The following is a 107,830-nucleotide window of genomic DNA, read 5'->3' as shown; positions in this document are numbered from 1 at the left end:
GTTCGTAAACTGAGGTACCACTGTATATACAATTATGCACGGTGTACAGAAAACAGACAAATGACTTTTTCTTCCTCTCTCATAACACTGGGACCCAATGTAGTTAGTTGAAGGTTGGAAAACACAGGACGGGGAGAGGAAATCCAGGTGGCCTATCGTTAAACGATGGAACTAGGAGCAGGTTGTAGCCATGGCCACTAGCTTTAAAAATCCACGGAGGAGGAGAAGGGCTACTAGCCAGTGGCTACTGGCCGGGGGGGTTATATTTTGCCTCCGGCGTACCTGGGGAGCTCAGGGGTTGCTGTCGCGCTCCGGTCCAGCTTCCCCGGGGCACCTGGCTGGCCCCTCTGGGCGGCGGGGCGAGGGAGGCGTCGGGGGGGCTCCCGTCTTCTCCTCGCCCCGCGGCTTGGGCCGGGCCGGGCCCCCCGGGCAGTGACCTTGGGCTGCTCCCTCGCCTCCCTCCAAGGACTCAGGGGACGCCCACGAAGGGGCCGGCCCGGCCCGGCGCGGCACTGGCTGGGGCTGCGAAGCGGCGCCCCTCCGGGGGTCGTTTTCCCCGCGTCCCTGCGCCGCTCTCCGGCCAAGGAAAGCGAAAGCGGCGCGCGGAGTAAGCGAGCCCCTTCCAGGTGCCGCGACCCGAAGCGCCGCCCCGTCGCCGGCCGAGGGGGCAGGAAGGCGGCGCGGCCGGCCGCCAGTCCGAGGAGAAGCGAGCGCAACTCAGCCGAGTTCTCCGACGCGCAGGGCCAGCCATGGTAGGAACCGAGGGGGCGGGCGGCACAGCCGTCGGGTCAGTCTCGGCGGCGGCGGCGCCGAGGGGGAAACCCGGCGGAGGGCAAGGCGGCGCAGCTCCGCGGCGGCGAGCCCTCCCTCCCGGCTTCGGGGCAGCCCACGCCGGGGGCACCGAGGGAGCGGCGCTGCGGGCTGGGTCCGCGCCCGCGACGGCTGCCGTGGGGCGCTTGGGTGCGGAGGCTGCTTGCCTCGGAAGAGACCCCGGGGAAGCGGCCGGGCAGCGTCTCTTTCGGGAGCTCCTTTCGTAATCGGGGCGCAGCCGGGAGTTTGCGCGGCTCTCCGCGGCCCCAGAATGGGGCTTCGCCCGACCCAGGACCGCCTGTTGCTGCCTCCAGAAGAATCTGTTTGGAGGTACAGTGGTACCTCGGCTTACAGACGCTTCAGGTTACAGACTCCGCTAACTCAGAAATAGTACCTCGGGTTAAGAACTTTGCTTCAGGATGAGAACAGAAATCGTGCTCCGGCGGCGCGGCAGCAGCAAGAGGCACCATTAGCTGAAGTGGTGCTTCAGGTTAAGAACAGTTTCAGGTTAAGTACGGACCTCCGGAACGAATTAAGTTCTTAACCCGAGGTACCTCTGTAGTTGCGCCCTGGCGCCAGTAGGGGGCGGAGGCGGCGGGTTGGACTTCGGCCTTACAGCGCAATTCTAACCATCTCTACTCAGAAGGAAGCCCTGTTGAATCCAATGGGGCTTACTCCGAAGTAAGGGCTGGGTTAAGATTGCGGCTCGGTTGCCTCACCTCAGAAAGGATATTTCAAGGTTGGAAAAGGCTCAGAAAAGGACAGCCGAAGTTATGGGGTGTGGAGCGACACCCCTGTGAGAAAAGGTTGCCGCGTTTGAGGCTTTTTAGTCTGGAGGGAAGGCGAGTAAGAGGCGACGTGATAGAAGTTTGTAAAATTCTGCAGGATGTGGAAAAAGTGGGAAAAGAAAGGTGTTTTTTTCTTCCTCTATACCAGAACTCGTAAACATCCAACGAAGCAAAATGTTGGAAGATTCAGGACAGATAGAAGGAGGCGGTGGGGCCACCAGACGAGATGGCTTCAAAATTAGACAAATTCATGGAGAAGAAGGTGATGGCTGCTGGCCAGAGTTGGAGGCAGCCGTGCTTCTGAATCCCAGTTGCTGGAAACCACAGGAAGGGAGAACTGCTCTTGGGCTCAAATCCTCTTGTGGGTTTCCCATGGGGGTCATTCCATATCAAGTGATCCAACTTTTTTACCTCATGTCATCCAATTTTCTTAATATTCTGTACACTTGTTGAATGATTAAAACTAATTTTAAATCTAAAATTTTAATTTTTTTATCTCATCCCATTTTTGAGCTATAAGGGTTTGAGATTTTTTAAAAATGACAATTTGGCCTCGCCAAAACCTAAAAAACCCTTAAATGCTCAGCCCAGAATGTCAAAACTAAAAACACCAATCTATTCAAAACTTCATGGGCTTTAATATGATATGTCACATGATGGCCTTACTTTAAATTTTAAAATTCAGTTACAAGATTTAAAATTAAAAAAATTAATATGATTTATAATTTCCAAAAAATATTGATTATTTAATATTTCCAAGAGCTACCTGCAGAATTTCATCATGGGATCACATTTTAAAAATATTTTGTGCATTATTGGGTTCTATTTAGGATAAATTGGTCTTCTTGGAGTAAAATATAACAATAAACGAGACTTCACACTATAATATCAGTTACTTCAGGCATTCCTTTAGAAAGTTATTCAGTTAAAAGGTATCTGAACAGCTAGGGTTTTCTTTTTAAAATGTCTTCCAAATCTGAATGATAGCTTGCTATTGCATTATAGAATTAACACTTTGACAGAATTCTTCTTAGTAATTCACTTCATGAACATTGCAACAAAATGCATATCAAACAAAATTATCAAAAAAGCCTTACACATGAGAAATGGGTCTGAAAACATTGATCCTTCCATTATTTATACTTTACACCAAACACTTTTTTGTTGCATATGTTTCATTTTTTGTCAAAGTGTGCTCATTAAGTACTACCTTAAGTACATGGGAAAGTAGATGGGAAAGCAAATGATGATACTGAGCCTGGCAAGTGTAAGAAGGTCGCGGTTGCTTCTTCACTTTCATAGTCCACCAACAGCACATAGGTCAACCACAATGCTTTAATATATTCACAGGTCATATAGCCAGTTATCTCAGCCATATTCAGAGATTTTGTACCTCCTTCAGTGTCGAAATTCTCTTTCATTGCTAAAGCAGTACACCTTAGTCACAATTTCTGTTGGACTGGGTGTAGATGGAACAAAGCAATGAAATCCTTGTGTTCCCTTCATCACTTTCACTCTTTCAAAGGGTCGTTTTAGGAATATTCTTCTTTTTTGTACTCCTCATTTGTTAGCCATACGCCCAGAATTTCCCAGACATACCCATAATACTGCAGTTGGAAGCAGTGTAGTAAAAAATGTCCAGGCATATGGCAATCCATGTCAGCAGTGTCGTTTTCCTTAAAAATAGTTCCAAAATGTGGGGTGGGGCATTTTTTGGTATGGGCTCAACAGCTTTCTGAGCTGGATTTTTATTCTTGAAATATGGCAGCCCTTCATTTGTTGAAAGTAAGAACAGGATAGAACACTGGCGGAGGAAAGGGGGGGAGGAGCAGCCCACCCCAGGTGCCCGGGGGCTGCACAGTGAGAGGGGCGCAACCGTGCCACACTGCTCTTCCTTCCCCCCCCTCGCCTTCCCACTCCCTCATGCCTTTGCCCGCCCCCTGAACCCACTCAGGCTCAGGCCCTTACAGTCACACTGGAGGCAGCAGGCCAAATTAAGACTTCAGGACAGACAGAGTGATGTATATACCGTAGCTGCGCCTGCTCCCCCACCCCCAGGCACCTGCCACCTGGCAGTTGTCTCCCTCTGCCTCTCCCTCTGCGCCAGGAGGGCCTGCTGCACAACAGACTGTTCTGCATACTTCAGAGGACAGGCAGCTGATGTTATTTTCCCAGGGTGGCCAGTGAGCCACATCCTTATCTTCTCTACCCCTCACAGGCCACATTTGAAAGGCGAGTGGAACTGCCCACCCGCCAGTCTCCTGACATCAGGTGATGGAGCACTTTGAAGTCCTGCTGATTATTGGGACTTTACAGCACCAAGCTGGGGTTGCAGAGAGCCCCGCACTTTGAAGCACCACAGATCAGCTGGGCAGGGCTTTTTGCAAAGGGCTCTTTGCCAGTCTCTTCAAGAACTACCTGGTTTGAAGTGAGTGCCTGTCGGCTGGTGGGCACTGACTTTGCCTGCTTCAGGTGGCCTTACTGGGCAGGAAACATTAAATCACTTTGAGAGCCTCACTGAGTGGATATTGAAAACATGCTGCAGATGTTTCCCTTCCTCTAATGCTTCATGAAGGTTTTCAGTTTTCAGATGCAAGATTTACCCACTTGACAGGAAGGATGTGGGTTTTAGTTCCTTCTTCTACCGAGAGGAGCAAACGTAGTATTTTTCTGTCTAAAGTTGACTCCACCTGTCTAAAGTTGAAGGGTTAGACTTCCCCCAGCTAAGTGCCATCCAGTTGTTTTGGACCACAGATCTGATCAGTCTCAGCTGATGGGAGCATGGCCATAGGGTGCTATGGTTAACAGGAAAGATAGTCTAGCACATCTGGAGGGCACCAGCCTTGAGTTGTTGCTATTTCTGTTCAGACAGGGAGATGAGAGAGAGGGGCTTCTCCAAAGCTGCCAGGGCTGTGGGCTCACATGACTGACTTGGCCTGCTTTTCCTCTGTTGACTTCAAGAGATCAGAACTTTTTTCAGCTGCCTTCCTCCCCAGGAAAGACAACAGGCTGCTTGAGTATTCTCAGTCTTGGTCTGCTGTGACTCTGCTGTTAGAGATGAGATATGTGCTCTGTCAACTGGTCATTCCTTCACAGAGTTCTGACACTGTGGCCTTCCTCAATCAATTAGTCTCACAGTAAACAATAGGAGCTTGGCAGGAGGGAATAAACATCCCCGGCTGCAGACTAGTCCCTGCTGCGCACAGGAAGCCCAACACTTGGAAGGAGGAGGTACCTTCCTTTCCCAGCATGTAGGGTGGCTCTTCTTGATGGCTTTCCTCTCCTGCTAGCAAAGTGCCTGGTTTGTTGCATCACAATGGGAGAGCCACCTTCAGAACAAGGGCCCTGGTGCCTTTTTTGCCGGCAACAGAAAGAAAGATTCCTGCAGCAATTATTGTGCATATGTGTGTGCTTATTTCTAAGTATGAGATGCACGCCTAAGAATCTGTAGCATTAAACAAAAGAAACCAGATGAGGCCTAAAACCACTGGTTTGCAGCATTGATAAGGCCACCCCAAAACATGATGAGCAGAAGAGCTGCTGCAAGTCAGTGTTGGTATAATGCAGTTGGTATAATGCAGCGCCATGTGTTCCCCAACCTTGTGCCCTCCAGATGTTTTGGAGTACAACTGTCATCGGGCCCAACGCGTGGCTGGAGGGCACTAGGCCTGGAGGATGCTGCTGCTAGATTTCTCTCCTCATTAGGTCTGGGCTTAGAAGTGCCTGCTGTGAGAGGAGAGGCAACAGTGAGGAAGGGGAGCAGCTGGCAGCCAGTCTGAAAGAATAATGCACAGATGCTCAGATGGAGGAGTGTGTGCATGTGTGCATGCCGGTGCATCGGTGTATTTCCACACAGCCTCTCAGCAGATGGTCCCAGTAAGCAAAGTGTGGGGCGGAGCTGTGGGGAGGCAAGGTTCAATAACTTTTTGGAACACGTTCCTAGTAAGAGAGCCAGCAAACCTCTCCTTCCGTGAGATGGTGGAGCTCCTCAGGGTTTGCTCCAGTTTGCTCTCATGCGTGTACAGTGGTGCCTTGCAAGACGAAATTAATTCGTTCTGCGAGTTTTTTCGTCTTGCGAATTTTTCGTCTTGCGAAGCACGGTTTCCCAAAGTCTTCAAAATCACCAAAGTCTTCAAAAACCTCAAAAAAGGCTACCACACCGCGTGCTATGAGTTGCTCCTTGAAGTCACCCTGGGTATTAACGGTTTTAAGAAAAAGGAAACAAACTTGCAAGACATTTTCGTTTTTCGTCTTGCGAAGCAAGCCCATAGGGAAATTCGTCTTGCAAAGCAACTCAAAAAACGAAAAACTCTTTCGTCTTGCGAGTTTTTCGTCTTGCGAGGCATTCGTCTTGCGAGGTACCACTGTAGTGGAACAGCTAATCCTGCCCTTCTGCTTTGGGATCTCATCTGTCAAAAGGCCACAACCTTCTGTGATGAAGGCACAGGAGGCACTTGATAGTGGGCCAAGCCTCTGAGAAAGCATGTGGAGTGCTGTGTGAGGTCCCAACGAGGGTTTCTGTGTTTGCTTTCGCTTTCATCTTCTGAAATGTCTATGGGGTGAAGAACACCACAGGAGCTCCTGCAGGTGGATCAGGCCAAAGACCACCATGTCCAGCATCTTGTGACCTACAGAGGCCAACTACGTGACACTGGGAAGGTTAATTTAATGGACACTATGAAGGTGTTGGCAAGTCTCAGAGAGGGAAAGGCAGCTGTGCGACTATTACTCACGTATTCAGGACACCCTCAGATTTACCACACATAGTGCCTCATATTTTTGTATAAGACAGCTTTACTTGAAGTATGACTGGGTCAAGGTGTGGAACATGTGTTTTACAATTGTACAAATAGTTTTACAGTGGTACCTGGGGTTAAGTACTTAATTCGTTCCGGAGGTCCGTTCTTAACCTGAAACTGTTCTTAACCTGAAGCACCACTTTAGCTAATGGTGCCTCCTGCTGCTGCTGCACCGCCGCTGCACAATTTCTGTTCTCATCCTGAAGCAAAGTTCTTAACCCGAGGTACTATTTCTGGGTTAGCGGAGTCTGTAACCTGAAGCGTATGTAACCTGAAGCGTATGTAACCTGAGGTACCACTGTATTCCTCTTAGTTTACTGAGTCTATAGTGATTGGTATTTTATCATATTTTTATCTTATTGTACACCGCTTTGGTATGGTATGCAAAAATATGCACAGAGAGAATCAAATAGAGACTGCAGAATGGAACTCTCTAAGCATTTTGAAAAATGACCTTCAAGAGATTATCTAGATCAGGTATCCTCAACCTCTTCAGACTCAAGACCCACTTTTAACCCAAACATGCATTTGGGGGGACCCATTTCTTAATCTTTTAACATGTATTTACAAGGTAGTAGTGCCGTTACAACCCACCACAGATCAGGCCCACCAGCTGAAGACCAGTGATTCTAGATCTTGGGAGATCAGTATGACTTTCAAATGCTGTACAATCACATTTTACACGGGAGTTTGGTTCCAAGGGTTCCATGTATATGCAAAAATGCACATACTCTTTGTACCAGCTCTGGAGGCCCCAGTTTGCTCTCTCAAGATCTGGTGGGGCCATCATTATCTCAGGGGAGCATCCCAGACTCAGCCCACAGAGAGGGCTTGGATGATGGACTCATCAACGACTTGGATGATGGACTCAAGGGCATCCTGATCAAATTTGCAGATGACACCAAACTGGGAGGGGTGGCTAACACCCCAGAGGACAGGATCACACTTCAAAACGACCTTGACAGATTAGAGAACTGGGCCAAAACAAACAAGATGAATTTTAACAGTGAGAAATGTAAAGTATTGCACTTGGGCAAAAAAAATGAGAGGCACAAATACAAGATGGGTGACACCTGGCTTGAGAGCAGTACATGTGAAAAGGATCTAGTGTAGCCTTATGAGGCTTTGCCCTCGGGTGGGAAAAATATTGCGCCCGGGAAAGGGAAAATGGGAGTCAACAGACACTCAAGGAATAGTTTCGGAGAAAAGGCTTTTATTTCTACCATCCATGAACTGGTAGAAGGAGCAAGTGTGATAAGTCACAAAAAGCATGCACGAGTTCACAATCATGTGCACAAGCATATATACCCATTCCAGATCCGTCCCCCTTTCTCCTCCTTCCAGAGTCCTGCCCCATGAGTCCCTCTGAGCATGAACAGAAAGCTGTCTTGGGACTATTGGGCTCTTGGCGCCCTTCCCAGGAAAAGGGGAATGAAAGTGGTTCAGCATGTCCAGAGATGTTGCAACTAGAATGAGATAAGATTCAGTTTCTCAGGCCTGCTATGAACAGAGCCTATTCATTAGCCTTTAAAAGTAACATTTTGCCTATGCACAGCATCTTGTGATAGAGCAGAGGAGAGCAGAGAAAAGCTGTTTTGGATTTTTAGAAGACAAAAGGAGTTTTGGACAGTTTTGAGGCCTGGTGTGATTATTGAAGCCTAGGGTGATTTCACAGACAGGATATCCTGTCCCTTCACTAGAAGTCTTGGTTTACCACAAACTTGACATGAGCCAACAGTGTGACGCGGCAGCTAAAAAAGCCAATGCAATTCTGGGCCTCATCAATAGGAGTATAGCATCTAGATCAAGGGAAGTAATAATGCCACTGTATTCTGCTCTGGTCAGACCTCACCTGGAGTACTGTGTCCAGTTCTGGGCACCACAGTTCAAGAAGGACACTGACAAACTGGAACGTGTCCAGAGGAGGGCAACCAAAATGGTCAAAGGCCTGGAAACGATGCCTTATGAGGAACGGCTAAGGGAGCTGGGCATGTTTAGCCTGGAGAAGAGGAGGTTAAGGGGTGATATGATAGCCATGTTGAAATATATAAAAGGATGTCACATAGAGGAGGGGGAAAGGTTGTTTTCTGCTGCTCCAGAGAAGCGGACACAGAGCAATGGATCCAAACTACAAGAAAGACGATTCCACCTAAACATTAGGAAGAACTTCCTGACAGTAAGAGCTGTTTGACAGTGGAATTTGCTGCCAAGGAGTGTGGTGGAGTCTCCTTCTTTGGAGGTCTTTAAGCAGAGGCTTGACAACCATATGTCAGGAGTGCTCTGATGGTGTTTCCTGCTTGGCAGGGGGTTGGACTCGATGGCCCTTGTGGTCTCTTCCAACTCTATGATTCTATGAGTGCCTTGGATCCCAAGCAAGGCTCTTTTTCCACTGGGAAGACCCAGCACAAAAGAGCTTTTGAGCTCTCGGCCTTTCTTGCATTTAACTTGCGGGATTTCAACCAGCGGCCTTCAGCTGCTTATGGTTGAATTAGATGAGTATAAGATGCAATTGTACTGTACGTGTCATGGTGTACTTCAAAGCCATGAGACCAGGTGAGTCTTTCTTAGCCACTATCCTTGCACTTTTCTCTTCCTCCCCTCCTCAGATGCAAAGGATCTTGGGGAAAAGGCTCTCTTTCCTGAGCTCTCCTCCCAGTGACCTTCACCTTCCTTGGGAGTTCTCCCCAGCGTGACACAAGTCTGGTGTAGCAGAGGCTGGTTTGGGCCAGGATCATTGCCTCAGGCTCCTTTTCTGCCAGCCCTGGCTTTCCAAAGGAAACAGCATTTGAAAAAGACCTTTATGTTTCCTGTGGCTTTTGGCTTGGTTCCCTGAGTGGGTTCAGCCTTCCTCCACCCATTGCAGCAGCAGGAAACAAGCTATTTCAGGCAATGAGTTGGTGTTTGCTTCTCATTTCCTGTGGGGAATTCTAATTCCAACAGGAGATGGGGAGACACACTCCAGGAATGACCAAGGCCAGGTCAACTGCCAATTCTTCTGAACCTTTATACTTTTGTATTGCTGTCTTCAGCTTCCAGCCGTAGTTTGTGGGCCCAAGAGACTTCAGAATGTATTGCCTTCAGGGTGAACTCAGTTGCCAGGGAGCTCCAGTGCTGGCCAAAGGACTGCGGCCATTTTTAGAGCACCCCACTTGGTTTATATGGAGCCCTTGTGAGCCTGAGAATCTTGTTGGCGCAGCTCTCACGCAGACCCTTATCTGACCTAGTTCAGCTGCACACGCATTTCAACTGGTATCTGTGAATACAAGATTGGCTGTATTATCCAAAAGTGAAAGGCAGATCTGAGTGCAAAGACACCCCCAGAGGTTTATTCCCAGTCTGCCTTTTTCTGCCTGAACATAGAATTCAACACCTGAGGCCCTTTTCTGAGACCCACATGGCTACTCAGGTGAGTTGGGTGGTGAGGACCAGGGTGGGGAGCAGGCAGAGAGGCCCCTCGCTGTTGTGGTCCCTGCAGGCAGACTGGTTTTTCCAAGGAGGCTCATCTGCTACTAAATCTGATGGCCTTATGCCACCGGGCAGAGCAGACTTTCCGGCTCATCAACCAGCTGGTTATAAGATGCTGTTTTCACTTTGTGATTTTTTAAATATTTGCTTTTCATGTGTTTGTACAGCTCTGCTGCAATTATTTACCATAATTGCATTTTTTATGCTTATTTTGTTTTATAATTTGGTCAGGTGTTGAAGAGCACATACATTTCAAAATAAACAAAGCAAAAATATGCACTAATGGGTTTATTTCACTGGGTTTTGACCTCACAGGGGAGACAAGTCAGGGATGCCATTTATTAGCACATTTGTTTGTTCCTTTGTAAAAGGGGGGGGGCAAAAAGGTAAAAGAGGTGAAACTGAAGGAAAGGGAGGGGAAATAAAATAATGTGTGGGTGATGTAGCTCTTTTGCTAACAAAATCCAGTGGAATCTGTAGCTGAAGTAGAATTGTTAATAAAGAAATGGGGCTTACTCACTGGTTAGAAAGTTAATGGGTGATAACCAGAGTTAGTCATACTCAGAACACACTGAAATTAATGGGCTTAAATTGACTCATTAATTTATATGGGTTTACTGTGAGTAAGACTTTGTAGGATATCACCCAGTAATATTGGACTAGATGATCCATTGGGTCCCTTCCAGCTCTACATTTCTATGATTCTTGGGGGAAGTCAGAAATTTTAGGAATTAATAGGACAACAACAACAATTTTTTATTTATGCCCCAGCCATTCTGGGTGGCTTCCAACACATATAAAAACAGAATAAAACATCAAACATTACCGTAATAGTAACAATCTGATCCATTATAAAAAGTCACAATAACTTTAAAATAAACAACTTATATCAAATAAAGCAATATTCAATAATCCATTAGAATTTAATAGTAAACAGTAAAATTAAACATCAGCAAATAATAATTAAACAGTTTACACTTAACATTTACAATAAAGCACTGCTAATCTATAATCACTAAAAATAAGTGCAAATCACAGTGCATAAAATACCACAAAACCTACAGAACCATATAAAAGGGTTAAACTGAGAGACAAGGACACACAACTTACAAAATTATTTCTAGGAAATGCTCCCAGGGCTGGAAGGTGAGGGGAGGCAGGTGGAAAAGGCATTGCATAATGACCAGCAGAAAGTCTCTCTCCCCTCACAGTTCTGGGCTGGTTGGCAGCATTTGCACTGCCAATCATTCTCAATGGCCCAGTATTCCGCTCTCTTTGTTCCTTGCTAATAATGACCAATCTTCTCCTGAGCATGGGAAACTGGCCGGCCTGCCTGCTGCTGCTGCTGGATTCAGCGTCTGGTAGCTTCCATTAATACGCCAAGCATTCATTTTCCCCTAACATTTACTAAATCTAAGAATTTAGGGGGATCTGGCCCCCCACAAACTCATGACACATTTATGGGGGATCTAGCCGCCCCCGCTCCGCAAACTCATAGCATCATATAACAAAGAGAGCACAGAAATTTCCAGCTCCTGGCAGACAGTCTCACACACCTGAGCTGGGCTGCTTAAATAGGGTTGCCATATTTTAAGAGGAAGAATCCAGACACAAAAGGTTGTTGAGGTTTTTTAGGGCAGTCGTCTGATTGAGCCCAAGCAGCCCCTGCCAGAGGACAGCAGAACCTCTACCAAAAAAAAATAAAATAAAATAAAAATAATTGAAGTACAATTGTACATTTCATCATAAATGCAAACATAAATGCAAACAAAAACAACCATCACATTGCCTTCTCTCACTCCAAGAGGAGCCCATCTTCCTCCTGGCTTTGAAATGCAATTACCGTATTTTTCGCTCCATAGCACGCACCCGACCATAACACGCACATAGTTTTTAGAGGAGGAAAACAAGAGAAAAAAATATTCTAAACGAAACAGTGGATGTATGATTTTTGTGGTTCATGCTGTGGCCACAGACATGTGATCTGACGGTGAGTTTGGGGTAGCCCAATGCAAAAATCCTGAGGATCCATGTGGATCCATGCTTTGTAACCATGTTTTTGCACCACTGCGGCCCCAGGCAACAGTGGGTGCGTGATTTTTTTGGTGCAAGCTGTAGCCATGGACATGCTATGTGATCTGATGGTGAATTTGGGGTGACCCAGTGCAAAAATCCTGAGGATCCATGTGGATCCGTGCTTTGTAACCATGTTTTAAGTGGGGAGGGAAGGAAAAGCACTCAAGGGACAAGGAACATGCATGGGGTGGGTGGAGAAGGATGCTGTTAATAATGCAGAAGAGGGGTATAAGAGGAGAAGGCTCCTCTCCTCTCCCGCTTTGCTCCTTTAAAGCAAGCAGGCTCTCTGTCCCTCTCTCCTCCCCACTCAGCGGGTCTTCTCCCGCTTTGCTATTTCAAAGCAAGCCACGGAGGAGGGAAGGAAGGGGAACCATGGATCCTCTGCTCACGACTGCAGCAGATCCCCCCGCCATCTGTAGGCATTCGCTCCATAACACGCACAGACATTTCCCCTTACTTTCTAGGAGGAAAAAAGTGAGTGTTATGGTGCAAAAAATACGGTAATCTGCCAGCATTTAGGAGGCTGAATCCATTGTCCATCTTACCATTCCTTTATGTTGATGAAAGCAAGTCTTTTGAAAAAGTGGGAAAACAGGTTTGGGGATGGCTCTGGCTGTAGGCATCCAAGTTTACAAATATGTGGAACTAGAGTTCGATCTTGGACAGAAGATGGTATTGTATCCCAGAACAACCCCCTCCCACCCATCTCCATGACTTAAAACAGCCTCTGCCAACCTGGTGCCCTCCAGATGCTGTTGGACTACGTCTCTCATCCGTCCCAGCCAGCATGTTGTTGTTGTTGTTTAGTCGTGTCCGACTCTTCATGACCCCATGGACCAGAGCACGCCAGGCACTCCTGTCTTCCACTCCCTCCCGCAGTTGGGTCAAACTCATGTTGGTAGCCTCAAGAACACTGTCCAGCCATCTCGTCCTCTGTCGTCCCCTTCTCCTTGTGCCCTCCATCTTTCCCAACATCAGGGTCTTTTCCAGGGAGTCTTCTCTTCTCATGAGGTGGCCAAAGTCTTGGAGCCTCAGCTTCAGGATCTGTCCTTCCAGTGAGCACTCAGGGCTGATTTCCTTCAGAATGGATACGTTTGATCTTCTTGCAGTCCATGGGACTCTTAAGAGTCTCCTCCAGCACCGAATTCAAAAGCATCAATTCTTCTGCGATCAGCCTTCTTTATGGTCCAGCTCTCATTTCCATACATCACTACTGGGAAAACCATAGCTTGAACTATACGGACCTTTGTTGGCAAGGTGACACCTCCAGAGGCCTTTGTCTGCCCCTGGAGCCTCCCTGGCAAGTTTCATGGGAGCAAAAGGTCCCCGACTTCCCTGTGACCTGAAAGGGCAACCAGGTGTTCTGACCCAGTCCTCTCCTCCTGCCCTGGTTTCTCCAAAACCTTGTTATCTCTGTACGCACGTACACTCCTCTCACTCAGCTGCTGTGTTTCAGCCTCAAACAGCGTGAGGGACCAGAGTTCCTTCTGCTATGATCATCCTTTCTCTTTCTGCAGGGGGAAAACAATTTGAAGCGATGTCAGGGGGAGGCTGAGCAGGTGACAGAGATCATGCTGGAGAACTACACCAAAGTGCTGGAGCGTGAGGGCAAGCTCACCGAGCTGGATAAAAGGGCAGATGAACTTCGCAACCAGGTACAGCAAGGGGGCGGGCGGGAGGGAGGGAGCAGCTCCTTTGCACAAGGCACTTCTGGGGGTGGTAGGCTTTTGCACACCCCACAAGTGATGGGTGGACCCTTGTTTGCAGTAGATTGTCGTCAGCATTTCATCCAGAGTCCTTGAGACAGCAGGAGAATCATGTGGTCTTCCCCTCCAAAATGGTTCCCTTCTTCCAGTTTTCTTTTTTTTTAAATATCCCAGCCTAACCCAGAAGCTGGTGTTGAGGTAATACATGCAAAATATCAGCCAAATAAGCTAATGAGTTCTAATCCCAGACTACTACTTGTAAAGAAGGTGATAAACAAGTCATGTTAACAAAAAGGTTTTACACTGTGAGGGGAGTCCTCTGTTTTTGTTTTTAGCCGTGTACGTAATAAAAATGTGTCTTTCAATTACAAAGGAGTCTTTGTGCGTCAGGCTTTGTGCCAATTTTCTTTTATTATTTACTTATCTGCAAGAGCTATTTGCCATACTTTGTTGTACCAACTTGCCAGAGACTCACCCTCAAAATCCTTCCAGGATCTTGTTACTATGAGTTTTGCTGCTAGTGGAAGAGCACCTATTAAACTAAGTTCAAGCTGTAAGTTAATATTATCTCCCATGAAAAGGAGGAGCGCCACCTCCAGCAATTACAGACATTTTGTCTAGTAATTGCTGTTATTAGGACAAAATAGTTCATTTCTACTGCCCCTCGCAGTCACAGTCCAAGAGGCCCAAGTTGATTTGGGCTTCCCCCTCCCTGGCAGAGCTTAAAGCAGGGGTCAGCAAACTTTTTCAGCAGGGGGCCGGTCCACCGTCCCTCAGACCTTGTGGGGGGGCCAGACTATATTTTTTGGGGGAGGGGGAATGAATGAATTCCTATGCCCCACAAATAACCCAGAGGTGCATTTTAAATAAAAGGGCACATTCTACTCATGTAAAAACATGCTGATTCCTGGACCGTCCGTGGGCTGGATTTAGAAGGCGATTGGGCTGGATCCAGCCCCCGGGTCTTAGTTTGCCTACCAATGGCTTAAAGTAAGATGTGGGGAGATAGCAGGATCCTGTGGATTGCTGTGATGGCCTGGGGCTGTTTTCTTAAAGTAAAGAATGGGAAAGGAATGATGGGACAGCAGTACTGGCCAGGACTGGTAGGAGTTGTAATCCAAAACACTGTCGGGTACCTGGTTCGCGAAGGCTAGGAACATAAGAAGAACAGGCTGGACTGGTCCAGATGCCTATCCAGTCTAGCATCCTGTTCTCGTAGTGGCCAAACAGACACCTCTTCTGGGAAACGAGCAAACAGGACCTGCGCACAAGAGCACTTTCCCCTCCTGCTGTTTCCAGCAGTTGGGATTCAGAAGCATCTTGTCCAGGTATTCGCCTTCTCCTCCAATAATTTTTCTAATCCTCTTTTAAAGTCAGTCAAGTTGGTGACCATCAGTTCAGTGGTTTACCTGTGCACTGCAGGAAGAAGTGCTTTATTTTATCTGTCCTGAATCTCCCAACCTTCGGCTTCATAGGATGTCTGTGAGTTCTAACATTATGAAAGAGGAAGCAAAACTTTTCTCTGCTCACTTTCTCCAGGCTCTGCATCATTTTATACGCTTCTATCATGTCACCTCTTCCACACCTTGTCTCTAAACCAGGGGTTGTCAACCTGGTCCATACCGCCCCCTAGTGGGCATTTCAGGATTCTAGGTGGGCAGTAGGGGGTTCTATTGCTCCTTCCATTGGGCACTGGTGGGTGGTAAGGAAATTTTACAGTCAAGAAAGATGCATTAGTGGGTGGCAGGTATAAAAAGGTTGACTACTCCTGCTGTAAACTATAAAGTCCCTAATGTTGCAACGTTTCCTCAGGAACGTAGAGAACATGGACATTCTGCCCACTGAGGACTCTCCTGTGTGAGTGTCTGAGGGCCCTGCTCCTTCCTGCCACTCACCATCTGGCCTGGGGCGGGGCCTGAGGCCTCACAAGGACTGCTGCGCTCTGCTGCCCGGGAGGACTCTCCTGTGTGGGTGTCTGAGGGCCCTGCTCCTTCCTGCCACTCACCACCTGGCCCAGGGCGGGGCCTGACAGGCCTCACAGGGACGGTTGTTGTCACTGCTGCTGCGACCCAGGGGGATCCGGAGGGGCGCAGAGTTTGTTTTAAAATGTTCCTTTTCCTTTCATTTTTTTGTATATGCGGGGACGGGGATGGGGGTGGGATGGATGTTTAGTTGGGAATTTGTTTGATTTTAATGGATTTGTAATTTTTATAGTTTTTCATTTGTATTGTTTTTTGTTTTCTGGGGTTTTTTATTGTTTTAAGGTCTTATTTTGTTCTTAAGGGGAAGGGTCAGGGCTGCCGGGGAGTGGGTCCCAGCCAACAAAATGGCTGGGGTATGTTCCACGGAGGGGGATGCGCTGGGACAACCGATCTCAGTGATCACGGGTAGGAGGAGGAGTTACGCTAAGACCAGACCATGTCATTACAGAGGAGGCAGGTTTAGTCGTTGTCTGAGGACTATCCATGCCTCCGGGTCTGGTCCTGTCCGGACGGATACTAGAATCAGCAAGGGATACCCACATAGCCTGAAGGTGCTGCTGTGCAATGCCAGGTCAATGATTCATAAGACCACTGCCATCCATGACGTGATCATGGATGGAGGATTTGACCTGGCTTGTGTAACAGAGACTTGGTTGGATGAAGCAGGTGGGCCTGTTCTTGCCGCTGCTTGTCCACCAGGTTTCTCTTACACACAGCAACCCAGGCCCTGTGGGCGGGGAGGGGGGGTTGCAGTGATTTTTAGGAAGTCATTAGTTTGCACCAGGCATCCTATTGGGAAGACCCAGTTCTCTGAGTGCATGTTCTGGAAGTTGGGCAATAGGGGCAGTACAGGATTCCTTTTGGTGTACCGACCTCCCCGCTGCACCAAGGATTCCCTGCCCGAGCTGCTTCAGGTCGTGGCGGATGTTCTCCTGGAGACACCTAGTTTGGTTGTCCTAGGGGATTTTAACATCCATGCCGACACGACCTTACAAGGGGCCGCTCGGGACTTCGTGGAAAGCATGGCCTCCATGGGGCTGTCCCTGAATAAGTTTGGCCCAACCCATAGCCACGGACATGCCTTGGACCTGGTGTTTACCTCCATGGATGTTGGTGTTCTGACACTAAGTAAAAGCGAAACAAAAGAAGTGCCATGGTCAGACCACTTCCTGGTGCAACTTGACTTCTCCGCGACCCTTCCCCTCTGCAGGGAGGTGGGACCGATTCGGATGGTCCGCCCCCGCCACTTAATGGATCCAAATGGTTTCCAGAGAGCGGTAGGGGATGCTTTATCCCATGTTGATGGCCTTTCAGCTGATTCCCTGGTGGCCCGCTGGAATGTGGAGTTAACCAGGGCTATTGACTGTTTGGCTCCGAAGCGCCCTCTCCGATTGCATGGAGCCCGGATGGCCCCGTGGTTTTCCACGAATCTGAGGGCAATGAAACAATCGTTGAGACGGCTAGAGCGCCGGTGGCGGATGACCCATTCTGAAGCTGACCGGACACAGGTTAGAGCTCAGTGTCGAGCCTACCAAGTGGCGGTAGCGACGGCGAAGAAGGCTTTCTTCGCCGCCTCTATTGCATCTGCAGAAAACAGCAGCAGGAGACTTTTTCAGGTGGTCCGCAATTTAGCGGAACCACCTGCTACATCGGGGCCCAATACGGGCCACATGATCTCCTGCAATGATTTTGCAAAGTTTTTTGCAGATAAAGTCGCTCAGATTCGGGAAGAGGTAGACGCCACCGTGGGAGCAGGGCCGGGGCGGGGGAGTGCTAGAGTCCTGTCTAGTCAAATTGTGTGGGATCAATTCCAATCTGTTACCTCCGAGGATGTGGACAGGCTGCTTGGACGAGTGAAACCAACCACCTGTCTCCTTGATCCTTGCCCATCCTGGCTTATAAAAGCTAGCCGGGAAGGGCTGGGCGATGGGCTTCGTGGGGTGGTGAATGCTTCCCTCCGTGAGGGAGCCTTCCCAGACCCGCTGAAAGAGGCGGTTATTAAACCGCTTCTTAAAAAACCATCTTTAGATGCGGCCACGATGGCCAACTATCGCCCAGTCTCAAATCTTCCATTCTTGGGCAAGGTGATTGAGCGAGTGGTTGCTGAACAACTCCAGGCACGCCTGGAAGAAGCGGACCATTTGGATCCCTTCCAATCGGGATTCAGGCCTCATCACGGGACTGAAACTGCCTTGGTCGCACTGGTTGATGATCTCCGGCGGGCTAGGGACAAAGGTGAGAGCTGTTTCCTAGTTCTGCTGGATCTCTCAGCGGCGTTTGATACCATCGACCATAACATCCTTCTGGACCGTCTTGAGGGGCTGGGAGCTGGGGGCACTGTCATACAGTGGTTCCGCTCCTTCCTCCTGGGCCGTGTTCAGAAAGTGGTGGTGGGGGATGAGTGTTCAGACCCTTGGGCTCTCACTTGTGGGGTGCCTCAGGGTTCTGTCCTCTCCCCCATGCTTTTTAATATCTATATGAAGCCGCTGGGAGAGATCATCAGGGGGTTTGGACTGGGTGTTCATCAGTATGCAGATGACACCCAGCTCTACCTCTCCTTTAAATCAGAACCAGTGAAGGCGGTGAAGGTCCTGTGTGAGTGTCTGGAGGCGGTTGGAGGATGGATGGCGGCAAACAGATTGAGGTTGAATCCTGACAAGACAGAAGTACTGTTTCTGGGGGACAGGAGGCCGGCAGGTGTGGGGGATTCCCTGGTCCTGAATGGGGTAACCGTGCCCCTGAAGGACCAGGTGCGCAGCCTGGGAGTCATTTTGGACTCACAGCTGTCCATGGAGGCACAGGTTAAATCCGTGTCCAGGGCAGCTGTGTACCAGCTCCATCTGGTACGTAGGTTGAGACCCTATCTGCCCGCGGACTGCCTCGCCAGAGTGGTGCATGCTCTGGTTATCTCCCGCTTGGACTACTGCAATGCGCTCTACGTGGGGCTACCTTTGAAGGTGACCCGGAAACTACAACTAATCCAGAATGCAGCAGCCAGACTGGTGACTGGGAACAGCCGCCGAGACCATATAACACCGGTCTTGAAAGACCTACATTGGCTCCCAGTACGTTTCCGAGCACAATTCAAAGTGTTGGTGCTGACCTTTAAAGCCCTAAACGGCCTCGGTCCAGTATACCTGAAGGAGCGTCTCCACCTCCATCGTTCTACCCGGACACTGAGGTCCAGCACCGAGGGCCTTCTGGCGGTTCCCTCACTGCGAGAAGCCAAGTTACAGGGAACCAGGCAGAGGGCCTTCTCGGTAGTGGCGCCCTCCCTGTGGAACGCCCTCCCACCAGATGTCAAAGAGAACAACAACTACCAGACTTTTAGAAGACATCTGAAGGCAGCCCTGTTTAGGGAAGCTTTTAATGTTTGATGTATCATAGTATTTTAATATTCTTTTGGAAGCCGCCCAGAGTGGCTGGGGAAACCCAGCCAGATGGGCGGGGTATAAATAATAAATTATTATTATTATTATTATTATGAGCTGCTGATAAATCCAGATCAATCTTTTCTTCTGGTTTATGACATTTCAACAGAAACAGCAGGGAGCATGTGGATTCCATGCTTTAAAAAAATAACATATTGTACCAGGCAATCTAAACCCTGCCCAGTAATTGCACATTGTGTAAATTTAGTCTATTTCCATCTTATTGCCTTCCTTCCTTCCTACCTACCTACCTACCTACCTACCTACCTACCTACCTACTTAACACTTGCATCCTGCTTCTCCAAATCTCAAGGCATCTTCCCCCAAAATTACTTATAAAATACAATTTAATAAGACAGTGTCAATAAGGCAGTATAATCAGAGCACTGGGCTTTTGTACGATGAAGGTTTTGCATCCTTTTAAAAAAGCTGTTCCAAGAGATGAGCTCTGAAATTAAATAGTTTTCCCACCCCCTCTTTTAAACTACTTCTCATGACTTATTCCGCACGCACACCCCATATTCACACATAATACTAAAGGTGGGCTTGTGGGACATTGGTGGAGACTTTAATTCTTCCTTGTGGCAAATGTCTCTTGTCTCTTACAAATGCCTCATTTTATATTTTCCCAGCCAGGCTTTGCAAATGAAAGTGATTCCAGGAGGAGTTGGGTGGTGGGAGAAAGCATTTACAGGGGAAAGGTGGGGGGGGGGTGCTTCTCCCAAAACTGCGTCCTGCCCTTCCTGTGACCTCAACAAGTGTGAAGGCAGGGCCATTTGTTTGCTGAGATGACATCTTGTTACGCCCTCTAGAAGCTAAACTCTATGCCCTATCCCTCTCTGTCCTGCACCTTCTGAAGCCCGCCTTTACTGTCTTCAGTTCCTTTAGTTCCTTTCAACCAAAGCTGAAGTGCTCCAAGCCCTGCACCCCTCGCCCAGTGCCAGATCCAAATCCCGTGTCTGCAGCAGTTTCAGAACTGCATAACCTTTCCTTGGCCTCAGCTTTCCCTGGACAGTGTCACTCCCTACAGTGGGAACCATCTGTGAGCACCAGATACTGCAGCATGGCTAAGCCTAAACTGATTGTGGGGTGTGGGGCTCTAATTAATAGGTTGGGTTGGAGAGCCTCCAAAAAGGGTGGGATATTAACAATCCTGTATGCCTATGAATAAGAGAGGCTGCATCCCTTCTCTGTTTCCTCCTAGAGTGTTGCCTTCTCCAAGACAACAGGCACAGTGGCTCGGCAGATGCGTTGGAAGAACATGAAATGGAAGGTCATCCTTGTGGGCGTGGTCGCAGGAGTCCTCATCCTCATCCTGGCTATAGTTCTTTACTTCACCCTCCCCAGTTCTGAAAACAAAGGGTGATGGTGGACCCTGAGTGGCTTAGTGGGACAACTCCCAGATCATCTGCAGCAGGCCAGGTTGTCTCTTCCTGCCCCTTGCATTGGTGTGTTCTGGATGGACTTGAGCAGGACTTGGTCACAGATTTGTTGCAGCAGAAACAGTGTGCAAGAGAAAAATCTGCTGCCACCATTCTCTAGCGCCCAGCAACAGTGCTCAGATAATATTTGTGCTCGTTCCTAAATGGCAAAGCATTGTATGTTTGCAACCCCATTCATCTGTGAGCTGTGCCACATGCTATTCAGAGCTTCTTTGCATATTGCATATCTAGAAGAGAATCTATGAGAAGTTAAATGATGTGGTCCTATGCTGCTACTGTGCCTATACCCAGGCAAATCTGGAGGTGTGTCTCTGTGTTGGCAGACCAGGTCCTGTCATTTTCTGCATCCTGCAAATTCCACTCCTGAAATTAGCCATAGTATACAGAATCTAGGTTTTGTGTTTTTATCATGGTGCAAACAAAGGCAGTTGCCCCAGGCAGCTAAGTTTGGATGCCCTGAAATGTGACAGAGAAGGGGATGAGATGATTTTGAGACCTGGGGCAGGTCCTGTGCCCTGTTCATTTAAGAGCATAAGACGAGCCTGCTGGATCAGGCCAATGGCCACCTGGTCCAGCATCCTGATCTTGCAGTGGCCAACCAGATACTTGTGGGAAATCCACATGAAGCACCTGAGCACAACAGCCCACCCCCCTCCTGTTTTTGGAGGCCTGGGGATATTTTAAATGTGGGTGTGGCAGGACACTGGAAGGTTCGCAGCAAGAGCGAGGTCTGCAAAGGCCAAATTCATGCAGGTTATCTTCTCCCAGGTGCCACAAGCCTTTGCACGCTTCTCATATTGAATACATGCTCTGTTGCAATTTGTGCCTTACTTCAGGATCTTTTTACTGTGAAATCTGGTACAGAGGTACCAGCTTTACTGCTATGCCCATAGAACGCTAGCCCTTCTTTGCTAGCTGTTTCCCTCTCTGAAATGAGCATGGCCTGATGTTTGTCCATTTTCGCTAATACATTATTGCTTTGCATTATTTTATTTTATTTTTGCACATGGCTGCTTGTTTAGTGATCTAGTTAGCCCCACCTTTCCTCCTTGTTTTGATCTTGTGTTTAGCAGCATATGAAGGGGGTCTCTATATATGCCTTTGTACAAACCAATTCAAGAACTGCCCCATATTATGAGATGGCCCAAAGTGAAGAGGGGGCAGCCTGGATAACATGTGCTGCCCTGGATAATAAGGAAGATAATTTTAAGGATTACTGGCATGGAAGCAGCCAAAACCACTCCTAGCCTCCACCTAGCACTGTGCTCCTCCAATTTCAGCTTAGCAAGTGACTAGAATATAGGTTAATTTCTTTAATGCTAACTTGTAAAAACATGCCTCCTATTTTAAACAGTGATGTGGGGGGGGGGGGAGAGACTCTTGTTTCTGCTGTGTTCTGTGGCAAGAACAGTAAAAGGTGGGTTGTTTTATAATAATGAGTTGTTGTGCTTGAATTGCTACATCTGCTGACAATGCAATAGAGGAAGGGCAAGGAAAATAAGAAGATAGGGTTGTGATGATGACCTAGAGATGGTTCTCGGCAAATGAAGGGGTCTGGTCCCAAGGCTGAAGACGAGCGAGAAGCCTGTCTCTGAATTCAGGATTGTGATTTCCCAAAGGGTGTGGGGGCAATGCCTGCCAGTAGGCCACAGATGCCATGCAGGTGGCTCTTCACACTGCCAGCTGGCTGGCTAACTTGGCTCGTTTAGATATTAATAGGCTGCAATTCACAGATTAATGGGCATGCCAGCTTGTAGGCTTTGCAAGCATTGGGTTTCCCATTTGTTGTGATGGATATGCTGCTCTCACAAAACTAGAGGACTGGCAAATCTTCAAAACTGGGATCCGGGACAAAAGCAAAGCAATAATGGAGCGATTGTCTTCTCCCTCACTTCGTGTGGAGGACAGTGTCCTGGGACAGACTTCACCAGCCAGCTGCCTCCCAGAGGTTTTGGGCTACAGCCTGATGATGATGGGAGTTGTTGTCCAAAACCCCCTGGAAGAGAGCTGGCTGGTGAAGGCTCTCCTACAAAGTGGTGGCAGGCATCCTAGGACAGTTTCTGAGGGAAACCAAAAGACTTATTCTGAGTTTTCTTTTTTCTTTTAAAAAATGTGTCCCTAATTTTGGAGCAGCCTGGGGTAAATGTTAGGGGAACAGGATTCAGAGTCAGCAGGTACCTAGGTGGTGCATGCCTGACAAAACAAACACCTGTGACTGCTCACCTGAAATACACCTGCAGTGTTTCAGGTGAGGATGGATTTGGGGATCAAGAGCAGGGGTTTCTGGGAGTTTAGCAAAGTGGTTTCTGGTCATGTCCTGCAGGGCAGTGCCTCTCAGGCTATCTGATGTAGTGGACCAGCATTCTGTTTTCCTCGGTGTGCCAGGAACCAGAACCATATTTGGTTCCTGAAGCATTCACACCTTGGGTTTGGAGCCTCTGGGTCAGAGAATTGCAGAGTTGGGAGAATTGCAGAGATGACCCAAGGGCCATCCAGCCCAGCCCCTTGCAATGCAGGAACCAGTTAGAGAATCCCTGACACATGGCCAGCCAACGTGTTTAAAAATCTCCAGTGAAGGAGAGTCCACCATCTGCCGAGGGAGTCCATTCCACTGTCAAAGAGCTCTTACCATCAGAAAGTTCTTTCTCATGTTTGACTGGAATCTCCTTTCTTGAGATTTGAATCCATTGGTTCTGGCCTCACCCTCTCAAACAGCAGGAAACAACCTTGCTTGTTCCATGAGGATGGAAGCTCTTCAGATATTTCAAGGTGGCTTTCATGTTTCCTCTCAAAGTCTTCTCTTCCCCAGGTTAAACATACCCAGTTCCTTCAACCTTTCATCCAGCTGATTCAGCAGTTGATCAGATCAGATCAGAGCCAGGCCAGCCACCAGGCCCAGGGAAGTAGCCAAGTGACAACGCTTTGAGAAGCACCCTGATTCTCACTGAGTTTGGTGAGAGCTGGGGTGCAGTGGTAGTGGAAGTGGTGATGGGACACAGCAGGGGGTGGGGGTGGGGAGGCGGCAATTCCTATTTCGCCTCAGGTGGTGAAACAGAATGGGTCACCCCTGAATCAGATGCAGCTTCTGCTGACGTGTCGAAGCCTTTCCCTCTCTTTGTCAGCTGTCCAGGGACCTCCTGCCCAGAGCCAGAGTCTCAGGAGCATTCAGGTATCAGTTGTGCAACTTAAGGTTTCTGGAGTCATAGAAGGCTCCACAGACAAGATAGCAGCTCTGGGTGGGGGGGGGGTGGAGACACCTGGAATGGACAGCCTTTAGCAACTTTAGAGATGGGTTAACCATCCTGTTGATAGTGGTGCAGCAAGGATGGCACCTCAGAACTGAATATCAAGTCCCTGCCACCTGGTGGACCATCCGGAGAAGAGCAGATGATGGCAAACAAGTCTGACATCCGTACCTGAACCCACCAGGGCTTTGTATTTATTTCTTTTTTTAAAAGCTTTTCATAGATGGGAGGTGGGTGATCTGCACACGTTTACAGATGTTCATTTTCAGCTTTTTACTTCAAAGGTGTGTTAACCTGCAAAGTGGTAGTACAGTGGTGCCCCGCAAGACGAATGCCTCGCAAGACGGAAAACCCGCTAGACGAAAGGGTTTTCCGTTTTTCGATGCGCTTCGCAGGACGAATTTCCCTATGGGCTTGCTTCGCAAGACGAAAATGTCTTGCGAGTCTTGAGATTTTTTTCCGCTTTCCCCCCTCCTTTTTCTAAGCCGTTAAGCCTTTAATAGCCTTTTAGCAGCTAAGCCGCTAAGCCGCTAAGCCTTTAATAGCCGCTAAACCGCTAACAGCGCTAATCCGCTAAGCCGCTAATAGGGTTGCTTCGCAAGACGAAAAAACCGCTAGACGAAGATACTCGCGGAACGGATTAATTTCGTCTTGCGAGACACCACTGTATCAGACTACCCATTTTTTTCCTGTAGTCGTAATGGTGCTGTGGTTTTTTGTTTTTTTAAAAAAAAAATGTATCATATTGGTTTTTATAATATCATAAACACAACTGAGAAAGCAAAACTTGGAATACTATACAGATTATTGGATTGTCAAGTACATAGGGTGAAATTAAGATACACATATATTATAAATTCACTAAGTAAAGGTAAAGGGACCCCTGGCCGTTAGGTCCAGTCGCGGATGACTCTGAGGTTGTGTGCTCATCTCGCTCTATAGGCCGAGGGAGCCGGCGTTTGTCCGCAGACAGCTTCCGTGTCATGTGGCCAGCATGACTAAGCCGCTTCTGGCGAAACCAGAGCAGCGCACGGAAGTGCCGTTTACCTTCCCGCTGGAGTGGTACCTATTTATCTACTTGCACAAAAAAATCACTAAGTAGACCTTTGTATAAAGATATATGTGACACAATAAATGAAGACCATACACCGAGAAGTTTATTCCTCTTGGACGGTCTGTCAATCACTCAGCTGTGCTGGGTCAAGCATTCAGAAAGAGCTATTTCCCACACATGAGCATATGTGAGTCCTTTCTGTTTTCCACCTCACAGCTGTCTCCATCCTGGTAGCTGCTAGCAGAGAGAAGACCAGAGTTTGATGAGGAAACTCTAGAAGCACCAGCAATGGGTATGACACCAAATCATGATTAATTATTACAGAGATTTCCAACAAAACATTTTGCCAGAATAAGTCCTACCACATGCTGCCGACCTGTCAGTGGCCAAGGCTGCTATAATTTTTTCAACATATGCATCAGAGTCTATTGCTTCCCCTACAAGGTTTGTGGCCTTCACTCCTTCTGCTGCCTCCCCCACACAAAGGACTACCTCCAGATTCCTCATCAGCACAAAGCCTGGGAACTTTAGCACAGCTCCAGAAGTGTGCCTGCTACATTACCTTAGCAATTGCTGGGGTGGAAGAGGATCTTGTGATTCACTCAGTTAATCCTCCTATGAGTGGCAGAGCTTCAGCCCTAGGCCACCATTATGCTATCAGACAAGCCGCAATGTCCCTGATGGTGCTGTGATTTAAGAAAATATGAAGAGCCTGGCTGGGCCAGCGTCCCATTCTCAAGGTGGCCAGCCAGATGCTTCTCTGGATGGCACTGAGTTTTATTATTTTAGTGACATTAACATGCCCACGTTCAGTGTTTGTGTGCGTATTCCTCCTTTCAAAGTAGGGTTGGCAAACTATACTTTTGCTCTAAGATGTCAGGAATGCAGAAGCAGTTATAAAGCACAGAATGGTGGACAGAGAAATGTTAATTGTCTGCCTCACAACTGGCTAATGCCTCCCACTTCCCCAAGCCAATGACGTCCAGTGTTTGAAAGAGCCTTTGCCTACCAGACATGGGCGTAGCTGCAGGGGGGCAACTGCCCCCCATCAAGTAAATCTATGAAAATACTTAACTAACTGAGGTTCTGCCCGCCCCCCATCATAAATCCTGTCCACGCCCATGTTACCAGGTGCTTTCCATACGTTTTGGACTTTAATAGGCCCCAGCTTGCACAGCTGTATGGGAGTTGTAGTCCAAATCATCTACAGCAGCCTTTCTCAACCTGTGGGTCCCCAGATGTTGTTGAACTACAACTCCCATCACCCCTAGCTAGCAAGGCCAGAGCTCAGGGATGATGGGAGTTGTAGTCCAACAACAACCGGGGAACCACAGGTTGAGAACCAACGAGGAAAGCTGACCACTCGCTTTCTGAACCGAAACGGATCTTTAAGCTGCCCGGAGCTTCGGAGGGGATTCACCTTTTAAAAACCAGCCTGTCCCTCCCCGGAGCAAAAACCTTCAGCTTTGCTTGAGAGAAAGGGATGCAACAACTCAGAGCCGCGGCTCCGCACGTGCCTGGCCCGCATGAGCAAAGCAAAGCTGGGAAATGCCCCGGCCGCCCGCTTCCTTCTTCCTCCGCCTCCCTTCGGCATCACCCCGCGCCGCCTGCTGCCAAGTCCCGCCGGGCGACTTCCGAGGCCCCTTCCCACGACCCGAATCCCCGCGTCTCGGCGCCCGCCCTGATTGGCCGCTGCCCGCGGGCTCGGGCCAATGAGCGCGGGCGGGCGGGCGGTGGTTGGCCTCGGAAGGAGCCGAGTCACGGGCGGAGGCGGAGCGGGAGGCGCGGAAGCGACTGGCTCCGGCGCTGCCGCCATGGCTTCCTACTTCGAGGAGCACGACTGCGAGCCGGGCGCCAGGCCCCGCCAGGAGGAGCCGCATCGCCAGGCGCTGCTGGAGCTGGCCAGGTGGGCGTCCGGGGAGCCGAGCGGGGCAGAGGGGGACTCCCTCCGGGGCAGAGCCCAAAGGCAGCCTCGGGACACAGAGCTGTCCAAAGAAGGGAGCAGCAGCCTCACCTGGCCCGGGGCAGTCTAGGCATAGCTAACAATCTGGGAGAGCAGCAGGAAACGGTGCTGGAATAAGGGTCAAGGGACCCCTGACCATTAGGTCCAGTTGTGGCCGACTCTGGGGTTGCGGCGCTCATCTCGCTTTATTGGCCGAGGGAGCCGGCGTACAGCTTCTGGGTCATGTGGCCAGCAGGACTAAGCCGCTTCTGGCGAACCAGAGCAGCGCATGGAAACACCGTTTACCTTCCCGCCGGAGCGGTACCTATTTATCTACTTGCACTTTGACATGCTTTCGAACTGCTAGGTTGGCAGGAGCAGGGACCGAGCAATGGGAGCTCACCCCGTCGTGGGGATTTGAACCGCCGACCTTCTGATCAGCAAGCCCAGAGGCTTTGTGGTTTAACCCACAGTGTTACCCACGTCCCTCACTTGCAGGTAGACTGCCCCTTAACCTGAGGCTCCCTCTCACCATCACGACTAGTAGACCTGCTCTCCCATCTTCCCTGCAGTTCTGCTTCTTGCCCGGGCAAGGTTTCCAGAATCTGTTGCGTTGTTGTTGCTATATTACAGTGGTACCTTGGGTTACATACGCTTCAGGTTACATATGCTTCAGGTTACAGACTCCACTAACCCAGAAATAGTACCTCGGGTTAAGAACTTTGCTTCAGGATGAGAACAGAAATCGTACTCCGGCGACGCAGCGGCAGCAGGAGGCCCCATTAGCTAAAGTGGTGCTTCAGGTTAAGAACTGTTTCAGGTTAAGTACAGACCTCCGTAACAAATTAAGTTCTTAACCCGAGGTACCGCTGTACATTGTGTGGTTAGTGTTCAGGGTCCTCGCCCCCAAGGAACCTACAGTCTAAAACTCCACACAGGAGAAACGGGACGGGAGGGGCCTGAGCCGGGCGGTGGAGCATCTTCTTTTCATGCTCAGGGCCTCCCGCTTCCTCCCCAGCATCTCCAGGTGGGCTGGGGAGGGACCACTGTCTGGAGTCTTGGGAAGCTACTGCCAGCCAGTGAAGGCAGCAATGAAATAGCTGGGCCAATGATCTGGCCTGGAATAAGGCAGCTTCCTGTGTCGAAAACATGTTAAACATGGAAACAATAAGGTCTTGTTTCAGTTTCATGTGCTTAGGCTTAGTTCACAGGGCAACTAAGGAGCCACAGCAAAGGCATCTCACAAAAAGGGGGATTGGAAGGAGGAACGAGCAGGATAAAAATCACACTGTATTTTCTTACCTCCCAGGATCTTTTTGGCCAATGCAACACCAATTAAAAAGTGATCCCAGGGAGGATCCAGGAAATTATAGGCTGGTTAGCTTAATGCAGTGGTTCTCAAAGGGTGTGGGAGGAGAGGATGGCAAGCGTGTCAGGAAGTGTGTCTAGGGCAATCAAAGAAGCATTTAAACATTTTGTTATAGTACAGTATTATATGGTATAGCATATATAATTTTTTTAGCAGAATATTGAAAGATATATTTTCAAACTGAGAGCAAGAGCATCAAGTGATTCTGTGGACAATCCTAGTTGTGTTTTCCAATGTATTTTATCATTTTTAAAACATGGTGTGGTGCAAGCACATTTTTATTCTGAAAATGTGGCCCCGAGAAAAAAGTTTTGAGAACCACTGGCTTACTGTCTCTTCTAGGAAAACTGGTGGGGAGCATTGCTAAAGCGAGTTCACAGGCATGTAGAAGTACCAGTTTTGCTGAAGTAGAACTAGGATGACTTGTGCAAGGGTAAATCCTGCCTCACGATTCGGCGGTGTACGCACACCTGCTTACTCTGCATCCATTGTGCACCCATTGCTGGTTTGGGAAGCAAAGTACAATGTGTGCTTAGATTTCTAAATGCTGCTGACAACCCTTGAGTAAGCTTAACGGCCATTGAACAAGGGGAGAATTGTGAAGAGTTCTAAAAGGATTTCTCCAAACTGAATGAATGGGCAGCAAAATGGCAAATGCAATTTAGTGTAAGCAAGTGTAAAGGGATGCACACACAAAAATCTTAAAATGTTACATATTTCTTCATGGGCTGTGAACTTTTGTAAAAAAATGTTTTATTTAGAATTTTGAAGCAGACATTACATTTTTAATTTCCACTGTTTTTTCTAATAAATGTGAACTTCCCCTCCATAGTTTCCTTATTTTCCCTTAGTTTGCTGCATATTGTAACTAGCCTCCTTCCTCATTATCTAAACTACTTTTCACGGCTGTTTACAATTCATATCCTACTTGCATATTAATATGGTTATTATAGTTCTTCAGATATTCTATGAAAGGCTTCCATTCTTCCCTAAACACTGACTCCTCCTGGTCTTTGATTTTCATTGTTAAACTTTTTAACTCCGCATACTTGTGAATTTATTCTACCAGTCTACTTCGGTTGGTATCTCATCATCCTTCAACTTTTGCACATATATTATTCTTGCTGCCATTGTTGGGTATAAAAATAAGCTGACCAACTTTTTGAGGACCTCCAATTCCCTTATTCCAAGGGTTTTTTTGTGGGGTTTTTAAGCGTCAACTTGAATATCTTATTCAAAATCCTTTAGCCTTTTTGCATGTTTGCCAAATGTAGAAGACTGTACCTTCCATCTCTTGGCGCTTCCAGTGTATATTAGAACCTTTTTTTACACATCTTAGCAAGTTTACTTGGGATCAAGTACCATCTATAGATGATCTTTAGATAGTTCTCCCTCAGGGTGTAACAGGCTGCAAATTTCATATTAATCACCCATTGTTTTTCCCTTGATGCCATCTTGATGTTGTGTCCTACATCCCTTGCCCAGTGTATCATGGCAGCTTTGAGCAGTTCATCTTTTGTTTCTTATTCCAGCAGGATTTTGTACATTTTTAAAATTAGTTTTTCATTATTCTCCATTAAACCCCTTTCAAAGTCAGAACTTTCTTCAGCAGATCCCTCCAGTTTATCTTTTTTGTACATCTCAGATTGGAACCACTCTGTTATCCATTCCTTAATGTCCTCTCTTTTTCTGAGCATTACTCCTGCTTCACCGATCTCTAATATGTCTCTGTAGGTGCCCCATTTCTTTTTCATATTGATTTTCTTCATAGAACTTGCTTCAGTGGGCTAGAGCAGGGGTCACCAACCTAAGGCCCATGGGCCGGAAGTGGCCTGCAGAGTTTGTTTGAGGTTGTTTGACTGGCCCATGAGCCGCCCCGAACTGAGCTGCCCGCTCGCGTGCTGCACTAAACCAGTGCAGCACGGCACAGGGACTTGCTTCCGCAGCGCCGAAAATCATGTCTGCACAGACCCCGAAAATCGCAGGGGCACACGCTCACACGCACGTGTGATCCTGCCCACGGAGGGATCTCTGCGGGACCGATCCAGCCCAGGGAAGATAAATCTTGCCGACCCCTGAGCCATAGTGGGGTATTCCTTTCAAACAGGTTTTTATACCTCATCCATACTATACAGAGGCTTCTTATAATGTGGTTTTAAGAATCCTTTACGTACTCTTACTTTATCATTCCATAGGTATGCATGCCAACCATATTGTCTGTCAAATCCTTCTAAATCCAATAATCCAAAATCTTCCAGAGCTATCCATTCTGTTAACCAGCATAGACATGCTACTTCATAATACAATCCAAGATCTGATAGTAAGAATCCGCCTCTGTCTTTTATATCTGTTAAAATTTTGTACTTAACTCTTGGCTTCTTCCCCTGCCAAATGAATCTTGATATGTCTCTCTGCCACTGTTTAAAACAACTTAAAATGCTTATTACTGGTATTGTTTTGAAAAGAAATAGCATATTAGGCAGGACTTGTTGACCTTTTTTTAGGGGGAGAACCCAAAGTTGTTGAAGGGAGGGGGACTTTCTTCTTTGCCCACTCACCCCACCACTGGGGCCAAAAATTATAAACTGCCACCAGGGAATGGCACCGCAACAGTGCAGAGGAGCTGAAACACACTAAAGAGGTGAGTTCCTGCTGGAAAAAAGCCCTGGTCTTAGGTAATATTTTCATTTTGATGCTGATATTCTTCCTGATAAGGAAAGTTGCATCTTCCTCCACTTTTCCAAGTCTTTTTACTTCTTTCCACACTCTCATACAATTACCCATGCAGCTCTCAACCACTTCTGGAATGGACTCCCTTTTTGTATTCCAGAAATTCAGGTCGTAAACTCAGTCCAATTAAAGTCCATCCAAAACACACTGTTTATGATCCTCACTTGGTTTTTTGGGAAGCTGCTGCTACTGGATCAGCTTACGAGGCTTCCTTCTGTGAGGAAAGCATGGCTTCCTGTGCTCAATGTCTACCCAGGTTGACCTCAAACAGTGCTCTCCAGCTCTGCAAAGGTTGGGGGGAGCCGTAATTCATGCCGTGGGGGTGCAAGACAATCCAGAGCTTTATTGGGAGCTGCAGTGCTTTCCTCCATATGCTCCGTGACACCCCAGTCTCACTCGCAGCAAGCACAACAAGCAGCCAAGGTCCTTCATGGCAACTCAGAAGTCTGAGGAAAACATTTCCCCCCTTCCAGAGTAAAATAACAATCCCACCTCTTCTTTCTCTGCTGCTCCCAGTGAGTGAAGCAGAGAAGATCCCCCAGGGTTGAGCACCTTATTTTGGAAATTGGGTCACAATTGGAATTTGAAAGAACGTATGCAAAGGTTAATATCAAATATAAAATATTTTTTTATCAAAAATTTTTTTATCAAACCAATCTAAATAAAAGCACAAACCAAAAGGGAAAAAAGGAAAACTTCCATTCCCCCCCCCTCAGCTGTATATAGAAAATTATTCAAAACATCCATTCCAAAATAGCACCCAACAATTCTGCTTTCTATAAACCAATGTTTTCTCCAGTCCTCAAACCCAGATATTATGAGTTCATTTTATTTTTTCACTCAGAAAGTATGTAAGGAGTTTCCATTCTTTAGGAATTTGGATCATGAGCTCTCTGGTGGCTCAGAGCTCTCTGACAAGGAAGCCCAGTGGTGGCTGCTCACACTCTTTTTCTCCTACATATGCAGGTCTCTCTTCAATGGCCTGGAGATTGATGTGGGCTTCTTGGAGAGTGAAGACTGGGACCACCGGCTCCCCCCGCCAGCTGCCAAGCAAGCTGTAGAGAGCCTTCCTTCAGTGCCTGTTACCCCGCAGCAAGCAGGTAATAGTTTTGATTTCAATCTGGGCCTTGTATTTCTCAGCACTTCAAGAGCTGTGGTTAGAAGACAGTCTATGTCAGCCTTCTCTAGGTGTTTTGGACTACAACTCCCATCAGCCCCAGCCGGCACAGTCATTTAAGAAAGTAACAAGAATTTGAGTGTCTGTGTCTCCAAGACCTCTCAGTCTTTGAAAGTGTCCAAGCCAATTTCTGTGGAAGAGATGGTCCAGATGAGTCACAAAAGCTGCCTGGGGAACTGGGGGAAAGTTGCAAGACGTAGGTTGATCTCCACCTGCAATGGCAGCAGCTGTGCCCCCATTTTCAAGCTCAGCAGCAATAAGGTGCATCTCTCACCTTCCCTGCCTGCTGGTTTTCCTGCCTCTGCTGAGCACCTACTGCTCTTCCTTGCTTGCCTTCCTGTCTGTATACTCAAGGTTTGCCTTTTGGTCATGACGAAGTTCAAAAGGTCACCTTTAAAAAGTTTTATTTATTGCATCTACAGTCATACCTCAGGTGGAATGTGCTTCAGGTTGAGCGCTTTCGGGTTGCACTCTGCGGCAACCCGGAAGTAACGGAGCGCGTTACTTCTGGGTTTCGCCGCTCGCGCATGCGCACTCAAAATGACGTCATGCGCGGAAGCGGCAAAACGCGACCTGCGCACGCGCAGACGTGCCGTCACGTCTTACGTTCTGTTCAGGATGCGAGCGGGGCTCCGGAACGGATCCCGTTCGCATCCCGAGGTACCACTGTATTCTGTATCCCACCTTTCCTCTAAGGAGCTGAAGGTGAGGTATACTCTTCCCCTCCCCATATTATCTTAACAACCCTGTGAGGTACATTGGGTGAGTGGCAATTTGAACCCTGGTCTCCCTGGTCCTAGTCTAGCACTCTAACCGCTACGTCACAAGGGCTCTCTGCAGTGTTTCCCACCAGCTCTGGTGCACGATTATTATTATTATTAGCAGGGTCTTTTCTGATTGGATATACTTCCAGGAAGAATCTGGCACAAAATGTCACGACTCCCAGGTGTGAGGATTAAACTTTTGATGTTCTGGCAGCATCTGTTCAAAGGCTTTGGCATCCAGAGGATGGAGTATTTGTGCTTGGCTTACCCAGCTTTTCCATCATGTATGCTTGCTCTTGTAGTAGCAATAATCCACTAGTAATCTTATAGCAGAAAAATCCAATTAGAATAAAATGCTTGTAAATATGGGATTGGCAGGATTTCTGAGCTTTGCAAAGGTGTAGCCGTGCTGTGTTTTGGTAGAGTGGAGCCAACTTGATGGAACTGTTTTCTGCCTTTTCCTTTCTCCAACCACTTGTGGGGGTTAGACAAAGGGCTGAAGTGTCCGGTGTGCCTCCTGGAGTTTGAGGAGGAAGAGGTGGTCAGGAAGATGCCCTGCGAGCACATCTTCCACAAAGGCTGTATTCTTCCCTGGCTTGGAAAGGTGAAGTATTGGAACAGGGACATTCCCCCTCTGGTACCTGGGATGGCTCCCTCCACCCTTTCCCTTTTCTCAAGAGGCTGCTGCTGCTAACTCCTTTCTCCTTGCCCAGACCAACTCCTGCCCTCTCTGCCGTCATGAGCTGCCCACTGACGACGAACAGTATGAAGAGTACAAGAAGGACAAGGTGAGTGCCGATTCCTGTGGGCAGGTGCAGGGGTTAGATGTACGCCTTTTGGCCTGAGGTGCCGCATTATCTTGTGGAGAACCACCTGGGGGCCGCATGTCAGTCGTGAATAGAGCCGGAGGCATTCATATTTACCTTTATTTTCCAAGGTGCGGCGGCAACAGCAGGCGCATCGGCTGGAGTATCTGCATGGTGCCATGTACACGTGAGGAAGGCATGCCCTCTGCCTCTCCTTCCAGCTCAAGGCTGACAACCACAATCTCTTCCACATTGCCAGGAAGCAGGGCGCCCCCAGGGCCAAGAAAGGCAGCAGCCCTCCTTCCTTCCCCACTTCCAAAAGTTTGTTGCACATCCATAATAAATGTCGGGCTTCATTAAGTAACTTCTTTTGCTTAGTTTCCCTCACCGCACAAGTATGTAATCATGTGGAGGGCAGAGTAGGCAGAGGGTGTGTTCTCTCTGGGGGAAAGCATTGTGGCCCCAGAACCTGCAGCATTTGTGGGGAGGTGGCCAGGAGCTGAAGGCAGAACAGCTCAAAACGCAAGGCAGCCAGTAAATCAAGAAAATTCTCCTTACCCGTTTTCATCTGCCCCCCCCCCCTTCCAGTTTTATTTACTTGCCTCTTCTCCTGATTTGGTTCTTGCCATTTCCTCTGGCAAGATTTGGGCCGACTCTTACAATACCTGGGAAGAGACATGCCTTCACCTTATGGGCCAATTTTTGCCTGCCAGGTTGTTTTGCGGGTATTTGCAGGCAACTCAAGTTCTTTCAAAGTGTGAAACAGTATATAGATATGTGATCTAGTTGACACTGTGTACTTTGATTTTCAGAAAGCTTTCAACAAGGTACCTCATCAAAGATGTCTGTGTTAAGCTTTGCAGTAATGGAATAAGAGGTTCTCTTGTACATCAGGATTTGGTTAAGTTGCGGGAAGTAGAGAGTAGGAATAAATGGGCAGTTCTTTGAATGGAGGGATGTAGAAAGTGGAGTGCCTCCCCCAACAATGATTGGTATTTGACCTTGCACTTTTTAACTTGTTCATGAAAGATGTAGAGTTAGGGGTGAGCCGTTGAGCAGCGAGGTGGCCAAGTTTGCTAGCAATACAAAATTGTTCAGTGTGGTGTTTGTATTTAAGTGTGAAAAACTCCAAAAGGACCTCTCCCCATTGAGCAAATGGCCCCCCCAAATAGCAAACGCAGTTCAATCTAAACAAGTGCAGAAGCGATGCATGTCAAGAAGAAAAATCTCAATTTCATATGTATACACTCATGGGGTCTGAACTTGCGGTGACTGGCCATGAATGAGACCTTGGCATAGTGAAGATTGTGACCCAGTGTGTGGGAGCCATGAAAAATTCAAATCCCATGCTGGGTTTCATTAGGAAAGGAGTTGAAAATAAAACTGCTGGGATCATAATGCTGTTATACAAATCTCTTCTGCAACATTTGGAATACTTTATACAGTTACAGTCACCTCACCTAGGATATTGCAGAGCTGGAAATATCAGAAAATGATCAAGGGGATGGAGCAACTCCCCTGTGAGGAAAGGTTGCGGCATTAGGGACCCTTTAGTTTAGAGAGAAAAGGTGAGCAAGAGGTGACATGAAAGAAGTTTATAAAATTATGCATGGCAGGGAGAAAGTGGATAAAGTTTTTCTTCCTCATAACATAATTATTTGTGCGCAGTCAGTAAAGCTGAACATTGGAAGATTCAGGACTTCACACAGAACATGAACTACCAGCTAGGATGACTTAACAAGGGTATCCGACAAATTCATGGAAGCTACTAGCTACGATGGCTATACTTTGCCTCCACAGTTGGGAGGCAGTAGCAGTTCCAAATACCAGTTGCTGGAATCCTCAAGAGGGGAGAGTTCCTGACCCAGAGTTCCTGACCCAGCAAGCGCCTCTTAAGCACGTGACAGGCACTTCATTGCTGGTTGTTTGGCAAGCACTGTCTTGACAAGTGTCAGCCTGATGCCATTAATACAGATGACTGACAAGTGAGTAGTGTCAAAGTGAGAGGGAGGGGGTTGAGATGGAGATCTGGTCTGCCAGAGCAAAAAAGTTACCCAACCCTTCATTATATCATGCAAAATCCCCACAGCTTGCATGAGTCCTGTGCGTAGCTTGCTAGGTGAAAGGCTAGCATCTTCAGGCATGGCCATGTTGGAAAACCACTGGGAACTACTCATAAGTGGTGCCTCTGCTTCAGAACATCCTTGGCCAATGGTAAAGGATGATGGGAGTTCTAGTCCAGCAGTATCTGGAGGGTCACTGGTCCTCTGCCCCTCTTCCTGCACTTTAGAGGGCTCTGTGGCTAAGAAAGGCAGGTGTGTACTCTCATCTTCTGTGAAGTAGGCTTTGGGTGCTATGTTTGTACAAATGCTGGCTGCTATTACCAAGTCTGTTTTTGTGTGTAGAGAGACAGAAGACTGGACCTTCATTTCGGCGAGCAAACTGGAAATACACACAACCAATAAACCCAGCTAAAGAAAAGGCCATTCCTTTGGCATGTGTGATTTTGGTCTCTGTAAGTTGGGGGTGGCAAATAGGCAGGAGGGGCTTAAAGTATGCAGGACAGCCTTTTTTGTCCCAAGGTCTGCAACGGCAAGGGGACAAATCAGGCCAACAGATAGGCGGGGTAGTGGCTGCTGCTGGCTTAGAGGGTCCATGAGTAGTATTGCAGAGTGGAGACTAATCCCAGGGACAGCAGAGGGAGCAGAAAACTACAGTGGTGCCCCGCAAGACGAATGCCTCGCAAGACGAAAAACTCGCTAGACGAAAGGGTTTTGCGTTTTTTGAGTCGTTCCGCAAGAGGAATTTCCCTATGGGTTGCTTCGCAAGACGAAACGTCTTGCGAGTTTGTTTCCTTTTTCTTAAAGCCGCTAAGCCGTTAATAGCCGCTAAGCCGTTAATAGCCGCTAATAGCCGTGCTTCGCAAGACGAAGAGACTCGCGGAACGGATTAATTTCGTCTTGCGAGGCACCACTGTACTGCAACAGTAACAAAATAACACCAAACTCTGGCACTCTCCCCTTCTGCCTGGAGAGTGTGATTTCAGAGCAGTTAGAAGCTGCAGTCCCCTATTGTTGCCTTCCAGACAAAATTGCATTTATCCGAGTGGAGCTTCCTCTACGACCCACTTCCTAAACGACAAAGCAGGGGAGGGGGGTGCCTCAGGTGTACCCCCTTCCCTTTTCTGTAGGCACTCTTCCTTTTGCAACTCCTGGATGTGCACAGGGTGTGGAAGTGGCACCTTGCTTGTGATGCTCTTCTCCTGCTGCTGTACATGTAGACAGACACACACCCATCAGACAAGGCAGCGCTGCTCTGATACAACTCTCTTTATACACATTTTATATAGAGATATATAAAAAAAACTTCTAAAAAATACCAAAACAGTTTTACCCAAACATACCAGCTCAGACATGGGGGGCTGAGGAACAGAATCCTCCTCCTCCCTGTTCAGCCCAGATACTTATGGGACAGATTGTGGAAATCTGCCTTAGGTAGTGTGCCAAGTCCTGGGGTGGGGACATTCGTCTTTTCCCTAAGACAGAGTCTCCTTTTGTTGCTTCTCCACCCTGTTTTCCCCAGGTGCATCAATATTCTTGTTGCGTCGAGACCTCATTACTTCTTACAGGCCAAGGTATGGAGGTGGTGGTCACCTCCCAGAGAGTAGTGGGGGGTATCCTTCATTCACTAAACCCACCTGTTCCCTGCCTCTTTGCTCAAGCAGCTCACGTAGGTCCCTCTATCACCCCAAAAGGAACGTAGGTGGGGAGCGGCAGTGAGATGCAGTCATATTTTCCAAGAGCAGCCATTGTCTGCAGGCACCCAAACTGTATTCCAAGCACCTTTGGGAAACGAGTCTGGCTCTGCTTGTAAATGAATCTGGAAACAGCTGTTTCCTTTGGCACCAGTTTGCAGGCCCTGGGGGGCAGCAAGAGGGCCAGGCTCTGCAGCAACCTCCCCCAACCTCCCGCTGCCCTCCAGGTGCTTTGGATTACAACTCCCATCAGCCTCAGCATCACCTGGCCATGCTGGTGGGAACTGTAGTCCAAACCCCCAGAGTGTGTGTGCAGTAGGTTGGGTAAGAAAGCTGCCAGCAAGGACAGGTTTTCAGGTAAGGTTGTCATGATCCAAGCTATATAGGTGGGGGCTTATTTGAGAGTTCTGCCTCCTGCCATCCAGTGCTCTTAGACAAATAGGCACTGTCTTTCCTCCCTTAAGAGTGCAACACTGAGCAACGACAGGGGAATTAGAGGGGAGTGTTGGCAGCAATAATATTTTTCTTTAAAAAAAAAATCTTTTGGTACAAAATTAAAATCCCCAGGAGGGAAAAGGTGCCCCTCTTCCCCCATTGGGGGAAAAAAAGGCAGCTCACCAAAGCTGCCGGATGTGGGATGGAAAAGCAAAGCCATCCCCACCCGTTTCCCTCAGATCATAGCGATGCTCTCAGGGTTACAGTTAAGGTGAGTTGAGGTGCTGCTGCTGCCTGGTGATTTGCACCCCCTGCTGTTCGAATGCTGCAGTGCAGCCACCATGGTGTCATTGGAGACGGCACCAAACTCGTAGGTGAAAGTGCCGTAGAAGATGAGGATGTCAATGACGAAGACCCATTCGCAGATGGCAGCCAGGTGCTGCAGGAGGAAGCTCTCGTGGATGAAGAAGATTCCACCTGTGGGAGAGTCAAGGAAAAGTAGGCATGCCTGCGGAAGGAGGGTTGGCTTGGCTGGCTTTGTGATGGTGGCAGAAGATGCCCTCTTTGAGCAAGAGTGGGCAGAACTGGGACCTACTATTCATTTCTTTAAGCTATTGCATTTATACCTCACTTTTTCTCCAAGGAGCTCAAGGTGGCATATCCAGTTCTCCCCTCTTTTAATCCCCACAACAATCCAGTGAAGTAGGTTCAGCGGAGAGGTAATGGCTTGTCCTCAAGGAGACTTCATGGCCACATGGAAATTGGAACCCTGGTCTCCCACGTCCTTGTCCAACTCTCTAATCACTACACCACACTGCCTCTCTAGTAGACCTCTGGATGTTTTCCAATCGATTAGAATGGCTTTCCAAGTCCTATCTAGCCTCAAAGTAACGTTTGTCTCCTCAGTTATACTGCTAAAATTAAGAAAGCTACCAGCAGATTTTCTTGTGTGAGAGGAGGACAGCTACATTAAAATTCTTAAAACAAATTCTATACACAGTCTATATACAGAAGCAACCGGTTTTTAATTTGGAGTGTGAGTCTTTCACACCTGGCTCTGGCTGGTATATCCTGGATTTATAGTTTAAAACAAAAACAAATAGACCTGGCAAGCCTGAAGTCCGTCCACTCTTGAGACATGACAGAAAGAACTGATACAGCCACCTATTGGGCTCTGGTGGTGCTTTAGGACTCCATAGGCCCAGGCTGTGGAGCCCACCTTCCTAAAACTACTAAACAGGATGGGTCTGGTCAGCACCTGGATGGGAGATCACTTAGGAACCACCTGGACACCTCCTAAGGTTCCATTTATAGGAAAGCAAACTCACATCTGGCATGGGGTTACACTCCAGAGATGGCACTTAGGCACAAAAACAATCTTGCCATCTGGAGCTGGTGCACCAAACAGGTATTAGCCCCTAAGCAAGGTTTGCTTTACTGGGCTCTGGGAGGCTCTCACAAGATCTTGCAGAGCCACCCAGGTTCCCGCAAGATTTTGCCAGACCCTCCCAGAGTTTGATAAGCAAAACGGAGCTTAAAAGCTCTTTCCATGACAGGAAACTGTGCAAAAAGAGCTTTTAAGCTCTCTGCCTTCCAGGCATTTAATTTGTGTAATTTCAACTGGCTGGCAGTCAACTGCATAAAGTTACCTGCGTAAAAAAAAGTTTTGGTTTGAGAAGTCGTGACCTCCTTAAGGATCTATACATTTGGCCAAATGTGAAAGGGAACTGAGACACCTGTGGCAAATGGGATGTGTGCAGAGGATGAGGGGCTGGCTAGCTGGCTGCAACCCCTTCCCAGCGCATGAACAAACAAGATCTTGAGCCCAGTTTGAAGCAGTGGATCAGAGCACCTTCCTGAAACTACGCCCAGGCAATTAATTGTGTGTGTAAACTACAAATGCCTATAAGGTGTGGAAAACTTAGACTCTCCAATTGTTTGTGAACTACATCTATTGGCACCAGTGGCATCTGGAGGGCCAAAGGTTCCCCATACCTGCCCAAAAGCTTAGATAGCAAACTTGTGGCTCTCCATATGTTGCTGGATGCAGACTCCCCCCAGCCCTTGCAGCCAGCATGGTCAGGGGACAGGAGTTAGCTGGGAGGCTGCAGGTCCTCTTGTCTCTGGCCGGAAGAGAAGCACAGGGACAGGGTTGGGAGCACAGGTATCAAGAGGGCAAGCTGAAGAACCACAGGATAACGCAGCCATGGTGAAGCCCTTCAAGTGATCACCTATCCCAGGAGAAAGGAAATCCTGTGTGAGAAAGGAGGGAATTCTCTAGAGGAATGGGTGTCCCCCTGTAGCGAACACTGCCACCAAGTGGCCCGGCCCCTGCCACCAGAAAAGGATACTCAGGACAAGGGAAATTAAGGCCACAGTGGTAAGGAAGACACGTAGATGTGCCATCCAGAAGTCCAGGACAGAGATGGCAACATGGTAGGAGAGGACACACTGAAGGCAGACAAAAAGCAGGCCTGCCGGGAAGGCCACACCGGCTCCGATGTAGTGAAGGGATTTGGCATAGTCCACCTAAAGCACAGGGAGAGCCCAAACACAGGTCCTGGAGCAATCATGTTCCATTGTGGAAGCCTGACCTTTCCCATTATTATTTTTAAGAAGGCAGGTCTCCTCATTCTATTTTTAGGCAGTTAAGAAAAGTCTTCCATCCCGCCAAAGTGTCATGGGTTCACCAAGTCAAATGGCATCTTCCCCTACACCTGCTGGCAAGCAGGGGCCACAGTCTACAAAGGAAATTCTCTTGCACAGCCTCACTACAGTGAAAATGGCTGTGCCAAGAGAATTTTGCTTTGGGGGAAGGCTCCCTCCCCAGTCGCTTCAAGCCACCCCCTCCCTCATTTCATCCCCCAGTCAGTAGTTTTCCAAAGTGCATCTCCTCCATGTGTGCATTAGGCTGTTCCAATGCAGAGTACGTGGGGTGGGGCTGCCTTTGCAGATGGTACATATTGCCTAGGGTGACTGGATAAATAAAATCCTCTGTCCTCTGCTTCTTGCCCCGTCCACCCCCACTATGGCCATAATCCAGCCTTGCCAGAGGCAAGAGGTCACTCCAGGTGAAAAGGAACTCAACTATGTCACTCCCAAATGGGAGCTGCTTTGAAACCCAGTGCTGCCTCCCCTCCCTGTCCCAAATTTCTGCCAACCTGGAAATTGCCGACCACAACCAGGCCAGCAGCGTTGGTACAGCCTGTGATCAGCGCAGTTGTGTTCACCCAGGAACTGTGGCTCTGTTCTATCAGCTGCCCATAGCGAAGGAAACAGATCACCAGCACTGTTGGGGGAAGCAAGAGAGATTAAGGAGAGGGCACCATGGATTCTGCTCCAAGTTGTGAGACAAACACTCACTGGACATACCATGCGGCACAGGGGGCCCCCCCATGCCCCCACAAATTAGCAGCAACACTCTATATGCACTGCAATTCTGTGGAAGTACTGGATATGGCCCCAGGTACAGAGCCCAACTTCTTGAAAATGTCAACCTTTTTATTTTTATAAAATAAAGCATGCTTCTCACTCTTGCCACTGCAAAGATGTGGGCAATACCTGCTGGAATCCCAGCAGCCAGGGGCAAGAGTGAACACAGGCTTCAGTGGGTGGAAGATTTGGTTCCCTTGTGTCTTCCGTGACTCAGAGTCACAATAAGTTAAATCAGGCATAGGCAAACTCGGCCCTCCAGATGTTTTGGGACTACAACTCCCATCATCCCTGACCACTGGTCCTGTTAGCTAGGGATGATGGGAGCTGTAGTCCCAAAATATCTGGAGGGCCGAGTTTGCCTATGCCTGAGTTAAATGGATTCTTTCCAATTACACAGGTCAAAGAATTCAGTTTTACTTGGTGTAGACCACTTTTGATTGCCTGGTCATAGAAGTTTAAAATTTCTCCCTATTCCCCCACATTTTTGATAGCAGAATGCTTTGAGAAAGGAAAAGGAAAGAAAGCCCCTGGACTCAAGAGTCTATCAGCATAAAAATGTGTAGAAAGACTAAGCAGATGTGGATGTTTCCAGGAAGTTATCTGTCAACCTTCAGGACGCCCCTGGATGCAAGACAGACCCTTGAGCAGTGGGTTGGGGTTTCCCTCAGTCCCCGGCTCTTCACAAGACAACCTTTAGCCACATTTGGCAAGCAGAAGCCGTTTCCTCTACAACCAGGCCGGCTTCCTGTATGCCCCTTGAAGGTCAGGCACTTGCTCTGGAAAAGCCTCTATCTCAGGGGCTCGTATCCTGGGAAGATTATGCTTCAGGAGGGAATGGATGCTGCCTACTGATGCTTGCTGGCCAGATGTGAAGAAAGGGGAGAAGCAGCACTTACCCATGAAAGCCCCAACATTCCCAATAAGACTGAAGAGACAACTTTCAGGAGGATACGTGCCACATTTACTGCAGGGGGAAAAGAATGAGAATGTTAGCATGGCTGAGAGAAACCAGCAAAGATGCCTTTGTTCTACACATTTGCCTGGATGTTGCCAAACTGAAGGACTTCTGAAGTCATTGTAAGATGGCACAACTGGGAAAACAGCTATTTCTGACCAAGCCAAGTACAATACGAGAAAAGGCAAGTAAGAGGTGACATGACAGAAGTTTATAAGATTATGCATGGCATAGAGAAAAGGTTTCCTCTGTCTCATAACATTAGATCTCATGGGTATCCTATGAAGCTGAATGTTGGAAGATTCAGGGCAGATAAAAAAGAAGACGTCTTCATGCAGTGCAGAATTGAACTATGGAACTCACACCTACAAGAGGCAGTGATGGCCACCAATTTAAAAGAGAATTAGACAATTTAAAAGGATTAGACAGATTCACAGAGTGGTCTTGCGCTTGAATTCTGCTTGCAGGTTTCCTCCAGGCATGTGACTGGCCACTGTGAGAACAGGATGCTGGATTAGACCTGTTATTGGCTTGATGCAACAGGCTCTTCTTATGTTCATATAGGCAATGCCCAGTTTGAACTCCAGCCAGAACTGGTTCACCCACAAGGGATGCAGGGGTAGCCTCTGTGCCCATAACAGCTCCATTGCAATCCATTACAATTCTTTCCCCGCTCACCTGATCAAAGGGACATCCTCCAAGGTGCAGCAGCTTTTGGGGTATCCATGCTTGGCAGAATCAGCAGAGCAGGACTCATTATATGACCTGCAACAGTTTGGACAGGTTAGCGGGCAATGTAACGTGCTCCAAGAAGAGGTACAAACAAGAAACTGGGCCAGTTTTGCAGGACAAGGAATGTTAAGAAGCTAACAAGACTAGGAACGTATGAAGTTGTCTTATATTGGGTCAGACCACTAGTCTACTTAGCTCAGTTCTGTCTACACTCTATCAGCAATTCTCTAGGATTTGTTTTCAACAGGGGACATTCCCAACCCTACCAGGAGATTCTATGGTGCAAATCGGGGACTTTCTGCATGCAGAGCAGCTGCTCTCCCCCAGAGCTAGGACTCTGTCCTCTTGCTTTATGAAAGGACTTACCAGTTCTCAACAGGACACACATGGTGGTTCATTACTGCCATGGCATACCTGTGAGAGGCAGAACAGAAAAATACAGTTAAGGGTGGACTGGACATGAAATGCTATGTGTGAGCATAGCAGCCAAATGGGGCCGGATCAACAAATAAAAATTATATTACAATTGTTCAAAGATTATATCACCTATACCACCTGAAGCCGACTTTCCAAAAGCGAAGCACATCCAATTAGCTTTGTATAACTCAAAGCAGACAAACAAATAAGCTTTAAAAGCCTACAACGGGATGCACAAGAATGGCAAGAGAGTTCTGGAAGGTGTTCAAATCATTCTTTTTATGCCAAGAACAATTCAGGCTTACAGGCAGCAAACATCTTTTAAGCTGTTCTAAGTAAAAAGAAAAACCTGCTCGGGTTGCCCCCAAGAGGAACTAAGATGAAGACAAATCTCTCCCTTTCCCCTGACCTATCAGAGGGCCAGTGTAGGTCTTTAAGGCAGCCAAGGAGGATTCAAAGGACTCTGCCTCTCCCTCCCCTATATGCCAGTAAAGGCTAAGGGCACTGGGAAGGAGCTGGTGTTGCTCCTTAAACTGCTTAAACCTGCTGCTCTGGAATCCCTTGTATCCCAGCCTGAGAGTGTTTGCCCAAAGCCCTGCTCACACACTCTCTGGGTCCATTTCAAGCTCCCATCTGTTCAGAGTGGACCAGAGGTGACACTGGAAAGCATCAACTGCCCCAGGCAAAGAATTGCAATTCCTGCTCCACTGCTTTTCCCCAGGGTAAGCAATAAAGCAGCAGTAAAATGTGTCACCCCCAAGACTGGAAATTTCCATCACCAAGACAAAGGACTTTGGAAAATTTCCACAATCCAGTGAGCTTTGGGAACTCTCAACCTGCTCTCTGCTTTTGTGTTGTTTACCCAGGAAACTGGCCCTGCTGAGAAGAGATCTAAGCTAGGAGGGCTGTTCCAAAGAAGCATCTGGGAGACAAGATAAAAATGCAACCGTTACTCTCCAATTCGCCTGCATGTTCAGCTTCAGCAGCCACCTCCAATTTTAGGCTGACAAATTACTACTTAGTTCCAGCCAGTTGCAGTCTGTGTTCAGCGAGGCTCTCAGCAGGAGAGGATTCCTATGTTTGCACCCAAGTATGTCTGAGGAGGGAAGCTGCTTCCCTTGAGAGCTTCCTTGGGGACACGAAGCCATTGCAACAAGGCTAACCCAGAACAGATCCGAGGGCTGATGGCTCATAATAGCAGGAGAGACTTGTAGGCAGCCTTATGTTCCCTGCCACAGCTGCCTGTCCAAAACGCTACTAGAAAAAAACCACGCAAAACCAGCCTTTCAGGCCTATAGGCTCCTGTGTAATGTTGTTCCACATCAATGCCAAAAACACTAACTTCTCAGCAAATACACAAATCACAGGTTGCAGTGGCCAGCTGATTTGCTGTGGCTTGAAACCCGCCGCCCCCCAAGCAAATTCCTGCTCCCAGGTTGTTTATACAGGGCTGTAGTTGCCACAGAAGATGGTTTGTGTTTAGGTTAGGACTCCATATCACTGTGGGGACATTTCCACCCCATCTGTCTGCCTGTGTCTCTGTGGGATTCTATCAATATCTGTGCTTCTGTCATAGAATCAGAATTGTAAAGCTGGAAGGCACCCCAAGTTCATCTGGAACAACCCCAGGGATGAAGGAATCTCATCTAAAGCATTCATGACAGACAGCCATCCAACCTCTGCCCAAAGACCTCCAACGAAGGAGAGTCCATAACCTCCCAAGGGAGACCATTCCACTATCAAACAGCTCTTGCTTTTTTCTTCTGGACCCACATGGAACAGGTGGCTCTAGATCAGACCCTGTCTGGAGTCTTGTGTCCAGTTCTGGGCACCACAGATTAAGAAGGATATTTACAAGCTAGAAGGTGTGCAGAGGAGGGCAGCCAGGATGATCAAGGGTCTGGAAATCAAGCCTTATGAGAAAAGAGAACACTGACACAGTGTCTAATTTGGATCAAAGACTGGATTCTGTTAGAAAAAAACAGACATACTGGATTTAGAGAGCTTCGATAATAGATATGAGTGGTATGCCTACCTTGGTTAAAGGTAAAGGTGCCCCTGACCGTTAGGTCCGGTCACGGACAACTCTAGGGTTGCGGCACTCATCTCGCTCTATAGGCCGAGGGAGCTGGTGTTTGTCCACAGATAGCTTCCGGGTCATGTGGCCAGCATGACTAAGCCGCTTCTGGCGAACCAGAGCAGCGCACGGAAATGCCGTTTACCTTCGCGCCGGAGCGGTACCTATTTATCTACTTGCACTTAATGTGCTTTTGAACTGCTAGGTGGGCAGGAGCTGGGACCAAACAACGGGAGCTCACCCCATCACGGGGATTCGAACCACCGACCTTCTGATCGGAAGCCCTAGACTCTGTGGTTTAGACCACAGCGCCACCCGCGCCCCACCTACCTTGGTTACAATAAAGTAAAAGTCCACAAGGGTTCACCAACCATATTGTTAGAAGTGCTTTGTATAAGGTGTGGACTAGATACCAACCATTACTGGAACCAAATACACCATGGTGGCTGTCCCTGCTCGAAGCGTTCATAGTCAAAAAACTAAATATGGAAAGTAACTGGACAACTTACAGTCATTTGAGGAGATAAGGCACCATCTTACTGATTGGCTCCAATACCACCAATTAAATAATGTTTTCAATTCCGATAAAAAAAATAGGCTTTGGAAAGGAAGAATCTAAATTACCAAAAGTATTATTAAAAAACAATAAGAAACTATTATCCAAAGTGTATGATCTGATACTGGAATGGGACCTAAAAGACGAAGAAATAAAGGAAGTAATGGTCGAATGAGCCCAAGACATCGGCCATGCAATTGAAATAGATCAGTAGGAAAGGCTCTTGAAGATCGATATAAGATTTACCGCCTGCTACTCCATCAAAGAGAACTTAATGAAAATGTTCTATAGGTGGTACATGACACCTTCAGAACTCGCCAAAATAAGTTAGTTAAAATCCAATCTCTGCTGGAAACGTAAGGAGGTGGAGGGGACTATGATGCATGTACAGTGGTGCCCCACAAGACGAATGCCTTGCAAGACGAAAAACCCGCTAGACGAAAGGGTTTTCCGTTTTCCGATGCGCTTCGCAAGACGAATTTCCCTATGGGCTTGCTTCGCAAAACAAAAAAGTCTTGCGAGTCTTGCGATTTTTTTTCGCCCCCCCCCTTTTCTAAGCCGCTAAGCCGCTAATAGCCTTTTAGCCGCTAAGCCGCCAAGCCTTTAATAGCCGCTAAACCGCTAATAGCGCTAATCCGCTAAGCCGCTAATAGGGTTGCTTCGCAAGACGAAAAAACCACTAGACGAAGAGACTCACTGAACGGATTATTTTCGTCTTGCGAGGCACCACTGTATGGTGGGGCTGCGAAAATGTTAAAGAATTTTGGGAATGTATCCGTGAGGAGGTTAAAAAGATGTTCAAATTTTCTACAGAAAAAAACCCAGAGGCGTATCTATTGGGCTTAGTAGGAAAGGATATTCCACGAGGTAAGAAAAGATTATTTTTATATGCAACAGCCGCAGCCAGGCTTTTACTTGCAAAGAATTGGAAAGGAAATATTATACCCACAAAAGAAGATTGGATATGCAAACTCTCTGAATTTATAGAAATGGTGAATGAAGTTAACAGCAGCCATAAGATACCAGACAAATCAGAAACTAGGGTTAGAATGGCAATGTTTTGAAGATTGTATGATTAAACACTGTTCTAAGAACAACATGTCGATATGTATAGATTGCTTGTAAAGTAGAACTAGAAAAAATTACTATATTAAGAATATTAAGGATGAGATGCATAAGATGCAATGTAAACAAGAATTTAAAGATTAAGGGATGATGAGTATTGGGGGAGGGAAGCCACATGGATGTATTTTTATTTCCTTTTTATGGTTATTATTTTGTATTTCTGTATTTGTGAGTGATTAGTGTGTTTGTTTTTGACAAATAAAAATAAAAGAGAGAGAGAAGAGAAGACTGAGAGGTGATATGATAGCCATTTTTGAATAGCTAAAGGGCTGCTATATGGAAGGCGACACAAGCTTGTTTTCTGCTGTTCCAGAGGGGGGACCTGAATTAATGGATTCAAGTTACAAGAAAGGAGATTCTGACTAAAAATTAGAAAGAACTGTCTGACGTTAAGTGGAACAGACTCCCAAAGAAGGCGGACTCTCCTTCATTGGAGGTTTTAAAACAGATGATTGGATGGCCACCTATCAGGGATTCTTTAGCTGTGATTCCTACACTGCAGGGTTGGACTAAAATGATCCTTTGGGTTCCTTCCAGCCCTACAATTCTATGACTCTGCAATGTTTCCTCAGCTGCATGTAGTCCTCATCACGAGCAATCATTAGTGGCAGCCGCTGTGTAACTGGGACCAAAAACAAGGGCACTTTCCCGAAGTGCTGTTAACTGAGCTGGCTATCCAGAGCCAGGGCCCAAAGAGTTGGGAAACATTGAAGCCCTTTCCATAAAAGCAACATACAGCACCACCTTCCATTCTGTCCCCACTGAAATGGAGGCATGCTAAAGGTGTATTACAGGCTTCTCCAACCCAGCCACCCTCCAGGAGTTTGGGGCTGATGGGAGCTGGTGCCTAACACACCTGTGAGTCTCCACTTTGGGGGAGACTGGCCTGCCTGTACAACAGCACACAGCAGGGTCCCTGCCACAGTTTTCAGCAAACATGTTGTGGCGCACACACCACCTTTTATGAGGCTGGAGAGAACTTCCTCTCAGTGGCTGCAGGTGGGAACTGCAGGGTAAGCCAAGGACACAGCCTATTTCTGAGTCCTTGCAGAGCTGAAGACAAGATGTTATCGTGGAACTTATGCCTGTCCCTCCAGCACCAGGGCTGTTACCCCCACAGCTGCTGACATTTCTCAAAGGGGAAGCTTTCCCACCTTGGTGCTGTGAGGAAGAGCAGCCAAAAGCTCTTAATAATACTACAGAAGGGAAGATTGCCCTTACAGTGATCAGTGTGCCTTTTTGTCAGGCAATCAGGCCCTATATGATAAAGACAGGGTCCACCCTGGCCAGAATACCCTGATGTACTGTAAAGAATAATCAAAAGTGTCGCCCAAGTGCTGTTTAAACTGTAATGGGGCAAAACCTCGAGTCAGCAAGATCTATCACAAAAAGCTAGAACTTTTATTCAGAGCACAGCTTTGGGACAGATTTGCTGAGTTGCCTTTGGCAATCTCCTAAATAGAACAACAGTTCAGGGAGAGAAAGAACCTGCTGCTTATTTGCTGGAAGCCACAAGCCGGCCACACACACACACACACACACTTTCCAGGCTAATCATTCATGCAGAACACAGGCAGAAATCAAGACAGCTCTTACACAATCCATATTCCAGTGATCGAGAAGGCAGAGAGGCTAATGGGGAGGATGATCCACGCTGTCATTAGTGAGTGCAAGTACACAACAACATGTGTGGTGGGGAGGGGAGGGGAGATTCAGATGAGGGAGGGAGGGGAGGGGGGGAAGGAAAAGAGGAAAAGGGAGGGGTGGGTGGGCACTCGCTACAACTGTAGGCCTCCAACTGGAACCATCAGAAGGCACCTGCTGCAATAAAAGAAAAAAAAGTGTGGGATTAATCTCAGCTGAACCAAAATTTAAAAGAAAAGATAGGGTCAATCTGGCAGCATACACAAACCACTTTCTACCCCCATCTCCAATCAGCAGCATGCATGCACAAAGGCCTTCCCAGTTTCCTCATTAATTCATCCTTGACCTTAATGCCAAGGCAGAAGAAACACAGGATATTAAAATGTAAGAAAATAAGTACATCTGCATCCTTAGTGGACCCTGCCTCAATCCATGCAGTTCTGAGACTCTAGAGCAGGAGTAGGGAACCTTTGGCCTTGCAGATGTTGCTGAACCACATCAGCCCCAGCAAGCATGTAGCCCCAAATACCTGGAAGGCAAAGGTTCTCCACTCTTGCTCTAGAGCAGCCTTCTCCAACTTGGTGCCTTCCAGGTATTTGGGGCTACAACTGCCATTACCCCCAGCATCATATATATGGCTGGGCTAACAGGAAGCTGCAGCGTGAAACATCTGGAGGGCAGCAGCTTGGGAAGAGGAAGTTGCTCACTGGCCAGCTGCAATTCTCAGCTAAGCATCAGTCTTCTCTCCCCCCCCCCCCCCGCTGTGCTGCATGAAGCAAGGTCTTTGCATTCAAGGGGTGCTCGTGAATTGGAAATGCCTCTTTCAGATGGCATGAAGTCCAGGCATGCTAAAGGTGGCAGCAAGTCTGGATTATACAAACTCAGCCCACAGATGGACAAGCCCCTCTGCCGCTCCCACAAGCCGACCTTGGAAGACTGTCCTTTATTGACAACTGTTTTGTCTCTCTCAGCCATTGCAAGGTGTGGTGTGTTTTTTTTTGGGGGGGGGGGTCCCTCTTTCCATGCATGGCAAAAGATTCCAAGATTGCTATCAAGTTGATCACAACACTCCTTCCATGCACACAACGGAAGCATCATTTAAGGCTTAATGCAACAAGTTATTGTTGTGAACTAAAAAGTGGATTAGCCATGCTCAAATACATAATATAAGCCTCCAGGCTCAATTTAGTCACACTCCATGTCCTCATTAAGACACATCTAGTGGATTAAGCCCAAGGAGACTGGCTGAAGATTTAGGGAAAAGTAAAACATGTTGATGTGCATAAGAAGTCCTCAAGAACAGAATCCCTGTAGTTCCAAGAATATCACAACGCAGCCAGCCAGTTGAAATTGCACAAATTAAATGCATGGAAGGTAAAAAATGACAAAATAACTCATCTAATTACAGAAGAATATAAAATTGTTATCACCCACCATCACTAATATGGAAAGTCTTATAAAACGTACCTGTCCCTGCGTGCATATTTCCTGTTCTTCCTGTAATTAGATAAGTTAATTTGTCATTTTTTTCCTTCATAGATTTACCCTTGGCTCTAAGCTAATAATTGTGTATTGTCTACATTTTACAGGTAATGTTGCATATTTGTATTCTCTTCACATTTTATTGAAAGATTCACTTCCAACTACTTTCACGTATTTTGAACAGTAATCAACCAGAAGATTATGACACTTCCTTTAAAAATAAAAATCCAATGAATTCATTCCCAGCATCTTTTTCATGAGACACAGCAGGGATTCTTTTCGTCTTGTTTTCCATGAAATATTTCAATCTGGGATATGAGTCCACAGAGACTTCAAGGAACAGCCTCTCAAGTTTATAGCTCAGTTGTAGGGGACTGATGCAGTGCTGTGGGTTTCACAGAAAAATTTCCTATGCAAGTTAGGGTAATTCGCACAGAGTCTTTTACATCAGAAAATGTTGATCCTCCTAGAGACAAAACTTAATTTTGATTTATATTACTTATATTTAGTAAACAAAGCTAAGACTTTGAAACTGACAACCTTGCCTAATATTTGCAAGTGGCATCCATTCATTATTAATTACTAATGAACATTTCTGAGGAAAAAATCAAGCACTGGAAGCTGTCCCCCCCCCCCCCCCGCTTTAATGTATGGTCTTGTGGTACTACTTTTCTAAAGTCGGCCCATCATTTGTAGTGGCTATTAGATATTCCTTTAGCTTCAGACCTGGTTCGCCTGACACCCTAAGCTTACCAAGACTATGTGAACAAGCTACAGTGGTACCTTGGGTTACATATGCTTCAGGTTACACACTCCGCTAACCCAGAAATAGTGCTTCAGGTTAAGAACTTTGCTTCAGGATGAGAACAGAAATCGTGCTCTGGCGGCGCAGCAGCAGCAGCAGGAGGCCCCATTAGCTAAAGTGGTGCTTCAGGTTAAGAACAGTTTCAGGTTAAGTACGGACCTCCAGAACGAATTAAGTACTTAACCCAAGGTACCACTGTATTTGTTCATAGACAACTTTGCTCCTTCCAAGTCCTTTTTGTTGCTGCACCAAGGTTTGCCTTACTGCAGGGGTCAGCAAACTTTTTCAGCAGGGGGCCAGTCCACTGTCCCTCAGACCTTGTGGGGGGCCGGACTATATTTTGAAAAAAATAATAATGAACAAATTCCTATGCCCCACAAATATCCCAGAGATGCATTTTAAATAAAAGGACACATTCTACTCATGTAAAAACACACTAATTCCTGGACCGTCTGTGGGCCAGATTTAGAAGGTGATTGGGCCAGATCCGGCCCCCGGGCCTTCGTTTGCCTACCCATGCCTTAGTGGGTCAACCAAAGCAGAACTCATGATTATGCTCTCTCCTCACTAACCACCAGCTACAGACAAGGTTTGTAATTAGTGAAGAGAGCGCTAACCATGCGTGAAACTGACAGAATACGCGGAATTGGATAAATTAACTGGGAAAATTAGATATGTGCGAAACCAAAAGTTCATCGAAGACTGGGGAAAGTTTGTAGAATGTCTGAAAAATGTATGTGATGTGCAAACAACGCTAGTGGGGTTTCAAGAAGCACTGTAAAAGTTAAGATGTATTGTCAAAAAGAAATAGAAGGGGGAGGGAAGACAAATGGCAATACAATGAAAGGAATGCGTACTGAAGAATAATTATGGATGATTACCAGAGAAGCTGAAGGAAGTCCAAAAAGATTTAATTTGTTAAAGTTTGGATAAAATTGTATAATTTTGTTGGAAAATTAATAAAAATTTATTAAAAAAATAAAAAGAGCTAAGTCAACCTCTGGCGCAGCTCAGAACAACACTAAATGGACCAGGAAGGAGCAAAGTGGCCGCAAGCTCCTCTCTCTGAGTCCACTTGTTCACATGGTGTTGGTAAGCCATAGTTTGGTTTACAGGGTTGTGCAAACCAGCCCAATGTCTCCTTTTCCCACATATGACCAGGCATTTTATTTTTTATTTTTTGCCTTGTCATTATCCCATGTGTTTCTGTGTTTGGTATTTCTGTGTTTGGCAGCTGTGGTATGCAAAGGGTTCCTGAATGTTGCCTTCAAAGCTTCATTTCCAGTCACTCTTTTTTCCACTGATGAGTTAGTAGAATCCAAGTACTGGTGCCACAATTTCCTTTTCTATTCAAGGGTAGTTGTGCAGAGTAGCTGTCCGTGCTTTCATAACATATGCAGACAAGTGGACTTTTCTGCAGCAATGAAGCATCTAATTTTGTAGAGCTGACAGTCACTGGTTCCTTCACTTCACAGGCAGGTTTGTTGGTAAGCAACTTTTAACTGCTTGAATACTGCTTCAAGATTGACCTCCAGTTAAAATCCAGCACCTTGAGTCAATAATTGTCTTAAAGGTGTCAACGCTGTCGTCATATGTGGAATAAGCTTTTCTAAATAAGCAACCATTCCTAGACCTCTTTATCGACCAGCGTTCTCTGGACTAGGTGTTTCAGCTAAAACCTCTTGCATCAAGTTTTAACTCATCTGTGGTTAAGATATGACATAGATTTTTTTTTCTGAAATCAAATTTGAGTCACACACTTCACCCTCTCATTATAACCATGCCTAGTCTTCCTAGAACACTATAACATTTTCATTTCATTTAATATTTGAAAGGCATTAATGTATTTCTAAAAGGAAGCCCAAGAAAGACAAGATATCAAAGCAAATACAGTATGAAAAATGACATTAAACCATAAAAAGTAACAACTGTTGCATAATACCACGGAGAATGTACACAATCTAGAACTTGTTGTCATCTAGCTGAATTCACCAAAACTTCTATGGTGTATAGGTCAATGATTTTAAAAGTAAATAACAATTTAAAACCAAGTTCAATTACAAGTTCCTCTTTTAAAATGACATGGTTTAGAATTAAATATGAACACAAAAGGTCAATTCATGACCTCTTATGAAAGATATATTTTCTTTGCAAAGAACAACCTGGGTAAAAGGAGATCCTTCTTGGTCATCAAAATAATTCCATGTCCGTATACTAGGGTACAAGGTGCAGGTACTGGAAAGCCACCACAAGTGTAATCTACTGATCCATCTGGCTAACCTTTCATTCCTATTTTATGCCTAGTAACTAAGTAATCTCTGCAACTGGCTCAAAGTACCTGTCAAACATTTACTTTAAACAGAAGAGGGAAAACTGGGCTGCCCAGTGATTACTGCCACCCCTTGTTTGCTCCTGATGGAATTCATTTTTTGTGCGATAGGAATGGTCTGGGCAGTTATATAATGGGAAGTTGCTTTTAAAAATTACAATTACTGCGCTGTATGGGTAATCTAAATAAGTATTTTTTTCTAAAATATTAAGAGAAATATCTGAGAAACATGTGATGTTCCCTCCAAGGCTCCATGCAGTTTTAAAACAATGTGTTTAATTAAGATTTATAGCAAGCAATTGCTTTGCAGTTTTATTTCAGCAGGATGTAAAGAAATGGACAATTCTGACTTAGAGCACTGTTTTTAAATTGATTTTTTTCCTCTGTAATTTAACTAATGATTTCCCCCCATATGATTCAATTTCATTTTATCTTTATCCTTTACAGTATAAGGCCACTGGCACCTTCCAAAGTGCATGAACTGCTGGTGGTGCTTATATATTTTATTTTTCGTAAGCAATGTAGGCCTTTCAACATATCCTGGTAATCTGTTACTAGCATTTTATTGATCTTCTGGGACCCTTGCTATCAACTTCTTACACCAAATCTAAAGTAACTATCAATAATGTGTTCATCAAAATCTGCTACTCAGAAGTCCAGTGGCCCTGCCTTGACAATATACATACCTGCAGTTCTGACTGCATTTACCTAGAGCCTCTTTAAATTTTCCAGAAAATATGACTAATCTGGTATTGATGTGTTTCAGCTTGCAAGGCTTTGTAAGTTAAACACATCAAAGATCCGCACACCTTCCAAAGTAGAACAACTCAGTGCACCCATGAGTGGTTCTCTCATTTGTTTCTGTTGGTGTACTTCACCTTGGGAATCTATCTAGTTCAACTATCCCCAACCTGGTGCCCTCCCAATGTTTCCAGCTACAACTCCTATTAGCCCCAATCAGCACATTTAAGGAACTAAAAAGAATTTGCCTGTGAAGTTAACTAGGGGTAGGGGAAGAATGCACACATGTTGAAAAGTTGTTGAATAATACAAAGTAAATAATAAACAAATACTGCTCCCAGACTTGACAACTTTGCAGCCACTTCTGCCTTAGATTTTATGCCACGCACAATACAATACAATACAAGGAGCTCCCCAAACACAGCCTTGTGCCAACAGCTTTCAACCACATATGAATCTATGTTGTCTCCTTCACTTGGATATCTAGTAAAGAATGCAGCATTTATTCTGGGAGCTTAGCATGCTTCTAATGTAGCAATCAAAACTGGTTTCTTGCTTTTCCATGAGAAACAACACAGATAAGGATTAAATACTTGTTACTTCTTCACCTTCATCAAGAAACAGCTGCCTGAAGCCTCATCTTTTTTTATCTGCCCCATAAGACAATTCAGTTCAACTCCCCTTTCACTCCTTCTCCAGTTCCTGACTGCGCTTTCTCCAAACATTGTAGGGTGGGGTGGGGATAGCTTTGCTTAGCTGCTTTTCTTTCAGACTATGGTATGCTACAGTGCAGTTAAACTCAGTATACTGACACCAGGAGGAGACAGAGTAAAGAAACATTTACTGATGCTGTGCAGCTCTTACACCAAGTGGTCTCAGTGCACTGGGTTCAAACTTCTGCTGATAAGACCCAGAAACCATCAACTCCCCGCTCCCGCTGACCCAGTCTGGTTTCTCCTATCAACAACAGGGTTAAATACTACAGGAAAAGTTAGTGTAATCCAGGCATGTCTGAAGTACGTTTAAAAAGCTCAACAATTCTTTAAAAAGCTCAACAACTTTGGTCGGCCCTTGCACATGTTCACTTCATCAAATCTGGCCCTCTTTGAAAAAAGTTTGGGCACCCCTGGTATAACCCAATCCACTCTGACCTTCCACATTCCACATCAGGCTTCTGCTTGCCATAGCTTGGGCTACCTGTAGCCACCCCAACCAGATGAAAGCCAGCCTGGACCAGATGGAGTCACAGCTTGCAAGCTGAGTGCCCATGCCATGTTTGCAAAGGCCCAGTAGGGATACACAGCACCCTCCTCAGCCACCCACCAGCTGAGCAAAACCAAGTAGACAATAGGGTGCAGGTGAAACATGCAAATGCGTTTCACAGCCATGCTTTGATGGGATGGGCAACCAGCGATTCCACACACAATGTGCCAGGGACCGATACCATACTTGGTGCCTGAAGAGTCCCACCAACCTGGTCCACCACATCGGTGTAGCCTTGCTTATTTATTTACTTCTTTGTTGCATTTATGTCCCACCATTTTCTCCATGGAGCTTAAGGTGGCTTACAAAGATCTCCAGCTCCCAACAACAACCTTGCAAAGTAGGCTTAGGCTGAGAGGCAGCGACTGGCCCAAGGTCACCAAGCCAGCTTCATGGGCGAGTGGGGAAAGGAGCCCTGGTCTCCCAGGTCCAGGTCTGTCGCTCCAACCACTGCACCATCAACTGATTCCCTAACAGCCCTGACCGCTGTGCGGGGTCGGGGAAAGAGGGCTCGACCCTGTGAAGCGGTGACTGGCCCGGGGGCCCCGAGGGAGCTTCGTGGCCGAGGGAGGATTTGGACCCTGGGCCCGAGGCCAGACTCCCGAACCACTTCACGCTGGGGTGAGATAGAGGGGAAAGGGAGGCGGGCGAGGCGGACCCCGAACCTGACTGGGCCCCGGAGCCAGCCGCCCGAGCGAGGCGCGGAGGAAGGTCGCCCGGCCCGCGAGGCGGAGGGGAGCCCACGGGGGAGGGAGGAGCGAGCAAAGGAGGTCTCGGCGGGACCGCCCTGAGGGCCGAGCGGCAGGCAGGCAGTCATTCAACAGGGCCAGCTCTCCTCAGCGGAGGCCCCCGGGGCGCGCGAAGGGAGGGAGAGGCGGGAGGGGAGGGCGGGGAAAGGCCCCTGCGCCCCCCGCTTACCTGGTCCCCGCCGCAGCCTGACGAGGAGCACCGCCGCCCTCGCCCCCTCGCAGACCTTTAAAAGGGCCAGGCCGGCCCCGCCTCGTACCCCTCCCTCTCATAGCTAGCCCTCATATATAAGCACACCGGGCGCAAAGGGCGCTGGGAAGTGTAGTTCACCTCGCCCCCCACCCACTCCCGCCTTTTTTAGCGGAAGTAACTTCCTCCTCCTTCTGCAGTCGTCACCTTCTCCCCCAGAGATACGAAGTACAGACTGGCGCATCTTACTGCCTCGCCAGGGAACTTCCGAGTTCGCGGCGCCCCTCCCGCTTTTCCTTTTTCAAAACTCCCTCTCGGGGCGGAAGGGGCAGAGAGCAGCAGCAGCAGCAGCAGCAGCAGCAGGGTGTTCATCCGAGGGAAGCAGCAAGGGAGAGAGGCAGTGTGGTGCAGCGGTTCGAGTGTCGGAGCAGGAGCTGGGAGATACCGGGGTTCAAATCCCCAGTGGCTTGGTCGGGAAGCTGTCACTGAGTGGCGTTGGGCCAGTCACTCGCCCCCGGCCTAGCCTACCTCACAGGATTGTTGGGAGGTCAAAATGCAGAGGAGGAGAACGATGTATTCCACCTTCAGCTCCTTGGAGGAAGGGCGGGATATAAACGTAAAAATAAAAATAGACGTTCTGCTCTTTCCCATTCCAGTCGTATTTTGAGGGCTATGGGAATGGTTTTTCAAAAGTCCCTTCTAAACGTTTTAAAAACAACTTTGCGCCTTCAGATTCCAATGGGAAAGACAGCTCATTCCTCCTCACTCTTTTAAACCTGGTAGAAGCACGTGATACTCTCCTTTTAAGAGTTTCCTAGGTCCACCGACTCCCCACTCCATGCAGAACACTTGGTAGGTTACAGCAGACGTGGCTCACTTTAAATTGCGCTCGCCTCGAGATTCTCCCAGCCCAAATCCAGTGCTCGGTTGCGCGCGAAAGACGCATTGATTTCCACGGAGCTGCATTTTAGAAAGTTCTAGCTCACAATTTATTTCCTCGCATGAAATAACACCTATTAGAAAGAGCACGAACTCCAGCAGTTGCCTTTTGCTTATGGCTGGGCATGCGTGGAGCCACAGCAGCGACTTTAAAACCTTGAGATTTCGCTTCTCCTACGGACAGTTCTCGCTTCCAAGAAATCGGAAACTGGACGTGCGGACGTCAGTCTGCAATAAATCAACGCGCCGCATCCAGTTCCGCCGTGCCTTTCGCGGCAGCTGCGACGGAAGCCCTAGGGAGCCAAAAATAAACAAATGCCCACCCTGTTAGCTCTGTCACCCGTGATGTGGACGTAAAAATCCTCTTCGAGTATAAGGGAGCTTACTCTCGCGTAAACAAACAAACAAAAATTCGTTCCAGTAGCACCTTAGAGACCAACTATGTTTGTTATTGGTATGAGCTTTCGTGTGCATGCACGCTTCTTCAGATACTTCTTCGTGTAAACAAGTAGAAGATCGACGCTGGAAGCCCCCCCCCCCCCGCATCCACGCGCTACACCCGCCGAGCGAGTGCCCTTCAGATTTCTAACTCCTATCAGCTCCAGACAAAATTGCCAATTATCAAAGGATGATGGGAGTTGTAGTCCAAAGAACAAAATGCTCCCGAGCAAAGCTGATTGAATGAGCTTCCAACTTTCCTGCTGAGGTGTCCTCTCCCTCCCCTAACTGCCACCACGGGGTCATCTGAGGATCGCCTTGCCCTCTGGAGAGGGAGGGAGAGCACAGAGAAGTCTGGAATGTTGCCCACCATTCAGCTCAGCCGTCTGCCCCAACCCTTCAGATGTTTTGGAGTTCAACTCCCATCAGACCCACCTGACACAGTGTTACCAGACTTAAGGGGTGTATCTTTAATGGCCTAACTCCCCTTTTAAGGGACTCCAAGTTCGTTATTGGTCAGAGATGAATGAGCTGAAGGCAGATCTTTATTCTGTTGCAACGAAGTCCCCCCACCTTTCTTAGGAGACCAAGAACAAAGTATGTCACATATTTTAAAGCAGGCATCCCAAAACTCTACCTTCTAGCTGTTTTGGAACTACAACTCCCATCATCCCGGACCACTGGTCCTGTTAGCTAGGGATCATAGGCGTTGTAGTCCCAAAACATATGGAGGGCTAGGATGCCTATGCCTGTCCTAGATCAAATGGGAAATTCTGCCTTAAAAGCCTGGATGTTAGATTAGAAATATCCAGGGGCAAAAGAGAAGATCACATGTACACTTTGGAGAAGGCAAGCCTTTAAAAAAGAAGACGAAAAAGGGAAAGTAGCAGATATTTTTCCTGCAAACAAAGGTAACTAATTTTGGGGGGGCAAGTGTGCCGAAGGTCAGGTCCAAAAGATGGGAGGCTCCAGGCAGGATTTTCTGCCATAGCAAAGTCGAAGGAGAGGCAGTGTGGTGCAGTGGCTAGAGTGTTGGACTGTGACCCGGGAGACCAGGGTTCAAATCCCCCCTCGGCCATTAAGGGTGACGTCGGGTGTGTGTGTGTCAATCAGTGCCTGCCAGAGTAACCTACCTCGGTGTTGCTGTGGGGGTTAAACGAGGAGGGAGAGAACCATCTGTGCCACCTTGGGCTCCTCGGAGAAAAAGGCGGGATAGAAATGCAATCAAATAAGTCGCCCTGGAGCATTTTCCGTGTTTCTCCTTCTGGCCTCCCTCCCAGGGCTGTGGTGAGTTGTGTTGGGAGGAAGCGCCATGGAATGAACAAGGGAGGGAAGAAAGGCTCTGGGCAGTTTCCATGCCAACCAGGGATGCCAGGGGAGCTTCTCCAGGTCGGGCTTGGTGCGGCTGGAGCTGCTGAGGCTGCGCAGGGCCTTCTCCTCCCTCTCCTTCCTCCTCCCTCCCGCATCAGCCTCTGACCACCTGCACCTGCACACCTGGGAGGGAAAACAGCACCAGGTGGGGGCCTTTTGCCTCTTCTCGCGACCCGTAGCTCAGAAGCAGCACCGCCGTGCCTTTTGGGAAATGCAGTCCTCCCTGTCATTCATTTCCGTTCTCTGGGGGGAAGAATAGAGGGCAGGTACTACGACTCCCAGAAGGCAGTGGGCGAGCCGGCTCCAACCCCTCTTTCCTCTCTCCCCATTGGCCGGCTCTTCCGACTCTGTATCTGGGCGAAGCCCTGGTCCTCTCAGCCAATGGGAGGCGAGAGTCGGGCGCGGGGGGCGTGGCAGGGCGGGGGGCCGTTGGCCGTTGCTTCAAGATCTCGGCTGTTGCCCCCGAGCCCGGGACCCGCCAAACAGAGCCAGAGCCTCCTCGCCGCTCCCGGGGACGAAGACCGGGCTGGGGGGGGGGGGGAGGCGTGTATGGCGTGGCCCTGGAGGGGTCCTCTGCATGATCTTGTGTGTCTCCATAGCCTCTCACCCCGGGACCCCCGAGCCCGGGACCCGCCAAACAGAGCCAGAGCCTCCTCGCCTCCTCTCGCAACAGGAAAGACTGACGGTCCCTGCCCCCAAATGGTCCTCCTTCTCTATGGAGCTGGAAAGGCAGGCTCCGACCTCCAGGCTCCCAGAGGCAAAGTTAGGTGGTTCTGGGAGGCCTCGCATTGCAGTTCTACAAAAGAAGGCCCCCCTGCACTAGTTAGCTTGGCTGGTTAGAGCTGGTGCTGATTAGGCCAAGGTTGCAGGTTTGATCTTCCTAATGGCCACCTGCATTTCAGGGGGCTGGACTAGAGGACCCTTAGGATTCCTTCTAATTCTGCAGGTCTGTGATTCTAACATCTCTAAGGGGGGGGCACACATCTTGCATCTCCAGCTAAAAAGAGCTAGATGAGCAGCTTACGATTAACTCCGTGTGGTCATATTCCGGGTTCACGTAACTGTTGCTGCACCTCCTCCCCCCAACGGGTCTTTAGCAGTGACTGCTGACCTGCATTTACTACTGACCCTGTGCCTTGGATTTCAACCTCTTTATTTGGCTAAGTACTGGTGCAGTGGTTGATCAGCTTGCAGTCTCTTTGTATTGTGCTAATTGTTGCCACCCACCCACTCCTTGGGTCCTGGCTGGGCCCTTCAAATCCAGAGAGAAGCTGGGGTTATGCCAAAGCAGCCAGCCCACATTGATAGGTAGTGAATTACATACGATAGGATGTTCCAGCCCTGAATGACAGAAGTTTGGAAACTTGCTCTGATTGCCTTCTGAAGAGTTTAGGAACAAGGCAGCAAAAATTACGCTTGTCCTCCTCTCTGGCCCTCTCCCTGGTCTTTGGTTCTGTGTTGTGATTGATCCTGTTCTAGCCACTGAAATATGGCTTGGAATAAGACTTGTCAACTTCATGATTGTCTAAGAAATGGTAGGGAGGAGCATAGGCTAATTGCTCATGGAATTATAAAGCTTTATCAAGTACCTCCAAAGCCATTAAAAATCTGTTTGGTATACAAATAATTGAGCTTCTTCTTATAAAAGTGTTGAGAATAGTCAGGCAGCTGATGTGATAACTGGGGTCTATAAAAAGACTATTAATCTTTGGTCTGTGGTGTAATCCTGCAGGACTCTTCAAGCAAGCGTTCGGCCCCTGTCTGCGGATGGAAAGAGTAAGTGCAAGGTGCAGGTTTCTTGGTGTTGGGCAGGGTTATCCTTGGGCCTTCTCAAGTCTGGGCTGGTTTGTTTTTCTTCATTAAGAGTTTTTTCCTGGGCTGCTTAAGCTTTTTTTCCTTTGGTGTTGCTTTCATTTCCTCTTTTTGGGGGGAAGCTTCAGTTTGGGAAGTGCTTTGTAAGAACAACTTGGACGTTTTTCTGATCTTGTCTGCTCAATCTCTAGGAATTTCCAAAGAGAGGAATTTTTGAGCAAGACACCTGCTGAAAAGTCAGAAAGGGGAAATGAAGGCAAAGGTGCCTGCAGCTGCTGCTCCTGCCCCAATGGATGCCTGGAAAAGTACAGGACAAGTGCCTGGGCAGCAGGTCACTACAAAGATAAGAAGAAGTTTATTAGCTTTTGAAGACTTCTTTGAAAGGAGTAGCTGAACCCAGAAGGGCATGTTTTCTTGGTAATGTCTAGCCACAACTCCCAGTCATGCTCTTCAAGAGGCATCACATAGAAGGGGTACAACCCCTTTGTTCATTCTTTGTGATCTGTGCCATGGGCCTCTGTTGGCAAGAAATGGCAAGCTCTCAGAGGGGGAAAAGTATTGTATTGTTAGCCTTCGCCAATTCAAAGTGGCACCTAAGGGGATGGAGACATCCATGTGTTCGAAGACTCAAAAGGTGAAAGGGATCGGTTTTAAAATCACTGAAGACAGCCTTGTATTTGACGACTTGCCTAGTAGCCCCAGGCAACCAGGAATTTCATGCAGGTGACTGAGCAGCCAGCTCACTTGATTTCTTGGCTAGCTGTAAAGGAAGAGTAGTCTTGTCTCATCCGCAGTCATCACAGAAACACAGTGGACTATCAGAGTGTCTCTCCTCCACCATCCTTCATGGAAGAAGGCACTTTTTTGCTGCGTTTCCATGCTGACTTTGGAGGAGGGGGCAAAACAAATATTGCAGGCTAGTAACTTTTTGACATTTGTAAGGCTGGCTGAAGAAGTACCCTTCTTCCCGGCCAAGTCTCCCCTTTGTGTACAAAATGGATGCAGCAGGTGGAAGGAGCACTGTTGCTGCATCCTTGTGGAGCTCCTCTTGTCCTGGCAGGAGTACAGCTATGGGGCTGGGGCCCTGTGCTGTAGGATCACCCTATACGAGTTATTAGAGGGTTGAGTTGTTATGTCACCTGAGAAATGGATGGTTGTTTTCAACCCTTGCACAAAGCAGGCACAAATGCCTAGACAAGGGCTGGGATCTAAGAAATACCCATGCTTAGATGTGTGTCTATAATGTGTGTGTCTGTTGAAAAAGGTTTAAATTTATATAGATATATAAAAATTTTATTAAATTTTCAATAACAAAAACCAACAAAAACAACAACAACCACAAACAATACTTGAAGCCTTTCCGTCTCACTAGCTTCCTGATCTGGTTAAGCCTTGGTCCAGAAGTCAGCTTGACACCTGCTTGCTCACATCTAGGTTCAATGTTGAGAGACGTACTTCAACGGGAAGCTGGTACAGCTCTTTCCTGCTCACAGGTCTTTGAGGAGTCAATCCAGCCATGGCTACAGGAGAGAAATAATAATCATCATATGGAAGAACCACCATTAATCCAGGTTTGCAAATTCATAAAGCTTGGGCTACTAGTTTGATGAATCATGCCATGCAAAAAGGGGTTGTTTTGTAAAGGAGAAAGTTTGCTGCTATTTGTTTTACATTATTATTATTATTATTATTATTATTATTATTTTATACCCTACCTTTTTCCCTGAAAGGGACTGAAGGCAGCTTATAAACAAAATAAGAAATAAAGATATCTATAAAAAGAAACCATTAAAAGTTTTTTTTAAACATTAGTAGAATTAGATATTAATTGGCTCTTGAGTTGTTTTTGTTTTATTAAGCATTTTGTATTTTTATGTCATTTGTGTGTTTATATGATAAATGCAATACTACACCTCACCACAGCCATAGCAATGGAATGCAGGGAGCATCCTTAGACCAAGCCCAGCCGTTGATCCTCCAACCTTGGTGTCGTCTACAGATGATAATTGGCAGTTGGCCCTTTGGGGCTTCAGACAGAGAGTCTTTTCCCACCCCCACCTGGAGATGCTGTGGATTGAACCTGGGACCTTGTGGATCCAAAACAGATGCTCTGTTGTTCTACTTCTGGAGCACCTCGGGTTCCCCATGCCTGGTTATTGGACTCCAACTACTCCTGACTGTTGGCCATGCTGACTGGGGCCAATGGCAGCACACCTGGAGAAGGACACATTCTTTAACTCTATTTCTTTTCAAAGAATGAAAACCTTTTTGCAGCCTGTAGCCAGAATGAAGGCAAGATATCCTTTGAAGTTGGGGAAAGAGCCACAGGGGTTGTGGTTGTGGTAAGACTTTATTTCTATACCACCTGTCCATTACCCAGGTGAGGGAACACCTTTTAAATGACACACATACCGAAAGAATCAAGAATATACACCCAGGGTCTCTGGTTGTTACATCCTTGTGATGGGCCAAGTGTCTCTGGCAGCATTATTCGTAGCTTACACGGCTCAGCCTTTTTGCCCTCAAATTTTTTTATCTGGCCACAGTTCCAGGCTGTACTGACAAGCCATTTCCCTCCGTTCAGATCCCTAGAAGCAGAAGGTCCAGTTACCTGCATCTCTGCTGGTTGCCTGGGGTTCCCGTCTCTCAGCTTCGTCAGCTTCTGGGAGGGCAGAGAGAAGACCTTCCTGATGGTTTTCTCCACCAGCTCCGATCTAACCTGTGCGTGAAGAGGAATGAGAAAGAAGGGGAGGGGAAATTATCCAAAGCTCACAGAAAAAGTGCTAATTCAGCAGCTATGGAGCATAATTATGGAACCAGGCACACAGCATGTCAGAACTGGAGACACCATCACTGCCACCACCACACCAAGCCCTGAATTGTGCTCTCTCTCCAGCCCAGCCCACTTGACAACTATGGGAGAAGAGTGGGCCTCCTGGATCTGGGAATAAGATCCATCTTTCACCTGCACAGAGCTCCCCCTCTCCCTTTCCCCGCCTGTGGCTGCCAGCAACTGATCTTCAGAAACACTGCTGCCTTCCGCTGTGGAGGTAGAACAGGGTCCTGAGGCACCCTGGACCGAAGATGGTCAGGGCTTTGTAAAAAAAAAAAATTACTTACTATGAGGCAGGTACTCTGCTCCACTGAAGCGCTTTGCTTATTAGAATTGTCACCTTCATAAAAGTGCTCTTCACAGCCTCGTCCTAAAAGGAGAAGGGATTTTTTTAAGTTGAGGCACCCAATCATAGAGCAGAGAGGCAGGTAATTTCACTCTCATGAATAATGTTTTTTCCATGATCAACATTTGTTGTTTGGAATCCATTATTATTGGAAACTGAACTTGGTTATCACTGGTTCCTCATTCATATAAAAGACCATGATTTATTTATTTTTAATCAAAAAATCTGATTTTTTAAAAATTTAAATTAGATTTTTAAAATAAAATGCTTTTGGAGGAAAAATCTTTCTAAAGATAGTTTTCTGTTTAAGTTGCATTATAGTCCAAAGGCTATTCATCAGGAAATAAGTATTTAAGTTTTTCATATGTGCTAAAACTCAGTCTAAGTTTTTATTTTCTGTTTAACCCCATCAATTAACAAACATGGATAGATATGCTAAAACGTTATTGTTTTACTTAAATAAATTGTTTAAATTGTTATTCTCCTGCCAACAAAGTACAGCAGAAAAGTTGTCCAAATATAAACAGTTAACTTATTAAACCTTACAATAATTTCAAAATTATCTGTCTATGTACTTCTAACAGTATAACCAAATCAGTAATTTTTGATTTAACTGTAAAAAACTACTCTGAAAATGTATTATTCCCAAAATGAAACCTTCATCAGGTTGTAAATATTAAGATTATACCAGCAAGAATGTAAAAATTTGATTTAAATCAAGTCTTACAGACTAGTGATTTGAATCATGATTTAAATCGATTTGATTTGAATCATGATTTAAATCGATTTGATTTAAATCAAATCCACCCTGCGTCTCACATACCTGGCACACTGGCTGCAGTTCTAGAAAGATGCTGTTTAAAATTTCCGAGAGTTCTTAAGAGAGAGAGAGAGAGAGAGAGAAAGTGAGTAAATGAGGCAGGCGAGGGGGAAAGCTCAGTTCTTTGTCAGGGGACTTTGTCAGGGGGCTTCCAGTTCCTCCTTCCAGGTGGGATTCAATGGCACGGCGGCAGTCAGTTCCGCTCCCCAACCGACTCCAAATTGGACATTTTTGGTGGTGGGAAAAGTGACAGGGAAACTAGAATGGAACGGGGGAGCTAGCATTTGCTTGATGCGACATTGTCTCATCTCCCTGCGAGTGAAACGGAACGAGCGCTCAATCGCTGACCTCAGTCAACACCCCCACAAACTTTTGCCAGCGGAGCAGGACGAAGGTTCAGGAAGCAGGTCATCGGGAAGGGGCCACAGAACTGCCGCATCCGCTCAGTTCCTCGGACCGGCAATGGCAGCCCCAAACGGTGGCTGCACCATGTCATCTTTGCACGCTTCCAACAGCACCAACTGGTGTCTATCATATTGGGGCAAGCTTTCAGGGGAGGGGTCTTTCTGGGGAGGCTGAGGGTCATTTCCAGCCGTCATCAGGGACCTCCTAATGAGAGATCTCCCCACGGCTCCTAGTACGGCAAGGGAGGTGCCAGGAATAGGTGGGGCAGTGACAAGCTGTAGGGAGACTAGAAGTACCTCCCCGAACTTGCGTCATGCGGATTATGGTTTCCATCGCTTGGTGTAAGACTGAGAGCGATGCCAGCGGCTCCTCTTCAATAACTTCCTGTTGTGGGGAAGTACGGGGTACAATTTCAGGGTATGGCAAGGGAGGTGCCAGGAATAGGTAGGGCAGTGACCGTCAGGTGGGTGACTGTGTCCATCGCTTGTCGCAGGATGGCGACAGAGTAGCAGCCCAGGGGCTCCTCTTCAATAACTTCCTGTTGTGGGGAAGCACACAGCATGTCAGAACTGGAGACACCATCCCTGCCACCACCACACCAAGCCCTGAATTGTGCTCTCTCTCCAGCCCAGCCCACTTGACAACTATGGGAGAAGAGTGGGCTTCCTGGATCTGGGAATAAGAGCCATCTTTCACCTGCACAGAGCTCCCCCTCTCCCTCTCGCCGCCTGGGGCTTCCAGCAACTGATCTTCAGAAACACTGCTGCCTTCCGCTGTGGAGGTGGAACAGGGTCCTGAGGCACCCTGGACCGAAGATGGTCAGGGCTTTGTAAAAGAATTATTTACTTACTATGAGGCAGGTAGGCTCCACTTTATAGGGGAAGATGACATCTTCCCCCTGAAGCACTTTGCTTATTAGAATTGTCGCTTCCATCAGACTTCTCTTCACAGCCTCATCCTAAAAGGAGAAGGGATTTTTAAAAATTGAGGCACCCAATCATAGAGCAGAGAGGCAGGTACAGTATTTTTCACCCTATAGGACGCACTTTTTCCCCTCCAAAAATGAAGGGAAAATCTGGGTGCGTCCTAGGGGCAAATTGCAGGCTTTCGCTGAAGCTTGGAGAGCGAGAGGGGTTGGTGCGCACCAACCCCTCTCGCTCTCCAGGCTTCAGGAACACATCCGCAGCCTAGGCAGCCCTGCAGGAGTTCCCGCAGGGCTGTCTAGGCTGCGGATAGCAGCCTGGCGCGAGGGGCACCCTGAAGCAGAGCGCCCCTCACACCAGGCAGACATCCGCAGCCTGTTGGAGCCCTGTGGGAGTTCCCCGCAGGGCTCCCCACGCTGCGGATAGCAGCCTGCCACCCGGCGCGAGGGGCACCTTGAAGCAGAGCACCCCGCCCGCCGGGCAGACATCCGCAGCGTGTTGGAGCCCTGTGGGAGTTCCCCGCAGGGCTCCCCACGCTGCGGATAGCAGCCTGCCGCCCGGCGCGAGGGGCGCCCTGAAGCAGAGCGCCCCGCACGCCGGACAGACATCGGCCAGCCCCACAAGCTCGGGGGACAGGAAGGAGGCGCAGCGCCGCCATCCCGCTGTTCCTCAACCTGGTTCGGTTTCCCCGACCTGGTTTTGGGGGGGAAATAAAGGAATTTTCCCCCCCTTTATTTCCCCCCAAAAAAACTAGGTGCGTCCTATGGGACGAAAAATACGGTAATTTCACTCTCATGAATAATGGATTTTCCATGATCAACATTTGTTGTTTGGAATCCATTATTATTGGAAATGGAACTTGGTTATCACTGGTTCCTCATTCATATAAAAGTGGGGTTTTTTGGGAGGGTGTTGTATGTTCACTAGGCATTTGGACACCTCTTTAGCTATTGTCAGCAAATTTTTCATGGTGGTTTCTGAGACCAAGGAGCAGTTTTTGTCCATGCATGGATACAACTGGATGCTGTTTGGAATCAGGACTCATAAATACACTGATTTAAACCACTGATTTTTAAAAACTGCACTGTTTTTTCCAGTGTCTTAGAATTCTCAAGCGACTCTAGGTACTAGGATAGTTTAACATACAATGGTACCTCGGTTTTTAAACAGCTTAGTTCACGAACTACTTGAAATTTGAATGCCGCAAACCCAGAAGTAGGTGTTCCGGTTTGAGAACTTTTTTCGGAATCTGAACTGTTTGCTTTGAGTGATACACTTCCTTTTTCCGTGCCACACTTCCGTTTTGAGTGCCCCCACTCCTGCTTGCACAGAGTAGGAGCTGGATGGGGCTGCTCAGCTGGTGAGGTGCAGGCTCCGTCACACTTTTCCATTGAGGGGTGCGTGGCTGCATTCACCTCAACAGAGAAGTTGAAAGGAGCATCGGTGGCCATGCGGAGACAGCCCGACAGCTGCCTCAGCACCAGTTTAGGGGCTCTCAGACGCAGCTGCCTGGCTGCCTCCACCATCGCCACCCCAGCAACTATTCTGCTTGGCTGCCTTCAGGTGGTGCAGGGGCTCTGATGCTGACATGGGGGCTCCTTTGAGGGGAGAAGTTTAAAGGAGCCTCCAGCCGTGAACCCCTCAATGGAAAGTGTGACGGAGCCTGCACCTCCCCAGCTGAGCAGCCCCTCCAGCTCCTACTCGTGTGCAGGAACAAGAAACAAAAGATTTTCTCCTGACCAGCCAGAACATGGGAAGTCTTTTTAAATAATATAATTTGGAATGTATAATTGGTTTTATTATTTGTATTATGATGTTGCAAGATTTGATATGTTATTAATTGGAGTGTTATTTAAAAAGAATGATGCTATATAAAATGATAAATCTGGATAACAATACATGTTATCCCCAAATGACGCCAGCTTCAAGGTCTCAGGAGAACTGGTGCATGTTGAGCTTAAACTAGGAAAACGATGAATGGTGCATAACTGAAGTAGGCTTGGCTGAGGAGCAGGGAGCTAGAAAAGCAGGTGCAAGGCTTATTAGCGCTGCTTCCGGATGCTAGACAGCCAACATACAGCCCACTTTGTTTAATCCTTCAATCGATTGCAGCAGCACATCTTCCAGCCTTTTACCATAGCTCTAGAAAGCAGAGACTATCTACAGTGCACCTGCGAAGCCCGTACTAGGCAGCTGGATTATTAAAGGGGCAGTGCAAGTCACAGCCACACAAACAGCAGCAAGGAGGCTTTTGCTGTTGCCCCAATTTGTGTTCAGGAGTGAACCAAAGACAGGTTTGGCTGAAGTGGATGGCCGTAGGAAACGACCCTCCTGCCGTCTTGTAAGCTTACATTCAGCGTTGTAACTGTCGTCTCTATCCCTGACCTTCTTGCCAGCTAGGTCAGGAGGATACATAACAATTCACTCCTCCTCAGGAAGCTAGGTTGCAACAATGGCATTGGGATAATTAGTAAGCAAAAGGGCACCAGGAGCAGGTTTTGAAATCCTGAAACCTCTGCTTTAAGATTCTGGTGCCCGGTTCCTTCAACCAACTGGGAATCCTGTAGAACTGAAAATACAAACTAGACAGAGCAATGGCACTTCCAGGATGAGTCAGGCAACCTCAGGTCAGATCACCTGCACACTCACAGATTCAGCAGCACTCCAGCAGATGCCAAGAGAACTAACTTGTGACTCTCTTTCTAATTAACTTCCCCGTTTACTTTGGGCCCTTATTGAGAACGCTTATTTTAGAAAGTTCGAATGTTGCTTTTATATGTGCCTAGAATTGTGAGTGTATGCTGCTGCACTTTGTTGTTAAAACTACCTTTATAATAAATCCCTTATTTTTTATATTATTTCCATGTGGACCCATCTTTGTCGTTTGGGAAGGTTCAGCACTCCGTGTGACTCCTGCTAAAGATCCTTTGGGAGGGAGTGTGCTCTCAGGACCACATGGGTGCTGGTTTCACAGTGTCTCCAAACACACATGTCTATCAGGCCCCATGTTAGCATGTCACAGTCCAAAGCAAGGACTTGTAGGTGCTTGGGGGGAAGCAGCAAAGTGAGATAGGGCACAATTTTCCAGGCCATCCCTGACGCAAGGGGGACAAATATTGTAGGAAACCCTTTGAAGGCCTTCCTTCGACAGCAGCAGTCTCTTGCAACAGAGAGAGGTAGACAACTGCTCCATGTCCTACTTGATCATACCTGTGCCAGCAAGGAGTGGTAATATGCTTTTAATAAACATGAATGCTTCAATTTCATAACAGTAATTGGAAAGAGAGTCTCATCCTAAGCCTGATGCATTTTATCCTCACCTTGCAAGCGCCTTAATTAAGTTTGCTGTGCGCCTCTTGTCTTCAGGGCATAAATCCTTCAGAGAAGCACTCTTCACTCCTCCTTTGCCAGGGCCCTGAAAATTAAAACCAGCATTTTAAAAAGCTATCATTAACATGGAAGAAGTGTTTCTGAATCTACAATAAAAGTATTTCAGGCAGCAGAGACTGCATATTCAGCCCCAGATGAATTAAGAACTGAAGTTTTTAAACAATAAAAAATCAACCAGTAGGATCATTTCCCAAATTGTGTGCTGGAGGATTCGCCATTAAATTGTGCTTTTAAAGATAAGCTCCAGCTGGAGGGAGAAGGTCGAAAGGGGGCGGGGAAGGAGAATGCAGACAATTTGCCCATTTTTAAATTCTTATTAATGATTTTATTTAATAGTTGGTTGACAAGCCCGCTCACCCTTTTCAAGTGGCAGCATTTTAGGGCGGAGGAGGGCATGTGGCTGTGCCCTTCCTGGTTGGCGGAGGGGGCATGAACAGGCAGCTGCAAGGGATTTGTCAAAAGGAGGCATGTCTTCCTGCTCCTCCTATTTGAGGCTGAAAGGCAGCTCATCTGTCACAACACTCTACACAGCTCCAAGAACAGGCAATAATGGTGTATCCAGAGTTTTGACTCCCTAAAAGAAGCTTTTAATCCTTAGGCACTGTGACAGAAACTGGTCTTGCTTGCTCCATTTTGGCCCCTGGCTTGCAAGTATTAATCTAGCCAGTTACAAATGCTAAAGAAGATTTTTAGACGCCTGGACAAGGAGGATTTTTCAAGGCCTACACAATTACTTTATCTTTGCCCCTTGAATGCCACAATGATGGCACACAAAAAGGAAGAAAAAAAGGCTTCTAAGCCAGATACAAACAGCCACTTTTCAGCTGTGGGAGAATAAGAAGAGAGCAAGGGAGGCAGGAAAAGTCTGCATTCAATTGGACTGCTCGCTGCCACCATCCTAGACCACGTTTACATTATACCTAATTTGCTTGTTTCAGTATTTTAACAACAGTAACAACAGACAGAATATGAAAGCAAGTCAAAGCAGGCCAACAAAACTCTGTCTCACCTTCTCTGATACCTCTGAGTAAGAAAGAGCCTATTGGGAGTTGGCTAGGCAGGCAAATGAAACTCAAAAGCCCGGATCTAATTTGTCAGGAAGTCAGCGCGTACAATGACATTATTCACAGTTTGATCTCATATACTCCCAGGGTAGGGAGACTGCCTGAGAACCGTGTGTGCATGTACGCTACCTTGGGCTCCATGATGAAGAAGGCTAACTGTAAGCAAATAAACATGTAAATATGAGCAGCTAGAGATCAAATGTTCCTAAATGGCAGCTTTAAGCCATTTCTCTAGCTCTATAAGGAGCACCTAAGGCTGCCTGCCAGCCTGTGAAAATGAGATGATGGTGCCTAAAAACACACCAAGATTTTTCCAGCCCTCCTAAAGGACCTGAAAAGGTTGTATCCCTAAGTTTTCATTTGAACTCTTTTACTTCTAGCCCTCTCCCCAAAGATACAAACAGACCCCCAATCTCATTTTAACCTGTTGCTCCAAAGTCGCTGAGACAAGGGTGCACATGCCGTATGCACAGAGTGAATCCGAATCAGGTCCTGGCCCAATTCACTACCCAACAATTCAAGCTAAATTTGGCAACCATTCAAAGATCATACCTGGGACATAGACAGGTGGCTGCTCTTCATCAGAAACTGAATGCAATTTCATTCAAGGAAAGCAAGGGCAAAAGGTTTGTTCCATTCTACATTTTACAGTCTGGAAATATTATCTCCGTGATTGAGCTAGTCTGAAAATTCTTCTGCATCAAAACTGAAGTTCAGACGCAGCACAACACTGACTGGGAGACTACAGACATTTCTGTAAATCCACTTTGTTATTACTCTTAAACAGACCTGAATGAAAAGGTTGTCTTTTATTAAAGACCCTGTAACTAGCTCAATCACGGAGACAATGAGCCACATTTATTTGTATTTTATTATAATAGCAACTCCTGGAGGCTATACACTCAATGAATGCTCCTCAGACTCTTATTATGGACACAGACTAAGCTTTAAAGTCACACATTTTCGAAAAAGCTATCTAATGATTACAGTACATGGAAAACAAAATAGCACGTTTATGCAATTACTTGCATATACTGCTCCTTATACACTGTTCCCTATTCAGGTACTATTTATTTTTCCTCCTCTCTCCCCATTTCTATCTATTGACTGTAAATCTTTGTTAACATTTTATTCTTGTACACTGCACTAGTACTTAGCCAAATAAAAAGGTTGAAATCCAAAGCACAGGGTCCAGGTCAGTAGTAAATGCAGGTCAGTAGTGCAGCAACAGTTACATGCACCCAGAATATGACCATACGGAGTTATTGTAAGCTACTCATCTAACACTTTTAAGTGTGAGATGCAAGATGTGTGCCGCTCCTTAGAGATGTTAGAATCACAGACCTGCAGAATTAGAAGGAATCCTAAGGGTCCTCTAGTCCAATCCCCTGAAATGCAGGAAAATGCAGGTGGCCATTACGAAGATCAAACCTGCAACCTTGGCATTATCAGCACCAGCTCTAACCAACCAAGCTAACTAGTGCAGGGTGGCCTTCTTTTGTAGAACTGCAACCCGAGGCCTCCCAGAACCTCCTAACTTTGCCTCTGGGAGCCTGAAGGTCCCACCACAGGGAACTACTGTACAAACAAACCTTGAAATCAGCTGCAGAAGCTCAGAGAGTTGAGGGGAAAGGCGGGAAGCCCCGAGTTCAAGTCTCAGTTCTGCGCGACTATTAGGGCGGCCACGCTGTGCACTGGATGGACACTTAGAAGGAGCTCTGGGGAAGGTAACGTATTAGCAGCACCATTTGCACGAGAATCTGAAGCAGCAAGATTTCCAAGCCGCTCTTTGCCGAGGAGGGCGAGGGGCAAGAGAGAGCGGGACCAGGGTCAGCCCGCCCTGGGAGTGGGGGCTTCGGCCGTAGCCCCCGGGCCTGGCTCTGCACTCGGGGACAAAGCCCACGGAGCGAGCGGGGCTCGCTTTCTGAGGCAACCGGGGCGGCTCTCTGCACATGCTCAGGAACCACGTCGGCCTTTGCCATCGTTTATCACCGCCCCGCCGTCCAAACAGCCCCGCCCCCACGCCTTTTCTTCTCCTCCTGAGGGAAGGATACGGTCCTTGCTCCAGCCAGCGGCTCCTTCCGGTCCCGCAGCCAGATCCGCCATCTTGAAACAACTGCCCCTGCCACTCCAAACATCCCCCCGCCCCCAAGCCCGACTCTCGCCTCCCATTGGCGAGAAAGGGAGGCGTGGGAGCCGGCTCTCCCATTGTCTTCTGGGACTCGTAGTGCCTGCTCTCTTGTTCTCCCCACCTACAGAACGGAAATGAATGACAGGGAGGACTGCGTTTCCCAAAAGGCACGGCGGTGCTGCTTCTGAGCTACGGGTCGCGAGAAGAGGCAAAAGGCCCCCACCTGGTGCTGTTTTCCCTCCCAGGTGTGCAGGTGCAGGTGGTCAGAGGCTGATGCGGGAGGGAGGAGGAAGGAGAGGGAGGAGAAGGCCCTGCGCAGCCTCAGCAGCTCCAGCCACACCAAGCCCGACCTGGAGAAGCTCCCCTGGCATCCCTGGTTGGCATGGAAACTGCCCAGAGCCTTTCTTCCCTCCCTTGTTCATTCCATGGCGCTTCCTCCCAACACAACTCCCAACAGCCCTGGGAGGGAGACCAGGCTGAGAGCAACACCGCTACAAACACCTCATACAAACACCCCATAATACTCACTCTGCATATGTAATAAATCAATATTTTAGTGCAGCAGCGCCCCACTTTGGAACTCCCTGCTTATTCACAACAGGCAGGCGACTTCGCTGTACTCTTTTTCGGTGCCTGCTAAAAACATTATTGTTCAGGCAAGCCTACCCAGATGCTAAGAAGTATGGCATGTGTTTGAATCCGGTTTTTAGCTTATCATTGATTTTAATTAATGGAGAGGGTGTTACTGGTTTCATTTGTTTTTGTTTCTGTTTCTACTGAATATTTTGCGTTTGCCCCTTGTGTTTTTGTGCTGTGAACCAGCCAGGGATCTTCAGATGGGCAGTATACAAATAAATAACTTCTGAATGATTTTAAATAGCTCTTTTTAACTTTTTGTTGATCATTTTTATTGATATCCGCTCTGAGGGTTTTTCTCATTGTTGAACAATATATAGATGCCATGAAATGCACAAGAAATAAATACATTCTTATCTGATCACAATTGCATCCACACACCCATTTCCTCTGCTTAAATTGTGTTCTGCCTTTAATTTGGGAGGTGGGGCAATGAAATGGGAGCTGTTCAACAGCAGAAAGATTCCTATTTCAGCAGCAGCACTCTGCATGCTACCAATCCCATCGTTGCGGCCATGACGGTTTAGGCGCTTGCTTTTTGCAAAAAGCATGTAAGCAAGCAAGCTGAGATTCTTCTCCAGAGGGCACCATGTTCTGTGAGCCTTCGGTGCTTCTACAAAATTGTGGCATCCATGCCAGCAACCTAGTAATGGCTGCCTTTTCCCCAGACAACCCGATGCCCCTTGGCTCCATGACCATCAACAGCATCTCCAAGCTAAACTGAGTCAGAGCGTCGCTCGTCTATGCCTTGCCCAATGCTGATTTGGAGGATACCGACGATGAAGGAGATACTGCCCCACCTCACCCCTTCGTCCATGGGAGACCTCGGTCCCCCTCTCCGCCCCCACTTGCTGCCCCACCAAAAGTTTCCGTGACCTTATACACGAGTCCCATCGACACCCAGCTTCCCAAACTGCATGGTTTGAGTTTTCCTTGCTGTCAAGGCTGCCTCAAGTCTCAGCTCACAAAAGACCAACGCCTATCTCTTCTTATATACAAAAGTGTTTATTGCAGTTCATTGTTTGCTTCACATCCGAGGCGCGCAGCCCTACGTCTGCTAGGCTTAGACCGCTGAAGTCCCCTCTGAATCTGTCCCTCCCCTGCACCAGTTTAAGAGGCTTGCGCTGCTCCACCTCTTTCTCTCTTTCCTTTTCCGCAGGGTCTTTCTGCCCGCTGGGGTTTCGCCCCTCCTGGATTCCTCTGACGCGGAATCAGACTGCTCTTGCCCCCTCCTGCGGGCTTTGGGACCTGGCCCCTCCTCCGGGCTCCCTGTACTTCCGCGCACCTCTACATTTGAACTTGGCGCGCGCGCCCAACCTCTAACCTTCCTTTTAACAGCTACACTACTCCCTTCACTACTCCCCTCCCCTTCCGGGAGGGTGGCTTGCTCCGACCTCCCTCCTTTCTCTGCTGCCGGAGCTGCTTCCCCTGATACACTGAAACCTCCACCCCCTTCGCTGCACTCTGGCGGGGAGGCTGGTCCTGACGCCCAGCTGCCACTTTGGGATCCCCCGCTGGCCCCCTGCTCCTGACACGTCCCCCCTGGGGCTCCCCTTGCCTTGACCACCGGCGCCCCCTTCTGGGAATCCTCTGATTCGCTGGAAAGACTCATGGAATCTCTTGAGTCATTGTCATCCTCTTCCTCGCTGTCCTGGGATTCATCCCCATCGCTCTCCACCTCCTGCCTACCCTGTGCCTCTGTCCCTGAACCCCTGACATCCATCCCCCCCTCGAAGCCCCCCCCTTCCCCCCTCCCGCTACTCGGGCGCAGGTTCCGGGAGCTCCGTTGTAGCGGGGGTAGATGCTGGATACAGTTCGTCGACGTCGATCTCCTCTGCTTCCAGTTCAGTGTATGAGTGCTCGAAACCGGGGTCCTCCCCCAACACATCCAAACCCCTCCCCCTGTTACTTCAGGCGATGCTGCTTGCCAAGGCCCCCTTCGCCACCCCACTTCTGGTTGATCGTCCCACCAATAAGAGCGGTCCGTGTCCACCCCCGAGCACGATCCCCTTGGAGGGCTCGATTCCGGCGTGTTCTCCTCTGCGGAGGAGAACCCCCGGAAGGTGCTGCCTGAAAGTGTGGGCGTAAAAAGCCAGTCGTCAAAATACTCCGCTGGCATGGGCCTGTGTGGGAAGAGTACATGGAACTCGTCTTTAAGAAGAGGTTCCTCCAGAGCATAATCTGGCACCCAACTGTTGGCGCTGGCCGGGGTACCTTCCCTGGCGAGGAGGTATTCCACTCCCTCCTCCCCCCATCTCGAGTCCAGAATTTCCGTGACCTCGTTGAGTGTCGAGGTCCTCGGTGACTTCCCCCCCCCTGGTGACTTTCTACGTGGGTCTGGTGCCGTCCCTGGCTCCTGAAATCTGTGTGGGGCCTTGTAGGGTGTAAGCACCGACCTATGAAAGACCGGGTGCATTCGGGAATCTTCTGGGAGGGTCAACCGAAAAGCTACGGGATTGATCCTGCCCTCAACTTGGTATGGCCCTAGCTGTTTGTGTCCTAGCTTCTTCTTAGCTAACGACTTGGCCGGCACCGCCTGGGCTGCTAACCATACCCAGTCCCCCACCTGGATGTCTTCTCCTGCCCTCCTGTGCCTGTCTGCCTGCACTTTGTAGGCGTGTTTAGCTAGTTCCAAGTGCCGTCGTAGCTCCTCGTGGACCTCCTGCAATTCTGCTGCTAAATGCTCAGCTCCCTGCGACTCCCCCTGCGTCGTTGTCTCCAACGCCGGGAAAGTTCTGGGATGTCGCCCATTGTTGGCGAAGAACGGTGTCACCCCCGTTGACGCGTGCTTCGTGTTGTTGTAGGAAAACTCGGCCATCAGTAAGTAGTCCACCCAAGTTGCAGGCTTTTGATTGGCGTAACATCGCAGGTACTGCTGCATGATGGCGTTGACCCTCTCCGCTTGGCCGTTGGTTTGCGGGTGTCTCGCCGACGCTAAGTTGATCTTGACATTCAGGATGCCCAGGAGCTTCTGCCAGAAACTGGAAATGAATTGGCGACCCCGGTCGGACAGGATGGACCGCGGTAAGCCGTGCACCCGGAACACGTGGTCTATGAACAGCTTGGCGGTCTGTTCCGCTGTTGCCACCTTCGCGCAAGGAATGAAGTGCGCCATCTTGGTGAACAGATCTACAACCACCAGCACCGCCGTCTTGCCCCGCGAACTGGGCAGATCAGTAACAAAGTCCAGCGCCACCCTTTCCCACGGCTGTAGTGGCGTCTCCAGCGGTTCCAGCAATCCCGCTGGCTTCTTGTGCACTGGCTTGGACCTCTGACAAGTGTCACACCTGGCGACGTAATCCGCGACCTCTCCCCGCATCTGGGGCCACCAAAAGTCTCTGGCTACTAAGTCCGCCGTCTTTTCTTTGCCGAAGTGACCCGCGCTGGGTGCGTCGTGTAACTGCTGTAAAACCTTCGCGCGGAGATCGTCTCCCGGCACGTAGAGAGCACCTTTGCGGGTCAGCAGGCCGTCGCGTATCTGGAATTCGCCGTCCTTTGCTGTCCCTCGTCGCACCTCCTCCATCTTGGATTGTGCGAACGGATCCGTCTGTAGCGCGCGCCGTACCGCGTCCAGGTCCACGGCGGCGGAAGCGCACGCCCACGCTTGCGGTGCGAAAATGTGCCTGGCTGCCACTGGTGCCGCTTCCTCGAGATACTGCGGTTTCCTGGAGAGCGCATCCGCTATGACGTTGTTGTCTCCCGGGATATACTCTATCCGGAAATCGAAATCCGCAAAGAACTCCGCCCATCTCATGTGCCTCTGGCTCTGGAGCTTCGCCGTGCGCCAATACTCTAGGTTCTTGTGGTCCGTACGGACCTGCACGGTGTGCTTGGCTCCGATGAGGAAGTGCCGCCACGCCTTGAAAGCCGCGTGGATGGCCAACAACTCCCTGTCCCAGATGGTGTAGTTCTGTTCCGACTTGCTGAGCTTCTGGGAATAGAAAGCGCAGGGCCTCCAGTTCCCTTGCGGATCTTCCTGCAAGAGGACGGCCCCCACTGCTCTGTCAGATGCGTCAGTCTCAACCCGCATGGGCCTGCCGGGATTCACGTGTAGCAGCTGGTCTTCGGACGCGAAGAGACTCTTAAGTCTCCTGAAGGACTGCTCCGCCTGATCCGTCCAGGTGAACTTTTTCTTCTTGGAACTGAGGGTGTCCGTGATAGCTGCCATCTCTTTCGCGAAACCCCTGATGAACTTGCGGTAAAAGTTGGCGAAGCCGACGAACCTCTGGACCTCCTTCCGACTGCGCGGGCTATTCCAGTCCAACACCGCGCGGACTTTGGCGCTGTCCATGGCTAGTCCCTTGTCGGACAGCCGGTAGCCCAGGAAATCCACCTCCGTCACGTCGAACTGGCACTTCTCCAGTTTGGCGTAGAGTCTGTGCTCCCGTAGCCTCTGCAGGACCTCCTTTACGTCTCTCTCGTGAGTCTCCTGCGATTCTGAGAAGATCAGAATGTCGTCGAGGAAGCATACGCACTTCTTGTAGAGGAGTCCTGCTAGCACGTGGTGCATGAATGCTTGGAAACAGTGGGAGCCATTTTGGAGACCAAACGGCATAACTCTGTATTCATAGGTGCCCAGCGGCGTGAACATGGCCGTCTTCCACTCGTCACCTTCCCTCATGCGTATTAGATTGTATGCTCCGCGTAGATCCAACTTGGTGAAGATCCTCCCCTTCCTCACCGTCGCGAGCAGGTCGTCAATCTTGGGCATGGGGAAGGCCTTGGGCTTTGTCATCGAGTTTATGGCCCTATAGTCCACAATGAGCCTTTTTTGGGGCGTGTCCTTCTTCACGAAAAACACAGGACTGCCCCCCACTGCCTTGGATTCTCGGATGAATCCCCGCTTCAAATTGTGATCTATGAACTCCCTGAGGTCCTGCATCTCATCTTCAGACATGGAATACAGCTTCGCAGTCGGCAGCGTCGCCCCTGGTAAGAGGTCAATTGCACAGTCGTAGGGCCGGTGGGGTGGTAATTGGTCAGCTTCCTTTTCGCAGAAGACCTCCAAAAACCCCTTGTACTTGTGGGGCACTGCCTGCACCATGCCTAGATGCAACTGTTGCCCTTCCTCCTGGCCCTCCTCCGCCTGGCCGGTCTGGATGCAATGTTGTGCGCAGTAGGACGAGCCAAAGGTGAGCTGCCGCTGGTACCACGCTAATGATGGGCTGTGTCTATCCAGCCAACTCATGCCTAACACTATAGGCGTGTCTGATAGTTGGGTGACATTGAAACTGATGACCTCGCGATGATTCCCAATTTTCAGCAGCATGGGTGGCGTCTGTTGTACCACTTGCCCACCCAGCAACTTCCTGCCATCTACCGTGACGACGTTCAGAGGCAGCGTGGCTGGTAGTAGCGCTATGCGATGCTGCTTGATGAACTGCATCCCCACGAAGTCTGCGTTGCTCCCTGAGTCAATCGTAATGGGGACTTCCAGGGTGAGTCCATTAGGTAGCTGGAGAGTAGCAGTGAGCTGTACCACTGGCTTGGGTGGTAAGGGGTCTGTAGGCTGCAAAAGCGCTGGGGACTGCTTCACTGACTTGCCTGGCGGAGCCCCAGCATCTCTGCTTCCAGCCAGGCATTCTCGTTTCCCTGAAACTGTTCTCCTTGGAACGCTTCCCCTGTTACTGTTGCTAAGGCTGCAGTGTGCTTCTGAAACCTCTGGGGACACTCTTTAGCCATGTGCTGTGCACTGTCACAGATGTAACACTTCCTGGTCCCTCTAGGAGGCTTCGCCTTGACTGCTCCGGACGCTGAGGCTCCGGCAGCTGTCTGAGCCTTTGCACCACCGAGCTCCATTGGTTCCTCCCCTCCCTTCAGCATAGGCGAGGGATTTGTACGTCCCAGGTCCCTGGGAAGAAAAGGAGGCGCTCTAGCTGGTGGGCGGACGTGACGCCCCTCCTCACTGTGCCAAGGGCGTTCTTCGTGGCGCACCCCTATCGTGAGTGCCCTCTGCACGACGTCTGCTAGGGTTTGAGGTCTGTCTCCCCTAGCCAGCTCATCTTTTACTGAACCATGAAGCCCCTCCCAGAACAAGTCTCTCACTGCCAGGGAGTCCTTTTCCCAGCCCAGCACATTCAGCAATGCAAAAAAGCGAGAATGGTACTGACGCACTGTAGCCTTGCCCTGCCGCAATCCATGCATCTCCTGGCGCGCCACATCAACGTCAACGGTAGATTGGAAGCAAGCGTCCATGGCTTTGATAAATTCGTCAGAGTCCCTGCGGGCAAGACCATCTTCGCGCCACAAATTGCGTAACCAGGTTCTAGCTTCCCCATGCAAATGGGACACAATAAAGCCTACTTTCTCCTCCTCATCTTTGAAGTCCTTTCGAAGCAAATGCAGTGCGTATACGACGTCTGCTCTGAAATTGGGATAATGCTTCAGGTTCCCATCGAAGTGGGCTACTAAATTGCCCCCCCTCCGTCCGAGCCCGATTCCCTCTGATCTGGACCCCGGGAACCCCTGTTTGCACGCCTGATCCCACCTGGCTTGCAGATCCTGGCATCGCGCTTCTGCTTCGGCAACTGTCTTCTGAGAGACCCGTACTGCAACGGAGAGTTCAGCGACTGCGTTTTGCAGGGTCGTTATCTGCTCCTCAGTAGTCATGTCTGCCAAACTTCGTGAGCTTTGCAAAAAAAAATTTTTTTGCGGTGCAGGAGAGGGGACTTACTGTCAAGGCTGCCTCAAGTCTCAGCTCACAAAAGACCAACGCCTATCTCTTCTTATATACAAAAGTGTTTATTGCAGTTCATTGTTTGCTTCACATCCGAGGCGCGCAGCCCTACGTCTGCTAGGCTTAGACCGCTGAAGTCCCCTCTGAATCTGTCCCTCCCCTGCACCAGTTTAAGAGGCTTGCGCTGCTCCACCTCTTTCTCTCTTTCCTTTTCCGCAGGGTCTTTCTGCCCGCTGGGGTTTCGCCCCTCCTGGATTCCTCTGACGCGGAATCAGACTGCTCTTGCCCCCTCCTGCGGGCTTTGGGACCTGGCCCCTCCTCCGGGCTCCCTGTACTTCCGCGCGCCTCTACATTTGAACTTGGCGCGCGCGCCCAACCTCTAACCTTCCTTTTAACAGCTACACTACTCCCTTCACTACTCCCCTCCCCTTCCGGGAGGGTGGCTTGCTCCGACCTCCCTCCTTTCTCTGCTGCCGGAGCTGCTTCCCCTGATACACTGAAACCTCCACCCCCTTCGCTGCACTCTGGCGGGGAGGCTGGTCCTGACGCCCAGCTGCCACTTTGGGATCCCCCGCTGGCCCCCTGCTCCTGACACGTCCCCCCTGGGGCTCCCCTTGCCTTGACCACCGGCGCCCCCTTCTGGGAATCCTCTGATTCGCTGGAAAGACTCATGGAATCTCTTGAGTCATTGTCATCCTCTTCCTCGCTGTCCTGGGATTCATCCCCATCGCTCTCCATCTCCTGCCTACCCTGTGCCTCTGTCCCTGAACCCCTGACACTTGCCCTGCATCCAGAGCTCAGCCTCGCTCAGCCTTTTCTTTCTCCCCAAAGGTAATGGGGCAGCTGGAGAAACCTCACTTGGACTCGCGGAGCCTGGTGTTTGAGCTGGACCCATGTGGAGGGAATGGGAAGGTCTGCCTTGTGTACAGGAACACCAAGTCAAGTCAGGTATGTTGTGTGATACCAGCAGCCCAAGAGCTGCCTGCGCTAATCGACCCTGTCTGCAAACCCGTTAGCTTTTGCCTTTGTGGGAGATGTTTTGGACTACTGTTCCTAGCACCATACAGTTGTGCTGGCTGAGACTGATGGGCTTTGTAGTCCAAAACATCTGGAGGGCACCAGGTTGACAAAGGCTGAGATCTATCATGGCCTTTGATGAAGTTTCCTGAAGCAAGCTATGCCTGGCTTGCATCATTTCCCATTATTATTATTAAAATTTGCATACCGTCCTTCATCCACAAATCTCAGGGCGGTTTACCACATAAAACTGCAATATAAAAAACACAAAATGCATAATAAAAATAAGAAGAAAAACAAACATCCCCCACCCAACACATTTAGAAAGTTGTCAGATGTCAATCAGCCAAAGGCTGAGTTGAAGAGGAACATTTTCACCTGGCACCTACAGATAGGTAGCGAAAGTGCCAGGTGAGCCTCCCTGGAGAGAGCCTTCCACAAACAGGGAGCCACTGCAGAAAAGGCCCGTGCTCGTGTGGCCACCCTCCGGACCTTTCGTGGAGGAGGCAGCCAAAGAAGGGCCTCAGAGGATTAATTTTCCTTGGAAACGCCTTTATCCTTTGTAGAAAGCACCGAGGCCCAGTTCATCATCCCTAGGCCTCAGAGTTCCTTATTAACCCCCCTTGAAAGGTTGGGTGGTCCGTTCTTCTCATCCTGCGGTCTAATAGTCTCTCTTCTCTCTTCCAGTTGTCACCCCGCATTCTGAGATCTGGTTTCTGGACTGAGCTCTCTACTGGCATTTCCTCACCAAAACCTTCACCGCTTACTGCCGGCTCCTGATCACCCACCTTGGGCTGCCGCATTGGCAGGATGCCTTCACCAGCTACAGCATCAGCCCCCAGGCTAAAGTGAGAGAATGACAGGCGGCCCTTCCCTTTTCCTAGGCTCTGCCGCTCCTGCCCATTCTGTCTTCACAAAAGCCCTGCGAGGGAGGGTCAGGCTGAGAGTGAGTGACTGGTCCGAGGTCACCCAGTGAGCTTCATGGCCAGACAGGAATCTGAACCCCGGCCTCCCAGGCCCTAGATCATTCTGATCCACTGTTTCTCCCCAGCTGTTGTCTGGACCCAAGTCTGAGAAACATTGCTCTTACCACTATGCCACACCACCTCTACACTGACTGGCTGCTGCTCTCCAGGGCTTCAGGTGGCATGGTGGGGGTCTCTTCCAGCCCTCCTTGGAGATACCAGTGAGGATTTGCCTACAACTTAAATGCTCTCGCCTCTGAACTGATCCTTTTGACCCAGGGCTGAAGTTCTTCCATTCCCTTGCTCTGTTCTGCATTATTCCCACTTTCCCAGAGAGGCATTTGAACACTGACTCTCCAGGATGTGGGCAGCAGCCGATGTTCTCAGTCCCACTTGGAGACCCCGACTTAATTCAACGAGTTCCTGGATGCCGTCTGCCGAAATTGTCTAACAATGGATGGTTACCATTTTATAACTTCAAGCTGAGCATTTGCAAGCTGCCAGATCCCATTAAGGAATCACCTTAGCTTATGATTAACCCATAAATCAGAACTGCTATCAGTTGACTCTTGGTAGATGTTACTGATAGGAAATTCCCATTAAAAGCCAGAGAGGAAAAGCTTTTAATGGGAATGAGTCTTGAGCAGATTTGGTTGTTTGTTTGTTTAATTTTATTAAAGATTTTCTTGGTTTACAAAAGTATGTGCATGGTCTCTTTTTCAGGTTGTGGAGTCCTTTTACATTTCATGTGAGACATCAGTGTTGTATACAGAATGAGGTTGGGGAAGAAGCAGCAGGGAGAGAGAGGGCGTGGTAATACTTTGTGTATATGTGGGGTTTTCATGTCAGTGTCATTTGGGTAGGTTCTCTTTCTATTCCTTTATTACAGAGTGTGGCGTTTGCCCTCCTAGGTGTGTGACATCATATTGGGTTCATAAGGAAAGGGTTAACTAATTGTAAAATGACTAACCATTGGGAACCCAAGGGGAGGAATTAAGAGTTATCGAGTTAGGGTGGGGTTGAGAAGTCAGTCTGGAGTTAGAAGAGACAGAGAAGATAAATCTGTGGGTTGGGCTAGTCAGGTGTGAGAGATGGAGAGAATTTGTTAAGAGGAGTCGGTCAAACAGTTGAGATACAGTGGTGCCTCGCAAGATGAAAAGAATCCGTTCCGCGAGTCTCTTCGTCTTGCGGGTTTTTTCGTCTTGCGAAGCAAGCCCATTAGCGGTTTAGCAGATTAGTGCTACAGTATTAGCGGCTTAGCGGGCTTAGTGGATCAGCTGATAAGCGGCTTAACGATCAGCTGATAAGCGGCTTAACGATCAGCTGATAAGCGGCTTAACGATCAGCTGTTAAGCGGCTTAGCATCAGCTGTTAAGCGGCTTAGCCATCAGCTGATAAGCGGTTTAGCGGCTTGGGAAAAAGGGGGGGGGGAGGAAAAAAACCCTGCAGGAACTCGCAAGACATTTTCGTCTTGCGAAGCAAGCACATAGGAAATTCGTTTTGCGAAGCACCTCCAAAACGGAAAACCCTTTCGTCTAGCGGGTTTTCCGTCTTGCGAGGCATTCGTCTTGCGGGGCACCACTGTAATCAGTCAGACGGAATTAGGAAGGTATAGGCCGGTAAAGAAACTAAAGTTAAGAAACTGACAGGAATATTATCTGAGAAACAATAAACTTGTTAATGCTTATAAAATAAACTTGTTTATTTGGTTCACTTTTAACAACAGTCTGGACTCAGTGTTTTACCCGAGAGTAATAGGTTGGTGGCAGCGGGGAAGCGAGCACAATGGTGGCACAGGGATCAACAGACCGTTAAACGTCCGGGGGACCCTGTGTGATCGCCACCCAGAGGTTTTCAACCTTTTTGGATCCATGGCTCCCTTAAGCAACTGCCTTCTTTCTGCGGCACCCCTATGGGGCTCAGGAGCCCAGTTGGGTCACCCCTTGCCTGCGGAGCTGGCAGCCCCTCACCCCTTTTTGAACACCCTCCCTTGGGGAGTGTTCCCTCAGCTTCCTCTCCCCTTTCTTTGGGAGTGCTGCCACCCTTCATCTCTGAGCTGCTCTCCCTGCCCCAAAGAGAGGTGCCCCACAGGGGCCTGGGAAGCACCCCCTGGCCAGCCCCAGAGGCACCATTCGCCTGCTGCCTGCCCGCTGCACCCCTGGCAATCATTAATGGCACCCCAGGTTGCCACAGCACACTGGTTGAAAACCACTCCTTTATTATACAGTGGTACCTTGGGTTACATACGCTTCAGGTTACATACGCTTCAGGTTACAGACTCCGCTAACCCAGAAATAGTCCTTCAGGTTAAGAACTTTGCTTCAGGATGAGAACAGAAATCGTGCTCCAGTGGCGCGGCAGCAGCAGGAGGCCCCATTAGCTAAAGTGGTGCTTCAGGTTAAGAACAGTTTCAGGTTAAGTACGGACCTCCGGAACGAATTAAGTACTTAACCTGAGGTACCACTGTATTTCCTTGGTAGCGAGAGAGGCTGGGGGACAGGGTGTGGTTGGTTGTCTTTAGTTGGCTGCAGTGAGATTTGTTTGTGGGGGGGGGGGTCCTGGGCAGATTTATGAAACCAGAATGATTTTGTCTGCAGGCTAAGCAACAGGCTTATCAGCTGGCTCAAAGTGAACCATCAATTGATTCTGAACATGAAATTCATTGCAAAAAGTTGTTAGTTTTTCTCTGGTTGCAGCTATGCAAAGGAAAGCATTTGGTGGAGATTCTCCCAGGGATGAATTTTGCCTCCCTTATTTGATGTGGTAAGGCCTGTGGTTAACTCCTGCGATTTCCGCTTTTTAGAAATGCCTGGAGCAATTCCATTAGCTATTCTTATGGGAGTCTCCTCAGAGATGCTGAAACAACGAAGAGGTTTGTGGCACCAGCTTTCACCGATGGTAGTCTGATGCATCTGATGAAGGTTTGGTGATTGTGGAGAGAGAGCAGAGTGGAAGCACAACGCACTGGGACTTCCAGCCCTCAGGGTGGCAGTTCAGCTTTCAGTGCTAGGAGTCAGTGTATGTGTGGAGGCCAAATGGCCGAAATATTGGGAAATTTTGGAACAAGAAGGAGACAAATTGAAATTGCAGAGTTTCGAGAAATTAAAAAACAAAGTGCGAGATTGGCTTCATTATTATCAGATAATGGAGGCATACAATTTGGATAAGAAAATTGGCTTCCAGGTGGAAAAATCAAAACTAGAAACAGAACTGTTAGAACCCAAAACTAAGAATTTGTCAAGAATGTATAACTTGCTGTTGAAATGGAATACTAAGGATGAAACGGTGAAATCTGCTATGATTAAATGGGCACAAGATGTTGGATATAATATTATGTTTTCTGACTGGGAACAGTTATGGACCACAGGTATGAAGTTGATGGCATGTAATGCCCTAAGAGAGAATATTATGAAAATGATATACAGGTGGTACATGACCCCAATCAAGCTTGCAAAAATCTATCATTTGCCCGATAATAAATGCTGGAAATGTAAAGAAACAGAAGGTACATTCTTTCATCTTTGGTGGACGTGCCCAAGGATTAAGGCTTTCTGGGAGATGATCTATAATGAAATGAAAAAGGTATTTAAATATACCTTCTTGAAGAAACCAGAGGCCTTTCTCCTGGGCATAGTCGGCCAATTGGTGTCAAAGAAGGATAGAACTTTCTTTATGTATGCCACAACAGCAGCAAGAATACTAATCGCAAAGTATTGGAAGACACAAGATCTACCCACCTTGGAAGAATGACAGATGAAGGTGATAGACTACATGGAATTGGCAGAAATGACTGGCAGAATCCAAGACCAGGGAGAAGAGTCGGTGGAAGAAGATTGGAAAAAGTTCAAAGACTATTTACAGAAATATTGTAAAATTAATGAATGTTAGAATGATGTTGGATAGAAATTAAGTGGTTTTTAGCTGTAATGTTATAAGGGAATATGAAAAAATGGATTATTATCAGGCAAAAATCTAAGGTTATAATATTTTAAGATTGAAGATTAGGATTAACAAAGAGGGGAGGGATTTGCTGAACTAACAAACTGAATTGGAATACAGAAAAGGGAGGCGTGAGGAGGTCCGGGAAATAAGCAAATGAAAGATAAGTGATTGAAAGACTGAATTGTTTTTAACTACTTTTATTTTGTATTTTTCTTTTATATTTTTCTTTTTTCTTTTTCTATGTTGTAATATTTTGAAAATCTTAATAAATATCTTATTTAAAAAAAAAAAAAAGGAGTCAGTGTATGTGTCCCAGGGGCCAGATTCACAGCAAGGTTGAGTGGTCTGATACATAAAAAAACAACACACACACACACGCCCAAGAAGTGCATTGATTGTTTCTTCCTTTTCTCAACCTCCATAACGGGTTTCCTCAACCTCGGCCCTCCAGATGTTTTTGGCCTACAACTCCCATGATCCCTAGCTGGCCGGACCATTGTTTCTCCCATCAATCAGTCACATACTCCTCATATCAATTGCAGGTGGCCTTGGTGAGTCACTGGGTCGCATTTTCAGCATCGGGATCAGAACTGGTGATGGAAAGAATCCATTTCAAACGGCTTTAAATGATTGCGGTGTCCCTGGAACTCAGTTTTCAAACTCGAAGGAACCAAACATTAAGAAAAAGTGCTTTTCATGGCAAAACTCTGCTTTACTTTGTGGACTTCAACAGTACTCTGTTTTAGATCAATTTTGTGAATGAAAACAATTATTGTTTCTTTTGCTTGCAGCTTTGACTGTAGCGGACGTGGGTGGCGCTGTGGGTTAAACCATAGAGCTTAGGACTTGCCGATCAGAAGGTCGGCGGTTCAAATCCCCGTGACGGGGTGAGCTCCCATTGCTCGGTCCCTGCTCCTGCCAACCTAGCAGTTCGAAAGCACGTCAAAGTGCAAGTAGATAAATAGGTACCGCTCCAGCGGGAAGGTAAACGGTGTTTCCGTGCGCTGCTCTGGTTCACCAGAAGCGGCTTAGTCATGCTGGCCACATGACCCGGAAGCTGTATGCCGGCTCCCTCGGCCAGTTAAGCGAGATGAGTGCTGCAACCCCAGAGTCGGTCACAACTGGACCTAATGGTCAGGGGTCCCTTTACTTTGCGTTTTACTTGACTGTAGCAGGCAATGTTCATATGCTACATTAACAGGAATACACATGGCAGCCAGAAGAGGGCAGCCTAATCCCATAGTCTTCTCGGCTACAAGTTTTCTAAGATAGAGAGTGAACTTTATATCTTTTACTGGTGAGCTACAGACAGGCATTGCTGCATGTAGGTGACTGGACACTCCAGATTTAATAGATTTGATGGGGAAGGAAGCTTATTTCAATGGTAAGGTGTCTTTATTTCAACTTGTGGCAATAAGCCAGCTCTGCTGTGTCTGGGGGCCCTTCTGTGCTTTCTGCTGAGGGCCCCCCGACGGCTGCTACACAGCTGCCTTCTTTCCCCCAGGAAGCTCTCAAGTTGTGCAAAATTGTGGCCTTTGAAAGCTCAGCAGGCCATTTAAAATTATTTTCTTTTATCATTTGTCCTGCTGGCATTTCCTAAGCAAAGACCTGAAATGAATGTTTGCAAAGATTCAAAGATTCACCCAAGTTTCAAAGCTCACCAGCAATTCCAATTCCTCCATTCCGGTAGCAAGTGTAACATTTTCATTTAAAAGATTGAATCCACATTTTGAATGTGAATGTTTGCCTCAGAATTTCTGCACCCTCTTGAGTACTTTCAATAGAACAAAAGAAGATCCTTGCTTAATTCCAGGCCCATCCAGGAAGGATTCCATTGATACACTAGAAACATCTGAAGAGCTCGCAAGCAGGACAGGAGTGCCCCAGTCCCTCTCTTGCTCCTGATCTGGCATTCAGAGGCCTCCTATCTGCAGAGCAGGTAGGAGGAGATTGGCTCTCAGTCCTCACAGCGATCATATTGTCACATGCAACCTCTATCTTGTTTAGCCTGGAGAAGAGGAGGTTAAGGGGTGATATGATAGCCATGTTCAAATATATAAAAGGATGTCACATAGAGGAGGGAGAAAGGTTGTTTTCTGCTGCTCCAGAGAAGCGGACACGGAGCAATGGATCCAAACTACAAGAAAGAAGATTCCACCTAAACATTAGGAAGAACTTCCTGACAGTAAGAGCTGTTTGACAGTGGAATTTGCTGCCAAGGAGTGTGGTGGAGTCTCCTTCTTTGGAGGTCTTTAAGCAGAGGCTTGACAACCATATGTCAGGAGTGCTCTGATGGTGTTTCCTGCTTGGCAGGGGGTTGGACTCGATGGCCCTTGTGGTCTCTTCCAACTCTATGATTCTATGATTCTATCTCCAAGCAGGGTGAGACTTCAGGAGTTCCCACTACTTACCCAGGTTTGTGTTTCTTTCAGAAATCAGGCACAATGGAGACTGCAGTGTCTTTATGAAGTATGGTTTATTTACACATATTTACAACCTGCGTCTAGATGGAGAGAGTTCAGAGCATTCACATCCCAAGTGGGTCTGGCTTCCCCCTTTAAGGGGGACTCCAAGGACAGCAAATAGCCATCCTCTGTCATTCTTTGTTTCCAGCCTGTCATCCACAGCTCACATGGAGTCCTGCCCCTGCTTCTCCTCCTTGCTGCTAACAGACTCCAAGCCTAATTGAAATCCTAAACCTGCCCTTTGTCTGCTACCATTGGGCCTTTGCTACTCACTGGGGAGAGAGGGCTCCAACCTCTCTGCCAACTGGCCATATTTGCCTTGCCAATCATTCTTAATGGCCCAGAACTCTGGTCTCTTTGTTGATTGCTAATGGTCTTCAAAACTGGTTTGGCCTCTCTCTTTTGACACTACTAGAATCAGTGTCTGGAAGCTTCCCTTAATACCCCAAGCATTGGTTTATTTCTGACATTTACCGAATCTAAGAATTTAGGGAGGTCTGTGCCCCTGGCATCCCACAAATTCATAACAACATTGAGCAGCCCAAAATACACACATTATTCCACAAACATATTCGGCGCCACTAATACCACATCTACCTTCGTGGTAGTGAGTTATTGGACTACAACTCCCATCATCCCGACTAACTGCTGATCTTGGGAGCCTCTGGGGCTGCTGGGAGTTGGAGTCCAGCAACATTTGGAAGGCACCATTTTGAAGAACCCCTGAGCCACATAATAGGTGTGCTCAAAGAAAAGCCTTTTTTATACACAAACATCTGTGAAACAAACTACTGGGTTGCTATATACAGAAGAAGACAAGGCATATGGGTGGGGGAATAAGGAGGTACTGTGTCTCCTCGCTTCCTTTTCTGACCAAGGGTTCAATCCTGTGGGGTGCAGGCTGCAGCCAGCACAGCATGATGGGAGTTGTTCTTCAGAGTTGGCCCTCTGTGCAAAGAGGGTGGTGGCATCTGTGGGATCTCGCCTTTGACTGAGAAGGACCCAGTGGAGCCTTGCTCCTTACTCTACCATCCCTCTGCTAACATGCATGAGAGGCTTGTTCTCCAAGCCAAAACAAAGTGTGCAGCAAACCCTCCAGCGTGTTAGTCATCGCTTGACACTCACCCATTTGAGGTCTCCTGCTCTTTCCTCCCCATGACTTTGAGCACCATCTCAGAACTTACCGTAACGATTGCTAATCAGTATCTGTGGATTAATTGGGCAACCCACGGTCTGGGGAATGTGCTGTTATCGGCAGAGAACATCTGTCTGAGTTGTAGCAGATGGTGATTAATGTCTGGGGGCGGTATGGGGTTGTGTGAACTCTGGAAATGTGAGGGGAGTCTCCGTCACGCCAAGGATATTCCATCAGGAACATCTGCAGTGCTGGATGGAGGAGGAGGTGACCACGAAAACAGAGAAGCTGGGAGCCTCCATGACCAAACCACTTCAAAATATTTTTCTAAAAACTGGGTTAGAATTAGGGATGCTTCCCTGGTTGAAATATGGCGTTATACTGCTATATCATTTCAGTGTTCTGAAACAAATGTGGGAAGAACCCTTTTCAGTCACCTCTACAATGTAAAGAAAGGCTGTGTTAGGTTTTCTTTATTAAAAAAAAATAGTATTACAGTGTCACAGCACGACATTTTAAAAGTCTTATTAACAGGGGGGAAAGACAGCTGGACAAGCATGTTAGTGGTAATTAAAATATTGTTTGAAAAAGAAGCAAGTGATAACATGGAATTCACTGCAAAGGTTATAGTAAATGTGTGCTTAGTTTAGCTACCTTCCTGTTCCCCACCCAGATCACCTGTGTCTGTACAGTTAGAAGGTTTGGGTGCCACAGAACATGACAAAATGGGACCCAAACCTTCTACAGTGTGGGAGATCAAGTGCAATTCTGCCTGCAGCTTCCAATGGACTGGGTGTTCCTAGGAGCCATTGTTCTGGAAGCATCCCAGGTGTCTGCAATAAGGATTTGCGCTAATCTCAAATTATTCAGAGTTTTTGGTGAACATTTTGGTAAACTCCTTTCAGCAATTTTTGATACTCCTTTCAAAAAGGCTTTGCTTTTTTCTTTTTGGTTTACATTGCCCTTCATTGTCCTTCACCCAGTTGCCTTCCCTTGCTTTCCGCGGTGTCATCACACAGCCTAAGCTGATTGGCTTTGTAGCACTGTGACATCGTTTCATTGATCCCTGATTGGAAGAGATTCCTCTTGAGACTAAGCCAGGAAGAAGGAGAAGGAGATGCTGCGAAAGGAAATGATGGCACAGCACCAAAGAGGACCAAACCAAACCTCCCCACACCCCAAATATTCACAGAGCCTAAATTACAGGGAGGTGACATGTTTCCAGCAGAGCTTTGTATAGTCTGTGCTTTAGCCTTCACGTTTTGGAGCAAACGAACTCAAACGTGACTCTCAGAACATGGTGGCAGATTATATTTTGCAGCTGCTAAGTGTGCTTTGCCTCCAGTCCCGTGGCGCTGAGCCCATCACTAGACAGAAGCCCATTAAACACTCTTTGCTGAAGAGGCCTTTATGCAGTGAGATCTGAAGTGGGCTAAGTATTGACTTTCCGAAGGGCATGAATTGGTGGCTGCTTTGGGGCCACGCTTAACGGTCTCAAGGCAACTGAGCCCATCCAGAGTCCCCTCTGCCTTGTGCACACACAACTGCCTAAGAAAATTAAGAAGCTCTTTGACGAGGATCTTCTGAAAGGCCTAAACATGCCTGGTTTGGCTAGACATGCTGGCAGGAGACAGGGGCGCACAGGACAATCTCTCGGGTGGCTGGCAGTGAAGCTGAGGGTTGGCAGGAGCAAAAGGTCAGTGGGCTGGGCTGGCCAGTGGCGGACCTACATTTGGGGGGCCCTGAAGCTTGAACAGTTATGGCGGCCCCTTCGCAGCCAGCAACGAGGTCTGGGTACCCACTGTTATCTTCTTAAGTGACAGATCACCGTTCTGTGACAGATCACCACAATTTATTTATTTTTTAATAACTATAACACCTCAGAATTTGATTAAAATTGCAGGACTGGATTATCTCACATGTCAAAGTTACTGGTGTGAAAACAAAATTCCTACACCTTATAGTTGTGCGACTCAAATTGAGTCTACTAAACCTAAATTTTTTTAGCAACGTGGACTGAAGTTACTTTTGGAGCCCTCCTGCGATTAGGGGTTCTGAAGTTTAAGCTTTATTACTTTCATAGTAGATCTGCCCCGGGTCTGTCCAGGCCAAGCCTCTTCCTCTGCAGAGACCAGTCCACATTTTAATCTCGAACCGATTAATCTATCGCAACTAGGGCCAGGGCCTTTTCACTACTGGCCCCGACTTGGTGGAACGCTCTGTCACAAGAGACTAGGGCAATGCGGGACTTGACATTCTTTCCGCAGGGCCTGCAAGACAGAGCTGTTCTGCCTGGCCTTTGGTTTGGACTCAGTCTGACCCTTAAGTTTTCCCTCCCCTTATGGTTTTGATCTATGGGCTCCTTTTAAAATGAGGCTGCATTTTAAATAGCATTTTAACCTGTATTTTAAATTGGTTTCCCCCCTATTATGATTTTACTGTAATTTTACTGGTGTTAGTTGGCCTGAGCCCGGCTCTTGCCAAGGAGGGTGGGGTATAAATAATTTATTATTATTATTATTATTATTATTATTATTATTATTATCTCAGTCTCACTTTTAGGGGAAAGGAGCAATGCAGCGTCCCTGGCATTTCAAATTTCGCGATATTCTCGCTTGCTTATGTGATCGGGTACAGAGACTCTGTCAGCAGAACATGAGATTTTTAATCTCGGGGTCATGGGGTGAAGCCCCGCCTTGGGCAAAAAGATTCCTGCCTTGCAGAGAGTTGGGCTAGGTGACCCTCACAGTCCCAGCGTTACAATTCGAGGATTCTATGAATAGCAAAAGAGTTCCGGGGAGGAGGTTATAGACACATTTTCCACGCTGGTTCCCACTATAAAACAGGAAATATGTATGTAAGTGAATGACCTGGTCCCTTGCACACCATTAATTGTACTACCAATTTGTCAATCCTGTTGTAATTAGTATTAGCATTATATTAGTCATAGTATTGTTATGAGGTGGCGGTGGATTGGGTTGTATGCAACGCAGGGTTGCCATACGTCTGGAATTTCCCAGACATTGATGGGAACCCGCCATCGGAAACAGCTTCCGGGTGGAATTTCCAAAAAAAATACAGTGGAACCTCGTTTGTCGAATGCTCAGGAAGTTGAACGTTTCAGCTTTCGAACACCAAAAACCCAGAAGTGAACGCTTCCGTTTTCTAAGGCGCCTCGGAAGTCGAACAGCTTTTGAGGCACGTTTCTCCATTTTCTCAATGGAATTTGCCGACTGCCTATTGCACCTCGGTTGTGGAACGTTTCGGAAGTCGAATGGTCTTCCAGAACAGATTATGCCCGACAATCAAGGTACCACTGTAGCTCAAAAACAACTTCTTCTTCTTCTTCTTCTTCTTCTTCTTCTTCTTCTTCTTCTTCTTCTTCTTCTTCAGCTTCTTCAGCTTCTTCAGCTTCTTCTTCTGATCTTCCAAAAAAAGAAGTTCAAAAAGCTCAATAACTTTTGTGGCCGGATTTTCACTTTTTGAAATATGGCGTCCCTAATACAAGACCCTTCTACCCTCTGAACCCTGCAAGTGTTAAAATATAAGCCAGGCCAGTTTCCTGTGCTGAGGTGATAGCCTGGGCGATGGGCCATGAAGGGAAACAAAGGAGATGGCAAAGCCAGAGTCTAGAGTTCACCTGCGGTGAGGTGACCTGGAAGGAAAGCAGCAAGCTGGAGAGACAGTCAGCAATACGTGAGAGCAGTGTTTGATTTCTGCTTGAATCCTAGGCTGCGGCTATGTTACTGCTGTGTACCCATCCATTGTAGGCTAAGAGTGTGTGTGTGTGTGTGTGTGTGTGTGTGTGTGTGTGTGTGAATCATATATCCTAAAGCCGCCACCACCATCTTCACTGTGCCTCATTCCCAAAGCAATGCTGGGTTAGGTGCCTGGAACCCCCCAAAATCTTGCACTGCTCAGAGATTGGGGTGCAGTGCAACAGTATTTCTTTTCTTTTGTGCAGTGGTACCTTGGTTCTCAAACTTAATCCGTTCCGGAAGTCCGTTCCAAAACCAAAGCGTTCCCAAACCAAGGCGTGCTTTCCCATAGAAAGTAATGTAAAACAGATTAATCCGTTCCAGACTTTTAAAAACAACCCCTAAAACAGCAATTTAACATGAATTTTACTATCCTAATGAGACCATTGATCCATAAAATGAAAGCAATAATCAATGTACTGTACTATAAAATAAATAAGACGGTATTGTAGATGATAAAAATTAAAATTAATTTTTTTTCTTACCTGCACTGATGATAGTCATTGTTTGGATGGGGGGCTTTTATCCATTTCCACACAGTCACATAGTCAATCAATCAGTAGCTGAACTGGGTTCCACACAGTCACAAAAACAAATTAACCGAAAAAGCCTCAAAAACAGAAATGCAAGATAAATAGCAAAAACTAAAGCGCCAAACTTAATCTGTTCCGGAAGTCCGTTTTGCCTTCTGAAATGTTCAAAAATCAAGGCGCAGCTTCTTATTGGTGCAGGCACCCCGGGGACAATAGCCGACAGCCACGTCGGACGTTTGGTTTCCGAAAAACGTTTGAAAACCGGAACACTTACAGTCTTCGGCATTTGAGTACCAAGGCATTTGAGAACCAAGGTACCACTGTACTGAGCATGCGGGACAAAAGTACTGCTTCTGAAGACCAGTTGCTGGAAACCGCAAGAGGAGAGGAGAGGCCTCTTGTGCTCAAATGTGACTTGCTGGTTTCCCACAGGCAACTGTTCAGCCACTATGAGAACAGGATGTTGGACTAGATGGGTCACTGGATCGACCCAGCAGGCACTTTTTACGTTGCTCCTTCGCTGTATTCCACGCCAAGGCTGCTGGGGAAGGCAGGAAGGCTGTGTGTGGAAGGCTCAGAAGCACAGCTACACTGATGTTGCTAAGGATGCTCAGAGTGGTACCCGCGTTTCAGGTGTGCACAAAATATACAGGATGTGTACAGACCGACTTCGGCTTTCTAAGAATCTCAGCCCCTTTGAAAAGGAGCCGGATTGTATCTGTTACGGATGCGAAGAGATTTGGTGGGTAACATTTGCTGAAAAGTGGCTGAACAAGGTTCTCAGTGATTTGGGTAAGGGAGGGTTGGCTGTTCTTGACCCGTGTGTGACCACCAGAACCAGAACCAGTAGTAAAAACCAGAATGTGAAATGACAAGACAACAAAAGTTCCAGAAGAACTTGCACATATTTATTCAGGTTGCAGAATAAATGCAGGTTGGAGAATTCTTCTTTTCTTAGTGTGGAATTTGGAGCAACTGGTGCAGAATATTTTTTAAAACACACACAGAATACAAACTGCTCTGGTGATATGCCTACCCACAGCTGCAGGGTGAAGCCAAGTTAGCTATGTGTGCTGCTCCATGAGGTCACCCCCTTGAGAAATCCAGCAGCTTTTAGGATGTGTTTGTGCTTGGCAATTGAGCATGCTGATGGTTTTTCCGCTGGGCTGCTGCTGCCGCTGCTGCCTGTCTCCTCCTTGCTGGCAGCCTGCTGGGTCGTTTACATAGCCATTCAAAGGCTTTTCTTGTTCTGCCCTCTTGGCTCCTGGAAACCCCCAAAAGAAGGCCTCCTTTCAGGAGCCGGCTTTTCCTAGACAGAAAATTGTCATTTTCCAAACACAAGTCTCACTTCTCTCGGGCAGAGGCTTTCAGCTCCTGCAGATTGATGCTGGGGCAGGCGGGGAGCTCCTCTGTGGTGCTCTCTGTCTCCTGGTACATTGCAGTGACTGCTTGGGAGAGCAGCTGGACAGCATTTCTGGAAGGGCAAAGGAGCACAACCATCATCTGCCGTCATCCCATGATTGTCAAGCACTGGGAAAGGAAGCTCAGACTGTTAGTCGGGCCCTCACAACAGGAACGAATGGGTCTCTCCAATCTGATTAATCTCAGTTTCTCCTCCTAATCTTAAATTCAGTTCATCCCATTTCCACATCACTTTGTGTTTGTTTTTTTTAAATAAGAACACACACAGGATCCCCCGTGAATTACTTTGTGCATTTCTCCTTATATATGTATGCATTTTTGCCTAATATACACATTTTTGCAAGCAATTCCCCCAAATATAATGCAGAATCATATTTGGCTCTTGTGGTTTTTTTTGGGTTTTTTAAAGAGCTTTAAGTTGCTTTGATAATTTTTCTCTGAGGATTGCCCTGTGCAAAGTAGGCTGCATGCCCACCCTTTTTCTGTGTTGTTAGGAGCTTCAACAGCTGAAGGTGGCAAAGCCATTCTGGACCTCCGAGAGGGCCTGGTCTGCTGGTCAGATGTCGAAGTTTACTAAATTCTAGCACATTTAGACTGCAAGGCATCCCTCTCAGAGCAGTGGTTCACAATGGGCAATAAAGGAGATGCAATGGGCAATCTCCTCTGTGCCTGGTGCCTTGGCTTCTGGCCTTCCCGAGGATGGGCTGTGGGAACTCCTGGCCTCAGGAAAACCATCAATGGATGTTCATTGTTCCCCTCAAGGGAGGGGTGGTGTGTACTTGACTGTATATCCCAAGGATTATGGGGGAGGGTGGCATCCAAGTTGAGTACGTGACCTGTCCCTTAGAGGATTATGGAGGAAGATGATGGCTAAGTCCACCTTTCCTTTTGAAGCAAAATGTCATTGAAATGGGGGAGAAATGCCCTCGCACGAAGTCTTGGGTTTGCAATTTTGGGAGAGGGGAGACTGCAGTGCTGGGGAGAGGGCAGGCTGGCGAGGCCCCTAGAATTAGAGGCCCGAGTTCCCCTGCCCTCGCATGAAGTCTTTGGTTTGCAATTTTGGGAGAGGGAAGACTGTCTGCGGCGCTGGGGAGCGGGCAGGCTGGTGAGGCCCCTTAGATCTAGAGGCCCTAGGCTTCAGCCTACTTAGCTGAGCCCTGCCTTGGGCTCAGCCTTTTCTTTCCAGAGCCACACGGACAGTTCTATTAGGGCGCACTAATGTGCTCCAGTCCACTAGGAATTCATGCCACAGGCAGAATGTGGGGCCCATGTAGGTTGGCATCTTGGACCCTGAGCCTCTGCTCCAAGAGCGCCTGTGGGCTGTTCGTGTTGGTCATCTCCCACCGTGACCACCTCTTTTGCTGGCTGGATTTGACTTCAAAACTTTGATCCTGAACTCAGAAGTGTGGAAAGAAACATCCGCTTCAACCCCTGAGGCAGCCTACTCAGCCAATGCCTTTCAGGCCAGAGGGCTCCTCTGTTGGATGAAGTGATCTGAGAGTGAAGATTTCCATGGGCAACTGCAGTCCCTAAAGAAAGTTGTTGGGCTGCCCCTGAGCTGAATTGCTGCAGAGTGCTGGTTCTACCTGTCAACTTGGAAATACGCAGCAACATTGCTTTTCTGGCCGTGGGTGTCCCCCGCTCCCCTTGCCTGGGGGAGAGGATCTGAGTGTTTGGTGCAGCCCTGGCTCCACAATTTGTTCTGGAGTTTTCCCATCTCCAGAATAATCCCTTCCCTGAGGTCTCCACAGCGCATGCCCCATTACTTTGCAAGCCACAACATTCCTTATCCTGTTTGCTTCGAGCTGAGCTAATAAGTGACTAAATATCTTATTATTTAACTGAGCAGCAAAACAGCAGTCTTTGGACACTGAATGTTCAGTGATGGAAAATTCAGTGAGCACTGCTCTGCAGGGAGAGAGAGACATTCAGTTGCCCAGTAGGGAGGGAAGGCACTCAGTGCATGCCCAGAGATGCTCATGTTTATTCCTATTGATTTATTTTGAAACGGAGCATGGTGGGGGTGCTAAAGGAAGAGGGACACAGAGCAACAGTAATCCAGGAGATAATACTTTGTCTGCCACTGGTGGAATTCCTGATTTCATTAATTGCAGTTATGTTGCACCAAATTAAGTAGTTTGATAGCAGGTCCAAATAGCATGTCTTGATTGCTCTCCCTGCAGACTTTTCAGGGGGCATCCAGACACTTTCTGCTTGGTGCGTGAACTCTAAAATCAAGTTCTGGAAAAACAAAGAAACTAAAGTCTGCAGTGTTTTTCAAACTTCTTGGAGGCTGCTCCCAGACTTTGGAACTCCCTCCCTAGAGGAGCTAGCTGGGCTCCCTCCTTGTTGTCTTTCCACAGGCAGACGAAGATTTTTTCCGTTCCAACAGGCTTTTGGGGAACTGGCTGCTTTTAATAAAAGGGCTGGTGCCGTGCTGTTTTTATTGTAATTATTTGTATGACTTTAATAGATTTTATATATGTATGTAGTTTTTAATTCTATCCATGTTTAATTGTTTTCTGATTATGGTTCTACGATGTTTTTAGCACTTCTTATTTTTATCTGTAAGCCACCTTGAGTCTCATCAGGGGAAAAGGTGGGTTATAAATAACTTTAATAAAAATAACAATAATACAGGCAGTTTTTCTAGGCTGCAATCCTATCTGTGAGCAAACTTCACTGAACATAGAATTTACTTCCCCAAAACATGCATAGAAAAGCACTGCAACAAGATCTCGCTTTCTTATTCTCAAGCACAATTCAAATGCCACAATCATGTAGGGCGGGAAGCTCTGGATAATCACATTCTGGATAATACACATTTATTGTGTTTTTTTAAATGTGTGTCTATTTATATAATTATGGGATGTGGGTGGCGCTGTGGGTTAAACCACAGAGCCTAGGACTTGCCGATCAGAAGGTCGGCGGTTCGAATCCCCGTGACGGGGTGAGCTCCCATTGCTCGGTCCCTGCTCCTGCCAACCTAGCAGTTCGAAAGCATGTCAAGTGCAAGTAGATAAATAGGTACCACTCCGGTGGGAAGGTGAACGGCGTTTCCGTGCGCTACTCTGGTTCGCCAGAAGCGGCTTAGTCATGCCGGCCACATGACCCGGAAGCTGTACGCCGGCTCCCTCGGCCAATAAAGCGAGATGAGCACCGCAACCCCAGAGTCGTCTGCGACTGGATCTAATGGTCAGGGGTTCCTTTACCTTTACTTATATAATTTACATTGAATGCTGAGGTGTCCTTGTGTGTGCAGTGCCAAGTGCAACAGACCAGAGAATGATTATTTATAGCAACAGAAACAATAAGGCAGCCACAATCTGGCAGTGAAAGCTGGTTGAAGCTGTAATTGATTCATTGCATTGCACTGCATGGCCTTTTGGATTCCTTCCAGCTCTACAGTTCCATGGTTCTGTGAAGTGGAGACCCCTCGACATGTTGGCAGCACTGCACCTTGCGAGCCCTTCTGGTGAAGGAAACCTCCTAGCAGTTCTCTGCTGTCTTTCTCTCTGCAGCACTTGGGGGGGGGGGACGGGGACGGGACTGTGGTGTCCTTTGTTGCTGAGCCAGTTCTCAGAACAAACCCAGATACCTGGCACAGTGCACCAAAGAACAGGAACACCCTCCCATGCAGGAAGTAGGACACAGGTACAGTTGGCAGGCCAAATGCTTGGCATTCCTGCTGAGCTGAGTCACACCTGATCCTTGAGGGGTGGCCCTCCAGGATTTCCCAGGGCTTGCTAATCTCCAGTCCTGGTTTTCAGCTTTTTATCCGGAGGCTGGCAGAAGGTGATTCATACCCTCGGGAAATTGCTAGGTCTTTAACACCCCTGAAGGAGGGGAAGGGGAGACAGAGAGGGGAGGCCTTGGTTTGCTTTCCCCATTCACAGGGACATTTTGCACACAGCGTGGGGGCAAATCCAGGCAACCTTCGCCACAGAGACACAGCCAGCCTCAACGTGTTTGCAAAGGCAATCACACAACTATAAACTCTCATACATATGACAAGCTCAGTCTTTATTTTGGAAGGGCAATATGTGAAATTATTATTATTGTTGTTTTCTCCAAGGAAATCAGTGTGTTGTGGTCATCCACCCTGTATCTCCACCACAACCCTGCAAAGTAGGTCAGGCTGAGATAGAATGACTGGACTGAACAGGGTCTGAACCTGGATCTTCCTGGGTTGCTGTAGGCCAGGAGAGGGGAGAGCCTGTGGCCTCCAGATCTTGGTGGACTACAATTCCTATCACCCCCCCAAATCTTTTTTATTAAGTTTTTACATTGCAAATTAAAAATTCAGACATTAAACATCAACGTCATCATTTAGCATTCCCTGAATCCTTCAACTCCCTTCCCCTCTTCCATGGTTACCGTTAACAATCTTTTTTCAACTGCTTCTCTTATTTTCTCTATTATTTCTTTTAAATAGTCCATTTTAACCATAATTTTTAGTACATTACAAGCATTACTCAAATCTTGCCCAAGTTTTTAGTTGTTTACAGTGTTCTCTTAAATACATTATAAATTTCCCCCATTCCTTCTTGTTCTTCTTCTCTCCCTGGTTTCTGATTTTCCTGGTCAGTTTTCACCATTTTGGCATAGTCCATCATCTTCATCAGCCTTTCGTCTCTGGTCTGTACTTCGTCTTCTTTCCATCTCTGGGCCAGTTGTACCCGCGCTGCAGTCGTCGCGTACATAAATAGTTGTTTCTGTTCCTTTAGTTGCTCTGCACCAAAAATTCCTAGTAGAAAAGCCTCTGTGTTTATTTTTACAAACGTTATTTTAAACATTTTTTTCCCAGCTCATTATAAATCATTTCCCATAATGCTTTTGTTATCTTGCACATCCACCCGGACTACAATTCCTATCATCCCCGACCATACAAGTGCCCTACCCCTGATCTACCTAATACACCCGCCTGACAAATATCCACCTAATAAGTAGTTATAAGGAATGCAGCTAACCAAGTGATCAAATTGGCCAACACTATATGCATGTTGTTCACCCCCCCCCTTGCTTCAAGGTAGGGGCACTTCTGCTAGCAAGAGGAATCAACCGAAAAGATCCTGGCAAGTTCCTATTTATTTTTTGCAAGAGAAACGGAGTAGGGAGGTATGAGATGTCAAAGCCACGTTTTTGCATCTCCTGAATTTCTCATCCAAAGTAAACCTGCGGCTGAACCCTTTTATGCTGGAAACAGACACAGAGTTCCCTTGTCGGAGTACTTTCCTTCAGGATATAAGGTGGACTCTTTTACTGCCGCATTAGAAATTTATACTTATTGGAGATTAAAGTGGGCTGCGTCTTGTGGTGGAGACTTGCCGACTCTCTTCCAAAGAGGTAACGTTCAGGCCAGCACCGGGTCAATGCTTAAGTCAGGTCTAAGCTAAAGGATGCAATTGGAATCTCTAAGTGCCTTTGGTTCAAATGAATGCTGGATTTTGTCTGCTTACAATATTCACATGTGGCCCAGCAAAAAAATGCGTTCTTCTGTACAGTACTCTTTAAAGTTCCATCTCTATTAACAACACTGCAAGAAATAAATAGTGAAATGTTCCTAACCAAGTTTTCTTAGAAGTATGGAATAACTTTTCCCAGTAAGGACTTTTTAGGGTTTCTGTCTTGATGTGGCCTGTAACAACCTCTAGGGCCAATGACTAGAAGCCTGATCTTAGGGATGTTTACGCTGATGTCAGTCTCACAGAGTCCAGTGTCTAGGCTTCCCATATGTCTGGAATTTCCTGGACACTGTCGGAAGCAGTGTCCGGGTGGTAATCGCTAAAAAGTCTGGAAAAATCCGGGTGCATGGCAACCCATGTTGGCAGTGTCGTTTTTGGCGATTTTCTTTAAAAACAGTTCAAAAACTCTCTCTCTCTCTCTCTCTCTCAAATTTGCCAAAGAACAACTTTGGCCAAAAACCAAAAACTCAACAACTTTGCCCCCCTAAAAACTCAACAATTTTTCTGTCCAGATTTTCACTGTTTGAAATATGGCAGCCATACCAGTGTCTCTCCCAAGGAAGTGTCCCTACAGGAAATTAGTTCTGGTATAGAATCTAGATTAATTCTGAAAATGTTAGGATTTTTTAAAAAGCATTTATTGTCCATATAGTTGCAGGGCTGAGGTCCCAGGAGTGCAAGTAGTTCAAGACAAAAAATTGTGATGGATGGGAGCTGATCCACCCAGAATTGTTCCTGCCTATGGGTTGCATCCAGTGCTAGTCTTATTGAAGTTAATGGGCATGGCTAGTTGGCTACCTTTCAATGGGTCTTCTCTGAGTGGAACTTAGCTGAGTACAACCTCAATTCCTGTATGTTCTCATGAGGCTTTTGCAGGAGAACTTCCTCCCGGGTGCATCTCATTTATGTTCTTGGTTATCAAGGTTGTAGGCCTCCCCTGGACGCTGTCTTCCAATCTCTTGGAGACAACCACAGAAAGAAAATAAGAGTCACGTTTATGCTGGTTGCATTTTTGCTTTCTTCGCTGTCTCCTCTCCATGAAGCAAGTGGAAACAGATAAACAAGGCACCAATGAGCAGGATCAGCCAAGGTCAGCTGCCCCAGTTTGGCCTAATAAAATAGGAAAGAAAAACACCTCTGGTGGGCCCTTCCCTTACTGCTTAATGCTGACTGCAACTGAAGGCAGCCCTCTTTGCCCAGGGCCTTGGTAGGACTTAAAATATCTGCAGGGCACGTGTTCTGCTTATTTGTACTTTGTTGTGCTTTAGCTATTGACTGTTGCCTTGTCTTTAATGCTTGGCTTTTGTGTGTAGGAGGTTACCTGGATTTTGTCAAATGTTTCATACTTTCCATTAATGTTTTTATTCTGGAACCTGCCCTGGGGCCATCTGGAGAAAGGTGTAACTGCAAATTAAGTTAAATAAAATTAAAATCTAGCACAGCCCAGTGCCCAAGCTGATTCTCCTCCACCCACCCTTATTTGGACTACAACTCCCATCAGCCCCAGCCAACACAGATCTTCTCTGAACACCATATCACTGTGATGTCTGGGCACATAAACGAAGCTGCTTTATGTGCCATCAGAGCTCCGGTCCATCTCTCTGAGTACTGGTAGCACTGCTGGCAGCAGCTCTCCAGGTTTCAAATGGGGGACATTCCGAGGCCAGGATTCGAACCTGGAACCTTCTGCGTGGGAAACAGATGCTCTGCCACTGAGCTATGGCCCTTGCTGAGGCTGATGAGGAGTTGTGGTCCCAAACATCTGGAGGGCACCAGTTTGGGCAAGGCTGCTTTAAAGGCTGGAGGAAGTCTTCATGATCAAGGGGAAGAAGGAAGGCTGCAGCATTTGAGCTCAGTTTAGAGAAAAGGCAAGTAAGAGGAGACATGATATACCATAAAGTGATGCCTGGCACAGAGGAAGTGGATAGAGAAAAGTTTTGCTTCTTCTCTCATAAATATTTGAACTTGTGGGCTTCTAATGAAGCTGAATGTTGGAAGATTCAGGACAGACAGAAGAAAGGAATTCTTCACGCAATGCAGAGCTGAACTCTGGAACTCGCTCCTGCAGGAGGCAATGGTGGCCTCCAATCTTCTTGTTGTTGTTTAGTTGTTTGTGTCTGATTCTTTGTGACCCCCTGGACCAGAGCACGCCAGGCACTCCTGTCTTCCACTGCCTCCTGCAGTTCGGTCCAAACTCATGTTGGTAGCTTCGAGAACACTATCCAACCATCTCGTCCTCTGTCGTCCCCTTCTCCTTGCGCCCTCCATCTTTCCCAACATCAGGGTCTTTTCCAGGGAGTCTTCTCTTCTTCTGAGGTGGCCAAAGTATTGGAGTCTCAGCTTCAGGATCTGTCCTTCCAGTGAGCACTGAGGGCTGATTTCCTTCAGAATGGAGAGGTTTGATCTTCTTGCAGTCCATGGGACCCTCAAGAGTCTCCTCCAGCACCATAATTCAAAAGCATCAATTCTTCAGCGATCAGCCTTCTTTATGGTCCAGCTCTCACTTCCATACATCACTACTGGGAAAACCATAGCTTTAACTATACGGACCTTTGTTGGCAAGGTGATGTCTCTGCTTTTAAGATGCTGTCTAGGTTTGTCATTGCTTTTCTCCCAAGAAGCAGGCGTCTTCTAATTTCGTGACTGCTGTCACCATCTGCAGTGATCTTTAGACCAATGTGATTAGACCAATTCATGAAGAAGGAGAGGGCTTTCAAGGGCTACTAGGCATGAATGGCTAAGCTCTACCTCCACAGTAAGAGACAGCGATGCCTATGAAGGGCAGTTGCTGGAAGCCACCGGACGGGAGAAGGCTCTTGTGTTCGAGTCCTGCTTGTGGGCCTCCCATTGGGGCACCTGATGGCCAGTCACGGTGAGAACAGGATGCAGGACCCTTGTTCCAGCAGGGTCCTCTTGTGAGTCAAGGACCTGCCACCTGCATAAGAGTATAATAAGACACAAAGACACATTATTTTAGGTTAATGGGCAAAATTAGGCCGCAACTTTTATTGGTTACAGCATGTGAGTAGTATTGGCTTAGGCATTGGATGAAATAGCAATACAAGACTCCACGGGAGACATATCAGGGTTAACAACCAATGGGAGGAGCTTGTTGATGCAAATACAACTGGAAGCTCCCCCATGACGTCACCGGGGGTCGTGCCATGGCCCTAGCCACCAGCAGGGCATCGGACAGGATCCACGACCGCCGGATTCCTTTAACGGAATACCCAGAAGAGGAGGGGTAGATGATGGCCCATACCCAATCCTCCGACACAGCACACATATTCCAATGCCTAACCGCCAATACCAGAAAGTTGTGACGAATTGCTACGAGGAAGGCGGAAAAACCAAGAGGCTGGTGCCAATTTGCCAAATGGATAAAAAAGTCCTACCAGGCCCCTTGGGCAACCAAGGCAACCAACTGAAGTCCATAGCAAGGTCAATACACAAAAGAAGAAGCTGACCTAAGAGGGAGGGAGGGCGGGAGATCCGAAGAAAGCAGGAACAGGCTGGGAGCTGTGCGCTGCCGCGGCTGTTTAAATGCGGCTAGCCCCGCCCACCAGCCCCGCCTATTGGTCGGCTGGGAGGCTTGGGCGTGGCAGCAGAGGCAATCAGGTGCAGGGAGCTGAGCACGCCTTTCTACCCCAGCAGGAAGCTGCTCCCGCTCACAACCCCTTCCCTCTGGTAGGAGGAGAGGCCTTGTCAGGCATCATGATTTCCTGGTATGGTTCTGCTCCAGTACTGTAGAAAAGCAAAACAAAGCAAAGCCCCAGCATAAGGTAGAATATACACTGCTGTTACATTTGCTGCAATGGAGATAAAGTTGATGATGCAATGTGGGAGCGAGGGCTCCGATGGGATTAAATAAGGAAACGCTGTCAGGCGCAGCCTGTGATACAAAAGTGGGTGAAAGTAGCACCTGCTGTACATCTCTTTCTCCCCGGGTCCCCTGCCACGGTGCAAAGGGGCTGATCTGCAAACATGCCTATAGCAGTTTTATTCTCTCAAAAGCTGTTTAACGCTGAATAATCTGGATTAGGATGGGCCTAGTTTTTTTTCTTCACTAAACCCATCCAGCTGTTGAAGAAATCTCTCCCGCTCCCTCCCCCCCCCCCCCCGGGTTCAAACCGCCCTGATAATCACTGAGTTTGCCGTTTTTTCTTCCTCCAGAGATGTAGCAACTATGCTTATGAATGACTCAGGCAAGGAGTGGGAAGCTGATTACAATGGAGCGACCTTCTATTTACATAAATAAATATTGTGGTCTCCTAGCTTGCCCAAAGAGATGAGAAATAACGCAGAGGGGAGTTGAGTGGGGTTGTCAGGTGACAGGGAATAAAACGCACCCCCCCGCCCCCCTTGTGCCTTTAATGGAGCAGTTTGATCTGCAGAGGTCAAAGCTTCCTGCTGTTTGGACATAGACGCTAGACATCAGAGGCGCAGGCACAGCGGCCAGTTTGAAAACATGGCAACCTTCGTTTGGAAAGGAATGAGTCAAATAGGTATATCGGTGCATCCAAATCTGAATTGCCAAATTGTGTTATTACTGTTATTATAGTTTTTGTTTTTTTTGTTTTTTAAATGATATTTATTAAAATTTCACAAGAAAAGGATCACATTAATAAAAAAATTAACAATAAAAAGAAAAATACACAATACAAAATACAAAAAGGAAAAAGAAAAAACAATTAAAAACAATTCCGTCTTTTCATCACTTCTTTTACGTTTACTTGTTTCCCGGACTCCTCATACCTCCCTCTTTTGTATTCCAATTCAGTTTGTTAGTCCAGCAATTCCTTTCCCTCCTTATTATGGTTTTTGTTGTATGTGTCTTTTGCGGTTGATGTTTGTATCAAAAAATGGATTAAATAAATAAAAAAGAGAGGAATGAGTCAAATTTGCTTTTCTGGGTGTTGCAAAAATTTCTTCAGTTGGCCGTCGGGCAGTGTTCTCCTGGGCAACGGTTCTGCATACATTCCAGCTATCATCCAAAGCACTCACACTGTCTTTCCCAACGTGGTGCCCTCCAGATGTAATTTAGACCACAGGTTGAAGGGAGTTGTAGTCTGACTCCCGCCCCCCCCATCCCAGCAAGGCTCTTTTCTGTTCCACTGCCACACCACCAGGGGGCACCTTTTAGTACCATTGTTGTAATACTACTATTTCGCTACCCTGGTGAGTTCCACAAAAGACAACCCCCCCGCCAAATAACTGGTGAGGCTCACTACATATTTCTAAGAAGGAAAGGCCTTTGTGTTAATATCCTTTTTCTTTCTGGCTTATAGTCACCCACGAGAAACAAAAAACCACTCTTTTCTCGCCCCCCCTCTCCAAGTGTGATTCCCTATTTATAGCTTCACTAGTGAACATTTTTTTATTACACTTGCTCATTAAAACTGGCCTCAGCTAAAATTTTAGTTTGTGAACATACAGAGAAAATTAATCTAGGCTTTTCAGAAGGGTCGTAGTACAAAGAAGAAAGAGTCTTGTGGCACCTTGTTGGCCAACAGATTTATTGTGGCAGAAGCTGTTCTGGTCTGCAGTAATCTGTGAAAGTTAATGTCATAATAATAATAATAATAATAATAAAATTTATTATTTATACCCCGCCTATCTGGCTGGGCTTCCCCAGCCACTCTGGGCGGCTTCCAACAAAATATTAAAACACTGTAATACATCAAACATTAAAAGCTTCCCTAAACAGGGCTGCCTTCAGATGTCTTCTAAAAGTCAGGTAGTTTTTTTTCTCTTTGACATCTGGTGGAAGGGTGTTCCACAGGGTAGGTGCCACTACCGAGAAGGCCCTCTGCCTGGTTCCCTGTAACTTGGCTTCTCGCAGTGAGGGAACCGCCAGAAGGCTCTCGGCGCTGGACCTCAGTGGGCTGAATGATGGGGGTGGAGACGCTCCTTCAGGTATACTGGACCGAGGCCATTTAGGGCTTTAAAGGTCAACACCAACACTTTGAAACATACTGGGAGCCAATGTAGGTCTTTCAAGACTGGTGTTATGTGCTCTTGGCGGCCGCTCCCAGTCACCAGTCTAGCTGCCACATTTTGGATTAGTTGTAGTTTCCAGGTCACCTTCAAAGGTAGCCCCACATAAGATATCTGTTAGTCTTTCAAGCTAAAAGAAGATGTTTTAAGCTTGTAGCCCTGCACTTTAACATAGAGTCATAGAATTGGAAGGGACCTCTCGCCAGGGTCATCCAGTCCAGCCCCCTGCAATCCTTACCTGTCTCTCCATGTAAGTGGTTGTCTCACCTGCCACTCTCCCGCTTGTCCCCATGGCTGCCATCCAGTCTGGATACGAATGTGCAGATATTTCAGGTCATTCTTAGCCAATTGCTCATCATAACACACTTTCTGGCTTTTGGTTTCTGCTGCAAAAACTACATTATGTGGCCATCCCTAAGTCAAATAGGTGCAAGTCACCTGAATGACTAAGAGGAAAATATGTTGTCTGTTGGGTTGCCCCAGCTGGTGAGCGGGGAGAGGAGAGGTCTGCCTTGTTTCTCATGACGCAATTTGGGAATGCAGAGGTTTTGCAGATACCTGGGACGGATCAGGGCCTCTTGTTTGAGTAATGGCAACACCTGAAGATGCAGCAGAGCTACAAAATCTTAGGCAACCCCAGAGGCTCCTTCTTGAGTTATTTGTTGAATTTCTAGCCCTGTCCATCCAAGCCAAGCAGCCTGGGCAAGGGGGGGCAGTGGCAAACAGACCCGCAATTCAAAAACGGGGGGGGGGGGGGAGGAGTATAGGAATATTCTGAAACTGTTTCAAACATTCCGAAAGCAATTACAATGAAAATCATCTAAAAGCAGTTTAAGTTTTTTTTTTTAAAAATCATTAGGGGAAAATACATTTACAGTTAGAGCATCATTCGGGGGCAATAATTCTAAACCAAACTTTTTTTAAAAGGATTTTTATTGTGTTGCAAATATAAAATGCACTTTTTATCACATACAAGAGTGGAAGTACTGTCCTAAAAAAAAGTTGCAATTCGAAACTTTTCCATGAAACTTTCCCCTGGTTTTCATGAGCTCCCCCCCCCCCCCGTCCAAAAGAA

The 107,830-nt window shown here is 47.6% G+C and overlaps 3 protein-coding genes and 3 long non-coding RNA genes across 21 annotated transcripts; 3 read left to right on the top strand and 3 right to left on the bottom strand.

Annotated features, from left to right (window-relative positions):
* The first annotated feature begins 552 nt into the window (after window positions 1–552).
* Window positions 553–21,935, top strand: VAMP5 (vesicle associated membrane protein 5). 2 transcript variants are annotated; one of them, XM_081017648.1, is made up of 3 exons: window positions 553–752; window positions 13,456–13,593; window positions 20,262–21,935. In XM_081017648.1, exons 1-3 carry the CDS (start codon window positions 750–752, stop codon window positions 20,421–20,423), a joined length of 303 nt encoding a protein of 100 aa, XP_080873774.1. In that variant the 5' UTR covers window positions 553–749; the 3' UTR covers window positions 20,424–21,935. The 2 variants fall into 2 exon arrangements, with proteins under 2 accessions (XP_080873774.1, XP_080873773.1); XM_081017647.1 differs by lacking the exon at window positions 553–752 and adding an exon at window positions 9,647–9,803.
* A 2,543-nt stretch (window positions 21,936–24,478) lies between these two features.
* LOC308483591 lies at window positions 24,479–25,560 on the bottom strand. Its single transcript, XR_013989711.1, has 2 exons — window positions 25,361–25,560; window positions 24,479–25,035 (listed from the first exon to the last, which is right to left on the bottom strand). It is a non-coding gene; the product is annotated as an uncharacterized lncRNA (long non-coding RNA).
* Window positions 25,561–26,495: 935 nt separating this feature from the next.
* RNF181 (ring finger protein 181) lies at window positions 26,496–33,950 on the top strand. The gene is made up of 6 exons (XM_081017625.1): window positions 26,496–26,571; window positions 26,608–26,704; window positions 31,806–31,939; window positions 33,269–33,384; window positions 33,494–33,568; window positions 33,718–33,950. Exons 1-6 carry the CDS (start codon window positions 26,511–26,513, stop codon window positions 33,775–33,777), a joined length of 543 nt encoding a protein of 180 aa, XP_080873751.1. The 5' UTR covers window positions 26,496–26,510; the 3' UTR covers window positions 33,778–33,950.
* Window positions 33,951–36,900: 2,950 nt separating this feature from the next.
* On the bottom strand, window positions 36,901–56,370 carry TMEM150A (transmembrane protein 150A). Of its 2 annotated transcripts, none has more exons than XM_081017568.1 (7): window positions 56,255–56,370; window positions 43,264–43,311; window positions 42,844–42,930; window positions 42,107–42,174; window positions 40,937–41,064; window positions 40,127–40,304; window positions 36,901–38,252 (listed from the first exon to the last, which is right to left on the bottom strand). In XM_081017568.1, the coding sequence occupies exons 1-7, from the start codon at window positions 56,353–56,355 to the stop codon at window positions 38,011–38,013; spliced, it is 852 nt and encodes a 283-aa protein (XP_080873694.1). In that variant the 5' UTR covers window positions 56,356–56,370; the 3' UTR covers window positions 36,901–38,010. The 2 variants fall into 2 exon arrangements, with proteins under 2 accessions (XP_080873694.1, XP_080873693.1); XM_081017567.1 differs by lacking the exon at window positions 56,255–56,370 and adding an exon at window positions 48,669–48,825.
* Window positions 56,371–59,444: 3,074 nt separating this feature from the next.
* LOC308483573 lies at window positions 59,445–64,570 on the top strand. Of its 5 annotated transcripts, XR_013989685.1 has the most exons (5): window positions 59,446–59,966; window positions 60,753–60,796; window positions 61,024–61,163; window positions 62,267–62,403; window positions 62,832–64,570. It is a non-coding gene; the product is annotated as an uncharacterized lncRNA (long non-coding RNA). The 5 variants fall into 5 exon arrangements; XR_013989684.1 differs by having other exon boundaries at window positions 59,445–60,796; window positions 62,756–64,570; XR_013989686.1 differs by lacking the exon at window positions 60,753–60,796 and having other exon boundaries at window positions 59,450–59,966.
* Window positions 62,104–74,310, bottom strand: LOC308483568. 10 transcript variants are annotated; one of them, XR_013989677.1, is made up of 9 exons: window positions 72,668–72,772; window positions 71,166–71,201; window positions 69,480–69,574; window positions 65,533–66,194; window positions 64,835–64,887; window positions 63,953–64,035; window positions 63,444–63,551; window positions 62,751–63,046; window positions 62,104–62,352 (listed from the first exon to the last, which is right to left on the bottom strand). It is a non-coding gene; the product is annotated as an uncharacterized lncRNA (long non-coding RNA). The 10 variants fall into 10 exon arrangements; XR_013989678.1 differs by lacking the exon at window positions 62,751–63,046 and having other exon boundaries at window positions 65,533–65,774; XR_013989675.1 differs by having other exon boundaries at window positions 63,444–64,887.
* Between the last annotated feature and the right edge of the window lie 33,520 nt (window positions 74,311–107,830).

This window comes from Podarcis pityusensis, assembly GCF_964106645.2.
Source record: "Podarcis pityusensis genome assembly, chromosome: 8".
Lineage (NCBI taxonomy): Eukaryota > Metazoa > Chordata > Lepidosauria > Squamata > Lacertidae > Podarcis > Podarcis pityusensis.
The sequence above is the reverse complement of the archived record's forward strand: the minus strand, read 5'-3'. Positions and strand labels throughout refer to the sequence as shown.

Excerpts from the sequence above, each read along its gene's own strand:
- TMEM150A (XM_081017568.1), bottom strand. The coding sequence starts at position 56,355 with ATGAGAGGGAGGGGTACGAGGCGGGGCCGGCCTGGCCCTTTTAAAGGT. Across the intron at positions 42,931-43,263 it reads GTGTGTCCTGTTGAGAACTG|GTCATATAATGAGTCCTGCT; the intron begins GTAAGTCCTTTC and ends AAACTGTTGCAG. Across the intron at positions 42,175-42,843 it reads GAGGATGTCCCTTTGATCAG|TAAATGTGGCACGTATCCTC; the intron begins GTGAGCGGGGAA and ends TTCCCCCTGCAG.
- RNF181 (XM_081017625.1), top strand. The coding sequence starts at position 26,511 with ATGAGCGCGGGCGGGCGGGCGGTGGTTGGCCTCGGAAGGAGCCGAGTC. Across the intron at positions 26,572-26,607 it reads CCGAGTCACGGGCGGAGGCG|CCGCCATGGCTTCCTACTTC; the intron begins GAGCGGGAGGCG and ends GCTCCGGCGCTG. Across the intron at positions 31,940-33,268 it reads TGTTACCCCGCAGCAAGCAG|ACAAAGGGCTGAAGTGTCCG; the intron begins GTAATAGTTTTG and ends TGTGGGGGTTAG.
- VAMP5 (XM_081017647.1), top strand. Across the intron at positions 13,594-20,261 it reads CAGATGAACTTCGCAACCAG|AGTGTTGCCTTCTCCAAGAC; the intron begins GTACAGCAAGGG and ends GTTTCCTCCTAG.